Source organism: Phyllobates terribilis, unplaced genomic scaffold (assembly GCF_046119375.1).
Source record: "Phyllobates terribilis strain yellow unplaced genomic scaffold, ASM4611937v1 Scaffold_2__4_contigs__length_985480577, whole genome shotgun sequence".
In the NCBI taxonomy this organism is placed as follows: domain Eukaryota; kingdom Metazoa; phylum Chordata; class Amphibia; order Anura; family Dendrobatidae; genus Phyllobates; species Phyllobates terribilis.
The window spans coordinates 940749642-940893820 of NW_027362762.1; the positions used below are offsets into that span (position 1 = coordinate 940749642).

Here is a 144179-nt window from a genome sequence, read left to right on the forward strand (position 1 = left end):
GGCCAAATCATTTGGGGTTTTTGCCCTCCTCTGGATCAACTTTAGCAATTACAGAACTAACAGGTCGAACTTGATGGACGCAAGTCTTTATTCGGCTTTACAAACTATGTTACTATGTTACTATGTTTATTATCTCTGTACTGTGACATCAATGTGTTTATTATTCCTGTACTGTGACTTCGCATTGTTTATTATCCCTGTACTGTGACATCACTGTGTGTATTATCCCTGTACTGTGACATCACTGTGTTTATTATCTCTGTACTGTGACATCACTGTATGTATTATCTCTGTACTGTGACATCACTGTGTTTAGTATCTCTGTATTGTGACATCACTGTGTGTATTATCCCTGTACTTTGACATCACTGTGTTTAATATCCCTGTACTGTGACATCACTGTGTGTATTATCCCTGTACTGTGACATCACTGTGTGTATTATCCCTGTACTGTGACATCACTGTGTTTTTTTATCCCTGTACTGTGACATCACTGTGTGTATTATCCCTGTACTGTGACATCGCTGTGTTTATTATCTCTGTACTGTGACATCACTGTGTTTATTATCCCTGTACTGTGACATCACTGTGTGTATTATCTCTGTACTGTGACATCACTGTGTTTATTATCCCTGTACTGTGACATCACTGTGTTTATTATCTCTGTACTATGACATCACAGTGTTTATTAACTCTGTACTGTGACATCACTGTGTGTATTATCTCTGTACTGTGACATAACTGTGTGTATTATCTCTGTACTGTGACATCACTGTGTTTATTATCCCTGTACTGTGACATAACTCTGTGTGTTTTCTCTGTACTGTGACATCACTGTGTTTATTATCCCTGTACTGTGACATCACTGTGTTTATTATCTCTGTACTGTGACATCACTGTGTGTATTATCTCTGTAGTGTGACATCACTGTGTTTATTATCCCTGCACTGTGACATCACTGTGTGTATTATCTCTGTACTGTGACATCACTGTTTATTATCGCTGTACTATGACATCACTATGCTTATTATCTCTGTACTGTGACATCACTGTGTGTATTATCTCTGTACTATGACATCACTGTGTGTATTATCTCTGTACTGTGACATTACTGTGTTTATTATCCCTGTGCTGTGACATCAGTGTGTATTATCTCTGTACTGTGACATCACTGTGTGTATTATCCCTGTACTGTGACATCACTGTATTTATTATCTCTGTACTGTGACATCACTGTGTTTATTATCCCTGTACTGTGACATCACTGTGTTTATTAACTCTGTACTGTGACATCACTGTGTGTATTATCTCTGTACTGTGACATAACTGTGTGTATTATCTCTGTACTGTGACATCACTGTATGTATTATCTCTGTACTGTGACATCACTGTGTTTAGTATCTCTGTATTGTGACATCACTGTGTGTATTATCCCTGTACTTTGACATCACTGTGTTTAATATCCCTGTACTGTGACATCACTGTGTGTATTATCCCTGTACTGTGACATCACTGTGTGTATTATCCCTGTACTGTGACATCACTGTGTTTTTTTATCCCTGTACTGTGACATCACTGTGTGTATTATCCCTGTACTGTGACATCGCTGTGTTTATTATCTCTGTACTGTGACATCACTGTGTTTATAATCCCTGTACTGTGACATCACTGTGTGTATTATCTCTGTACTGTGACATTACTGTGTTTATTATCCCTGTACTGTGACATCACTGTGTTTATTAACTCTGTACTGTGACATCACTGTGTGTATTATCTCTGTACTGTGACATAACTGTGTGTATTATCTCTGTACTGTGACATCACTGTGTTTATTATCCCTGTACTGTGACATAACTCTGTGTGTTTTCTCTGTACTGTGACATCACTGTGTTTATTATCCCTGTACTGTGACATCACTGTGTTTATTATCTCTGTACTGTGACATCACTGTGTGTATTATCTCTGTAGTGTGACATCACTGTGTTTATTATCCCTGCACTGTGACATCACTGTGTGTATTATCTCTGTACTGTGACATCACTGTTTATTATCGCTGTACTATGACATCACTATGCTTATTATCTCTGTACTGTGACATCACTGTGTGTATTATCTCTGTACTATGACATCACTGTGTGTATTATCTCTGTACTGTGACATTACTGTGTTTATTATCCCTGTGCTGTGACATCAGTGTGTATTATCTCTGTACTGTGACATCACTGTGTGCATTATCCCTGTACTGTGACATCACTGTGTTTATTATCTCTGTACTGTGACATCACTGTGTTTATTATCCCTGTACTGTGACATCACTGTGTTTATTGTCTCTGTACTGTGACATCACAGTGTGTATTATCCCTGTACTGTGACATCACTGTATTTATTATCGCTATACTGTGACATCACAGTGTTTATTAACTCTGTACTGTGACATCACTGTGTGTATTATCTCTGTACTGTGACATCACAGTGTTTATTAACTCTGTACTGTGACATCACTGTGTGTATTATCCCTGTACTGTGACATCACTGTGTGTATTATCTCTGTACTGTGACATCACTGTGTTTATTATCCCTGTACTGTGACATCACTGTTTGTATTATCTCTGTACTGTGACATCACTGTGTGTATTATCTCTGTAATGTGACATCACAGTGTTTATTATCTCTGTATTTATTATCCCTGTGCTATGACATCACTGTGTGTATTATATCTGTACTGTGACATCACTGTGTTTATTATCCCTTCACTGTGTTTATTATCCCTGTGCTATGACAACACTGTGTTCATTATCCCTGTGCTATGATATCACTGTGTTTATTATCACTGTGGTGTGACATCACTGTTTATTATCTCTGTACTGTGACATCACTGTGTTTATTATCCCTGTACTGTGACATCACTGTGTCTATTATCTCTCTGCTGTGACATCACTGTGTTTATTATCTCTGTACTGTGACATTACTGTGTTTATTATCTCTGTAATGTGACATCACTGTGTCTATTATCTCTGTACTGTGACATAACTGTGTTTATTATCTCTGTACTGTGACATCACTGTGTTTATTATCTCTGTACTGTGACATTACTGTTTTTATTCTCCCTGTGCTATGACATCACTGTGTGTATTATCCCTGTACTGTGACATGACTGTGTATTATCCCTGTACTGTGACATCACTGTGTTTATTATTCCTGTACTGTGACTTCGCATTGTTTTTTATCCCTGTACTGTGACATCACTGTGTGTATTATCCCTGTACTGTGACATCACTGTGTTTATTATCTCTGTACTGTGACATCACTGTATGTATTATCTCTGTACTGTGACATCACTGTGTTTAGTATCTCTGTATTGTGGCATCACTGTGTGTATTATCCCTGTACTTTGACATCACTGTGTTTAATATCCCTGTACTGTGACATCACTGTGTGTATTATCCCTGTACTGTGACATCACTGTGTTTATTATCCCTGTACTGTGACATCACTGTGTGTATTTTCTCTATACTGTGACATCTCTGTGTTTATTATCTCTGTACTGTGACATCACTGTGTGTATTATCCCTGTACTGTGACATCACTGTGTTTTTTTATCCCTGTACTGTGACATCACTGTGTGTATTATCCCTGTACTGTGACATCACTGTGTTTTTTATCCCTGTACTGTGACATCACTGTGTTTGTTATCTCTGTACTGTGACATCACTGTGTTTATTATCCCTGTACTGTGACATCACTGTGTGTATTATCTCTGTACTGTGACATCACTGTGTTTATTATCCCTGTACTGTGACATCACTGTGTTTATTATCTCTGTACTATGACATCACAGTGTTTATTAACGCTGTACTGTGACATCACTGTGTGTATTATCTCTGTACTGTGACATCACTGTGTGTATTATCCCTGTACTGTGACATCACTGTGTTTATTATCCCTGTACTGTGACATAACTCTGTGTGTTTTCTCGGTACTGTGACATCACTGTGTTTATTATCCCTGTACTGTGACATCACTATGTTTTTTATCCCTGTACTGTGACATCACTGTGTGTATTATCTCTGTACTGTGACATCATTGTGTTTATTATCTCTGTACTGTGACATCACAGTGTTTATTAACTCTGTACTGTGACATCACTGTCAGGAAAATATTAATATCAGTTAAATGTTCTTCCATATCGGCCAGACATAGATGCTCACCCCCCTCCCTTATTCCCCTTCTGCTCAGCACAAAAGCCCCGATTAGCACACGCATGGTAAATAGTTTATGCAAACACGGCCAGCCATGGAGTGTTATAACTTCGTTAGGAAACAAGCATCTTGTCTCTGAGAGACGCAGGAGGTAATTAAAATGCAGGCTTGCACTAATTTGCGTGTAACTGTTGAAGTGGCTTCCCGAGTCTCAAAGGAAAATTTCTAGACGCACTGACTCCGATATTAGATATGAAATATTATGAGTTCCATACGTCCTGCAATAACGAGACCCAAATGGGTAGTAACCAATTCAGCCCAGGAATGTGTAGGTAGTTTTCCAGGGCTGTAACCAAAATCAGGAAGCTGCAGCGCAAAAACACCAGAATGGCAGACTGCAGTTATGTGATGTGTGATATCTAAATAAAGATAAATTCATAAGGAAAAAAATGGCGTAGTTTGCACGCTTCTGCGATCAACGAGTGATGAGTTATCGCAGAAGTTAGCGTTTTTAATAAAAATGTACAGGCTGGAGACTGGCCCACATGATGTCACCACAAGGGCCGTGTGGCCAGATCTCCTAGTAGGTAAGAGAACCCATGGAGAAGACAGGAGCACTCATTGCCAGGGGGGAATAAGAATTATAAGCAACGGGTCCTGTTCAATAACAGCATATTCCAACCAGAGAGCCCCTCCTCCACCTATATTGAATCGTCTCCACGATCGTATAGAGTAAGTTGTCTTCCTTTTACCCTGTTTATTTTATGTAACTGCCTATGTATTTTAATGTCCCCTTTGTAACATCCTTGTTTATATTTTTCCTAAACACTGCCTCCCTTTTGGATTAAATATAAAATTTAATAGCTCTGTTTCTTTTGTTCTGTAATTGTTCCCTCCCCCGAAGCCATATACGCTACCAAAACGCAGGCGTCCGGCCAGGCCTGTATTATATTTCAAACTCGGCCAGTGGTGGCAGAGAGTATTAATAATTTGGCTATTGTGAAGCTGACAGTGACCGTACGGAGGGCGTTAAACACGGATACCAGGCTGTGGATCCCAGGATGTTGCGCCATACGCTCACTGGTCGCTTACCGATACCTATGTAGAGAGTAGTCTGGATCGCGTACTCGCGACTCCGGACGAAATACGGACAGCGTGACGGCACGGTGAGATATTGTGTGATCTCCCCGGTGTCGTCTCCCTCTGTGTGTGGAAGCATTCCCTGACAAATTGGTGGCAGCGGTGGGATATTGTGTGATCCTGCCGGTGCCATCCCTGACAAATTGGTGGCAGCGTTGGGATATTGTGTGATCCTGCCGGTGCCGTACCTGACAAATTGGTGGCATGCAGTGGGATATTACATAACATCAGTGGCTGAATTGAGCAATCATTCCTGTCACTGAAAACTTGCACGGTTCTTGCGAGAATTCTGTGCAGAGTTTTAAGAAATCAGACTCAGTGTTTTAATATTTTTTTTATCTGGGACATTACTGTACGTGTAGCAGTTGCATCCCCTCCCTTCTCTTGTTTTTCTATCCTATCTTTTGTTTGGCAATAATGGCTACACGTGGAGAGAACTGGTATCACCAGCAGGTGGAGACCACTATCATCGCCCTCTGTGAGCTGAGGCAGATTGACCCCACGGGCAAAAACAAGGCCCAAATGATTGCGGAACTGTTGCAAGGTCCCACCTGTGATTGCCAGCCATACCCGCAACCAGGGTAGTGTGGACCCCCACCTGCAGATGGCCTTGGAGCAGCTCGATGCAGACGATCGTGATGTTCCAGGACCGAGAGGCTGAGAGAGCTGAGCGACAAGCTGACCGAGAGGCTGCTGAGCGCCAGGCCCAAGCTGACCGACAACACCAGCTGGAGCTAGCCCGGATCCCGATGGAGTCATCCTCGACGCAGACCCGTGAGTCCAACAGCACCAACTGCTTTAAACCCCATCCTGAGCACTTCCCTGTGATGGAAAAGGATGGGGACTTGGACACATTTCTGCGAGGCTTTGAAAAGGCCTGCAGGCAGTACCAGCTGTCCACGGACCAGTGGGCAAGATATTTAACTCCAGGGCTCCGAGGAAAAGCCTTGGAGGTGTGCGCTTCCCTCCCTCGAGAACAAGATGGAGACTATGAAGCCGTCAAGCAGGCCCTGATAAAAACGTACCAGCTGACTCCGGAGGTTTACCGGAAAAAGTTCAGAGCCCTCCAACGTGGACCACATGACACCTACAGCGATGTGGTAGACGGGCTCAGAACCAACTTTGAGCAGTGGATCCGAGGACTGTCAGTCACCACCTTCGAGGACCTGAAGGATCTGATGGTGAAGGACCAGTTTCTTCATCTTTGCCCAGTGGAAGTTAGACAGTTTGTGCTTGACCGGGAGCCGAGGGAAGCCGCCAAAGCAGCCCAGATCGCGGATACCTATGAGGCCAACCGCACACCAGAGGTGCGGAAGTCAGCCACTGCCAGCTGGAAAGGGGGTAAGCCGACGACCACCCCCAGTGTTCCAGCCAGCCGGCCCTCAGTGGGTCCTGCCCCATCTTTTAGCACCCGGCCTATTATGATCTGCTACAAGCACTAAGGAAAGACAGGAGATCTGTCCCTACAATAGAACTAAGCTAGATCCCTACGATGTAACGGGGAACCTGATCCTGCGATCAGACCCGCTAAAGTCCTCAGCTAGTCTGAACGAAGACCTATAGATGTGAGGGAGGGATCCCTGCAAGAACTAGGGACTGGGAGAAAGATGGACACCTCCTAGCAGAAATTGTAGCAGTAAAAGACAAACAAACAACATAGAACATAGAGGTCAAAAGACCTAGCTAAACTGACTGAGAAAGGTAACAAAGCACCTGGCTAGCTTAAGAGTAGAATTTACAATGAAGTTCAGCAAGGCCAGAAGGGTGGAGCAGGATTAAATAGGCAAAAAAGGTCATGTGACCAGCAAAATAGAAAAAACCTAACAGGAGAGTTCTAACAGTACCCCCTCTTCTATGAGGATCCTCCGAATCCCCTAGGCCCAGGCTTGTCAGGAAACCTCTTGTGAAACGCTCTGACAAATCTGGAAGCAGAAACATCATCCGCCCTCACCCAAGAGTTATTGACGCGCCCCCTGGGCCATATTCTTTAGGGGGAATATCCGGAGCCGGATCAGATGGGAGTTGTAGTCTTCCGAGTGGCTGTGACCCGGTCCGTGCCCAGGGTGTCAAACTCAGTTGTATGTGGCAGTCCTACAGATGTTAATAAGTTCTTAATGTCGACTACGCCACCCGTTGTATTGCGGTCACTATGGCCGCCGCTGCAGCAGGGTCCGCTGAGGCTGATGGTGTAGGTGCAGCTTTTGATGGTATAACCCCCAACGGGTGGGGTATAGCCTCAGGGGGTCAGGTGCAGAGAATGGGGGTTGTGGTGGTGCAGCATAGATGTTAAAGGAAGACAGAGTCGGGTTATGCAGTTAAGGGTATTTACTCACTGCTGATGTTCCGGTCACTCCAGCTTCAAGTGACCTCCCGAGCCGTGCTGCATCCACCAGGTCCTGGATCCAGCCAACCCCCAAGCGAGTCCGGAGCGTGACCCTGAGCTCTCCTTCTGTCCTTTCTCTGGCCGTCCCCACTAGTGATCCACCCAGGTCCAGCTCCCTCGGGCCTTCTGTTGGGAGACCCTTGGCCTTGGGTTCCCTGACCCTCCACGTGGTATGCCTTCGGGGTGGATGTGGTGGGTGGCCGTGGCAGATGCTGCCCACGGCCTCCGGTCTCTGGCTGGGGTGTGTTTTTGCCCCCACCAGCTTGGGTTCCGGTACCCTGATGCCGACTCTTCACCCGTGGATTGGATTTGGGGTCTCAGAGTCCTCTCTTCTGTTTCCCCCTCTGGGTCTCTCTTGCTTTCTCCTCTCTCTCTCTCTGGGGCTGCTCTGCTCCTCTGCTTCTTACTCTGACAGACTGACTCCACTCTGACAGACTGACCCTGTTCTTTGATGGTGCCCACCTTATATACACCCTCTATGTGTGAGCTCAGGTGACCAGCACCCAATGAGCTCCTATCTTTACCCAGGCTGCTCCCCCTATCTGCCCCTACACTACTTGGGATGTACCACCCCCCTCCCACTCCAGCCAGGAACAGACTCGGTCGTACCTGCACATTTCTAAGTGGGAGTACCGTCGGCCTGTTCCTCGGAAATGGGATGTATGTAGTGCATGCAGCCTACCGAGCTCAGTTCCACACTCCATCCTTACCCGGGAGTGGAATATCACACCTCTGGGTTGAGGTGCAATACCCCTGTAGCAGCCGAATCCTCAGGGTGCTACATTCCCCCCTGGTAAATCACAGCACGTCCTCGGGCTGTAAGACATAACACCAAAAACATACAAATTTTTGCATAAACATATAAAACATATAAAACATTATATATATATATATCAATATAAAACATTCTCGTCGCCTCTGGCTCCTCCTCCGGTCACTGTGCAACGTGTGACCGGGTAAAGTGCGACAGTCTCTCTGGAAAACTGGTTTTCCTATAAAACCGGTAGGGGGCGCTTTAGGACGCGCAACTATATACAAGGATATGGCCGCTCTCAGTCCTCGGCCAGGGGATTAAGGGAAATACGGGTAACAGTTCACACATGCTGGTCCCAACGGGGACTATATTAGCAACAGCAACAGTTTCAGTTTCAGTTTCAGTTTCAGTTCACGGTTTCAGTTTACGGTGCCCCGACGGGCAACTATATACAGCTTCTTCTTCGCTGTCCTTAGCGACGGCGTCCTCCTGCTCTTGCTTTATGGTTACCTTTGGCTTCAGACCCGTCCGGGTCCTCTTGCTCTTCCTCCTCACACCGCAGCTCTTCCTCCGTCAGGCGATGCACATGGAGGGCGTAGGGACCTTTGGCACACTTGTGCCGGGTGAAGGTGACCTCGTCCCCGATGTAAAGGTCACGACCTCTGTGTCCCTCCGGTAGGTGGGACTCAACGTCTCTCCTGGTTACGAAGACGTCGCCTAGGGTGTGGTGGTCTCGGATGAAGCCCCACCCATGCTGCAGGTTAAACTTTATCACAGTCCCGGTGGTGCGGGGACTATGCGCTGCACGGGGGTCTCTCCTGGCCCGGCTCTTCTGCTCCGCGCTCTTTACTTGAGCTAGCTGTTCCCGGACCCGCCTCTCTCTCCGCTCCCTCTCGAAGTCCTCGAGCTGTTGGCGGCAGCACTCAGCACGCTCCGCTGCAGCTGCCCGAGTCTCTTGAGTGAACCCCATAAGATCTTCTCCGGTGGGGTCCCACTCAAACTGTGCTTCCGCTAGCGGGGGCGAGATCCTCTTTACGGGCTTTGGAGCCGGGATCAGGGGTTCATCCAGGGGTCTCTCTCTCCGGAGTCGGGGATGGTGAAACTCCGGTGGCCATATAAATGGCTGCCCATCCGGGCACGTATGCTGGGCGTACAGGTCCTCTCCCAGATGCGGCACTCTTGGTCTTATGGGCGCGGTGGTGGTGGCGCCCGGGTTGCCCGGGCCTTGCGGCCAGGCCTGGGGTATCTGGAAGGTAAAGGGCACCGTAAGGACGGCGGCGCCCTGGGCTACTTGGCCCTGCGACCAGGCCGGGGGCTCCGCGGAGGTAGGGGGCGCTGTTGGTATTGCGGCGCCCGGGGGTACTAGGCCTTGCGACCAGGCTGGTGGTACTTCCTGCTTGGTCACGCTCGGGGTCGAGGCGTGTGACGTCACAGGGGTCGCGGCTCCCGTTTGAGGCCTAGTCTGCGGCGGTGACGTTGCAGCGACGGGCACGGCAGGATAGACTTCGGGCTCTGCGACGGGGAGCTGGGGCAGGTACGCGGTTTCCCGGTCTGGGGTATAGACGTCCCCTTTACCTGCCTCCACTCGTTCGGCTCCCTTCTCGGCGCCGTCTCCGGCCTTCAGTCCTCCCGCGCCATCCTCAGAGGCGGTCTGTCTCCTCGTCTCGGGTGGCGTGCTCCGCTGACAGGTCTCGGTCTGCTGGGCCATCTCACGGCTCCACTCCGCCAACGTCTCTCGCTGCACCCGGGCCATCCTCCTTGCGAGGCCCTCCAGAGCGGTCTGTGCACACTCCCGGTCTCGGGGGAGCTGTGCTAGGACCTCCACTAGGCCTAGTGGGGTCGTTGTTTCTAGCAGGCTCCTGACCAACGGGTCGGTGCTGCTCTGCTCTCCTACAGTCGTCTCCAGCAGGCTCCTGGCCAGCGGGCCGGTGCTGCTCTGCTTTCTCGCCATCTCCGGGTAAGCTCCTCCGATACTCTTCTCCAGGCTTCTTGCCTCCGGGTGCGCTCGCTCTAGACTGCTCCAGGCGGCACCCATCTTTGTTCTCTCCTTTCGTCTCCTCCCACCTCGAGGGCGGTCCCGGGGCCACTTGGTGACTGTCAGCTCCAGGGGCTGTTCTTTCACGCTGACAGACACCTCTAGCATCACAGTCTCTGTTGGTGGGGGCGGTTTCCACTTTTGGCGCCATTTTCGGTCCTGGCCCACGATGGGAGGTGGCCTCTCGCCACCCTCTGGCACGCCCATAATGGCGTCCGCTCTTCCAAGGCGGGAAACCTTTGGAAATGGCGGGAATCGCTTCCCAGTGGCGGGAAACTCTGCAGATGGCGGGAAAACGCTGTTAATGGCGGACAACCGGCTGGAATCGACTGGTGATGGGGTCCGATGGCGGGGACCCTCCGGAACCGGCAGGAGACTTCTTTTTGAGGTAAACTCATTCTTTTCTTCAGGCACGCATTACCCGGTTGTTGCGGGCACGTAATCCTGCCGACTACGCCAAAGTTGACGCGCCCCCTGAGCCATATTCTTTAGGGGGAATATCCGGAGCCGGATCAGATGGGAGTTGTAGTCTTCCGAGTGGCTGTGACCCGGTCCGTGCCCAGGGTGTCAAACTCAGTTGTATGTGGCAGTCCTACAGATGTTAATAAGTTCTTAATGTCGACTACGCCACCCGTTGTATTGCGGTCACTATGGCCGCCGCTGCAGCAGGGTCCGCTGAGGCTGATGGTGTAGGTGCAGCTTTTGATGGTATAACCCCCAACGGGTGGGGTATAGCCTCAGGGGGTCAGGTGCAGAGAATGGGGGTTGTGGTGGTGCAGCATAGATGTTAAAGGAAGACAGAGTCGGGTTATGCAGTTAAGGGTATTTACTCACTGCTGATGTTCCGGTCACTCCAGCTTCAAGTGACCTCCCGAGCCGTGCTGCATCCACCAGGTCCTGGATCCAGCCAACCCCCAAGCGAGTCCGGAGCGTGACCCTGAGCTCTCCTTCTGTCCTTTCTCTGGCCGTCCCCACTAGTGATCCACCCAGGTCCAGCTCCCTCGGGCCTTCTGTTGGGAGACCCTTGGCCTTGGGTTCCCTGACCCTCCACGTGGTATGCCTTCGGGGTGGATGTGGTGGGTGGCCGTGGCAGACGCTGCCCACGGCCTCCGGTCTCTGGCTGGGGTGTGTTTTTGCCCCCACCAGCTTGGGTTCCGGTACCCTGATGCCGACTCTTCACCCGTGGATTGGATTTGGGGTCTCAGAGTCCTCTCTTCTGTTTCCCCCTCTGGGTCTCTCTTGCTTTCTCCTCTCTCTCTCTCTGGGGCTGCTCTGCTCCTCTGCTTCTTACTCTGACAGACTGACTCCACTCTGACAGACTGACCCTGTTCTTTGATGGTGCCCACCTTATATACACCCTCTATGTGTGAGCTCAGGTGACCAGCACCCAATGAGCTCCTATCTTTACCCAGGCTGCTCCCCCTATCTGCCCCTACACTACTTGGGATGTACCACCCCCCTCCCACTCCAGCCAGGAACAGACTCGGTCGTACCTGCACATTTCTAAGTGGGAGTACCGTCGGCCTGTTCCTCGGAAATGGGATGTATGTAGTGCATGCAGCCTACCGAGCTCAGTTCCACACTCCATCCTTACCCGGGAGTGGAATATCACACCTCTGGGTTGAGGTGCAATACCCCTGTAGCAGCCGAATCCTCAGGGTGCTACATTATCCTCGGGACCGAAACCCTTCCAAGCGACGAGATACTGCAAACTCCCTCTATACCGTCTAGAATTAAGGATGCGGGAAATTTCATATTCCCCGTCCTCCACCACCGGAGGAACAGTGGCAGTGGCGTCTCTATCTGATACATCAGCTTTTTTCAATAGGGAAACATGAAACACCGGATTAATCTTCCAGGAGGTGGGAACCTCCAACCTAACCGCAGATTGGTTAACCACCTGAAGCACCTTAAAGGGACCTACAAACTTGGGACCCAATTTTTTAGAAGGAATCCTCAACCGCAGATTCTTAGAGGACAACCAAACCATGTCACCAACCGTAAACAAAACCTCTTGACATTTCCTGTCAAAGTACCTCTTAGATTTTTTGTTAGCCTCCTGAAGATTACCATGCACATCCGTCCAAACTCTTTCCAAATCACCGGAAAAACTCTCCTCCTCAGGCACAGCCGATACCAATTTGGAGAATGACCCAAAAGACGGATGTCTCCCAGAACAACAAAAAAAAGGCGAACACCCAGCAGAAGAGGATGTATGGTTGTTAAGGGCAAATTCAGCAAGCGGCAGAAACTCAGACCAACCTTCTTGATTGTCTGCCTCAAAACAACGCAAGAACTGCTCAACATCCTGGTTCTTCCTTTCTGTCTGGCCATTAGACTCAGGATGATATCCAGATGAAAATGACAAATGAACCCCCAACCTGTCACAAAAGGCACGCCAAAAACGAGCCACGAACTGAGGTCCCCTATCAGAAACAATGTCAGTAGGAAGACCATGGAGTCTGACAATCTCCTTGACAAAGGCCTTAGCGAGTGTCTTAGCGCAAGGTAGTTTGATGAAGGGAACCAAGTGACATTATGAACCCTATGCACTGTGATTCATCACCAGAGGATCTGGGTCTCAAACGAAAATACAATAAACAAGCATTTTCAAAGGAATAAAACTCCAGTTGTTCACCAAAAAATAAATCAGGCAAACGTACCTTTGGCTCCATAAAATGCGCTCCAGAGCAGCTACTCACGAGTTGTTGGAGCTTGGCCACCTCCAGAGAGAGTCCCTGCAGGCGTTGAGCCAAATCCTGAACCGACACCATGATGGAAACTGGAGGTCTTTCCTTAGAGAAATTTTTTGGGCTGGACTTACTGTTATGATCTGCTACAAGCACTAAGGAAAGACAGGAGATCTGTCCCTACAATAGAACTAAGCTAGATCCCTACGATGTAACGGGGAACCTGATCCTGCGATCAGACCCGCTAAAGTCCTCAGCTAGTCTGAACGAAGACCTATAGATGTGAGGGAGGGATCCCTGCAAGAACTAGGGACTGGGAGAAAGATGGACACCTCCTAGCAGAAATTGTAGCAGTAAAAGACAAACAAACAACATAGAACATAGAGGTCAAAAGACCTAGCTAAACTGACTGAGAAAGGTAACAAAGCACCTGGCTAGCTTAAGAGTAGAATTTACAATGAAGTCCAGCAAGGCAAGAAGGGCGGAGCAGGATTAAATAGGCAAAAAAGGTCATGTGACCAGCAAAATAGAAAAAAAACTAACAGGAGAGTTCTAACACGGCCCGCATTTGACTCCCGTAGGTGTTATACTTGTGACCAAACGGGTCACATCAGCCTTGTCTGCCCGGAGAGGCAGAAGATGGACCCCACACCTGAGGCCCCAGGGCCTACTGCAGCCATTCTTTTTGTGGGTGGGGCGGTTGGTCAGGCCCAGGAGAACTTACAACCCGTTACCGTGGGCAACACTGTCACGGCCTTAAGGACACTGGCGCCGAACGCACCCTGATCCGCCCTGAGTTTGTGTTACCAGAGGAACTCATTCCTGGGAAGACCCTGACTGTCACCGGGTTTGGGGGTGTTCGCCGTCTCATACCGATGGCCTGAGTTTTCCTGGACTGGGGTGCGGGGAGGGGATTAAGGGAAGTGGGGGTGTCGGAGAATCTCCCCACTAATGTGCTATTGGGAACTGATCTTGGACGGTTGGTTGCTCAATACATCCCTGACAACCCTCCCAGATCTGATATGTCATGTAATGCCACTGTCAAAGATGTCAATGTCATGTATAAGAAAAGTGTGTGTTGTGGTAAAGGTGAACTCAGCCACCTCACCTCGCGGGGTGATGCTGCTGAGGATCCCCTAAAGCGAGCCAGTATAAGTGCTAGGGGCAAGGGGAGCAGGCATGGACACCAGGAAGCAGGTCGTCCCATGCAGGTGACCAGTGTCACACCAGATGGTGACATGGTCAACGGTAGCTGCCCCATGCTAAGCACGGCACCATAGGTGATGTGGAAGGACGGGGGGAAACACGGGGATCATAGGGAAAGTGGTCCCGTGCCGACGACCAGTGTCACGACGGACTGTGACATGGCCGGTCATAGCTCCCCCCTAGAGAGCACAGCTCTCAAGGTAAAGATGATGACAGGTAAAAAGGTACGCCGCTTAACCAGGCAGGGTAGGAGGAAGGTGTGTCCCCCTGTCTGTCAGGAGTTAAGCAGGAAGGTACCCATAGCCTGTCAGAGGTGTGGGGAAAATGGATCCCAAACCGGTCAGGGTGATCGGAAAGCTGGACCCTCAGGTTGGTGGGCAAGTGGATCTGCGGCTTGTCGGATCAGCAGGAAGGGTGGGCCAGGAGGTGGGCTAAAGGGGCGATCTGTAAATCACCCCTTATGCCACCTCAAAGAGGGGGAGATGTCAGGAAAATATTAATATCAGGAAAATGTTCTACCATATCTACCAGACATAGATGCTCACCCCCCTCCCTTATTCCCCTTCTGCTCAGCACAAAAGCCCCGATTAGCACACGCATGGTAAATAGTTTATGCAAACACGGCCAGCCAAGGAGTGTTATAACTTCGTTAGGAAACAAGAATCTTGTCTCTGAGAGACGCAGTAGGTAATTAAAACGCAGGCTTGCACTAATTTGCGTGTAACTGTTGAAGCGGCTTCCCGAGCCTCAAAGGAAATTTCTAGACGCACTGACTCCGATATTAGATATGAAATATTATGAGTTCCATACGTCCGGCAATAACGAGACCCAAATGGGTAGTGACCAAATCAGCCCAGGAATATGTAGGTAGTTTTCCAGGGCTGCAACCAAAATCAGGGAGCTGCAGCGCAAAAACACCAGAATGGCAGACTGCAGTTATGTGATGTGTGATATCTAAATAAAGATAAATTCATAAGGAAAAAAATGGCGTAGTTTGCACGCTTCAGCGATCAACGAGCGATGAGTTATCGCAGAAGTTAGCGTTTTTAATAAAAATGTACAGGCTGGAGACCGGCCCACATGATGTCACCACAAGGGGCGGGTGGCCAGATCTCCCCTTAGGTATAAGAGAACCCATGGAGAATACAGGAGCACTCATTGCCAGGGGGGAATAAGAATTATAAGCAACAGGTCCTGTTCAATAACAGCATATTCCAACCAGAGAGCCCCTCCTCCACCTATATTGAATCGTCTCCACAATCGTATAGAGTAAGTTGTCTTCCTTTTACCCTGTTTATTTCATGTAACTGCCTATGTATTTTAATGTCCCCTTTGTAACATCCTTGTATATATTTTTCCTAAACACTGCCTCCCTTTTGGATTAAATATAAAATTTAATAGTTCTGTTTCTTTTGTTCTGTAATCGTTTCCTCCCCCGAAGCCATATACGCTACCAAAACGCAGGCGTCCGGCCAGGCCTGTATTATATTTCAAACTCGGCCGGTGGTGGCAGAGAGTATTAATAATTGGGCTATCGTGAAGCTGACAGTGACTGTACGGAGGGTATTAAACACGGATTCCAGGCTGTGGAACCCAGGGTGTTGCGCCATATGCTCACTGGTCGCTTACCGATACCTACGTAGAGAGCAGTCTGGATCGCGTGCTCGCGACTCCGGACGAAATATGGACAGCGTGACGGCACGGTGAGATATTGTGTGATCTCCCCGGTGTCGTCTCCCTCTGTGTGTGGAAGGATTCCTTGACAAATTGGTGGCAGCGGTGGGATATTGTGTGATCCTGCCGGTGCCGTCCCTGAAAAATTGGTGGCAGCGGTGGGATATTGTGTGATCCTTCCGGTGCCGTCCCTGACAATCACTCTGTGTATTATCTCTGTACTGTGACATAACTGTGTATTATCTCTGTACTGTGACATCATTGGGTGTATTATCCCTGTACTGTGACATCACTGAGTTTATTATCTCTGTACTGTGACATCACAGTGTTTATTAACTCTGTACTGTGACATCACTGTGTGTATTATATCTGTACTGTGACATAACTGTGTGTATTATCTCTGTACTGTGACATCATTGGGTGTATTACCCCTGTACTGTGACATCACTGTGTTTATTATCTCTGTACTGTGACATCACTATGCGTATTATCTCTGTACTGTGACATCACTGGATGTATTTTCTCTGTACTGTGACATCACTGTGTGTATTGTCTCTGTATTGTGACATCACTGTGTGTATTATCTCTGTACTGTGACATCACAGTGTTTATTATCTCTGTAGTGTGACATCAATGTGTGTATTATCTCAGTATTGTGACATCACTGTGTTTATTATCCCTGTACTGTGACATCACTGTGTTTATTATCTCTGTACTGTGACATCAATGTGTTTATTATCCCTGTACTGTGACATCACTGTGTGTATTATCTCTGTACTGTGACATCAATGTGTGTATCATCTCTGTACTGTCACATCACTGTATGTATTATGTCTGTATTGTCACATCACTGTGTTTATTAATCCTGGACTGTGACATCACTGTGTGTATTATCCCTGTACTGTGACATCACTGTGTTTATTATCCCTGTGCTATGACAACACTGTGTGTATTATCTCTGTACTGTGACATCACTGTATTTATTATCTCTGTGCTGTGACATCACTGTGTTTATTATCTCTGTACTGTGACATCACTGTGTTTATTATCTCTCTACTGTGACATTACTGTGTCTATTATCTCTGTACTGTGACACCACTGTGTTTATTATCTCTGTACTGTGACATCACTGTGTCTTTTATCTCTGTACTGTGACATCACTGTTTGTGTTATCTCTGTACTGTGACATCACTGTGTTTATTATCCCTGTAGGGTGACATCACTGTGTTTATTATCTCTGTACTGTGACATCACTGTTTTTATTATCCCTGTGCTATGACATCACTGTGTGTATTATCCCTGTACTGTGACATCACTGTGTGTATTATCCCTGCACTGTGACATCGTTGTGTTTATTATCCCTGTGCTATGACATCACTGTGTGTATTATCCCTGTACTGTGACATCGCTGTGTCTATTATCTCTTTACTGTGACATCACTGTGTTTATTATCCCTGTACTTTGACATCGCTGTTTTTTATCCCTGTACTGTGACATCACTGTGTGTATTATCCCTGTACTGTGACATCACTGTGTTTATTATCCCTGTACTGTGACATCACTGTGTGTATTATCTCTGCACTGTGACATCACTGTATGTATTATCTCTGTACTGTGACATCACTATGTGTATTATCTCTGTACTGTGACATCACTGGATGTATTATCTCTGTACTGTGACATCACTGTGTTTATTATCCCTGTACTGTGATATCACTGTGTGTATTATCTCTGTACTGTGACATCACTGCGTTTATTATCTCTGTACTGTGACATCACTGTGTGTATTATCCCTGTACTGTGATATCACTGTGTATTATCTCTGTACTGTGACATCACTGCGTTTATTATCTCTGTACTGTGACATCACTGTGTGTATTATCCTAGTGCTATGACATTACTGTTTGTATTATCTCTGTGCTCTGACATCACTGTGTGTATTATCCCTGTACTGTGACATCACTGTGTGTATTTTCCTGTACTGTGACATCACTGTGTATATTATCTCTGTACTGTGACATCACTGTGTGTATTATCTCTGTACTGTGACATCACTGTATTTATTATCCTTGTACTGTGACATCACTGTGTGTATTATCTCTGTACTGTGACATCACCTTACTTATTATCTCTGTACTGTGACATCACCTTACTTATTATCTCTGTACTGTGACATCCATTAAGTCATTGAGGGAATTTTAACTGAAAATCACTTTGGGGGACATTCTGCATCGAAAATTTCTGGAACTTTGGCTTTAGACATTATTGGGCTTTGCACCTGAGACTGGGAAGGGTCTTTGGCTTTGTAAATGTCTTTATGGGGGGATACACTGTGCTGTGATGGCTCAAACACTTCAGCTACTCCAGGATCAGCAGCAGCTGACTTCTCAAGGGTTAATGAATTTTCCACTTCTTGCAAATTCCTATTTTTTTTTCTTCTTTTAATTCACTTACAAATATCAGGGCATCATAAATCAATTGCAGGATTCAAGAACCTCCTGATTGGTGTATTGTCTTACCTTACCTTCTAGGGACGGCGGCCAACCTAACGTGCTTAGATGTAGTTGCTAGACTGCCCACACAACAGATGCCCTGCGAGAACCAATCGCTCCCAAAATATCCCTGAGCCAATGATCAGGTTGCAATGTGTACAGGCTGGAGAGGGTTAGGTTTACACACACTGCCCTGGGATTCTGGCTGTGAAAGACACTTGGGATCCTTGTTACGTATTAACAGGGTCCTCGGAAATCTCCAGACAAAATGGTCATCAAGGTATTTGTCGCCACCGTAGCTGGATCCACTGCGGTAAGTGCCGTCACCATTGTTATTATATATACAAATATATATATATATTTTTTTTTTACGTACAGGTTTAGTTTAAAAAAGTTGTAACTATGCACAATATACAGCACAAAAAGTATAAAAGAGATTGCACGAAAAATATAAAAAATACTTAGTAACAGATGCAATAATATATAAAAGATAAAATAGATACACAAAACTGTATAAAAGATACAGTAAAAAAACACAAAAATGTAAAACATCACAATAAATATACAAAAACTCTATAAAAAAATATATAAGAGTAATAGTAAAAAGAATGCAAAACTATATAAAAAATATACAATACTGTGTAAAAGATATAGTAATAAAATACAAAAACATCAAAAAGATGCAATAAATATACAAAGTTATAGTAACGAAATTCAAAAAGATATACAATAAGTATACAAATCTATAGAAAAGATAAAATTAAAAAAAAAATCTAAAGTATATATTAAAAAAAAATAGAAATAAATATAGAAAAGAACAAAAAACAATAGTAAAATAATAATAATATTAACAGAAAATAAATGAAGTGAGAAAAAGCTTAAAAGCAAAAAGAAAATGAAAAGTTAAAAAGCAGATAGGGATAATTTTTTTTTTTTGCAATATTAATCTAAATTATTTTTTTTGCCTTTTTTTCAAGAATAAAAGTAAATAGAGTTAATTTTTAAGTTCATAAAGCAAAATATATATATATATTTTTATCGAGAATTACTATTATTTCATTATTGGAAATTAGCATATTTTATTATATTAATGTCTGTATAAGACAATAATCTTAAAAAAAAAAAAATCCCATTCAGGGCTATTAGTTTTAATTGATTTTTTTAATATTTAACTAAAAAAAAAAAATATGTAAAAAATATAAAAAAAAAAGTTTACACCACTCCAGTAAAAAGAAATAAAGAAATATATAGTATTTATTATATAAATAATAAAAATAATTCAAAACGCCAAAAACACATGTAATAATAATTACTGTACATTGCAGAAATTTGGCCTTCTGGTCACTTGAGTTTGCAGATCGAGTTGCTCTTGTGTGTAATTTAATCCATAGGGGGATCATGTTCGCCCTGAGTGCTGGATGATAGGATAATGTGTCTCTATATACAATAGATTGGGTGTACTTTTTTTTTTAATGATGGAATATTCACTGTAAAATGTGCAGAAAACTCTGGAGTTGTAAAAGGAAAAAAAGCGAGAGAACATGGGAGAGTGAGAGCGGCGGCCACGTGGGGGAAGGGCCGCTGTTTCCTTATATATCCCTGCTTGACAGCTGATCTCTGATGAATTTGATCCTTGTATGTTTCAACTACTCAAAGACAGTTCTCGTGGTGGAGCTGACGGAGATATTGAAGTAATGCTTGGAAACTTCCAGACACCTTGTAATAAAGAAAAAATAAAATTAATTAATGTAAAACTTTTTTCTATACATCTTTTAAGATCAAAAAAATATGGATCCTAGAAAGTTACCCCCTTCTGCTATTAAAGTGGCCGAATAAGTTGGACATAATCCTGCGCTCTCTCTCCTACTTTGTTAGTTTCATGCGCTTTATTTTTATGAAAAAATGAGCCTTGGCATAACGTCCACAGCACTTGGTTGCAAGGCAAGTATTTTGCCCACTAACCCAGTAATGATGCCCCCCTAAAACAATTCATGCACTATGAGAACCCCTCAAACAAGCAATGCCCTCTTAAAACAAATAATGCCCCTTTTAGAAAGTATCATTTCCCCCTTAAAAAGGTTATCATGCTCCCTGAGTGCCCCCTCGAAAAATAATAATTCCACCTAAAAATAAAATTCATATTTTCTAATCCGAGTGGAGGGGTCTTCAAACAGAGCGGAGGACAGGCGATGGGGCAGGTCCAGAGCTCCCTGCACTGGCGGACAGTGAAAGAAAAGGGCCCCTGTGTAAGAACAGTATATGGGCCCTTTCCAGTCCAATAGCTTTTAGAAGGCACAATTCCATATGTTTTGGAGGTGGAATGGGGCCCCCTCACCTCTTGGGCCAGTGGTTGCACCAATGTTATATCCGCCCCGGCTCCTTGCTCCACCACTAGATCCAACTGTATGGAGGCCATGTTGACACCGATACAGATAAAAGTTACGCTCAAACTAAAAATCTGGGGCCTAAGCATTGCCCCAGATTTTCAACACTAAACATGCCCCCTAGCAATTATGCACCCAGGGAAACTACCCCTAAGGCGCAACCTCACGCTGTGCCGATGTAATGTCATATCGTCTAAAAAAATTACAAACAGAAGTTAAAAGGGTTTCCTTTTGGCCTCGAGATGTCGGGATTGCACAACCAAAATAAACTAGTATCTCCGTACATCTATATATACTGTATGCCAATATAGTTTTTTGGTGTGAAGCCAACCCCTCTTACTATTGGCTGCGATCAGCTTTAATTTGGAGACCAATCTGCCCACTGACTCTCGACAAGTGAAGCTAAAGGAACATGGACACCCCATTTGCTTTAGCGACCCTCAGTACAGGTCCCTGCAAATAATATTAGTCATTTTGCACCCATATTGAGTTATCTTTCCCCATTCTTATACATACTGTAGATTTCCAAGGAATCTTGGGCCAAAAAGGTCACAGAATAATGTAAACCGGCCCAAAGTGGGAACTCTGGGGCCGGCTGGGGCGTTTCTAGGTTGTGACATTCCCACAAGGAGCGAGGTTGATTGTACCCAAAAATGTTGTCAACTATGGTTGCCCTTGTGAACATATGAAGCAGCTGTCCATCTAATATGTATGGGGGTGTCTCAAATCTCCAAAAAAAAAAAGATTGGCTGCTGAATTTTAAGATGGCCAATTCTTTTAGAGGTGTCAGGAGGGGACAGAGGTGTAGTTAGTTCTTGCTCAGCCCAGCGAAGTGTGCATTTACAGGAGAGGCTCAGAAGGGCTAGCTGTTGGCACATTGTTGCTGCTTCTTCTATAGTTGGGTCTATATTGTTTTACAGGATGATGATGTCACATATTACATCACTTCACCATCACATCACATCTTGGACTGCAGTGCAAAAATTCTTACAGACCCCACTTGCCATGTGCCAGGTATCATTCTGGGGTCTTCCTAAGAACATTTGGGCCCTTCATCTACCAGGACCTAGGGGGCTACCTGTGCACTACTATACTTATACCCCTGTAACTTGACGTGTCGCGGAGGGGCCCATGTCAGACTCTGGCCGGCACAAGAAGTACTGGCAATCTGTGGGGCATCTGAGACAAGCCCTGTATCTTCAGCCCTGTATACCTGGGGAACTAATCGAGACATGTAACGCCTCTGCATACAGTAAGGCTATGTTCACAATGAGTTTTTTGAGGTGGTCAAAAGCTACGGGTTTTTCAAATGGAATCTGCTTCAGGTAACACTCCTTCGATGGGGAGTTTTTTTATTTTCCTAAAGCGGTTTTGGAAAGTTTTGGTAGAGTATGTGCACACAACGTCTTTTTCAGGCGGATTCTTCTATGGAGCCAGCCTGCAAAAACCAGGAGTGGGACAATCCGAGGAAAAGTATAATAGAAACACGTGTACCACATGTTTTTTTTTAAGCAGATCCTCTTCAAAATCCTACTCAAAAACTGCTTTAAAAACTCTTGGTAAACCCTTCCCATTAATTGGACTATGTTATATTAATTTAACTATGGGAAATACATTTTACTGTTCATGTTAGGTTTTTTTTTACCTTCTTTACCCTGAAGAGTTTTTGAAAAATGCCTGGTGGAAAAAGGAAAGTGTGTGACATCTTTTTGAATCAGATCCTGAAGCAAATCTCTCCAAACTATGCACTATCCAATCAAAAGGCTGCAAAAAGCGCTTTAGGAAAAAAAACATTTCCAAAACTCTTTAACCTTTCAAGCCTACGTTCCCAGGACGAGTATTTGGTGAGCTTTTGATGTTGCAGATTTACAAAAAAAAAAATGCAAATAACCTGTTTTACTTAATGGGTGCAGAAAATCTGCAACATCAAAAACTCATCAAAAGCTCATTGTAGGAACATAACCTTAGGCTACGTTCCCATGATGAGTATTTGGTGAGCTTTTGAGGTGGCAGTTTTTCAGATTTGCACCTATTATGTTAATTAGCTTACTTGCGTTTCTTTCATTGCATTTTTGAGTGTGTTTGGTGCAGAAAATTTGCAACATGAAAAACTCACCAAAAGCTCAAAATGAGAACATAGCCTAAGACGCTGCGTTTTTGACGCAGGAAAAATATGCAGCGTCAAAAACTCACCAAAGACTCATTGTGGGAACGTAGCCTAAGGGTATGTGCAGACAATGTCTTTTTCAGACATAAACTGCCTGAAAAACAAATCAGAAAACACTCAAAAGAATAAACATTTTCATTTCTATGTAAAAACCACTCGCTGTTCTTATGTTTAGGCTTTTGAACCTCTTTCAGGTTTCTAAAAACGCCGAGCGGTTAAAAGATGTGACACGTCCATACTTCAGGTGTTTTGCCCAGAGGATGCTCAGTACTATACAATACAAGCTAGTGGGAAAGCTCAAAAGACACCTGCAAGATGCCTGGCCGTCTTTAGCAGAGTTTAGCCATCATTTGTGTTAAAAAAAAAACACTAAAGGTTTTTTCATTATTCAATGGAGTGAAAAAATTATCGGAAAACATCACAAAAACCATGAGAAAAACTTGTAGAAAAAAATGCAGAACAGAAAAAAATGCTCAGGCTGAAAAAAATGGCATAAAAGACGCTTCAGGGAAAAAAAACGCCAGCGTTTCCTGATGCGTTTTCTGCTTGAAAATCTCAGCGTTTCAAAGATGTTGTGTGCGCATACCCTCAGGAAAAGAAGAAAAACTCCTGAAGCGTTTCTTGAAGCAGTTTTGAAAAGTTTTTGAAGAATTCTGTAAAAGATTTCTTCTTTAAGAGTGTATGCACACATCTCTATTACGCTGGCAGAGCCGTTAAGTTTTTCTAGTCGAGGCCACTTTAAGAAAAAGCCAATAGTCTTTTTCCTCAAGCGACTTCCCTATGGGCTTTGCTGTCCTTTTTTTGTGGTAGCTTTTAGCTTTTCTCTGTATTTTACTCTGCAGCTAAAAATGAACATAGTGCACAGCAATGTAAAAACAACCCTGCTGTGCACATGTTCAGACTTTTATTACTTATTTTAACACCTTCAAAGTTCCAAAACTGTGAAGTGGATAAAAGAAGTAACAAGCTCTTTTATTCGGGTGGCCCTAGTCTTATAGTAACCAATTTAGTTAAGAATTTTTTTTTTTACCCATACTGGGAATATTCAGTCCACTTGTTTTATCCCTTTTCCCAAAATCTGTTTAATTAGCTGGTATTTTGGGCATTTTTGTAGGACATCACAATAATTCAATCTGTTCTCCTAAATACAGATCAAGAAGAAACAGCAAGAAGTGGTCGGATTTCTGGAGGCGAACAGAATCGACTTTGAAGAGAAAGATATCGCATGTAACGATGACAATCGGCAATGGATGAGGGAGAACGTGCCGGGAGAGAAGAAACCCAAAAATGGGATCCCTCTGCCTCCCCAGATCTTCAATGAGGAGCAGTATTGTGGGGTAAGAGGGACATTGTGTCAAAGTTCAGGGTCCAAATTGCCTGTCAGAGATCCTACGGTGGTCCTTCTCACACACTTGTAGTTCTTGAATGACTAGCCTGGGACTAGCCCACTGGTGTATCTAATTGGACTAAAATCCATGATCTCAGAAGGACCCATGTCAGCGACCATACTACTCATCAAATTATAGACCTATGCTATACATCCAGGAGCCTCCAACTTAAGAAAATTATGGGATACTCCATTGGGTGCATATTATTATTTATTAATAGGGTAAAATATATTTAATGGAGGCCCCAAACCTGGGCACACTACATCTACAGCTGAGCCATCCTGGACCACGTCTGCATAAAAGAAATATGATTTTTGGCCACTCCAATATAACGACAGTCTAGAGGTCTATCTAAAGGGGACTCCGCCATCACCACCTCACTGTGTATCATAGAATATCTTGTAACGCTGTCCTGTTTGTTAATGACTCTGACGTTGGCTTGATTTTAGGTCCTATAGGCCCCAGGTAAAAATTTGGACCATGGCCCCCACTATCACCAGCATGTTGCCCAGTTAAAAAATAATGGAGATACAAGATATAAATGTGACAGAAAAACAATTAAAAAAAAGCGATAAAATAATTTAGTTAGTAATAATTGTAGATAATACCATCATAAAGTTACCAAAAAATAAATATTATCGCTATACTATTACTGAGCAAAGTCCACTATACCAAGCCCATATACAGTACCAATAACACTACTACCGAAGGGCAAAATAATACCGCCACACAATGACCAAATATTGCCACCACATAGTGTCTGAATATAACAACCAACATGACAATAATGCCACATACAACAGACAAATAATACCGCAATACCATGACCATATATTACCAATTGAAGTAATTAATTTCCTCTTTTCTTATTCTTCTGACGCACACCGCTCTGACTTGTTCCAGCCATGACTGATCTCTGCAAAATGTAAAACACCATTATTTATGGCTGATCACCTCTAGAGCATTCTCCCTACTTTCCCCCCACTTCTATAGTAACAGCACCTCCCTCTTGTCCCACAGTAACAGTATCCCAAAAAGTAAAATACAATATAATAGTTATGTTCCCCTATGTGTCCCCATGTAGTAGTAATGCTTCTAGCCCCTTTGTGTCCAAATACAGCAGAATTACCCCCACCCTGGCTCCCATACAGTACTATCATCCACCTATTATGCCCCCTACAGATGTAATGTTTTTCTTTGTGGCCCCAATATAGTAATAATATTTCCCTTTGTGTCCCCATATAATAAAAACGTCCTCCTATGTGGCCCCATACAGTAAAATATCCCCCATTGTGGTCTCCATGTAATATAATGTGCATTATTCTGGACCAATACAGTATAATGTAACCTTCTGAGGCTCTCATACAATATAATGTCCCCCTATGTGACCCCCTCACAGCAGAAATGTCCACCTCTGTGGCCCACATACTATAATGTTTCCTGATGTGACAGCCATACAGTATAATGTCCCCCATTCTGGCTTATAATGCATAGTGTCCCACTATATGACCCCCACACAATAACAATGTCTTCCAATGTGACCTGCAATCAGTATAATGTCTTCTTATGTGACACCCGGCCCAAACAATAATAATGTCCTCCCATGTGACCCCCATGCTGTAATTTTGATCCTCATAAATAATTAATATCTCCTATGTGGTTCCCATGTAGTAATAATGTCTCTCCACGTTGTCCCAATATATTAATACTGTCCCCGTTGTGTCCCCATCTGGAAGTATTGCGTCCATTATGCCGCCGCAGTCTGCCAACACAGTGCTCCTCATCTGCATCTCTCACCTTCCCCGGCTCCTTTGGTGAGGTGCTCAGTGTTCATCCATCTCCCGGGATAGGTGGTGAAATGAAGTGACCATCAGTGTGCTGCCTGCAAAGTGACATCGATGTGCTCTAGTGCTGGGGGTCTCTGGTAGGCCTGCAGCAATAGAGTAAGTATGGAGCAAAGAGCCAGTGACTCTCTGCCCCATTATAGGTTACAACTGGAGGTGCAAGAGAGGACTCACCTACAGTTGAAAATAGCGCTCCTCCACGGATCCGGTCACTCCCCCTGTCAGTGATAGCTACACCCCTACTTGGTTTCTGACATGTTTCTCGGTGCTGATGACGCGCCCCCTGGGTCGTGGGGTACTCAATATCCGGGCCGGTCGATGCTGGGGGATGTCACAGTGGCGGTGACCCAGTCCGTGACCCAGGGTGGTCAATAAAAGGGGAATGAAGAAGGGGAATTACAGTTTTATATATAATGTTCGTGACGCCACCTGTGGTATGCGGCTATATGGAGTATGGAGTATGTGGGATACCACACTTCTGGGTTAGATGCAATACCTCTGTGGCGACTGAACCCGCAGGGGCGCCACATACCCCCTTGGTAAAACACAGCATGTCCGCGGGCTGGAACAGAGTAAAAACAATATATTTTAGACATACAAAAATTTTAGAATGCATTCACATATAAGAATTATCAAAACTTTTCTTCCATTTATGGGAGGCACATTTTCTTAAACGTTACAGGTTTCTTTATCAAGACATTATAAAACTTTCTTCAATAAAACTTTCTTCACATCAATTAAAACATTTTTCCATATCAAACGTTTTTCAATAAGCTACAGTGAAATCTATAGCTGGGTGTCCATCTTACTGGAGAAGGTGCAATTTGAGGGACCCGTCCGAAAACCCTCAACGTAGGCCCTGTGCGTGGCTGCAGGGCATAGGTGATCCAGCTGTTGGACCACGTCTTCGGCCACGCCAAACGCGTTTTTGTTCAGTGGTCTTTCTATATAAAACCAATAAGAAGCACTTTAAGAAGTGCAAACTATTTACAATTAAAAGTTTTTGGCTGCTCACAGTCCGCAGCCTAACAGTTCTTTGTGCCTTAACCGGGTACACTAGGCAAATAAACCAAACTTTTCAAACACGCAGCATTCTTGCTTTACCCTTCTGGGTAACTATATACAGTCTCTTTATTTTTAACTAAGCAGTTGTAGTAGTGGGGCCCCCTCCGGGGGTACATTGACCCACCACTAGATGGCCCAGCCTGGTCATCTTCTTCGGATGGCAAGGGTACACTCTCCTCTTCCACCACCCTGTGAACATGGAGAGCGTACCAGCACCGCTCTCCTCTGTGCCTGGTGTAGGTGACCTTGTCACCAGGGTATAAATCCCGGGCCGGATGTCCCTGCTGTAATTGGGACTCCACGTCTCGCCGATTTACGAAGAGGTCCGTGCCAAGTTGGGGCTCCCGGATAAAGCCCCATCCTCCATCCAGGTCGAACTTGACCACGATTCCCTCTATTCGTGGATGGGGTGTGGCCGGCTTTGCTTTGCGGGCCCCGGTTTTCTCCTCCATATTGCGGGCCTCCATCTTCCTCCAGCGCACCCGCCGGGTCCGCCGCTCCGCCTCTAGCTGGAGGAGTTCCTGCCTGCAGTGTTCCTCTCTGCGCGCGGCCTCCTTTTGGGTCTCCCTGGGGAATCCCATCAAGTCACCCGCCGGGTTATCCCATCTATATTGCTCTCCTTCATCTCTATTGGCAACCAGGGGTGCAAGAGCGGGCAGCAAAGGGAGTTTTTTGTTGCTGCTTCAGAATCCACATAAAACAACAATTCAAATCCACTTGCAACAGGCTTCACATTATTTTTAATTAGAGTGCACCTTGAGTTTGTTTCCCGCAAATGTTTAATGTGGGCTATAAAAGCATAATGTAAATTTTTTGGTGCGTTTTCTGCTTGTAAATAATGGCAAAATGCGTGTTTTTGCCATGTTCCTTGTTTAGCTTTTTATCCTTTTTTACAAGGTTTTTGCAATGTGAATGTGCTTCTTGTTCTAATAAATGAATACATTACATTACTGTACTTATCCTGTACTGATCCTGAGTTACATCCTGTATTATACTGCAGAGCTGCACTCACTATTCTCCTGCTGCAGTCACTGTGTACATACATTACATTACTGATCCTGTACTGATCCTAAGTTACATCCTGTATTATACTCCAGAGCTGCACTCACTATTCTGCTGGTGCAGTCACTGTGTACATACATTACATTACTGATCCTGAGTTACATCCTGTATTATACTCCAGAGCTGCAATCACTCTTCTGCTGGTGCAGTCAGGGGTGGATTAAGAGTAGCAAGGGCCCCGGGCAGTTTAGAAGGCGCATGCGTTTTTTCTGCCAGGGAGATGCAGAAACGCTCAAAAAAAATCCGGAGCATTTCTGCATCGTGGGCACATAGCCTTACATTAATTGTAAGACTCAATACTGAGCACACGTAGCCATCTATACACAGCAGGAGGCCGCACGTAGCCACCCATACATAGCAGGAGGCCGCACGTAGCCATCTATACACAGCAGGAGGCCGCACGTAGCCATCTATACACAGCAGGAGGCCTCACGTAGCCATCTATACACAGCGGGAGACCGCATGGCGCCATCTATACACAGCGGGAGGCCGCCCGTAGCCATCTATAAACAGCAGGAGGCCGCACATAGCCATCTATACACAGCGGGAGGCCGCATGTAGCCATCTATACACAGCGGGAGGCCGCACTGAGCCATCTATACACAGCAGGAGGCCGCACGGCGCCATCTATACACAGCAGGAGGCCGCACGGCGCCATCTATACACAGCAGGAGGCCGCATGGTGCCATCTATACACAGTGGGAGGCCGCACGGCGCCATCTATACACAGCTCAAGGCCGCACGTAGTCAGCTATACACAGCGGGAGGCCGCAAGGCGCCATCTATACACAGCAGGAGGCCACACGGCGTCATCTATACATAGCGGGAGGCCACACGGCGCCATCTATACACAGCGGGAGGCCGCACGGCGCCATCTATACACAGCGGGAGGCCGCACGGCGACATCTACACACAGCAGGAGGCTGCACGGCGCCATCTACACGCAGCATGAGGCCGCACGGCGCCATCTATACACAGCGGGAGGCCACACGGCGCCATCTATACACAGCGGGAGGTCGCACGGCGCCATCTATACACAGCGGGAGGCCGCACGGCGACATCTACACACAGCAGGAGGCCGCACGGCGCCATCTACACGCAGCATGAGGCCGCACGGCGCCATCTATACACAGCGGGAGGCCACACGGCGCCATCTATACACAGCGGGAGGTCGCACGGCGCCATCTATACACAGCGGGAGGCTGCACGGCGCCATCTATACACAGCGGGAGGCCGCACGGCGCCATCTATACACAGCGGGAGGCCGCACGGCGCCATCTATACACAGCGGGAGGCCGCACGTAGCCATCTATACACAGCGGGAGGCCGCACGGCGCCATCTATACACAGCGGGAGGCTGCACCGTGCCATCTATACACAGCGGGAGGCCGCACGGCGCCATCTATACACAGCGAGAGGCCGCACGGTACCATCTATACACAGCGGGAGGCCGCACGGCGCCATCTACACACAGCAGGAGGCCACACGGCGCCATCTACACACAGCATGAGGCCGCACGGCGCCATCTATACACAGCGGGAGGCCACACGGCACCATCTATACACAGCGGGAGGCTGCACGGCGCCATCTATACACAGCAGGGGCCGCACGGTGCCATCTATACACAGCGGGAGGCCGCACGATGCCATCTTTACACAGCAGGGGGTCGCACGATGCCATCTATACACAGTGGGAGGCCGCACGGCGCCATCTATACACAGCGGGAGGCCGCACGGCGCCATCTATACACAGCGGGAGGCCGCACGGCGCCATCTATACACAGTGGGAGGCCGCACGGCGCCATCTATACACAGCGGGAGGCCGCATGGTGCCATCTATACACAGCGGGAGGCCGCACGGTGCCCCCCCCAGAAACAGCAGGAGGCCGCACGGCGCCATCTATGCTCAGCAGGATGCCGCACGCAGTCACGCACGCAGTCACGCACACACACAAACATATACAGACAAATACATACACGCATAAACACATTTGAAACACAAAAATACATATAAACAGACATGACACAATGATATCTGCCTGCACACACACACACACATACATACACACACACACTCACACACACACATATTCACCATCCCCCGGCTCGGCTCCAGTTCTCCTGCTCTTTTCCGGTGCAGCACTGCAGGCCGGGTGCGCACTGCGTGACGTCACAACTAGGAGACACGGCCGCGCACAGGGCCGTGTCTCCTAGCAGTGACGTGGCCGGGCCAGCACAGGGAAGTTAACTGCTGCAATGCTGGCCCGTCCGAAGAAGAAGCAGCGGCCGTGCGCCGCTGCTGGGGGAGCGGTCCGGGGGCCCCCCCGCCACTGTCTGCCGGTATGTGCTGCGGCGCCGCACATATAATGAGGGCAATCTGGCCATAGACTCCCCGGAGCCCCGGGCCCCCTGGAGGTTCGGGCCCCGGACGGTAGCCCAGATTGCCCTCATTATAATCGGCCTATGGGTGCAGTCACTGTGAACATACATTACATTACTTATCCAGTACTGACCCTGAGTTACATCCTGTATTATACTCCAGAGCTGCACTCATTATTCTGCTGGTGCAGTCACTGTGTACAGTCATGGCCAAAAGTATTGAGAATGAGACAAATAGTAATTTTTCCAAAGTTTACTACTTCATTTTTTGTAATGGCAATTTGCATATACTCCGGAATGTCAAAGAGTGATCAGCTTAACAGCAATTACTGTACTTGCAAAGTCAATATTTGCCCAGAAAATGAACTTTAACCCCCAAAACACATTTCAACATCATTGCAGTCCTGCCTTAAAAGGAGCAGCTAACATCGTTTTAGTGATTGATCCATTAACACAGGTGTGGGTGTTGATGAGGACAGGGCTGGCGACCAATCAGCCATGATTAAGTAAGAATGACATCACTGGACACTTTAAAAGGAGGCTGGTTCTTGGTATCATTGTTTCTCTTCAGTTAACCATGGTTATCTCTAAAGAAACACGTGCAGCCATCATTGCACTGCACAAAAATGGCCTAACAGGGAAGAGTATCGCAGCTACAAAGATTGCACCTCAGTCAACAATCTATCGCATCATCAAGAACTTCAAGGAGAGAGCTTCCATTGTTGTCAAAAAGGCTCCAGGGCGCCCAAGAAAGACCAGCAAGCGCCAGGACCGTATCTTAAAACTGTTTCAGCTGCGGGATGGGACTACCAGCAGTGCCGAGCTTGCTCAGGAATGGCAGCAGGCTGGTGTGAGTGCTTCTGCACGCACTGTGAGGCGGAGACTCTTTGAGCAAGGGCTGGTTTCAAGGAGGGCAGCAAAGAAGCCACTTCTCTCCAGAAAAAACATCAGGGACCGACTGATATTCTGCAAAAGGTACAGGGAGTGGACTGCTGAGGACTGGGGCAAAGTCATTTTCTCTGATGAATCCCCTTTTCGATTGTTTGGGACATCTGGAAAACAGCTTATTCGGAGAAGAAGAGGTGAGCGCTACCACCAGTCTTGTCTCATGCCAACTGTAAAGCATCCTGAAACCATTCATGTGTGGGGTTGCTTCTCAGCCAAGGGAATCGGCTCACTCACAGTCTTGCCTAAAAACACAGCCATGAATAAAGAATGGTACCAGAATGTCCTCCAAGAGCAACTTCTCCCAACCGTCCAAGAGCAGTTTGGCGCCCAACAATGCCTTTTCCAGCATGATGGAGCACCTTGCCATAAAGCAAAGGTGATAACTAAATGGCTCATGGAACAAAACATAGAGATTTTGGGTCCATGGCCTGGAAACTCCCCAGATCTTAATCCCATTGAGAACTTGTGGTCAATCATCAAGAGACGGGTGGACAAACAAAAACCAACAAATTCTGGCAAAATGCAAGCATTGATTATGCAAGAATGGACTGCTATCAGTCAGGATTTGGTCCAAAAGTTGATTGAGAGCATGCCAGGGAGAATTACAGAGGTCTTGAAGAAGAAGGGGCAACACTGCAAATATTGACTTGCTGCATTAACTCATTCTAACTGTCAATATAACCTATTGGTACTCATAATATGATTGCAATTATATTTCTGTATGTGATATAAACATCAGACAAACACTAATAAAAACCAGAGGCCAGCAGATCATGTGAAAATATAATTTTGGTGTCATTCTCAAAACTTTTGGCCATGACTGTACATACATTACATTACTGATCCTGAGTTACATTCTGTATTATACTCCAGAGCTCCACGCACTATTCTGCTGGTGGAGTCACTGTGTACATACATTACATTACTGATCCTGTACTGATCCTGAGTTACATCCTGTATTATACTCCAGAGCTGCACTCACTATTCTCCTGGTGGAGTCACTGTGAACATACATTACATTACTTATCCAGTACTGACCCTGAGTTACATCCTGTATTATACTCCAGAGCTGCACTCACTATTCTGCTGGTGCAGTCACTGTGTACATACATTACATTACTGATCCTGAGTTACATTCTGTATTATACTCCAGAGCTGCACTCACTATTCTGCTGGTGCAGTTGCTGTGTACATACATTACATTACTGATCCTGAGTTACATCCTGTAGATCTTTTATTATAAAAATGAAAAACATAACAATAATAATAACAGAAACATAACAAAATTAATAACCAGAAAATAAACAATGTAATGAACTGGCCCAGCCGCTCCCTCTCTCCTCACACACATATTATACATATATACACAATAATAACTACTCATATTACAGACTTCTGGTCCGGTCACCAAAGAAAATAATAGCCACAAACAATAAATAAAATAAACATAAACAAAATAAACAATAGCTGACAAAATATATACATACTTTTTTTTTTAATTAATATAAAATAAATACTAACTATACAAATATATACAAGACTAAACAAAACACCCCACACTCAAGCCCACCATTCCCAATCCCAGCACTGACCTGAGAGCTGGTCCTGCGTCTCATGCCTCAGTCCATGTCCAACGTCCATAAGCCAGATCAGGCAGTGCCAGTTTTTCACCCAAATACTCAGTGTCTCAAAGCCCCACAAGATGAACCCACCTCCCCCCTTTTCCCACCACCCAACCTAACATATCCACCCAACCCAAATCCATATCCTTATATACAATATATACAGAAAAAAACAATACAATAAACAGACAATACAATAACCACAACTAACAAAGCCCAAGTTCGGTGCCTGCATCCCTACATCACTGTCTACTACTCAAAACAAAACAAAAATCTATGGTGTCAGCAGCAGCCCACCACCAGGAGAGGAGATGACCAGACTAGGGCACACTAAAAGAAAAGCCCCTCCAGAGGAGAGCGGCCCTTCGTGTACCCAGTCTCTCATTCTCCAGAGAACGCACCTTCACCAGGTCACCGAGTATGGTCCTAAACACATCGTCCACTGGGAGGATTTTCCGTTGCGTCGATACTAAGCACCGTGCGTTCCACGGTTGATACCTAACCACTGTGCTAACTAGAAATAAGGTGCAGCGGTCCCGACCACCCAGGTCCCCAAATGCTCCATAGGCCCATTCAGCATAAGAGAGACCGGCCAGCCGGGGCCAGCCAATGGAGGCGCCCATCCTGTTGTACACCTCTGTGTTAAAGGGACAACGAAGCAGGAAGTGGTCCATGCTTTCCAGCATGGTACCACAATGCTCCCGAGGACAGTTCCTGTCCTCAGAGCTCCTACACTTCTGATAGTCCCTCACACACAGTTTCCCATAGAAGCAGCGCCAAGCCAAGTCCCAAAACTTCGAGGGGATCCTGATAGATTTCAAAAGATGCAGACCCACCCCAAGATCCCGACTTGGGCCATCCCTGAGTGCCAGAGGCCTCTGAAAATGGGTCAACAGAACCCTTTTGTCAAGGAGCATCCTCGGCAGAGTCCTGACCTCCCACATTCCCAGACCCCACCGGCGAATTACCTTCAGAACCACGGTAGCGTAAGCCAGGAGATGTCCATGCGGTGTGCGTAGATCCTTCACTTGCCCTCCTGTCTCCCATTCTTGGAAGAAAGGCTGAAACCATCTCCTACAGGAGAATACCCATGGAGGAGCCCTCTCTTTCCAGAGGTTTGCAATATTGATCTTAATGAAGGTATTCACAAGGAATACCACAGGGTTGACCATACCCAACCCTCCTAGTCTCCTCGTACGGTAAGTAACCTCCCTCTTGACCAGGTTCAGTCTATTCCCCCATAAGAGTTGGAAGAACAAACTGTAGACCCGAGTCCAGAGAGGCTCAGGCTAGATGCACACACTGCCCAGATAGATCAGCAAAGGGAGCAGGTAAGTTTTGATCAGGTTTACCCTTTCCCTTAGGGTCAAGACCAACCCTTCCATTGGTTCACCCTTCTGAGTGGCGATCTCTAGCCTGCAGTCCCAATTTTGTTTGGGGTAATCCCCCTGGCTAAATTCGATGCCAAGAACTTTTGCAGAGACTTTGGGTCCTGGAAGGGTGTCCGGGAGATCAAAACCAGGATCTCCTCCTTCCAGCCAGAGACTCTCACACTTAACCCGGTTGATCTTAGACCCGGATGCCTCTGAGTAGCGATTTACCTCTGACATCAGCCATTCTGCCTCCCCATCAGAGGAAACAAAAATGGTGACGTCATCGGCATACGCCACCACTCTCAGAGTGGTTTCCGGTGCTGCCTGGTCCATCCCGATCCCAGCCAACGGTCCACGCTCCACCCTTCTAAGAAATGGGTCAATCGCAAACACGTACAGCAGCGGGCTCAAGGGACAACCCTGGCGAACACCACATCCAACCTCAAAAGAGCTGCCAATCCAACCGTTCACAAGCGGGAAACTCTCTGCCCCAGCGTACAAGGTCTTAAGCCAATCAACAAACCCCCCCCCCCCCGGCAGGCCATACCTCAGAAGGACAGACCAGAGGTACTCATGATTAACCTGATCAAATGCTTTTACCTGGTCCAATGACAGCATGTACCCCTTCCAGTGGCCAGCCCTACCCTGCTCCACCACCTCTCGGACATAGAGTACAGCACTAATTGTACTGCGGCCCGGAACATAGCAATTCTGGGCTCCCGAAAGGAGTCGGGGCACAAATTTCACCAGCCGATTAAACAGCACCTTTGCCAAAACCTTCCTGTCTGCATTGAGAAGCGCTATGGGACGCCAATTCTCAATGCAAGATGGGTCCTTACCCTTTGACAAGATGATCAGGGCAGACCTCCTCATTGACTTTGGCAGAGTGCCCGAGGAAAAACACTCATTGAATACCTCAGTCAAGAGGGGAACCAAGGCGTCCTTAAAGGTCTTATAGAATTCAGATGTTAAGCCATCTGGACCAGGAGATTTCTTTAGGGCAAGCCCTTCAATCGCCAACTTAACTTCCTCTTCCCTGATCATCTCTGTCAAAACGCCAAGAGAGGGGTCTACCCCTGGTTCGGGGATGGCTTCAGCCAGAAAAGTCGACATCTCATCCCAATCCAGATCCCTCTTCCCCAAGAGGTGCGAGTAGAAGGATCTGACGACCCCCAGGATCCCTAATCTGGATCTTTTCAGGGACCCTGCAGTGTCAACCAGTCCTGTAACAACTTTACTATTCACTGACATCTTGCAGTTTCTGTAAGGGTCGAGCGAGCGGTACTTCCCATAATCCCTCTCAAAAACCAAAGATGCGTGTCTATCATACTGACACCTCATAAGCAAAGATTTCACTCTGGAGACCTCCTCGTGGCTACCTCCAGTTGAGACAAGATGCTCGAGTTTCCTCCTCAGGCCCCGATACATGTGGTACCTGTCCAGGCTCCTGAGGCTTGAGAGCTGGCGGAAGAATCTCGCCACCCTTTTCTTGAGCATCTCCCACCACTCTGACTTACCACTACAAAGATCCAGTAAGGGTATCTGGCTCTGAAGAAAATCCTCAAAGGACTGTCTTATCTCCGCTTCTTCCAAGAGAGACGAATTGAGCCTCCAAAAGCCTCTTCCCATCCAGGGGGTCTCTATAACATTCAGGGAAAACAAAATCAAACACTGATCGGAGAACTCCACCTCAACAACAGATACTGCTGAAGAGACGGCTTCTTCCTTTAAATAAAACCTGTCTATCCTGGACCTACAGTTACCTCTATGATAGGTGAACCCCTCGTGGCCTGCAGTGTGCCGGATGTGGACATCCACCAGGCGAGCCTCACTAGCTATACTATTAAGGGCGACGCTATCATGTCAGCTTGTCTCTGGAACCTCCTCTATCCCGGGGCCTCGTGACAGTGTTAAATTCCCCTCCAAAAATGACCTGCCAACTCGTAAAAAGGTAGGGCTTGATCCTCATAAAGAGACACTTCCGGTCCCACTTAGATTGGGGGCCATAGATGTTAATGAGCCGGAGCTCTTGTCCCTTCATGAGGACATCTAATATCAGGCACCTCCCCATTTCTAACTCAATAACCCGTCGGCATTCTACCGGTGCGGTAAAATGGACCGCCACTCCGCTATACGGCTCGGCCGCAAGAGACCAATAGGAGGGCCCGAGTCTCCACTCCCTCTTAGCGATAAACACCTCTGCCATATTTGGCAGCCTGGTCTCTTGCAAAAAGAAAATGTCAGCTTCAACCCGGCTGAGAAAATCAAAGGCCGCAAATCTAGCCATATTTGACTTAATGCTGGCGACATTAATGGACGCCAGTGTCAACGGAGTGGGTACCGCCATCATTAGTGATTGAGTTAGATGGCTTTCTTCTTCCCACTCCCCTTATCCTCTGCCTCAGAAGAGGAATCCTTCCCCCTCTTTAATGACACAGAGGTGTCCATTCCCACATTTTTCCTTCTTTTTTCGTCCTCGTCTCCGGACTCTGGGCCCGTCCCTCCCCCCAAGGACCTTGCATCCCCAGGAGAAGGAGACTCGGCGCCCCCTGTAAGCTCCGCCGAAGCCGGAACTTCACCCTCAGCCTCCTCTTCAGAGGAAGAGATGTTATCAAGGGCTTGGAACCGGTTAGAAAGACCAACTAGAGGGGAGTCAGTTTTACCTTCCTTAGGTACCTTGGTCAGAGCGGGAGAAGATGTTTTATCTCCCTTCTTTCTCTTCTTTTTGGTGCCGAGCTTACGCTTGTCCTCTAGCCACCGCTTATTATCCTCATCCATACTTTCATAATGGGAGGATTCTGAGGCTGAGGCAGTTTCCTCCCTGTGGATCCTCCTGACCTCCTCATCCAACTCATCATCCCTCGGGGCCTCAGCAGCAAGACTGGCATCCAGGACAGGGGCTGAACCAGTAGCCCGGGGCTGGCCCCGCTCCCTCACCTGTCTGCGCTCGTCTAGACGCCTCAGCTGGGCAGGCGTCTTTTTATTGCTTTTCTTCCCTGGCCCCTCAGCTCCCCCACCCCTGCTAGTCCCCTCCCCATCAGAATCGGCCTCACGGCTTTCTCCCACCGGGGTCTCGACTGCATTAGCGAAGGAGCGAGGACAACGGCTGAATGGGTGACCTAACTCACCACACAGGTGGCATCTAATCTCCACACAAGAGGCAGCAAGATGCCCGACACCCCCACACAACGCACATTTCTGCACAGTTTGAACTGAAGTGTGTGGGGTCGCCGCACCTGTGACAGCGCTTCGGTTGCCCCTGGTAGAAGACCAGGATGCGATCCCTACCCAGGAAGGCAGATGATGGAATGTGGGCAACCATACCACCTGAACGCTTAAGTTTTACCATAAACGTCCAGGCCCCTGACCAGATACCAAACTCATCTCGGTTTTTTTTGCCATCTCCACCATCTTTCCATACCGACCAAGCCACGTCATGATGTCATGTCATAACAAGAAAGCGACTCGTTACGAGTCATCACGGTCACTTTCTTGATCTGGTTTTGGCGAGACACTGCCTGAATGGCAAAGTCTCGCCAACCGGGCTCATTTTCTGCCAACTCATAATTCGTCCAGAAGAGCTCAAGCCCCTCCGGCCGAACAAAGCTGACATCAAACTCAGGCGTGGAATAGGGATGTACCAAGGCGTAGATGTCAATCGCCTTGAAGCCCATCCTCAGCAGGAGCTCCCCAACTTTAGACCTTGGAGGACATGCATTACTGCCCCTCCACCGAAGACGGACCACATTCCTACGCACACTGCCTGGCCCGGCTGTTGGGAGGGACCACACTGTATCCCCTCCTTTTTGCTCTCGGAAGGCCCAAGGTCATGCCTCTCTATCCAGAAGGATAGATCAACCTCTCGACCCTCTACCATTAGTGATCTCTCCCCCTTCTTTAGAGCCTCCAGAATGCGCTGTTGCAACATGCCGTCCCCAAAGCCCGGAGATGAGAGGGCGGAGGATGCCCTATTTGCCCCGGAGCTGACACTGGCATAACTCTGGACAGGCGTTTCCACCACCGGGAGGGCAACCGGACCAGTGACTACATCAGCCCCAACAGCATCACTATTACCCACCTCCATCTCACCCTCCACAAAACCAGCAACCACACCACTAGACAATGGATTGGCCTCATTCACACCCACCACCACATTCATTCCTGCTGGACCAGTAATAATGGTGGATGACATTTTGACCTCAGCATCATCAGGCACAAGGAGCTCAGTCACCTCCATAGAACTGGAGGCGACCTCACACCTGGGCTTATGTGTGCCTGTGGCGCCCCTGCGGGTTCAGTCGTCACAGAGGTACTGCATCTCACCCAGAGGTGTGGTATCTCACTCTCAGGTAAGGACAGAGTGCTGCCCGGGACCCTAACACCTGCATCCAACATTACACTACTCCAGACCGGCAGAAGGGGCAAGATGCGTCGCTCTCCTGCTGAGCCCTGTCCCTGGCTAGAGTGGGGGGAACCAAAGTAGGGGGAACCATGTAGTGGGTGTGGGTGGAGGAAGTAGTTCAGGGGAGCTCAGTAAGAAGTGATATAAAAGAGAGGGTGGAACATTCTAGAGGGGTCTGAGTTTGAAGAGATTGAGTCAGAGGAAGAGTTGGGAGCAGGAGCTCTGCTCAGGGAAGCGCGGGCCTGAGTGAGAGAGGCCCAGGAGAAGGAGAGGAGGAAGGAACGGGAGCAGAGGGAAGGCTCCAGGAGTGAAGAAGGGATCCCAGTGGTACGGGCAGTGCTGGAGGCCACCCGTATGCCTGAATCTACCAGGTGGTGGAGGGATTGAGCCGCCGAAGGGGACCGGCCCCTAACTAGTGAGAATTACAAAGTTCAACTAGAAACCGGAGGCTTCTGTACTTTCAGGGTGCAGTTGCCACATCCGCACTCAAGTCACCAAAAAGGTAGCCACATAGGATCCAGGGAACTCCAGCTTGCCCAGAAATATCCGAGGATACTGGCTTGGGACACTGTTTGCGAGGCGCAGGGCAAGAAGGGTAAGAGCCAGCGCAGGAAGACGGCTGAGAAGGGAATATAGAACGGGGTCCTGTCAGGCACTCTTGAAATACCTGAGAGATTGCTGAACCCCTGCCCGCTGAACGCAGCATGACGTGGGAAGTTATGATCTGCAGTTGTAACCAGGAGCAAAGTGAGAACTGTGAGTAAATCCGGAAGACTGCACCCCACTGTCTCTATAAATTATTACTGCTGCGCCATCGCCCCCTGCACTACACTGCACCACAACCGCTACCTCAACACCTATAACATCACCGCACCGCTCTGGAGCTTAGCTCTACCTGTGGAGAGCTGAACCAACTCTGCTGCATTAACATCAGCTCCAGAGGACCTGCTCCGCAGCGGCGACTCCATATAGCCGCATACCACAGGTGGCGTCACGAACACTAAACATAAAAACTATAATTCTTTTCTTTAAAACCCCTTTTATTGACCGCCCTGGGTCACGGACCGGGTCACCGCCACTGTGACATCTCCCCTAGCAACGACCAGCCCGGCTACCGAGTACCCCACGGCCCAGGGGGCGTGTCATGCCCTCCACATCGTCAGTCGGTAATTTCTGTTTGGCATTCGGTATAATGCGCCGCTGATCTTTAGCCGCTGTGAGGCGCCGCTGATCTTTAGCATCAGGATCCTCCGGACCAGCGACACCAACACAAAATAGCACTTTCGTGGGAGGACTGGAACGTTCAGCCCCGACAGCCCCCTCACACTGCCGCCGCTTCTCAACTAAGTGATCAGCGGCAACAGCATTCAGAGGCGCCGAGGCTACCGGAGCTGTCCCCGACACCGGGCTGCTCCCCCCTCCCACTGAGGAGCGCACCAAAGCATCGTGGCCTGACTGAACGCCCGCCGCCGGGCCGCCATCACTGTCCAGCCTCTCGGCTGATGCACCTTCTGCTGTGTCCCCACTACCACAAGCAGAGATGCAGCTCTGCACCTCACTACCACGTTGTGTAATCTCCCTGCACCTTTGCACCGGATCCACAGCAGAACCCGGGCTGGGCTGGGCAATGGGGCTTATACAGCGAGCTGAGCCTGTCGCCGACTCAGGGGATACAGGGAGGGGGGCATAAACATAGCTTACCGCTTCCTGCAGCTTTGGCTTGATCTTCTTAGCCTTTTTATGGCCCCCAGGTGCCTCTTCTGGTAGATCGTCACCAAGATGGAAGTTTTGGAGGCACACTGGGGACTCCAGGAGCTTTATCTCGGCCATTAGCGCCCCTCCCTGGCCGCTGCTGTCACTGTCCTCCCCAGAGCCGGCAGAACTTCGACCGGATGTCATTGTCGCCTGTCCTGCAGGGAGCTCACTGCACATGGCCTGCGGGTGACTTTGCAGGCTGCCAGGTGGGGCTTTCTGCTGGTCATCATCACTCTCATCATCCACCTGGCTCTCAGGCTGCAGCCCCATCTGCCTTTGCTCTCTGTTATCAGCCATTTCTCTGAAGCAGTCTTCATGAATTAGTTTTTCCTTAAACGGACCACTCTGCTCTCTGATGGTAGCTTTCCTTATTTCTAGAAAATGAATCTCACTGGTGAGCCTCTTTACCTCTGCCTTGAGTTTAGCCTTCCTTGATTAGGAGGCACCTGCAACTTTGGCGCTTGTGCAGCGCAGCTCCTCCCGAAGCCTCCTGATGAGCTTACTCGCATCTTCATACTCACAGAGGTGGATCATGACCCGGGAGGCATAGGTGGACACAGACTCCCGGGGACTTTGCAGCCCCCAACCTTCCTCAGTGAAGTTGGCCTCACTTCTGTGAACACTCAGATTTCCCCCGGAAGGAGCGCCATCATGCACGCTGTCAGGCTTACCCTCCATGCTGGAAGCCTTGCGGTTTCTAGGAGTCTTCATAGTCCCGGGGAGAGTAGGAGCTACATTGCTGCGACTCCTGGTGGAACGTCTCACCCCCGAGTCCTCCGATGTGCAGGCCGGTTGCTGGTTTCTCCTGCCCCCCGCCTGCCTGGTTCGGGAAGCAGAAGTCTAGGACTTGGCTCCATTACTCATCCCAGGAATCCCAGTCCCTCCCTGGGTAGGAGAGAGAGCAGATCCCCAGGTGGAGAAGACCTCAGGAGCACACAGCACGATCTGCAGCCACCACACCCACAATCACCACAGTGAGCAACAGCTGATCAGAGCTGCACTCACTATTCTGCTGGTGCAGTCACTGTGTACATACATTACATTACTTATCCTATACTGATCCTGAGTTATATCCTGTATTATACTCCAGAGCTGCACTCACTATTCTGCTGGTGAAGCTGACGCGCCCCCAGGGCCGTGGGGTACTCGGCAGCCGGGCCTCTGGTTGTCGGGGGGTATCACGGTGGCTGGCCTGGTCCGGGACCCAGGGCGGTCAGTGCAAAAAGGGGATATTTATAGGGGATTTGTCATGACACCACCTGTGGTGTCTGGTGAGGATCACTAGCGCTGCAACAGTCCTCTGAGGCAGATGTTAGAGCAGCTTGTGATGGGACGGCTCCCCACAGGTGGAGCGTGTCTCAGGGCAGCGTGGGGGAAGTACTGGATGGTGGTGCAGGGGAGAGACGGCAGGTCGGTCCCGGAGGAGGGATGGACACTCACACAGGGGTAAGCTTCAGTACCTTTACTGGTGATGCTGCAGGCACGGTCCAGGGTACTCCAGGTGAAGGGCGCACTTCTGCACTCTCCCCGGTGAGCAGGTATAGGGCATCCTGATCCGTTGCTTTACTCTCTAGGCTTCTGGCCTGCCTGGAGCTGGGCCTAGCTTGGTTACTGTCTCTCTCTGAACCTGCTGACCTGGTGGTAGGGCCTTCCCTTTGGAGATCACTTTCCCTGGACACTGGGACCTCTGTGACTCCTAGCCCTGGTACTGCAATCCGCATTAGGTGAACCAGGGACCTGTAGTTCTCCAGGGGTTCCGGTGGTTCCTACTGGGTGTAAAGGGGTCCCTGTAGGTGCGGACCCGGTGTCCGGTATATATAAGGGGGGGAGCTTACTATGCTCCTCTGCCCCCTGAGTTCCACTCTCCTTTTCTCCTCGCCGTCGACCACACTCGGGGCCCTCACTACTTGGCAGCTGGCGTGCTGCGTCTTCACTGCTCTCTGAGCGTTGGCACGCTCTCAGCTTACTCTGAGCTCTATTCCTCTCTGAACACTGAACTGAAACTAAGACTAGACTTCACTGTAACTGAACTCCTCACAGACTGAGCTACCTGGCTCCACCCTCCCTTTATATATCCCTAATGGGCTCCATCTGCTGGTCTGAGGTGGAAGGTGGAGGTGTATGAATGTAGTGAGGGCCTCTTGTGGAGAAGTCCATCCATGCACCCTTCTGGGTTCTGTGGCACCAATGCGCAGCAGGGTGCCACAGAGTCACTGTGTATATACATTACATTACTTATCCTGTAATGATCCTGAGTTATATCCTGTACTATACTCCAGAGCTGCATTAACTATTCTGCTGGTGAAGTCACTGTCTACAGTAAGGTTGCAGCTGGAGAGGTCCTGGACAGGAGATATGTGTCACTGAGGTGGTTAGCCTTGGTGATGTGAAGCCTGGAAAAGCAGGCTCCAGCACCGTTAGTGCTGGGAGTTTTTTTAATGGGCCCAGATTTTGGATCTGGGTTTTAGGAATGGCCAGAAGAGCTGGGATGGACTGGTCATTCCCATTCTCCACTTCCAGGGTTTGAACGGCTTATTTAAGGCAGCTGAGCTACCTCAGGGGGGTGTGAGAGGTGAAAGACCTCTTGGTGCTGGTCTTCTTGACATGAGTTGAGAGAGAGATGGACATTTTAAACAGTTTTGTTTTTCCTGATCCTGATGTGTACGTTGGAGAAAAGCTGTTTGCTATCATTTTATGTTGGAGATTTTTGGACTGTTATAAATCTACCTGTTTTTGCACCAAGCAATTTCATGCCTGTGCCTACCTACCTCGACCGCTTCCAGGGAGAGTGAACCCCTACAATTGGTGTTTCGAATGCACCCACGGAAATAGATACCTCTTCTCTGAGTTGCCAGGCCTCACTAAGGTCATAGAGCATGAAGTTCTCACATAGCCTAATGTTCGCAAATACTTGAAGCCTTATCGGATTCAAGAAGAACGCTGAAAGGTGATCTTGAATGATGTAAAATGGATGCTGAATCTGGGTGTCATTGAAGAATCTAAGAGTGTATGGTCCAGTCCCATAGTGTTCTTGCCAAAGCCAGATGGGGAATGGAGATTCTGTAAAAATTACAGGAAGCTCAATGAAGTCTCAAAGTGTGACACCTATCCAATGCCTCGCGTAGATGAACTCATTGAATGGTTATGACCGGCTCGGTACATCACCACCCTGGATCTCACCAAAAGGCTATTTCAGATTCACCTTTCCCAGGAGGCCAGGGAAAAAACTGCCTTCTCAACACTGGACGGATGTTTTCATACATCAGGATGCCATTTTGGTTGCAGGGAGCTCCTGCCACCTTCTAGAGAGACATGGATCGGATCTTAGCACTCAAAAAGTATGCCTACCTAGATGACATCGTGATATTCAACCAAGATTGGGGAAGTCACCTAAACAAAGTCCAGGTGATACTTGACACTCTAAAGAAGGCGGACTTTACCATTAACCTGAAGAAATGCGCCATGAGGATGAGGGAAGCATGTGAAAAACATGTAAAAAAGACTTAGGTATACTAATAGATCATAGACTGAACATGAGTCAACAGTGTGATGCAGCAGCAAAAAAGGCAAATACAATTCTGGGATGTATTAACAGAAGCATACAGTCTAGATCACGTGAAGTCATTATCGGTCTTTACTCCTCTTTGGTCAGACCTCATCTGGAATACTGTGTACAGTTTTGGGCACCACATTTTAAAAAAGACATCGACAAACTGGAGCAAGTTCAGAGAAGAGCGACCAGAATGGTGACTGGTCTGCAAACCATGTTATATGAGGAACGGTTGCAGGATTTGGGAATGTTTAGCTTGCAAAAAAGAAGACTGAGAGGAGACTTAATAGCTGTCTACAAATATGTCAAGGGCTGTCACATTGTAGAAGGATCATCTTTATTCTCATTTGCACAAGGAAAGACTAGAAGCAATGGGATGAAACTAAATGGGAGGAGACACAGATTAGATATTAGAAAAAACTTTTTGACAGTTAGGGTGATTAATGAGTGGAACAGGCTGCCACGAGAGGTGGTGAGTTCCCCTTCAATGGACGTCTTCAAACAGAGGCTGGACAGACATCTGTCTGAGATGATCTAGTGAATCCTGCTTTGAGCAGGGGGTTGGACCAGATGACCCAGGAGGTCCCTTCCAACTCTACCATTCTATGATTCTATGATTCTATGATTCTATGAAGCCAAGTATTTTGGGCTATGTTGTAGGCAGGGTCATGATCAAACCCCAGAAATATAAGATAGAAGTGATACAGAAATGGCCACAACCCCTTTTGAAGAAGCAGGTCAGAGGTTTCCTAGGCATCGTGAGCTATTACCGAAGATTTGTACCTAACAGTGCCATACCAGCCCCTTTTAGGAACCTCCTAAAAGGTACGATGTCAGTGATGGCTAAGTGGTCCCCATAAGCTGAGGGAGCCTTTTAAGAGAATAAATTAGCACTCTGTAGATAGCCAGTGTTGGTGGCTCCAGAGTTCTCCAAGGAGTTTATAGTCCAGATTAATGCGTTGGATATTGGGGCTGGGTGCTGTCTTGTCACAGGAGGTTAACGGGGAGGAGTTCCCTGTCATCTATCTGAGTAGGAAGTTGTTCCCCCTGTGAGAAGGTTTGTCTATCCAGTGGGCACTGGAGGCATTAAGGAACTACTTCTTGGACCGAAAAATGTAGGCAGTGTTGGACCATGCCCTGCTGGGTGGTTAGGGTGATAGGTGGTTCCTAGCTTTGCTGGACTTTAGTTTTAGAGTGGAGCATAGACCCGGGAAACAGCACGGTGATGTGAATGCCGTCACGGGTACATTGTATTTCCGCAGAAGCTGCCCAGCCTCCCAGGTTTGGGTAGAGGGGGGGATGTAAGGTGGCAGCTGTACAGGTCTTGGACGGGAGATATGTGTCATTGAGGTAGTTAGCCTCGGTGATCTGAAGCCCGGTAAAAATAGGCTCCAGAACCATTAGTGCTGAGAGTTTTTTTTAATGGGTCCAGATTTTGGGTCTGGGTTTTAGGAATGACCAGAAGAGCTGAGTGGGACTGTCCGTTTCCATTCTCCACTTCCAGGGATTAAACAAATTATTTAAGGCAGCTGAGGTGTTTGTGAGTAAGAATTGAAGGACCTCTTGGTGCTGGTCTTGACAGAGAGCTGGATATTTACACGGTATTGTTTATCCTTATCCTGATTTGTATGCCGGAGAAAGACTGTTTCCTTTTCTTTTGTGTTGGAGATTTGTGGACTGTAATAAATCTACCTGTTTTTGCACCAGACAGCTTCATGCCTGTGCCTATCTCAACCGCTGCCAAAGAGAGTGAACCCCTACAGTGCATACATTGCATTACTTATCCTGTACTGATCCTGAGTTACATCTTGTGCACAAGAAATAGGCTGAACTGGATGGACGCTTGTCTTTTTTCGGCCTTATAAACTATGTAACTATGTAACTATGTAACTGTGTACATACATTACATTACTGATCCTGAGTTACCTCCTGTATTATACTCCAGAGTTGCACTCACTATTCTGCTGGTGGAGTCACTGTGTACATACATTACAATTCTTATCCTGTACTGCTCCTGAGTTACATCCTGTATTTTACTCCAGAGCTGCAATCACTATTCTGCTGGTACAGTCACTGTGTACATACATCACATTACTGATCCTGTACTGATCCTGAGTTACATCCTGTATTATACTCCAGAGCTGCACTCACTATTCTGCTGGTGGAGTCACTGTGTACATACATTACATTACTGATCCTGTACTGATCCTGAGTTACATCCTGTATTATACTCCAGAGCTGCACTCACTATTCTGCTGGTGGAGTCACTGTGTACATACATTACATTACTGATCCTGTACTGATCCTGAGTTACATCCTGTATTATACCCCAGAGCGGCACTCACTATTCTGCTGGTGCAGTCACTGTGTACATACATTACATTACTGATCCTGTACTGATCCTGAGTTACATCCTGTATTATACTCCAGAGCTGCACTCACTATTCTGCTGGTGCAGTCACTGTGTATATACATTACATTACTGATCCTGTACTGATCCTGAGTTATCTCCTGTATTATACTCCAGAGTTGCACTCACTATTCTGCTGGTGCAGTCACTGTATACATACATTACATTACTGATCCTGTACTGATCCTGAGTTACATCCTGTATTATACTCCAGAGTTGCACTCACTATTCTGCTGGTGGAGTCACTGTGTACATACATTACATTACTGATCCTGTACTGATCCTGAGTTACATCCTGTATTATACCCCAGAGCGGCACTCACTATTCTGCTGGTGCAGTCACTGTGTACATACATTACATTACTGATCCTGTACTGATCCTGAGTTACATCCTGTATTATACTCCAGAGCTGCACTCACTATTCTGCTGGTGCAGTCACTGTGTATATACATTACATTACTGATCCTGTACTGATCCTGAGTTATCTCCTGTATTATACTCCAGAGCTGCACTCACTATTCTGCTGGTGCAGTCACTGTATATATACATTACATTACTGATCCTGTACTGATCCTGAGTTACATCCTGTATTATACTCCAGAGCTGCACTCACTATTCTGCTGGTGCAGTCACTGTGTACATACATTACATTACTGATCCTGAGTTACATCCTGTATTATACTCCAGAGCTGCACTCACTATTCTGCTGGTGTAGTCACTGTGTACATACATTACTGATCCTGAGTTACATCCTGTATTATACTCCAGAGCTGCACTCACTATTCTGCTGGTGCAGTCACTGTGTACATACATTACATTACTGATCATGAGTTATCTCCTGTATTATACTCCAGAGATGCACTCACTATTCTGCTGGTGCAGTCACTGTGTACATACATTACTGATCCTGAGTTACATCCTGTATTATACTCCAGAGCTGCACTCACTATTCTGCTGGTGTAGTCACTGTGTACATACATTACTGATCCTGAGTTACATCCTGTATTATACTCCAGAGCTGCACTCACTATTCTGCTGGTGCAGTCACTGTGTACATACATTACATTACTGATCCTGAGTTACATCCTGTATTATACTCCTGAGCTGCACTCACTATTCTGCTGGTGCAGTCACTGTGTACATACATTACAATTCTTATCCTGTACTGATCCTGAGTTACCTCCTGTATTTTACTCCAGAGTTGCACTCACTATTCTGCTGGTGGAGTCACTGTGTGCATAAAGTACGTATCCTTTATTTCTTCCAAGTTACAATTTATATGCCAGAGCTGTATTAACAATTCTGTAAACTTCAGAACTAAAATCTCCCAAAATTTCTTGGTAATTCAATATTTGCACATTTACTGTACATAATTTTTAAAACCAGTCTATTTTTTTTCAGGACTTTGAGTCTTTCTTTGATGCAAAAGAAGGGAACGAAATCTATGTGTTTCTTGGTCTGGCTCCACCTGCAAGTAAAAAGGTACATTTTATTGTATTACAGAACATTACAGTGTCCATAAATAGTATATATTCCCCGATTAAAATGACAGATTTTTGTCAAATAAAACAAATCATACCAAGAAGTATCATTCAGAACTTTTTCCACCTTTAATGTCGCCCATAATCTGCACAAATCTATTAAGAAACAAACAAATCATTTTGAGGAGGAAAATAACAAAACTAAAATAATGTGGCTGCATAAGTGTGAATATCCTCTTATAATTGATCATGTATTTTTTTCAGTATTAGCTAATCACATTACACTCATGTTATATAGTAGTCAATAATTGCTGCCTTCATTTATACTGATTCTGATTAACCTCAAATAAAGTTTAACTGTTTCTAGGAGGATTTTCCTGACATTTTCTGAGTTGCATTTTACAGCAAAAGTCATGGTCAAACAGCTTACAACACAACAAAGGGATCTTATTGTTGAAAGTTATCAGTCAGGAAAAGTGTACAAAAATATCCAAAGCATCAGATATACCATGAAACACTGTGAAGACATCACCAAGAAGAGGCTTAAATTTGGCACAATAGTGACATTATCTAGAACTGGACATGCCTCAAAAATTGATGAAAACACAACAAAGAAATTGGTCCAGGAGACTGCTAAGAGACCTACAGCAACATTAAAGGAGCTGCAGGAATTTCTGGCGAGTACTGGTTGTGTACTGCATGTGACAGCAGTCTTGCGTATTCTTAATATGTTCTGACTGTGGGGTAGGGTGCAAAATAGAAACCTTCTGTTACAAAGAAAAACCTCCAAGCCTGGCTATGTTATGCCAAAACCTACACCAAGTTTGCCAAAAGCACCTGGGAAAATGTGTTATGGTTGGATGAGATCAAGGTTGAACTTTTTGGTCCTAATTCCAAAGGGTATGTTTGGAGAAAAGCCAACACTGCGCATCACCAAAGGAAAACCATACCCACAGTGAGGAATGGTGGAGGCAGCATTATACTTTGGGGCTGTTTTTTGGCAGCTGGTATTGAGGCTTTAGTCAAGGTGCACGAAATTATGAACAGTTACAAATATCAGTCAATTTTGTAACAAAAACTTCAGGCCTTTGTTAACAAGCTGAAGATGACTCCAAGCGACCTCCAAATCAACAAAATAAGGGGTTCACCAGAAGAAGTTTAAAATGTTGGGATGGCCCAGCCTGAGCCCAGACCTGAATCCAATAGAAATCTGTGGGTGATCTGAAGAGGGCGCTGTACACTTGAGAAGCCCTCGTAATCTGACAGATGTGGAGCTACTGCAAAGAAGAGTGGGCAAAGACTGCAAACTCTAGATATGCCGTGCTGATAGACTACTGCCCCAAAAAGACTGAATGCTGTCATAAGTTCAAAGGGTACTTCAATAAAGTATGTTTAAGTATTAGTTTAACTGTGTGCATATTTATGAAACTGAATTAATTTAGTTCACTACCCCCCTTCAAAATGATTTCTGTTTATTTTTCAATGGATTTGTACAGAATAAGGGTGACCCCCTAAGCACCCCCCCCTCTAATGTGTCACGACCACTTCCACTAGAATTCTTAAATTTTTCATAAAATAATACCTGCAAAAGTGAAAGAAAGTGGTGTAATTTAGGGTTGAGGCTAACAGGGAGGAAATTTCAAAGTTAGATATAAAATCATTCAATGTCTGTGGGCCATTTACATGATACCAGGGACAAATAGCGATTTTCATTCCTGACATCCTACATTTGAAATGTCAGATCCAAGGACAGTCATGGAAACTAATATAGCTTAACTGTAATAGGGGTCATTTGGTTTCAGCTAAGGTGTCCTGCATTTGGCAGATACCGTAATGGAAACTAAAGACCTCATTATAAATAAATGGATACATTGTGTTTGCATCTGTCATGCAACAATTACACCTTGCAACAAAACTGATGGTGGTTCTTGTGCCATAGTCCTGTACTGATAGTGGTTCTAGTGACGTATTCATGTAATGATGATTGTTCTGGTGCCATATTCCTCTACTGATTGTTAGTCTGGTGAGTGGTGACATATTCATGTAGTGATGGTTGTCCTGGTGCTGTATTAATGTACTACTGATGGCTCTGGTGATGTGTTCATGTAGTGATGATGTTTCTGGTGATGTATTCATCATCAGAACCATCATTGGAACATGAATATGAAACCAAAATCATCATCAGTACATACAGTGGTGTGAAAAAGCGTTTGACACTTCCTGATTTCTTATTCGTTTGCATGTTTGTCACACTGAAATATTTCAGATCACAAAACAAATTTAAATATTAGACATAGATAACACAAGTAAAGAGAAGATGCAGTTTTTAAATGAAGGTCTTTATTAAACGGATCTGTCACCCCCTGGGACTTATCTGACCTCTAATATGGGCATACAGGTGATAGAAATGTAAATCTATACCTACCTGCATGCCTCATATTAGAAGTCTGGTTGCTGTGAAATGGTTTTTTATTCAGTGAAATTTTCGATGCTTGTGGACCCAGGACGGGAAGAAATCCTCGCCTACTGTGGTAATTAAAATATTTCCCCCCTCCCCTACATGTCACAGTCTCCTGTGACGTGCAGTCTCCGTGGCCAGATCCCGCGTCTTGTGCACTTTGCTTTTTACAGATGGCGCACTTGTACTTTGTAGTATGCAGTCATAGTACTGCAGGGATCTTGTGTGCAGGTGCCGGCGAGTCACTGTGACCTCCAGGCGCCTGTGCACATGATTCTAGTGGGTGACAGATTCCCTTTAAGGAAAAAAGAATTGCAAACCTGCAGGGCCCTGTGTGAAAAAGTGATTGCCCCCTAAACCTAATAACTGGTTGGGCCGTTAGCAGCAACAACAGCAATTGTTTGCGATAACTGGCAATGAGTCTTTTACAACACTCTTAAGGAATTTTTTTTGACCCACTTATCTTTGCAAAATTGTTGTAATTTAGCCACATTGGAGGGTTTCTGAGCATGAACCGACTTTTTAAGGTCATGCCACAGCATCTCAATCGGATTAAGGTCAGGACTTTGACTAGGCCATTACAAAGTCTTAATTTTGCTTTTCTTAAGCCATTCAGAGGTGGCCTTACTGGTGTGTTTTGGATCATTGTCCTGCTGTATAATCCAAGTGCGCTTCAGCTTGAGGTCACGAACAGATGGCCATACATTCTCCTTCAGGATTTTTTGGTAGCCAGCAGAATTCATGGTCCAATTTACCACAGCAAGTCTTCCAGGTCCTGAAGCAGCAAAACAGCCCCAGACCATCACACTACCACCACTATATTTTACTCTTGGTATGATGTTCCTTTTCTCAAATGCTGTGTTACTTCTACACCAGATGTAATGGGACATACACCTTCCAAAAAGTTAAACTTTTGTCTTGTCAGTCCACAGAGTATTCTCCCAAAAGTCTTGGCGATCATCAAGATGTTTTCTGGCAAAACTGAGACGACCCTTTATGGTCTTTTTGCTCAGCAGTGGTTTTTGTCTTGGAACTCTGCCATGCATGCCATTTTTGCCCAGTCTCTTAAATATGATGGAGTCATGAACACTGACCTTAACCTGAGGCAAGTGAGGCCTGCAGTTTGTCGGATGTTGTTGTGGAGTCTTTTTTCACCTCTTGGATGAGTCGTCGCAGCGCTCTTGGGGTAATTTTGGTTGGCTGGCCACTAGTGGGAAGGTTCACCACTTTTCGATATTTTCACCATTTGTGGATAACAGCTCTCACTGGGAACTTGAACTCAGCTTCCCAAAGATGTGATAAACCACAGTTAATTTATGTTTCACACAGGGTCCTGTAGGTTTGGATTTCTTTTTCCCTTAATAATAAAGACCTTAATTTAAAAACTGCATTTTGTGGTTACTTGTGTTATCTTTGTCTAATATTTAAATTTGTGTTGTGAAAACATGCAAAACAATAAGAAGTCAGGAAGGGGGCAAACACTTTTTCACAGAACTGTAAATAGAACATCAATGACACATGAATATGGCACCAGAACCATCATCAGTAATTAAATAGGTCACTAGAACCACCATCTTTACATAAATACATCACCAGACTACAGTTGCGTACATAGAAATCATGGGCCCCCATAGCAGAAGCTCTAATTGCCCCCCCCCAAAAAAAAATAAATAAATATGTGTCTGTGTCACAGAAGAGCAGATCTCACAACTTCACAACTTTCCAGTCTTTACTTAGTCATTTTCCTCCTGCTGAAGTTCTAGATTCCTCTTTCATTGCCCCCATAAAGTATGATGCCAATAAAAGTGCCCTCCAAACACAGTATGATACCCCCATGGTGCATTCCTCCACATTAGCCTCCACATGCACAGTATAATGACCCTACTGTACCCCACTTCAACTCCCAAGGCGAAGTATGGTGACCCTAACACAGTATAATCTCCCAACGGTAACTCCCACACAGCCCTCCATACAGTATAATGGGCCTACATACAGTATAATGGCCCGCACACAGCCCTCCAAACAGTATGATGGACCCCACACAAACCTTCACACCGTATAATTGCTTTTATGCAGTATAATGGCCCCCCACATAGCCCTCAAAATATTATAATGGCCCCACATAGCCTTCCATATAGTATAATGCGCCCCCCATATTCCTCCATCTAGTATAATGCGCCCCCCATAATCCTCCATATAATATAATGCGCCCCCCATAATCCTCCATATAGTATAATGAACTTCCCATGGTCCTCCATAGAATATAATGCACTCCCCATAGTCCTCCATACAGTATATTACACACCCCATAGGTAAAATGCAGCCCTCATATAGTATAATGCACCCCACAGTCCTGCAGTATTATGGTACCACATACTCACTGATTTTAAAATACTGTATATTTTAAATAAGACGACCCAAGTATAAGCCGAGGCCCCTAATTTTACCGCAAAAAACAGGGAAAATGTATTGACTCTGGTATAAGCCTAGGGTGGGAAATGCAGCAACTACTGGTAAATTTCCCCATACTGGTATGTATGGCACCCCTCATCCCCCAATCCTGGTACGTATGGCACCCCTCATCCCCCAATCCTGGTACCCATGGAACCCCACATCCCCAAATCCTAGTATGCATGGCACCCCTCATCCCCCAATCCTGCTATGTGTGGCCTCGTCATCCCCCAATCCTGGTATGCGTGGCCTCCTCATCCCCCAATCGTGGTATGCATGGTCCCCCTCATCCCCCAATTCTGGTATGCATGGCCCCCCTCATCCCCCAATCCTGGAATGTGTGGCCTCCTCATCCCCCAATCCTGGTATGCATGGCCTCTTCATCCCCCAATCCTGGCATGCATGGCCCCCCTCATCCCCCCATCATGTTATGTGTGGCCCCCTCATCCCCCAATCCTGGTATGTGTGACCCCCTCCTCCCTCAATCCTGGTATGTGTGACCCCCTCTTCCCCCAATCCTGGTATGTGTGGCCCCCTCATCCAGCAAACCTGGCATGTATGGCCTCCTCATCCCCCAATCTTGGTATGTATGGCCCCATCACTGCACACACAAAAAATAAACACTTATACTCACCTTCCTTCCTCAGCGCTGCCTGTCCTGTCTGCCAGCAGCTCATGTCGACATCTGAGCAGCGAGCGCTCCCAGACGCCGAGGTGAGCTTCTGCTGCTGCCGGCACATTCACCCCTCTCCACGCTGGGACTATGTGTGTGGAGAGGAGTGAATCTGCATTCTCTTTAGTAGCGGGCACTGTCAGCAGGAGCCGCGGCTCAGCGCTCCTCCATGCCCGATACTTAAGAGAATGAATATTCCCTCTTCTCCATGCCCATGGGAGTGGAGAAGAGGTTGTTATGGTGCCCCTTGTTGTTACATAGTTGTTATGGTGCCCCCTGGTGGTACATACTTGTTATGGCGCCACCTGGTATTGCATTCTTGTTATGGCACCACCTGGTGTTATATACTTATTATGGCGTCCCCTCGTGTTACATTCTTGTTATAGCGCCCCCAGGTGTTACGTACTTGTTATGATGCCCCCTGGTATCACATTCTTGCAATTTACTTGGTGTTACGTACTTATTATGGCGCTCTCTGTTGTTATATACTTGTTATGGCACCCCCTGGTGTTACATTCTTGTTATGCCACCCCCTGGTGTCACAAACTTGTAATTTACGCCCCTTGGTGTTACGCACTTATTATGGCTCCCCCTGGTGTTACATACTTGGTCTGGCACGTCTTGGTATTATATACTTGTTATGGTGCCCCCTGGTGTTACACACTTGTTATGGTGTCCCCTGGGGTTACACACTTGTTATGGTGCCCCCTGGTGTTACACACTTGTTATGGTGTCCCCTGGTGTTACACACTTGTTATGGTGTCCCCTGGGGTTACACACTTGTTATGGTGCCCCCTGGTGTTACACACTTGTTATGGTGTCCCCTGGGGTTACACACTTGTTATGGTGCCCCCTGGTGTTACACACTTGTTATGCTGTCCCCTGGGGTTACACACTTGTTATGGTGCCCCCTGGTGTTACACACTTGTTATGCTGTCCCCTGGGGTTACACACTTGTTATGGTGCCCCCTGGTGTTACACACTTGTTATGGTGCCCCCTGGTGTTACACACTTGTTATGCTGTCCCCTGGTGTTACACACTTGTTATGGTGTCCCCTGGTGTTACACACTTGTTATGGTGCCCCCTGGTGTTACACACTTGTTATGCTGTCCCCTGGTGTTACACACTTGTTATGGTGCCCCCTGGTGTTACACACTTGTTATGGTGCCCCCTGGTGTTACACACTTGTTATGGTGTCCCCTGGTGTTACACACTTGTTATGGTGCCCCCTGGTGTTACATACTTGTTATGGTGTCCCCTGGGGTTACACACTTGTTATGGTGTCCCCTGGTGTTACACACTTGTTATGGTGTCCCCTGGGGTTACACACTTGTTATGGTGCCCCCTGGTGTTACACACTTGTTATGCTGTCCCCTGGGGTTACACACTTGTTATGGTGTCCCCTGGCGTTACACACTTGTTATGGTGCCCCCTGGTGTTACACACTTGTTATGGTGCCCCCTGGGGTTACACACTTGTTATGGTGTCCCCTGGTGTTACACACTTGTTATGGTGTCCCCTGGTGTTACACACTTGTTATGGTGCCCCCTGGTGTTACACACTTGTTATGTTGTCCCCTGGTGTTACACACTTGTTATGGTGCCCCCTGGTGTTACACACTTGTTATGCTGTCCCCTGGTGTTACACACTTGTTATGGTGTCCCCTGGTGTTACATACTTGTTATGGTGCCCCCTGGTGTTATATACTTGTTATGGCGCCCCCTAGTGTTATATACTTGTTATGGCGCCACCTGGTGTTATATACCTGTTATGGCGCCCCCTAGTATTATATACTTGTTATGGCGCCCCCTGGTGTTATATACTTGTTATGGCGCCACCTGGTGTTATATACCTGTTATGGCGCTCCCTGGTGTTATATACTTGTTTTGGCGCCCCCTGGTGTTACATACTTGTCATGGGCTAGCGTCCCTTAGTGTTACATACTTGTTATGGTGCCCCCTAGTGTTATATACTTGTTATGGCACCCCCTGGTGTTATATACTTGTTATGGTGCTGCTTGGTGTTACATACTTGTTATGGCGCCCCCTAGTGTTATATACTTGTTATGGTGCTGCTTGGTGTTACATACTTGTTATAGGCTAGCGTCCCTTGGTGTTACATACCTGTCATGGAGCCCATAGTGTTACATATTTGTTATAGTGCCAGCTGGTGTAATATACATGTTATGGCGCCCCCTAGTATTACATACTTGTTATGGCGCTCTCTATGTGTGTAACATCGGGGGTTGCCATAAATTAAAAAATAAATGTAATGCTTTTTGTGATATAAAAGAGAAATGTAATATTTCATCCTGGGACGACCCATTTAAGTACAGAATTGTATTTTGTATTATTTTGCCTGTTCTTGTGATACTAGATGACAAGATTATCAGTGGCTACTTTCTAATTGAGCTTAGCGCCCTCTTGTGGGCATCAGGGGCATGAACCGATCCTTCACAAACTGCATATTAAAAAATGAATTTAAAACAAGACATACATGATACATGCACATAAATAATCAAATGTGCAGAGAAATCCTCTCCCCAACACCAGCACAATCTTGACTTCGTTATGTCAGCGGCGTTGTCAGTCTGCCAGGATTAGAAACAAGGGAAACTGGAAACTGCACAGCAGCGTCTTTTAGGCACTTTGTGAGCCGTATAATGCATTGTGGTGGTATTATATGGCCACTGTATGGTGCTATGATTTAGACACTTTTTATTTTTGCAACGTATAATAGACTTTTTTTTTTCATTCTTATATGTGAACATTTTTTGGCCTCAGTATGGCGGTATTATTTGGGTATTCTATGAAAGTATTATTTTCTCACTATATGGCACTATTAGTCTTTATAACGTCTGTTAAGCGGTGTTGAGGACTGGTATTTAGAGGGGTCATCCAGCGCCTCTCTCTTCGGGGTCAGGAGGTGAGAGTGGCTGCTGATGTGCGAGGACCAGTTGCCGAATCTCAGTGGATCTGCTGCATGAATCCGTTTCAGTGAATAAGTCGCGTCTACGATACCTGTAGGAACATGTACAAGACGTACGTACCCACAGGCTGACTCCAGATTTGGGGTCTGATCTCTTATTATTTCATTTTCGGGAGGCGCAGTGACCATAAAACAGCGATTCTTCTTTTTTTTTACATTTCGGTAATAAATATTGTGATAGAAACTTTTAGTTATTTTGGATTTTCAATTTTTTTTTAAATTAATTTTCTTCAAGGACTTAATCAATTGTACAATAGACTCCTGCGGCCGCTCCATACATACAGCGCGCTCTTCTGCCGTGCATTTATGGAAAATGTCGCCAGGGAAAAATAGAGCCCCCCCCCAAGTACCGTGGACCCCAGAAATTGCTGGTGCCGACCACCCTGCCTGCAGTATCTATCCCATCAGCAGCGGCCGGGCTCAGCTCCCGATTCTGATGACCCCTTTAAATTGTGCACAGGGCGCCGTTAACATAAGGGCGGCCATGTTTACAGTCCGAATCTACATAAATCTGTCTGGATTATATTACCAGATCTTTTTATAAAGTGCCGACCTAAGGTTTCCCGGTCCTATAAGCAGATTCCCTCCCCGCTGCTCGCTGACTGCAAACATGTCCGTGTATCCTCCCGGCTTTCCCATTATCCTATTAAACCAGGCTGAGCACACAGCACACGTATGATGGGTGCAGCCTCACTGGAAGCACCGCCTGGGTATACAGCAGTCTATGCCATATAATGTGCATGTATCTGTGCGAGCAGATGGCCGCTGTCATGTGTCTCCATCAGATCAGCTTAGACCTGATTAGCTGCAGTCATGACCAATATGTCACATTCCAGTATGAAATGGGTCGTCTCTCCGGGACTGATTAAATATGGCGGGGCCAGACAGCCTGCTATATACCCCCGCTCATTATGTATCGCACTCGACCTCAATGTCTTCTACGCTCCTGTTGTATCCCAAGCCAAGCTCGCCCCCATGTGGCTGCATGTGGATACTACATCAGAATTTGAAACTGGAAATTTAAATTATTTTATATCTATGTGGACACTGGTATCTAAAAGAAAAAAAAAAAAAAAGCATCGCAAAAATTGTTGATAAAAAAAATCCAGTTTTGTGTATTCAGCTCCTATGCAGATTTCTGTGTCTTCATGATTGCAAACCAACCACAAACCCTACAGTCGTCTGTCCCATTTATTACATTCTTCAGAATGGCGCATGTGGGTCATAAGCATTTTGCAAAATGAATGCTTTTTATTTTTGTCGTTAACTTCGAGACTCTTTGAGACTCAGGTTAAAATATTGCAAAATTTGCACAAACAAAAATTCCTACCTAAAAATCACTACAGGTGAGGACTTGAGTGCATTTCTCACAAAAGTTTTGGAAAAGTTTTGCAAATGATGATAAGTCAGCGGAAAACATATGGAAATCTTAAACTCTGTCCATAATGATGAACATAAAAAAGAACAGGCAAGCCCATGTAAAACAGACCTTATAAAAGGAGAAAATTAAAAGAAGAAAAAGGAGCAAATAAAAAACTTGTGAAAAATGCTGAAAACTAGACACAAAAAGGGCATAATTGCAATAATGAATCAGACCTTGTATGTGTAATGTAAGGATAGGCTCAGCCCTCCAGAGAGGTATTCTTTTTAGCTCCTCTCAGAATATCTTATAGGGACTTGGCTGCCACCAGAAATTTCAGGGCTCCATACTGGCAACATTTTTGGGCTCCCTTGAGGGTCCGCCGAGACTCCACCTCAGCTCAAACCCTTGAACCCTCCACAGTCCCACCGCCCACTCTTGGAAAAACTCCACTTCTGCACCATGTCCTCACCAATCACACATTAACAGTTTCCATTGAAGACCCAATAATACCGCATACAAGGAACAAATACCACCATACCATGACCAGATCACATATTACTATCACATAGTGACCGAATAATACCACATACAAGGAACAAATATCGCCACACCATGACCAGATCACATATTACCATCACATACAAGGAACAAATACTGCCACACCATGACCAAACCACATATTACCACTACATAGTGACCGAATAATAACACATACAAGGAACAAATATTGTCACACCATGACCAGACCACATATTACCACCACATAGTGACCAAATAATACCACATTCAAGGAACAAATACCACCACACCATGACCAGATCACATATTACCATCACATAGTGACTGAATAATACCACATACAAGGAAAAAATGCTGCCACACCATGACCAGATCACATATTACCACCACATAGTGACCGAATACTACAATACTGATCATTAATAAAAAAAAACCTCAATACTAATATTACCGTAAGTGCCACTGTACACATGAGCTCTGTATATAGTGTCAGTGTACAGGTATTACAGGGGTCACAGTGATACACAGGAGTTCAGTATATAGTGCCAGTGTACATGTAATGTTTTCCCATCATGGCCCCATGTGTCTCCATCCTGCCCCCAAATGATCTCCCATCCTGCCCCCATATGATCTCCCATCCTGTCCCCATATGTTCTCCCATCCTGGCCCAATGTGTCTCCATCCTGAACCCATATGATCTCTCATCCTGGTCCCATATGTTTTCCCATCATGGCCTCATGTGTCTCCATCCTGCCCTCATATGTTCTCCCATCCTGGCCCCATGTGCCTCCATCCTGGCCCCATATGTTCTCCCATCCTGCCCCCATATGTTCTCCCGTCCTGCCCCCATATGTCCTCCCATCCTGCCCCCATACGTTCTCCCATCCTGGCCCCATGTGTTTCCATTCTGGCCCCATGTGTCTCCATCCTGCCCCCAAATGATCTCCCATCCTGCCCCCATATGATCTCCCATCCTGTCCCCATAGGTTCTCCCATCCTGGCCCAATGTGTCTCCATCCTGAACCCATATGATCTCTCATCCTGGGCCCATATGTCTGCTGTTAGTAAAGAAAATTTTTAAAAAAGTTTCTCCTTACCTGGCCATGGTCCAGCGGTGCCATCTTCCTCATCTATTTAAGGCGCAGACGTGCCAACATTAGCTGCCGCCCTCTGGCTGGCGGCTGTTAACTATTACCCCCGGCTTTCTGCACATCATTAGATTTCAACTGAATGTGCGTCTGAGGAAACACGTTCAGTTACTGAACTGGCTAAATCCTGCCCCTGGGGCTCGGTGAGCAGAAGCAAAAAGAGGGGGCCTCCCCTCCTTGCTTCTGCTCACTGGGCCCTATATACCAGTAAGAGCAGTATGAGTATGAGTTATATATACCCACGGCCAGTGGGCGCGGCCTCGCTCTCCATACAGTTGTATTGAGCGAGGCCGCGCCTTCTAGGGCACACCCACTGGCCGTAAAATTCACTAGATGGGACGTGGCCTCGCTCCAAACAAGTGTATGGAGCAAGGTGGCACTGAATGGCCGTGGTATGTATAACACATACATACCCTCCGTTACCCGGTCTCATACCGGCGAATCCCCACAGCGCACAGTGCCTACGCTGGGGGATTCCTAAGTTTGCAGTCACACATAGTGACTGCAGACTTATCATTTTTGACCGGACAACCCCTTTAAAGAGGTTGCCCACTACTAGGACACCCCCGTCTCAAAGTTCATATTAGCCCTTTGTAAAATAATAACTCTTATACTCACCTCCGGTGCTGGTGCTGTTCCAGCTGTGTCGGCACTGTTTCTCCTGGGAATCGTGTAACATTGCTGTGTCACACAATCCCTGCAGCAAATCAGCACTGGCTTCACTCTCTCCGCCATCGGACAAATCACATACATCCGGAGGAAGTGTCACGCAAGGTGTGGGAAAGACATAGTGCAACACAAATGGAAGAGGGAAAAGGAGACCAGACTCTACGGAAAGAGGTGAAGTAGAGATCTCCTAGGTTGATCTAGCATCACTCTGTCTACCCTATCGTCCCTGTATTGGCTCTTGACCAATCGCCGCATGCGTGCCTCGCCCTGTCTTTCCTGGCGTATGGCTATGATTAGGGAAGGGAGGAGAGGAGCACTAGATGATCTCCACTAAACACTATAGACAACAAGGGTACACAAACAGGGGGAAATTGCTTAGCTTTAGACGACTCCAGACAAATGCGCATACGTCCTCAAGCTCCAGAGAGGACGAAGTACTGCTCTTGCTAAGCCTTCACAAGTAGTAATGAACATCGCTGGCACCTCTCTCTGAAACACAGCAGGTATTTATACACCCAGGCAGGGTATTAATTAGCCAGAGGAAGGTAGCCGCTGGGTCCTAGAGACAGCCTCTAAGAAGATGTCTGTAATTCCAAACGTAGAGCTCTCCTGCAACCAACTGCAGGGCGACTGTCTGTCACTTCTGACACACCCATGACAGGAAGTGAGAGCAGCCATTTTGGGATACAAACATTTACAGACACAACAATACCACATATTCTCTTTCTACGCTTTTTGTTTTGAATTGAGAACAGGAGAGTGATTCAAACTTTTATTTATTTATTTTGCTCGCTTATATAGCGCCATTAATTCCACAGCGCTTTACAGACAATATAATCACTGTCCCTATTGGGGCTCACAATCTAAATTCCCTATCAGTATTATAGAGTGGGTGGAAACCAGAAAACCCGGAGGAAACCCAAGCAAACACGGGGAGAACATACAAACTCCTTGCAGATGTTGTCCACTTTTTATTTTAAATTTTACATTTTTTTTAAATACTCAATTCATGCTTTCCAAACGGCAGGCAACATTAATCAAAAACTGGGTGCACAATTGCAGCCAAGTATATTATTCTCTTCAATTCGGAGGCATTTCTGGAATTATATACTTTAAGGATCTTAACAATACGTCAAGGCACTGTACCTTGCTGCAATCATGAAGCCAGGATCTGATTCATGTTGCTCGCAATTTGGGCAGCATGAATCGAGTGATAATTGAATTTTTACTCTATATTTTTAGTTCTCTTGGATAGTGATTGTTGGATTGTCTTAGTGACCCAACGGCTTCTCATGATCACATTAGTGATTGACAGCAGCATCTAGATGATTGAACAGCAGCGATTGGAGCTAGCACAAGTTGCTGCCTTTACAGGCAAATGCTGACTGTATAACACAACCATCATCTGCCGAGTGTGGGTTGCAGGCCTGCTTCATGCATCCCTCAAGGATCTGTGATGAAAATGGATGTCCCAGATCGGTAAGGTATTAAGGCATTTAAAGGGAAGCTGTCAGCTTTGAAATGCTGTACAATCTATGAGTGGCATTTTACAGAGCCGCAGGAGTTGAGCAGATATATAGATACTAGCTATTGAACCTGTTCTACGCCCGGGTGGCGAGCGTTTTTATTGGTCTCCCTTGCTGGTATGTGCTGCCCCCCTCCTGGTATTTGTGCTGCCCCCATTCTGTCCCCACCACCCCTCATCCCCATTCTGGTATGCATGGCACCCCTTACCCCTAATCCTGGTATGCATGGCACCCCTCACCCCCAATCCTGGTATGCATGGCACCACTCACCCCCAATCCTGGTATGCATGGCACCACTCACCCCCAATCCTGGTATGCATGGCACCCCTCATCCCTATCCTGGTATGCGTGGCACCCCTCACCCCCAATCCTGGTATGCATGGCACCCCTCAACCCTAATCCTGGTATGCGTGGCACCCCTCATCCCCAATCCTGGTATGCATGGCTCCCTTATCCCCAATCCTGGTATGCGTGGCACCCCTCAACCCCAATCCTGGTATGCGTGGCACCCCTTATCCCCAATCCTGGTATGCATGGCTCCGTTATCCCCAATCCTGGTATGCATGGCTCCCTCATCCCTAGCCTGGTATACATGGGCCCCTCATCTCCAATCCTGGTATACATGGTACCCCTCATCCCTATCCTGGTATGTATGGTACCCCTCATCCCTATCCTGGTATGCATGGCACCCCTCATCCTAATTCTGGTATGCATGGCCTCCTCATCCCAGGAACCTGGTATGCATGGCACACAATCCCTCATCCTAGTATGCATGGCACCCCTCATCCCTATTCTGGTATGCATGGTACCCCTCATCCTGGTATGCATGGCACCCTATCCCTCATCCTGGTATGCATGGCACCCCGCATTCCTATCCTGGTATGTATGGTACCCCTCATCACTAATCTGGTATGCATGGCATCCCTCACACCCCAATCCTGGTATGTGTGGTACTTCGCATCCCCAATCCTGGTATGCATGGCTCCCTCATCCCCAATCCTAATATGTGTGGTACTCCTCATCCCTATCCTGGTATACATGGTACACCATCCCTCATCCCAATCCTGGTATGCATGGCACCCCTCACCCCCGATCCTGGTATGCATGGCACCCCTCACCCCCAATCCTGGTATGTATGGCATCCCTCACCCCCAATCCTGGTATGCATGGCACCCCTCACCCCCAATCCTGGTATGCGTGGCACCCATCACCCCCAATCCTGGTATGCGTGGCACCCCTCATCCCCAATCCTGGTATACATGGCACCCCTCATCCCCAATCCTGGTATGCGTGGCACCCATCACCCCCAATCCTGGTATGCGTGGCACCCATCACCCCCAATCCTGGTATGCGTGGCACCCCTCACCACAAATCCTGGTATGCATGGTACTCCTCATCCCGATCCTAGTATACATGGTACCCCATCCCTCATCCCTATCCTGGTATGTATGGTATCCCTCTTCCTGGTATGCATGGGCCCCTCACCCCCATCCTGGTATGCATGGCACCCCTCACCCCCATCCTGGTATGCATGGCACCCCTCACCCCCATCCTGTTATGCATGGCACCCCTCATTCGTACCCTGGTATGCATGGTCCCTCATCCGAATCCTGGTATGCATGGCACCCCTCATCCCCAATCCTGGTACGCATGGCACCCCTCACCCCCAATCCTGATACGCATGGCACCCCTCACCCCCAATCCTGGTATGCATGGCACCCCTCATTCCCAATCCTGGTATGCATGGCACCCCTCATCCCCAATTCTGGTATGCATGGCACCCCTCATCCCCAATCCTGGTATGCATGGCACCCCTCATCCTTAATCCTGGTATGCATGGCACCTCTCATCCCCAATCCTGGTATGCATGGCACCCCTCATCCCCAATCCTGGTATGCATGGCACCCCTCATCCCCGATACTGGTATGCATGGCTCCCTCATCCCCAATCCTGGTATACATGGTACCCCTCATCCCCAATCCTGGTATGCATGGCTCCCTCATCCCCAATCCTGATATGCATGGCACCCCTCATCCCCAATCCTGGTATGCATGGCTCCGTCATCCCCAATCCTGGTATGCATGGCTCCCTCGCCCCCATCCTGGTATGCATGGCTGCCTCATCCACAATCCTGATATGCATGGCACCCCTCATCCCCAATTCTGCTATGCATGGCTCCGTCATCCCCAATCCTGTTATGCATGGCTCCCTCATCCCTATCCAGGTATACATTGGCCCCTCGTCTCCAATCCTGGCATACATGGTACCCCTCATCTCTATCCTGGTATGTATGGTACCCCTCATCCCTATCCTAGTATGCATGGCACCCCTCATCCCAATTCTGGTATGCATGGCCTCCTCATCCCAGAAACCTGGTATGCATGGCACCGAATCCCTCATCCTGGTATGCATGGCTCCCCCTCATCCTTATCCTAGTATGCATGGCTCCCCTCATCCTTATTCTGGTATGCATGGTACCCCTCATCCTGATATGCATGGCACCCTATCCCTCATCCTGGTATGCATGGCACCCCGCATTCCTATCCTGGTATGTATGGTACCCCTCATCACTATTCTGGTATGCATGGCATCCCTCACCTCCCAATCCTGGTATGTGTGGTACTTCTCATCCCCAATCCTCGTATACATGGCTCCCTCATCCCCAATCCTAATATGTGTGGTACTCCTCATCCCTATCCTGGTATACATGGTACCCCATCCCTCATCCTTATCCTGGTATGTATGGTACCCCTCATCCTGGTATACATGGCACCCCTCACCCCCAATCCTGGTATGCATGGCACCCCTCACCCCCAATCCTGGTATGCATGGCACCCCTCACCCTCAATCCTGGTTTGCATGGCACCCCTCACCTTCAATCCTGGCATACATGGTACCCCTCATCTCTATCCTGGTATGTATGGTACCCCTCATCCCTATCCTAGTATGCATGGCACCCCTCATCCCAATTCTGGTATGCATGGCCTCCTCATCCCAGAAACCTGGTATGCATGGCACCCAATCCCTCATCCTAGTATGCATGGCTCCCCTCATCCTTATCCTAGTATGCATGGCTCCCCTCATCCCTATTCTGGTATGCATGGTACCCCTCATCCTGATATGCATGGCACCCTATCCCTCATCCTGGTATGCATGGCACCCCTCACCCCCGATCCTGGTATGCACGGCACCCTTCACCCCCGATCCTGGTATGCATGGCACCCCACACCCCCAATCCTGGTATGTATGGCATCCCTCACCCCCAATCCTGGTATGCATGGCACCCCATCCCTCATCCCAATCCTGGTATGCATGGCACCCCTCACCCCCAATCCTGGTATGCATGGCACCCCTCACCCCCGATCCTGGTATGCACGGCACCCCTCACCCCCAATCCTGGTATGTATGGCATCCCTCACCCCCAATCCTGGTATGCATGGCACCCCTCACCCCCAATCCTGGTATGCGTGGCAACCATCACCCCCAATCCTGGTATGCGTGGCACCCCTCATCCCCAATCCTGGTATGCGTGGCACCCCTCATCCCCAATCCTGGTATGCGTGGCACCCATCACCCCCAATCCTGGTATGTGTGGCACCCCTCACCACAAATCCTGGTATGCGTGGTACTCCTCATCCCGATCCTAGTATACATGGTACCCCATCCCTCATCCCTATCCTGGTATGTATGGTATCCCTCATCCTGGTATGCATGGGCCCCTCACCCCCATCCTGGTATGCATGGCACCCCTCACCCCCATCCTGGTATGCATGGCACCCCTCACCCCCATCCTGTTATGCATGGCACCCCTCATTCCTATCCTGGTATGCATGGTCCCTCATCCGAATCCTGGTATGCATGGCACCCCTCATCCCCAATCCTGGTACGCATGGCACCCCTCACCCCCAATCCTGGTACGCATGGCACCCCTCACCCCCAATCCTGGTATGCATGGCACCCCTCATTCCCAATCCTGGTACGCATGGCACCCCTCATCCCCAATTCTGGTATGCATGGCACCCCTCATCCCAAATCCTGGTATGCATGGCACCCCTCATCCTTAATCCTGGTATGCATGGCACCTCTCATCCCCAATCCTGGTATGCATGGCATCCCTCATCCCCAATCCTGGTATGCATGGCACCCCTCATCCCTAATCCTGGTATGCATGGCTCCCTCATCCCCAATCCTGGTATACATGGTACCCCTCATCCCCAATCCTGGTATGCATGGCTCCCTCATCCCCAATCCTGATATGCATGGCACCCCTCATCCCCAATCCTGGTATGCATGGCTCCGTCATCCCCAATCCTGGTATGCATGGCTCCCTCGCCCCCATCCTGGTATGCATGGCTGCCTCATCCACAATCCTGATATGCATGGCACCCCTCATCCCCAATTCTGCTATGCATGGCTCCGTCATCCCCAATCCTGTTATGCATGGCTCCCTCATCCCTATCCTGGTATACATTGGCCCCTCGTCTCCAATCCTGGCATACATGGTATACCTCATCTCTATCCTGGTATGTATGGTACCCCTCATCCCTATCCTAGTATGCATGGCACTCCTCATCCCAATTCTGGTATGCATGGCCTCCTCATCCCAGAAACCTGATATGCATGGCACCCTATCCCTCATCCTGGTATGCATGGCACCCCGCATTCCTATCCTGGTATGTATGGTACCCCTCATCACTATTCTGGTATGCATGGCATCCCTCACCTCCCAATCCTGGTATGTGTGGTACTTCTCATCCCCAATCCTGGTATGCATGGCTCCCTCATCCCCAATCCTAATGTGTGTGGTACTCCTCATCCCTATCCTGGTATACATGGTACCCCATCCCTCATCCCTATCCTGGTATGTATGGTACCCCTCATCCTGGTATGCATGGCACCCCTCACCCCCAATCCTGGTATGCATGGCACCCCTCACCCTCAATCCTGGTTTGCATGGCACCCCTCACCTTCAATCCTGGTATGCATGGTACCCCTCATCCCCCAATCCTGGTAAGTGTGGTACCCCTCATCCTGGTATGCATGATCCCCTCACCCCACAATCCTGGTATGCATAGTCCCCTCACCCCCCAATCCTGATATGCATGGTCCCCTCACCCCACAATCCTGGTATGTGTGGTACCCCTCATCCCCCAAATCCTGGTATGTGTGGTACCCCTCACCCCCCCAATCCTGGTATGTGTGGTACCCCTCATCCCCCCAATCCTGGTATGTGTGGTACCCCTCATCCTCCCCCAATCCTGGTATATGTGGCCCCCTCACCCCCCAATCCTGGTATGTGTGGCCCCCTCATCCCTTTCACGCTGTACACACATACAAAAAAATAAACACTTATACTCACCTTTCTTCTCTGTGCTCCAGCACTGCTGTGTCCTCTTCTGCCGGAGGCCGAGGGAGGAGTGCGGCGCCAGAGCACCGTGCTGTCTGGTGCCATTTTGCTGAAGACACACTGCAAATGTGTCTTCAGTAAAATGGCGCCGGATAACGCTATGTGCATGCGCCAATCTGACGCCTCACTCCTGCCCTGGTCTCCGGCGAAGAGAGGCGCCGCTACAGTGCTCCTCCTGGTCAGGTAAGTACGTAAGTATGGCGCCGGAGATCGCGGTATGCATTCAGTGTCTACGCATACCGTGATCTACCGCGCCATACATCTCCTCTTACTGTAACAGCTGGATGCGGTCTTCTGTCTGGAGCCAGACTGCGTGTCGCGCATGCGCAGTCTATAAAGGCTTCAGACAGAGACCTGCATCCCTGGTTATATTATAGATGGGGAAAAGATTAATTAAAAAATTGTATTTTATTCTATTTTATTCATTTATTCTTTTGCGCTTAAAAGTCCAGTGGGTGGTCCTACTCAGTGATTGGCAGCCTTCTGTATTTGAGAGTGAGCGATAGGACCATCTCCTTAAATTCTGAAACCAGAAAAAGCAGAGATTTCAACGAATAAAATACAAGTTATATTAAATCTTTTACTCCAACCCTACAGTATACACATATCTACTCCTCTATGTCAATTGGATGCAGATTTGACTGCACGAGACAGGTTGCCTTAAATGACTTCTAAATGTCTCAGCCTGTGACAGCTTTCGCCCAGAGGTGTCAATTTAAGCTCCTGCACCCCAATTCAAAATCCGTAACAAGGCTTATCACATCATGTACCATCTATAACATTGCTATCTCTGCATCCCCTGTAGCTATGCCATTGTCACGCTAGATATGGGGAGAACCCAGCGTATAATGATAGGAGAAGAGGAGGGAGCCCTACAACTAGGGAAAGTGTTTCTGCTATGTATACCCATTTTTCACATGCAAAGCACCATGGAATAAAAGGCGCTATAATAATTAATAATATTATTAATAATAATAATAATAATAATCCCCAAGCAAGGTGAGGATCACCGCTGGGTCCTAAAGAGAGAGGAATCATAAAAGGAAAATGGAGATGTTTGTAAGGCCAAACGCAGCGACCTTCTACAGCCGGACACCGGCTGTCAACCCTGACACACCCGTGACAGCCATCTTGTATGTATGATGTCAATGTGAACTACCCCCTATGCTGTGTGAAGGGTGGCACCCTGTTGCCACTGTTTTATTGTATTGCAAAATGCTTGTTTTTTAGGGGCATTGTGTTGATATATTTTCTTAGGGGGCATACTTCTTGTTAAAGGCTCACTTGGTGAGGTGGATCATCTGAGCTGTAGGTCTGGGTGAGCAGCAAGGATTGGAGGTGATGGTGCAGCAGAGCGGGTCTTGTTGGATGACACATGGATCAATGAGGACCAAAACAGTAGGGTATGTGTGATGGTCAGACAAAAAGTGAAGCAGGTAATACAGATGAAGCAGATCCATGGGTGCTTATATACACAGGAATAATAACTGTATAGGAAACTGGTATTTTTCAGCAGGGAAGTAGTTAATCACAGTAATACAGTCTGGTATGTTCCAGCAGGGCACTGGTTAATAACAGTGCTGTATGGAAACTTGAACTTATAGCAAGAAAATAGTTAACCTCACAATAGCAGCATAGTATAGGTAAACTGGAGACTCACCTGAAGAGATTTGTTACCTTGATTGCAGAGACTTGGTATGAGCAGGACCAAGAATAGTTGCAAGAACCTGGTAACTTGCTTGCTGAGTGATATATGTGGATGAAACCTGGTAAGCTGGACTGACCTTTTTAAATAGCACTGGTTGTAAAATGGAAGTCAGTAGTAACAGAGGTGGATGATTAGACGCATGGTTGGTGCTGAGCCAAGTGGAGGACAAGCAAACTCATGACGAACTTGAGACAACTGTAGATAATGCTGTTTAATGCCTAATTACTGACTTCTGTCTGAGCCAGCCTTAAAATCGCCAGGATGCCTGAGAAATTCTAGTTGTCCTCCTACAGTTTGACTACTAGTGGCTGCTATTGTTCACCTTAATAATTGTGCTACAATTGCCCTTTACTAAGATGTCAGATTCTGAACCTGTGGAATCCATCTTGTTTCCTGTTTGGGCCTACTTAAAGCCGCATGGATCTTTCACTCATTGCTTGAGTATTTTCTCTAGCTGTTAGCCTAGTTTCCAGTCTCCAGCTCCTGAATACTCTTTCCCAGACTGTTCTCATTTATCTACGGATTGTTTCCAACAACTCCTTTTTCTAAGTACAAGAATTTCAACTACCGCTTGCTATTCCTGCTCGTGCTCCTTTGGTGTAGACTACTGCAAAAGAAGGCGGCCATAGGGAAAGGGAGTGTGGCAGAGGCGGACATACCTCCGATACAGCGTAACTGGTGCAGCTGCACAGGGGCCCTGAAGGAGAGGGGGCCCGATCAGTTGCTGAAATATCTTGTTAAAATTTTGGGCAGGATTTACTAGAGCTGTAATAGAGGTCATATCAGTTGTCCCTCAACATGAAAAATATCTGAAGTAAGATGACTGAAAAAAATGAAATGTAGATTGTGCTTAATATTTAACTTTCATGTCCAGATAAGTGACACCCCTGCTGTAATTGAGGAAAAGGAAAATCAAGAAGAGTCAGAAGCTAATCCTCCTGAAGAGAAGCAGGTAAGACACACACGTAGATATACCCTGTATGTGTACTGTTTTTTTTTTATTATTTTGGGATTTTTTTAAGAAATATTTTTACAATTTTTTTTTAAACTTTTTTTTTAACTTTATTATTTAGTCCCTCTATGAGTCTTTCACTTTCAGCAGTCTGATCGCAGTTCTAATGCATTGAATGCATTGCAATGCAGCAGCATTGCTATGCATTAGAACTGACAGTCTGCTCTCACACAAATTTGTTAGATCATGCACTGGGCATGATCTAAGATGTTTGCTCGAGTCTGGTGACCCAGATATCGTTATGACAACATCGGGTCACCATGGCAACGATCGGGCTCGATGACTTTGCGGGGGCACCGATCGGAGGGCAGAGGGGGTTTCCTCCCTCTGCCTGCCTTCTAAATGCTGCGATGGCAGCATTTAGGGGGTTAAACTGTACATGGCACTGTCTGTAAAGCACCACTAAACTTTTTGATTTGATTTTAATTTTAACTTTTGCAGGAAGAACCTGAAACAGTGGCAGTAGCAGAAGAAGAAAAAGTAGAAGTGGTCGAGGAGGTAAGATGAGATCAACAACAACAGGATCTGCTTTGCTGCACACCTTCCCTCCATACAAGACGGGGCTCTGCTAAGTCCAATTTCCAGGATCTAGAGCCCCATTCTCAGAATTTCTGCAGGCCCCCCATTGTCATATCCAGAGCGATTAGCAAGTTTTGATTCTCCTTGGATGAATAGTGCAGTACACTGCCCAGATGAAGCTTCCAGACAGTGCCATGTACAGACAGTGTCATACAGACAGTGCCATGTGCAGACAGTGCCTTGTAGACAGTGCCATGTACAGACAGTGCCATACAGACAGTGCCATGTAGACAGTGCCATGCAGACATTGCCATGTACAGACAGAGCCATGTACAGTGCTATACAGTGCCATGTACAGTGCCGTACAGACAGTGCCATACAGAATCAATATACCATTTACTGTACACATTGTATATCGTATGTTCAGACATATAGTGCATACATTGCCCATATTTTGCCAAGATTGTATCATATAGTCCATATGTAAAGCTAAACAGTAGATGCTGAAATAGTGCCATGTTATGCCACATAGTGCCATCGTGTGCTAGTATTGTGCCATATTGTGCCTATATTTTGCTGTAAGATACTGATACAGTGCCATGTTGTACCCACATAGTGAAAAACATGCTGATGTAGTGTCATGTAGCCCCATAACATGTAATATAGTGCCATATTTTACCACATAGTTCCATAAAATGCTATTATAGCGCCATATTGTACCATAAGATACTGATATAGTGCCATTTTAACCCCACAAAGTGCCATAAGATGCTGATATAGTGCCATATTAACCCCACAAAGTGCCATAAGATGCTGATATAGTGCCATATTAACTCCACAAAGTGCCATAAGATGCTGATATAGTGCCATATTGTGCCATAAGATACTAACAAAGTGCCATATTGCGCCCCATGGTTTCATAAGATGCTGGTATAGTGTCATATTGTGCCCATACATCACCAAATAGTGACCACGCAAGACCCAGCATTACAGAGCAGATGCCATTTTCCTCAGACTTTATTTTTGCACGCCTATACCAGTTTTTAGTATTGGGCATGAAAATTATACTGCCCCCTGTTGACAGCAGGGAAAACTAATAATGCACAATACAATGCCCCCAGGGCACATGCCCAGCAGGCCCCTAGGTTTTTACTTACTGTGCCGTTCATTACTGCTAATTAATTTTTCTGTTCTTGTAGGTGGACGCAGCAGCAGATGATGAACAAGAAGAAGAAGAAGAATCCTAGAAATCAGAACTACTTCTGTTGTACTCTTCAGGTATCGTTTGGTGACTGATCTTTACTTATACAGTACACACACACATATATATATATATTACAGCATTATAATCATTATATAATTTGAAATGTTGTGGGATTGATGGCGCTTTTCCTGTGTGCGTTGCCCATGCGTTAGGCACTAATGGCCCCCATACAGCAGAGATGCAGAACTGTGCGCTGATAACAAGCTGGATGGTCCGTCTCCTTGATAACAAGTTGGATGGTCCCTCTCTGCGATAACAAGCTGGATGGTCCCTCTCCTCGATTGCAAGCTGGATGGTCCCTTTCCTCTTGATTTCTATTTTGCCTCAGTCCATTATAAATGATCTTTGGCCAAGGGAAGACGGCAACGTTTCTGGATTATGATGATATTTGCCTTCTTTCCATAATAGAGCTGTAACTTGCATTTCTGGATTGTACTGAACTGTGATCATAGACTATGATTTCTGGATTATTCCTGAGCCCATGAAGTGATTTGTACAGCTGAATCACCCCCTGTATTTATTGCAATGCCGTCAGAGAGTTCGTAGATCACAAATGTCCAATATTGACCATTGGTTAACATAGGTTTCTCCAGAATCTCTGAATATTTTCATGATATTTTCTCCTGTAGATGTTAGGATATTTAAAGTCTTTGCAATTTTACGTTGAGGAACATTTTTCTGAAATTATTCCACCATTTTTAGATGCAGTTGTTCATAGATCGGTGACCACTGACCATCTTTGCTTCTTAGAGACTCTGCCTCTCTAACATGCCCTTATTATACACAGCCATGTGACTCAGTTAAAAAATTGACCCTCCAGTTGTTTTTCATTAATACCACTTACTTTTGCATAGTATTTTTTTTCAAATTAAATGGAAAAATTTCCAACCTTCACCTTCTGATCTATGTCCTGTGTTCTGTTGTGAATAAAATATGGCAAGAAGAGATTTTCACATCCTCCTTGTTCTCTTTACATTTTACACAGCACCCCAATTTTTTTGGAATTGGGGTTGTTGATTTATATTTTGAAATTCGCAACTGTCAAAAACTAAAATGGGAGTGGGGCAGAGCTTCTCTAGTTTTTATAATACCCTGATCACTTTGTATTTCCCTGCCCGAATATGCACACACCTTGCATCCTCACCCTAAGGCCTCATTTAAACATCAGTGATGTTATAGGTACGCAAAAAAAAACGCAGACATCTGAACAGTTCCATAGATTTTAATGGGTAAGTGCTTCATCCGTGAAAAATACAGATAGAACGCGTAAGTGAAAAACGGACGTCTGAATGAGGCCTAAACCCCTTCTTTCAACAAGACCATCAACGATGGACACCTGCTTTATGACATTTAACCTCTCTGTTATCTTGTCTTTCAGGCCACCAAAAATAATTATCTCAGAAGAGAACTGCACTCGGCCACTAATCTGCAATTTGTTTCCACTAAATTTTTCTCTGAAGTCCAACACAACGCCTCTCCATAAGGCCTAAGAGCAGCCCTGCGGAGCCCCTTCTCGGCACCTTAACTCTCGTTTCCACCAGTGGTTTTCACATGGGTTTAAGTCATGTGCGGTGGTGAACTTTGCACTGGATGTCCTCAGGATTTCTTACTCACTGGATATTATGGACATGATTTGTAATAAAGTTAGAAATAAAACTTGATTTCTTTTTCAAGGAGACTTAAGAAATTTGTGCTTTTCTTATATTTTTGTGTTTCCTGCAGGAAAATCTTCTTCTACCTACATTCCCTTCAGCCCTCTCCTATAGTGACATGGATGTCACATGTAGTTCTGTCTTCACTAACACAGCCACATAAGTCATCACTTTCCGGCAAAATCATCACAGTTCTCCTGAAATTGACATACTCTGTGCTGCTAGACCCTGTTCTTTCCTCCATTGGTGAACTCACGCTTGTCTTCACATGGCTGACCCTGTCATACACCGATCCTTCCTCACTAACAAGATCACAGTTCAGTAAACACCTCTCAGACCTCTTCTGAAATACTCTGTTCTAGGACCCTTCTTCCAATATTTATCTCTGACTTCCTATTTGTCAACCTCTTTCTCCCCAACATTAACAAAAGTTGGATCACCGTCCTATGGTGATCTACTGTAATTTCAGAGGACTTGAAGTGAATTCCAAGTGCTGAGGTCATATTGTCAAATATTAAAGACACACTTAGCATTAATCAAGGGCAGAGTGTTCATGGTGTGGATATAAGCATGTAGATGGCATTGACCAGCACATCTAAATAATACTGCCATACAGGATTAATAAATAATACCACCGTAGTACTACTATATAAGAATAATGCTGCCATATTCAGTACTAATGTATAATACCACTACCATGCTCTATACAAGAATAATGCTGCTACATACAGTACCATAAATAATGCTCATGCCATCAGTGTAATTTTAGAATTCTGTGATAGACGGGCTCACTCGGCTGCTCACAGAGGTAGACACAGGAACGCTTCTTGTTTTAATCTTCTGATGGTTTATTAAAACACAGCATAAACCAGTGCAGGGTTCAACAAAATAAACATGGCTTTTCTGGCATAGCGGGAAAATAAAAGATAACATTTAGCACAGTCCATATGGCTGCGGGGATCCGCCCTCCCAGGATACAACAACAGAGTTCAGCACAGTTTATCATAAACACTTCTCTGGAGCTTTCTCCTCCAGGAACACCGAATGACTCAGAAGGCTGACTATTTCCCTTTAAACCCCACAATAGGGAGGAGATACAGTGAACAGCCTCCCACCTGTTCTCCACCTGTTCACATAAAAACCTAGCCCTTAAAATAGCCAATTAACCCCTCTCAGCACTTAGTGTACTGGAGCATATTCCCTAGGCTCATACAACTGAGGCTAACAACCTCAGTGATACATATCTCCCATCCAGTACTTTACCAGTCACAATACATAGAAAATCCATAGAAACATTACACAAATATATAAATATTACATACATATATATTACACATATATGCAAATATTACACACATTCACATTATATACAAATTACGTACATGCTTCCTAAGCAGATAGCGGAGTGAGGGGCACAGAACAGAAATGGCTCATAACTTCCTTATGGACAAAAAGATGGTGGCCACATGAAAGGACTGAGGGCTTCTTTTGAATGACCTGATCTCAGGTCTCTTCTTTCCAGTCCAGAAAATTGATATACAGTGGTGGCCAAAAGTATTGGCACCCCTGCAATTCTGTCAGATAATACTCAGTTTCTTCCTGAAAATGATTGCAATCACAAATTCTTTGGTATTATTCTCTTCATTCAATTTGTCTTCAATGAAAAAAACACAAAAAGAATTGTCCTAAAGCCAAATTGGATATAATTCCACACCAAACCTAAAAAAGGGGGTGAACAAAAGTATTGGCACCCTTTGAAAAATCATGTGATGCTTCTCTAATTCCTGTAATTAACAGCACCTGTAACTTACCTGTGGCACCTAACAGGTGTTGGCAATAACTAAATCACACTTGCAGCCAGTTAACATGGATTAAAGTTGACTCAACCTCTGTCCTGTGTCCTTGTGTGTACCACATTGAGCATGGAGAAAAGAAAGAAGACCAAAGAACTGTCTGAGGACTTGAGAAACCAAATTGTGAGGAAGCATGAGCAATCTCAAGGCTACAAGTCCATCTCCAAAGACCTGAATGTTCCTGTGTCTTCCGTGCGCAGTGTCATCAAGAAGTGTAAAGCCCATGGCACTGTGGCTAACCTCCCTAGATGTGGACAGAAAAGAAAAATTGACGAGAGATTTCAATGCAAGATTGTGCGGATGGTGGATAAAGAACCTCGACTAACATCCAAACAAGTTCAAGCTGCCCTGAAGGGTACAACAGTGTCAACCCGTACTATCCGTCGGTGTCTGAATGAAAAGAGACTGTATGGTAGGATACCCAGGAAGACCCCACTTCTTACCCCGAGACATAAAAAAGCCAGGCTGGAGTTTGCCAAAACTTACCTGAGAAAGCCTAAAACGTTTTGGTAGAATGTTCTCTAGTCAGATGAGACAAAAGTAGAGCTTTTTGGGAAAAAAGCATCAACATAGAGTGTACAGGAAAAAAAAAAGAGGCATTCAAAGAAAAGAACACGGTCCCTACAGTCAAACATGGCGGAGGTTCCCTGATGTTTTGGGGTTGCTTTGCTGCCTCTGGCACTGGGCTGCTTGACCGTGTGCATGGCATTATGAAGTCTGAAGACTACCAACAAATTTTGCAGCATAATGTAGGGCCCAGTGTGAGAAAGCTGGGTCTCCCTCAGAGGTCATGGGTCTTCCAGCAGGACAATGACCCAAAACACACTTCCAAAAGCACTATAAAATGGTTTGAGAGAAAGCACTGGAGACTTCTAAGGTGGCCAGCAATGAGTCCAGACCTGAATCCCATAGAACACCTGTGGAGAGATCTCAAAATGGCAGTTTGGAGAAGGCACCCTTCAAATATCAGGGACCTGGAGCAGTTTGCCAAAGAAGAATGGTCTACAATTCCAGCAGAGCATTGTAAGAAACTCATTGATGGTTACCGGAAGCGGTTGTTCGCAGTTATTTTGGCTAAAGGTTGTGCAACCAAGTATTAGGCTGAGGGTGCCAATACTTTTGTCTGGCCCATTTTTGGAGTTTTGTGTGAAATGATCAATGATTTGATTTTTGCTTCATTCTCTTTTGTGTTTTTTCCTTGCAAGCAAATTAAATGAAGAGAATAAGACCAAAGAATTTGTGATTGCAATCATTTTCAGGAAGAAACTGAGTATTATCTGACAGAATTGCAGGGGTGCCAATACTTTTGGCCACCACTGTACCTGTATGCTTTCTAACAGCAGCTAGTGAAGCTCTTCTCGACAGTGAAGGCTGGAGACAAGCTGGGATATGTGGTGCTGCGTAGAGTTAAGTTGGAGAATAGATTTTTCTACGATGTAACCCACCTCCTTATTTATCCTGAGACTGTGGCAAGCAAAACATGCAAACCACCTCCCCTAGATAACATAAAATCACAACTTAACCCAATAATCTGTTACATTTTCACTCTTCTAAGGAGCCAGTGCTGTGATTGGTGGAGGAAGTGCAGGCTTCACCTATGAGGAGCAGGAACAACACCTGCAGGCCAATCAAAGACACCAAGACCTTTCCCTGTTCTGAAATAAAGGACTTTTGGGTTCCTAGGAGTCACAAAGTAGCAGGCAGCTTTATAAACCTCATAGCCAGTCATGGTCTTGCAGCAGCGCAGAATTAGGATATATCTTTAGTTTACTGACCAAACAATGCTATTTGTGCACTGTATAGATGTATTATTTGGGTGCATCATTAGGGACAACAATACAGGGCACAAACCAGCCAAAGTCGGGCAGTGTTAAGAACTTTTATAAATGGCAATACGTTCAGTGGATCTCACTTCTCTGACATCAATCCCTATTCTTACCTGTTCTAAACACCCCAGATTATGCTAAATAGATAGCAAAATATGAAAAACATTGTAAGATAAAGAAACAGACTCCACTGCAGAGGAAATGTAAAATGTAGCTGTTAAAGTAAGCCAGATCAATAGTGGAGAAGAGCCACTGTGGCTAATGGAGGGAACTGGAGTCATAAGCAGGGAAACCCCTCAGTATGGTCCATTTACTATAATAGGACATAATATACATGACGATTGTCTGCAAAGATAAATATTGTCATGCTAAAAAAAAAAAACTAGAAAAAAACACAAATGATCCATTTCACATGATTTTGAGCATGTTAGTTGTATATGTAATTGCTATTGTAACCAGCAGAGGTCAGTGTGTGCTGCTGGGTTCTATGGACAGATACAATTATTATTATTATTATTATTATTATTATTATTATTATTATTATTATTATTATTATTATTATTAATATATGTAAAATATAATAATTATTATTACCATTATTATCAGCATCATTTACTATTATAGTTATTTTTATTATTTTCCTGGAATTAATTCTCTTGTATTTGCAGCCCATCCACTACAATCAGCCTCAGTGATACAAAGAGATTTCCTCTGTGTTTTACAGTACTTTATTTCATCCATAAAACATCTTCCTGTCAGTTCATGGTGTAATTATTACATTTTTCCTGAAGACAATAATGTTTCTAAACGAATATTCAGCATACATTTTTTATGATATTGCTTTTGGTCCTGGAATGGTCTGAAAATTGTGAGAAAACAGAAAAAATAGAAATAAAAATGTGTCTTTTGTTGGATAAGGTATTGAGCTGGCTCAGCTAGGGGTAAGTCAGTGCCGCTATAGACATAGCAGTGTGCAATTTACACCAGCCTCCACTATACATTTCCTATTAATAATTGTAACACCAGTGAGAGCAATCTTGTAACTATAATAAAGGTGCCATGCAAAGAAAAAAGAAGAAAAACAACAGAAAATTACCTATTGCTCATGATTTTGAGTATTATTTGCGGAATTTAAAATGTGACCAGCAGAGGTCAATGTGTGCTGCTAATGTCTTAGTAGTAGCAGGAGCGGACACTGACAGCTTTGGGTCCCTGTGCAAGACTTGTTTGAGCCCTTTTTCTTTAATGCTGACAAAGCTATAGATTATATATACTGTGTGTATATATTACAAAGTTTCCTCTCTTACTATATATAGTACCATCACTTATTACACAATATCTGCTAGTGCTAGTTATTTATGGTACCGTTACTTATTATATAGTGTCTTCTCTTGTTATGTAAAGCGCTGTCCCTTACATATTGAATTCTATTATTATTTTTGGTATTCATAGCGTCCTGTTTTTATTTCATAGTGTCCTCTCTTGTTAGATATAAAATGAAATGACTGCTGATAGAGCATGGGAAAGCTTCTTTTCCAATGGAAGATGCTGATGTACTGGCCTTCTGGTCAGGTACTGTCCCATCAGCAGTCATTTTATATCTAACAAGAGAGGACACTATGTTAGAATCAGAGAGTGTCAAAAATAACAAGATAATATGCTATGTAAGGGATTGTGCTATGCGTAGCAAAATATGATTACTATGTAATAATGGGACAGCGCCATACATAGCGAGGGAGGACACTGCATAATAAGGGACAGCAATATACATAACAAGGGATTACACTGCATAATAAGGGACAGCAACATACATAACAAGGGAAGACAATGCATAATAAGGGACATCAACATACATAACAAGGGAGGACACTGCTTAATAAGGGAAAGCAACATACATAATTAGGGAGGACACTGCGTAATAATGGACAGAAACATACATAACAAGGGAGGACACTGCTTAATAAGGGAAAGCAACATACATAATTAGGGAGGACACTGCGTAATAATGGACAGAAACATACATAACAAGGGAGGACATTGCTTAATAAGGGAAAGCAACATACGTAATGAGGGAGAACACTGTATAATAAGGGACAGCAACATGTATAACAAGGGAGGACACTGCATAATAAGGGACAGCAATATACATAACAAGGGAGGACACTGCGTGATAAGGAACAACAACATACATAATGAGGGAGAACACTGTAATAAGGGACAGCATCATACATAATGAGGGAGGACACTATGTAAAAAGGGACAGCACCATACTTAACTAGAGAGGCTGCTATGTACAGTAATAAGGAATGACACTGTACATAACAAGAGAGGATGCTATATACTGAAGGACGGTGTTATACATAATAAAGCTGCTTTCACACTTCTATGTGAAACGTTGGTGTGCTGCCTAATACTTTCTCAGACATAACACAGACCCAATGCGTATGTCCTAGTCTGAGCCTCAACATCTCATGTGTGAATGAATCTATGAAACTCTATGTTCTGTGAGCCGTCTAATAAAAAAAAAATCTGATACCATGCGGACATTTCACATGAATGTGTGAATGTAGCCTAAGGGACGTTGTTTTACAAACAAGAGTATTACTGCAAGTCATACAGTATAGATACAGAATAAATATTTACACCCAGTAACCTCCCGGAGACGTCTCTTCTGATTAGAGTCGTTCTCTTTTGTTTCTTCATCTGGTCAGAGCTTCATGTCGACATCTTCCAGTCATGACTTGTCTTGCCGCACTTATCACTGCCCTGAAAATAACAAGGTCACATAAAGTTTTGCCTCCTGAAAAAATCCTCCACACTGCTCCCCGAATACAAAAATGCATCCAACCATTACTATAAAATTAGCCACGCACCATTAAAAATATAAATTGATAAGCCAGCATTTTGCCCCCATTATCTATAATTTCCACTGCCCAATAAATATAGATAAATCAGTCCCTGTGTCCCCCCAATTCATTCTAAGTCCCTGTCCTGTGTTCCCTCTTCCCAAATTTCATTAGAAGTCCCTGTCCTTTGTATAGAATCCTTTCACTTGCTCCAATTCATTAAAAGTCTCTGTAAAGTGTTATCTCTCACCCCCAATTCATTATGTGTCTCAGATAGCGTTCTCTCCCACCCTCCAATCACTAGAAGTCCCTGATAGCATCGTCTCAACACCCCCAATTCATTATAAGCCCCTGATAGCGTCCTCCCCCCCCCCCCTCCTGGGTAATTTCTGAATGCATAAGGGATGAGCTGGTCAGGAAGCCAAGGATGGTCTCCTCAGCTCCGCTACCATCTTCTTCAGTAGGCAGCAGAGCTGTAGGAACACTCACTGCCTGGCATGGCTCTAATGATGAGGGCACTCGGGTCATTATATGCCGCCCCTGCGACGTTGGTATGGCCACCCCTGATTAGTAGTATAATATGCAATTTTTTACTAGCATTAATTTCTCCACTTTCGGCCATTTTCCTTAGTAATCTACCCGTTTGACACCTAGAGATATTTCATCTGCTTTATATCTTTCGCTTCATCCATAAAACTTCTTCCCTTCTGTTCAATTTGTAATAATTGCTCTTAATTGATATTTAGCATCCATTTTTTATGATGTTGCTTCCTATCCTAGAATTGCAAATCTGACTTTGAAGTTGGTTGCTTGTATTATTGATTTATGCTAAATTTATTGAAATGATGACCATCTAATAGCAATAGATGCATGAGTGTTAAATAATTTACATTTCAATGAAGTACATAAAGCAAAGTTGGCTGTTGTGCAGCCAACTTTGCTTTGCATAACATTATAGTTGAATCTCAGAGTTTGGTGGTTACACATTAGAGTTGAGGTAAAATGCTTGGTGACTACATATCGGAGTTCAGGCACAGAGTTTGGTGGTTACACATCAAAGTTCAGGCACAGAGCTTGGTGGTTACACATCAGAGTTGGGGTACAGAGCTTGGTGGTTACACATCAGAGTTGAGGCACAGAGCTTGGTGGTTATATATCAGAACTGGGGTACATAGTTTGATGGTTACACTTTGTGGTTGAGACACAGAGTTTGGTTGTTACACATAAGAGTTGAGGCATAGAGCTTGGTGGTTACACATCAGAGTTGGATTACATAGCTTGGTGGTTACATATTAGAGTTGAGGCACAGAGCTGGTTGGTTACACATCAGAGTTGAGGCACAGAGGTTGGTGGTTACACATTGGAGTTGAGGCACAGAGTTTGGTGGTTACACATCAGAGTTGAGGTACGGAGCTTGGTGGTTACACATCGGAGTTGAGGCACAGAGTTTGGTTGTTACACATCAGAGTTCAGGCACAGAGCTTGGTGGTTACACATCAGAGTTGGGGTACAGAGCTTGGTGGTCACAAATTGGAGCTTGGTGGTTACATATCAGAATTGGGGTACATAGCTTGATCGTTACACATTGGGGTTGAGACACAGAGTTTGGTTGTTACACATAAGAGTTGAGGCATAGAGCTTGGTGGTTACACATCAGAGTTGGATTACATAGCTTGGTGGTTACATATTAGAGTTGAGGCACAGAGCTGGTTGGTTACACATCAGAGTTGAGGCACAGAGGTTGGTGGTTACACATTGGAGTTGAGGCACACAGTTTGGTGGTTACACATCAGAGTTGAGGTACGGAGCTTGGTGGTTACAAATCGGAGTTGAGGCACAGAGTTTGGTTGTTACACATCAGAGTTCAGGCACAGAGCTTGGTGGTTACACATCAGAGTTGGGGTACAGAGCTTGGTGGTCACAAATTGGAGCTTGGTGGTTACATATCAGAATTGGGGTACATAGCTTGATCGTTACACATTGGGGTTGAGACACAGAGTTTGGTTGTTACACATAAGAGTTGAGGCATAGAGCTTGGTGGTTACACATCAGAGTTGGATTACATAGCTTGGTGGTTACATATTAGAGTTGAGGCACAGAGCTGGTTGGTTACACATCAGAGTTGAGGCACAGAGGTTGGTGGTTACACATTGGAGTTGAGGCACACAGTTTGGTGGTTACACATCAGAGTTGAGGTACGGAGCTTGGTGGTTACAAATCGGAGTTGAGGCACAGAGTTTGGTTGTTACACATCAGAGTTCAGGCACAGAGCTTGGTGGTTACACATCAGAGTTGGGGTACAGAGCTTGGTGGTTATATATCAGAATTGGGGTACATAGCTTGATCGTTACACATTGGGGTTGAGACACAGAGTTTGGTTGTTACACATAAGAGTTGAGGCACATAGGTTGGTGGTTACACATTGGAGTTGAGGCACAGAGCTTGGTGGTTACACATTGGAGTTGAGGCACAGAGCTTGGTGGTTATACACCAAGACATTACAACGCAGCAGGATTGAGGCATAGAGTTGGGAAGTTGCCAGCAGGAACAGTGAAAATCTCAGCATAGTGAAACTCACAGGGTGGGTAGTTTCAGGGCCCAATGGGATGACATATGAGGTCTTACAGCATCTAAAGGGTTAAACTGCTGCTATCAGAGCACGGTCCAGTCACAGTGGATGTTTGCTGTGAAAAATAGTTGTTCCTCACCAGCTATGAAGCGGGCTCAGTGTGAGAGCCTGCTTAATATGACTCCACTCGACTTTTGCCTTTGTGAGAGAAATCAATATACATATGTGAAAATATTGTATTTTTCGGACTATAATACGCACCGGACCATAAGACGCACCCCAAATTTTGGGGTGGAAAATAGGAAAAAAATATTTTTTATAAGATGGGGGTCCATATTATAGTCTGAATAGGTAACTTATCTTACCTGGGAGGCGGTGGAGCATGGGTCACAGGAGGCAGGGTCCCTCAGGAAGCCAGCGGAAGGGGAGGAATGCTGCGGGCCCTGGATGCAAGAAGGTGGTGCTCCAGCAGCGGGGAGTTGCAGTGATGGTGGATCACAGGTCCCGGCCCTAGTCGCTCTGCCTCACCGACAGCATCTCACCTCTTCTTCTGCCGCCGCCGCCATCGCGTTCCTGAAGGAGGGAGGGCATGGAGGGCCCTGCGATCCCACTCCGCCACCACCGCAACTATCTGGTAAAGTAACGTTCGGACCATAAGACGCACCCCTCATTTTCCTCCCAAATTTGGGTGGAAAAAAGTGCGTTTTATAGTCCGAAAAATAAGGTAATTGTTTTTGCAGCACAGTTTTATCAAAATTTCCATTTTATACCCTGCTTTTCTGTCTATATACACATCTTGTTTAGATTATTACTTTTATTTATTCTCTTCTGCTATTTGATATTATAACTTTTCCTGTAATTGGAAGAACTGAAACCATAGCATTACTAAAATAGACTTGTCAGAGAACCGACCCAACTGAATATATCCAACAATACATTTAAGGAAGCATTTTGCATTAACAATGAATCACATGCTGCAATAAATTATCTAATTAATTAAAAAATATGTATATGATGTGATTCATGTACATTGATTGGTTTATGTCAAAATCTTATTGGTTGTTTCCTGACACCTACTGGTAGAGACTTAAAGGGGTAGTTCAGAACTAAAATTTGCTTTAATCCTAAATCTCTATCTATTTAATGTCATAATCTAACCTTCTTGCTAATATACTTTAATTAAAAATTCCCTACCGTTCCCTCACTATATATCTATGTGCTTTATTTATCTTTTTACTACTTGTTTGATGATGCTTTGTTTGTTGTCACCATGAGACATAAAACCTAACTTAAAAGTCTAATAGGTATCATGGAGGTGATTATATTAAATAATAACTATATAAAGAATACCTCAGACAAATCGGAGATATATAAAATATACAATAATTTTATTAGATACAAAATATTTTTTATATAAAAAGCATCACATAGTAAGTGTTAGGAGGGGAACAGCTAAATCAATGGAGGGATACAGAGTTCAAAATCCCAATGAGTGACAAAAAGTACTGCACTGACAGTCCCAGGTCACTGCAGACACTCTTTAGACATATCTAGTACAGCTGATACCATGAAAGTCCAGCGAATTCAAAAATACATATCAGTGATTACATTTCGCGTAACAGCTATAGATGTAAGAGATTAATAAATGTCACATGATAATTCAGCTCAATCCAACATATGTTAGCTAAATTCAAATTTTTTTTTTTGAGCTATTATAGTGCATGTGAAATAATGACTGGCATACAATATAGTCATCAAGTGGTAATACTCCGGCATGCTAGGCAATAGAGTGAATGTCAGCTAGATATAAATACCTTAAGTCATGGTGGGGAGCCTGGGGCTTGTGAGAGCAGTAAACCAAACGCCTCAACGCGCGTTTCGCCTCGGCTTCGTCAAGGGTGCCATGCATTCCAGGATTAGGGGATGAGGGGTGCCATGCATTCCAGGATTGGGGATGAGGGGTGCCATGCATTCCAGGATTGGGGATGAGGGGTGCCATGCATACCAGGATTGGGGGTGAGGGGTGCCATGCATACCGGGATAGCATGGTGGAGACAGGATGGGGGCAGCGCAAATAACACGAGGGGGGCAGCACATTCCAGCATGGGAGACCATATACCAATAAAAATGCTCGCCACCCGGGCGTAGAACGGATTCAATAGCTAGTTAATATTATAAAGATGACAGTTCTCCCAAGGTTGTTGTACCTTCTCCAGACTAGTCCGATTCACATTCCCTCTCCTTTTTGGAACAAAATTCAGCCTATATTTAGCCACTTTGTGTGGTCGTTGGGATGTCCCAGGATTGGATCTGTCACTCTAACTAGGCCTAAAGATACAGGTGGTACGGGGCTGCCTGACTGCCGCAAATATTACCTGGCGGCTGCATACTCTAGGGTTTTGGATTTGGTTCATGGCTCCCCTCTAAGCTATGGGTTTCTATTGCACAGGACATCTGCCAGCTCTCCATACCAGTTCTGCCTTGGATTTGGCCTCATATTTCTAGTCCTGGGAACATTAAATTATCATTCATGGTTAGCGACACCCTTAAAATTTTACACGCCTCCAAACACGCAACCTCGCTGATTGATTATAATGGACCATTGTGACATGCAGAAGTAGTGCTGTTGCTTCAAAAGCATACAGCAACTATTACAAATAACACAGTCACAGAACACAGGGAGTGTTTTAGCAGAGCCCCAGGGGGATTGTGGGGAATATGTTATTGTAGTCAGGCTGAAGCCGAAGAGAAAGGTGGTGTATTATCTGTATCTGATAGAAGGCAACTAAACAGGATTCAGGTCAGGAGGGAAACTAAACACAGGTCAGATAAACTCACTGAACTAACAGTGCAGAGTATTATCGGGCAGGAAGATAAGGACTGGAAGGAATTGTGTCACAGGGATCATCTCCCTCATCAAACCATCCCCCCCTCCATCTCCATGCAGGATAAAGAATGCTGTGTACTATTGTGTCATTGTAAAGGAAAAGCCTGTGGTTGTGTATGCATTGAAGTGTGCTACTAAGAGATCTAATCTATGCTGAATTGTTCAATGAAGAGACTGTAATACTGTGCCCTGTGAAGAAACTACTGTATGGTTACTGGAGCCAGTTGCTCAAGAAACTCAGACTGCACTGTAATGAAGATTGATGCTGTAATATCCCTGAATTTCACTGGCCGTGCTTCCGATTAAATTCCACTGTTAAACTGTTGAAAAAGACTCTTGTCAGATGAGTCTGGTCAGCAATTGAATCTATCGTGTGCCTGAGAGAAGCTGCAGCCTATGGTTGCTCTGAGTAACGGCTCCCCCAGGATTCCAAACCCGTCTCACCGTATCTGAACCTAGCGGCGTGATTGTAACATTGGTGGCCCGTACTTGATGCTGAAATTGAAGTCAGCTAGTTCAGCGACCCATCTCTGACCCGCTGCATTCAGTTTGGCTGTAGTAAGGACATAGGTCAAAGGGTTTTTGTCAGTGTACACCTCAAACTCTTTGCTGTAGTAGAAATAATCTCTAAATCTTTCACAAATAGCACATTTCAATGCCAGGAACTCCAATTTTCCGGAATGTACATGGTAATTTTTCTCGGCGTCTGTCAGCGTTCTAGAACCTTAACCAATGACTCTCATTTTTCCATCTTGATGCTGATACACGGCAGCTCCCAGTCCAACTTCAGAAACACAATGAAGAACAAATGGTAAGTTGAAATCAGTATATCCAAAGATGGGTGGTTTTACCAGGTAGCATACTAGTTCTTCCAATACCTCCTGGTGGTCTGCTGTCCAGAGAATGGGCTGTTGGGACGAAACGGCGTTGTTTCTTTTAAGCCCTCTCCTACCCGCGTTCTTCTTTTTCTCTGTGGGTGTTGTTGACTGTGTCGTCACCCCCAAGAGGAGGTATAGTGGGGCAGCAATCCTGGAGAAGTTCTGAACGTAAGTACGATAGTAGGAGAGGAATCCTAAGATCTGCCTCAACTCCCCGACAGTAGAGGGCCGCTTGTCTTTTAAGGCCAGTACCGGAGCGATTTCTGCTGGGTCCATGGTATATCCTTCTCCGGACACATTTTTCCCTAGAAATCGCACTTGCCTTTTGAACAGTTCACACTTCTTTGGAGTCAACTTAACTCTGTGTTGTTGACACCGCTGTAATACGGTCCTCACGTGTTCAACATGCTCCCGGAAGGTTTTGCTGTGTACCACATTGTCATCCAAGTACGGCTGGCAGATATCGTTCCTCAATCCTTCCAAACAGGTCTCCATGCTCCTCTGAAATTCTACTGGAGCTGAACTGAGCCCAAACAGAAGCAAATCGCGATATGGAGGAGGTCCCAGAAGCAAATCCAAATCTCACCAAACCCCAGAAAGGCGCATCAGGTAAAACGGCTACGTCAGTACTATCCCCAAGTGTGTTCCAGTCTACAACAGCTGCAAGAGAGACAGGGGCATCAGTTACTTAATGCCCAGTGCGGAGGTCAAACGATGTACTCCTGGGAGGAGGATTCCTCGGTCCATTTAACAACTACCAAAAGGAAAAATCCATAGAGCACAATGGGAAGATCAGATAATTGGTAGAATACTACTTTATGTGGACCAAAATCGGTTTCCAAGTAAACGGTAGAGAGACAATGAGTCACCAGCAGTATCTGTTTTAGTTAAAGAATGGACGAAGCTCTACCTCAGTGGAGACGGTAGCCTGTATCATAAAGGAGGACAAAACCGGCAGTTGGTACTACCCAGAGTATTCCGTAAGTTGGTCTTCAAAGAACTCCATGAAAACATGGGACACCTGGGAATGGAAAGGACAACCAAAGTGATCCGTGAATGTTTCTTCTGGCCATACATGCTGAGAGATATTGAAAGGTATGTGACCAGGGAGTGTGGGTGTCTGAAAGGTAAACGTCCCAATACATCAACCCGGGCACCTATGGGCAACATCCAAACTACATATCCGTTTGAGATGGTCTCAATAGACTTTCTACAACTCGAAACGTGCAAGGGTGGTTACTAATACATATTGGTGGTGATGGACCATTTTACTCAATTTGCCCAAGCATATGCCACCACCAATAAAGCTGGTTGAACAGTGGCAGAGAAGATCTTCAATGATTTTGCTTTGAGGTTTGGGTTCCCTACGAGGTTACACCATGACCAAGGAAGAGAATTTGAGAACCAGCTCTTTGCCCAACTAGGAAATTGCTGTAGAATTCAGAGATCACACACAACGCCCTATCACCCAGAGGGTAATGGACAAGTGGAACGTTTTAGCCAGACACTATTGTCGATGTTGCGCACTTTAACAGCTGACAAGAAGAAAGACTGGAAGAGTTCTCTGTTAAAAGTGGTACAAATAAACTCTTTAAGGAATGGAAGGAAAAAGGGGTGAGACGGATGAAAGATATCATGCATGTGACAGAAAAGAGATGGATGACTGAGAAGGAAGTGGTGGAACTATTTAATCTCAGTCCCTTCCAAAGTATACAATACGCACAGCTTAAAGACTGGATTATGAAAGATTTGTGTTCGATTGAGTGGGAGTTATGTAAAAATGTTATAGACAAATTACTAGAGGGTGATCTGTATGCTCTGAATGTATCAATAATCTAAGGCGAGTTGAGAGAAACTCTATCCCCGACAGGCGAGCAGATAATTTTCAAGGGCCGGGCGAAACAGCTTAATGACCCGGACATAGCGGATAAGATCCTACAAGGATGGGCAACAATAAAAAAAAACGTGATTAATGAGGCATGGAGAGATACCCAATTTAGGATTATTCATAGGGCCATTTATGGGTTCAATGTCCCGATTCGGGGGGAGGGTGGAATCCGACGGAGGCCCTGCCCAAAATGTCAAGAAGATAATACTGACATGTTTCACGGGTTATGGAGATGTAAAACAATTCAAATTTTTTGGAAGAGTATTAGGAGTCTGGTTAAGAGGATCTGGGGGGGAAATTGGGCATTAGATCCATACTTCTGGATTTTTCATTACAGAGGAGAAGGGTTTGAAGGGGAGGATATAGGTCAACGGGGAAGCAGACACACCCTAATACATAGTATTATGATCTTGGCAAAATAATGCATTCTACGAAATTGGATATTGGAGAAGGTTCCCTCCGTGAAGGAAGTGGTGTCCAACCTAAAACAGCTGATGCTTTTAGAAAAATTGGAGACAGAAAGGCATAAGACCAAGCTGACCGGGAAATTCTTTGAAAAGTGGAGACAATTGCTAGAAAGGAAATGCTCACAAGAAGAAATTGTGGGAGTGGTTCAGCCATTTGCTCATTCCGAGTGGTACTTATTAAACGACATTCAAGGCACTTTGGGGATCTTGAAGGTCTAGTCAAGTGGTTCCGGGACACTTGTAACCATGTGACATGGACAATAGGGCGGACAAAAATTGAAACAAAACAGAGTTGATTGATTAGATGAGAGTTTTATTTCAGGTATGAAGGGCGTTATACATTACATAAATTGCTGCATTTTGGGAGGGGAGAAGGGTAGAGGGGATTTTCTATCTTTGAATATTTGAGTATTCATGTAAAGCTTTGATGTGAAATCTTTGTACTCATGCTTTATCCAAATGTTAAAACCCTTTATAAAAATGATTGTTCAAAAAAAAAGAAGTGGTACATGCCTATAACTGTACAAAGAGCGATGCAATGGGTTACTCACCCTTCTTCCTATTGTATGGACGATCTCCAAGACTGCCAATCGACATCATGTTCGATACTCCCGTGTCAGATACTTACAGAATGTATCCGGAGTATGTTCGAAAATGGCAGGAACGGATAGCAGAGGCATACAACATAGCGTTCAAAGTGGTTACGCAAGGACAGGGCAAGAGTAAGGAGAACTATAATCGAAAATGTTATGGAGCAGAATTGGCACTGGGGAGCTAGGTGCTAGTCAAGAACGTACGTGAGAAAGGTGGTCCAGGAAAACTTCATTCGTACTATGAAGACAAGGTGTATGCGGTTGTAAAGAGGAAAACCGATGGCAGTCCAGTGTATGAAATCCGATTGGAAAGAGGGGACAAGAAAACCAGAATAATCCATTGGAATTTATTACTACCCTGTGATTATCTCCCACCACAACAAGACTTCCCAGAAGCAGACCAACATCGACAGAGATCGACTAAGAGACCACCACAGATTGAAGCTCTGGTGGTGGATAATGACCTTGAAAGTTCCGATGAAGAAGAGCACACTGTTGTATTTCTCGGACCGGCAAGGAGAGGGATGTACCATCCTCAGGAGAGTGAACTAAATCCCGAGGCTCCAGAGTTTGTACCAAGGAGTACAGATGAAGTCCAATTCAGATCTGATGATCGAACACCGGTCACTGGAGAGACTGATCGACTCTCAGGAGAAGCGCAATTACCAGACCGTGTGGAACCAGGCGATTCTGGAGAAGTGCAAGAACTTATATAGGCAGTTCCAGCAGCATCTGAGGAAGCACGGGAAATGAGTGTGGTGGAAGAAACTCCTGTGACCGAAGAATGCGTGGTATCTGAGGAACAACCCACCAAGAGGACTCGAGAAGTGAGAAGGCCAGTGATGCTGACGTATCAGACACTTGGTGAACCAAGTCAAGTGCCAAGGACTGTCAACTGAAAACAGGTATCTCTGCCTATGGACCAGGTAAGCCCACTGGAGTAGTATTCACCACTGAGAGGCAGTATGGAAGATGTTGCCTACTGGAAAGAATTGTTTTCATGCTTTGATTTTCCTTAAAAGACTTTGTAGAAACAAAGAACTGTTAAGGCCTAGTGAGAGAGAGAGCTGGTTGAAGACGTATGAAAAGCTCCAGCTGAAGAGGCGCTAATTGTGTTAATTGTTTATTTCTTACAGGAGTACTACAAGAAAAAGGTTGTAGAATAGATTTTTATAAATGTTTATAAATGTTATGCCAATTTGACAATGCCAATTTGTATATAAAGTTACTCAACTTTCACCATTGTCTCAGAATTGGTCAGATTGACCAATTAAGACGAATGTCAAGGACGACATTCAAAAGGGAGGAAAATGTGTGACATGCAGAAGTAGTGCTGTTGCTTCAAAAGCATCCAGCAACTATTACAAATAACACAATCACAGGAGACAGGGAGTGTTTTAGCAGAGCCCCAGGGGGATTGTGGGGAATATGTTATTGTAGTCAGGCTGAAGCCGAAGAGAAGGGTGGTGTGTTATCTGTATCTGACAGAAGACAACTGAACAGGATTCAGATGAGGAGAGAAACTAAACACAGGCCAGATAAACTCCCTGAACTAACAGTGCAGAGTATTATCGGGCAGGAAGATAAGGACTGGAAGGAATTGTGTCACAGAGATCATCTCCCTCATCAAACCATCAAACCCTTCCCCCTCCATCTCCATGCAGGATAAAGAATGCTGTGTACTATTGAGTCCTTGTAAATGAAAAGCCTGTGGTTGTGTATGCATAGAAGTGTGCTGCTAAGAGATCTAATCTATGCTGAATTGTGTTACTGAAGAGACTGTAATACTGTGCCTTGTGAAGAAACTACTGTATTGTTACTGGAGCCGATTGCTCAAGAAACTCAGACTGCACTGTAATGAAGATTGTTGCTGTAATATCCCTGAATTGCACTGGCCGTGCTTCCAATTAAATTCCACTGTTAAACTGTTGAAAAAGATTCTTGTCAGATGTGTCTGGTCAGCAATTGAATCTATTGTGTGCTTTAGAGAAGCTGCAGCCTATGGTCGCCCTGAGTAACGGTTCCTCAGAATTCCAAAGAATTCATGAAACCCGTCTCACCCTATCTGAACCTAGCGGCGTGCATGTAACACCATTTTTTCCCATAACGAACAACCCAAGATTTCCTTCAGGGGCTTCCATCAATAAATTCCTAAATAACACTAAAGCGAAATTTCTGCATTGTAACCAAATTGCTCCCAGGGATCACTACTCCCTCTATCCATAATTTTAAAGGGTAAAGCTCCTACGAAACGCAATGAGTTCCAATATCTTCAACTACAACACTTCCATCGTTCCTTAGCCGACGATGTCGAGCTTGTCCGCCTACTTTCAGCATTTGAAAGATTATGTATCTCTCCTGTTAAAACAGATCAAGCTATCTCAATTCTCTATAAACTTCTTTTAGCTTCGGAACTGGAAGCCCTCCCTCATTTCTCTAGAGCCTGGGAATCGGAACTAAACTTGAAATTTACAAATGACCAAAGGAATACGTGTTTTCACTTATCCCATAAATCTATCATTGCAACCAAATCACAAGAGACCAACTACAAAATAGTTTCTAGATCAGGGGTCTCAAACACGTGACCCGCGGGCCGCATGCGCCCCCTCCGGCTGCTTCATGCGGCCCACAGGCACATAGACCCTGTAACAATCGCGGCTTGCTCCAGCAGCCGCGGACATTAGCGCTGTAGTACAGTGTAATGCCGCGCAGAGACCGGCTCTCTGCATAGCAAAACCAGTGCCAGCCGCCGACCTATCAGAGCCTAGCAGCTGACATCTGCGTCCCAGTGCAACGACGTTTGTGCAGATGTCAGCGGCTGGCCACGGATAGGATGGGGTCGCGATCATCAAGGGGTCTATGGTGCCTGCGGGTCACAAGACAGGGGAGAAGAATCTTTTTTTTTTTTTTCTGCATGTCTATGTGAAATACAGCTTAGGGGACCTGTGCGCAGTATGAGGGGGGGGGGAACCTGTGCTCAGTATGCGGGGGAGGAACCTGTGCACAGTATGGTGGGGAACCTGTGTGCAGTATAGGGGGGAAACACCTGTGCGCAGTATGGGGGGAACCTGTGTGCAGTATGGGGGGGAGGGAACCTGTGCACTATATGGGGTGGGGAACACCTGTGCACAGTATGGGGGACACACACCTGTGAGTAGTATGGGAGGGGGGGAAACACCTGTGCGCAGTATGGTGGGGCGAAATGCCTGTGCGCAATATGGGGAGGGAAACACCTGTGCGCAGTATGGGGGGGAATACCTGTGCGCAGTATGAGGGGGACCTGTTTCCAGTATATGGGGGGGTGACCTGTGCGCAGTATGGGGGGTGACCTGTGCGCAGTATGGGGGGGTGACCTGTGCGCAGTATGGGAGGAGGTGACCTGTGCACAGTATGGGGGGTGATCTATGCGCAGTATAGGAGGGGGTGACCTGTGCGCAGCATGGGGGGGTGACCTGTGTGCAGTATGGGAGGGTGACCTGTGCGCAGTATGGGGGGGTGACCTGTGCGCAGTATGGGGGGGTGACCTGTGCGCAGTATGAGGGCGTGACCTGTGCGCAATATGGGAGGGGGTGACTTGTGCGCATTATGGGGGGGTGGACCTGGATGGGGACATGTGCGCAGGATGGGGGACATGTCTCCAATATGGGGACCTGGATGAGGGACATATCTGCAATATGGGGACCTGGATAGGGGACATGTTTGCAATATAGGGACCTGGATAGGGGATATTACTACAAGAATGGGACCAGGATGGGGACGTTACTTCAAGGTGAGGACCAGGATGGGGATATACCTACAATATGGGGACCTGAATGGGGATATATCTACAATATGGGGACCTGAATGGGGATATACCTACAATATGGGGACCTGGATGGGGCACATTACTACAAGATAGGGACCAGCATGGGGCATTACTACAAGATAGGGACCAGCATGGGACATTACTACAAGATGAGGACCAGTTCAAAACTTGTATAGAAAAAAAAATGGTATCACTAAAAATGTCACTTTGTCCTGCAAATAATGCGGCCCCCCAAATTAAATGTTTTTCCGTGTGTGGCCCATATACCCAGCTGAGTTTGAGACCCCTGTTCTTGATGGTATCAGGTTCCTTCGGTTCTACACAAGTGGTATCCGGGCACATCAAGTTTATGCTGGCGTTGTGGAACAAGTGAGGGCACGTTGGTTCACATATGGTGGTCCTGCTCGGGCCTGACAGCCTTCTGGAAAGGGTGTCCTTAAGGTGATCCAAGAGGTCACAGGAGATATGATTCCTAAAAAACTTGAAGCTATAACACTATTTATGTTTTCTATGCCAAGGCCTTGCTTCAAAAGGTCCCTTTTGAGACATTTATTGCAGGCCGCCAAGACCATAATCCCACGCCACTGGAAATCTCCAGAGCATCTTTCCTTGGAGGACTGGTTCGCGGAGGTTGCCACAACACAGCGAATGGAGATGTTGATTGCCCGTTCTCATGAGGAGAGGAATAAACTAGCTACCAAGTGGTTCCACTGAGAAGCTTTTTTGGATTCACCCATGTATAGGTCCATCAGAATTTACTCGTCTCCAACATAAGTCATCTACACCTTGTCTTTACATCAGGTCATGTACTTGTTTGTGGATTCTGGAAACCCTTACTCTTGCTTTTCTCCGCTACAATAAAATCTTTTCTTTCCTTATTCTAGTAATGTCCTTTTTCACCCTGCCCCCCCCCCCCCCACGCCCACCTACTTCTAGATTTTTTTCTGGTTCATCATACTGTGAGACAGACCCGTTATAAGCCCCGTCCCTGCAGTACTAGTTTATTTCCCTTTTGTGGGGATCCACTGTTGCTATATTTTTTCAAAGATTGAGCTATAACAAACATTTTATTCTTTTATACACAAATGCCCTAGTTATACAATTATGGGTTTTTTGATTTCATTGTCAGGCTTTGTATGTTCCAATTTCTTGTTAAAAATATATAAAATCTTTAAAAAAGTTTGAATTTGAAAAAAATAAATAAAACTAATTAACCTGATTGGTAAACGCTATAAAAAGGAAAAATATTGAAATGTCAGAATTGTTTTTTTTTTCAATGGCAACAAAACTGCAAAAAAGTAATAAAAAGCGATGAAAAGATTATATCTGCCCTAAAATGGTATCAATAAAAACATCAGCTTCCTACATACAAAAAAAAACAAGTTTTGACACAGCTCCATTGATGTAAAAATGAAAATGAGCCTTAAAAATGTTTTTCCCACAAATTTACAAATATTTTCTAACCACTTAACTAGAAAAAAAAACCTTACAAGTTTGGTATTGATGTAATCATACTGACCTGAACAATTATGTTACCAGGTCATTTTTACAGCATAAGTGGCATAAAAACAAAACCCAAAAAATAATGGCGGAATTGCAATTTTTTCACAATTTCATTGCACTTAGAATTTTTCCCCCGTTTTCCACTATATTGAATGTTAAAATGAATGGTGTCATTCTAAACCTTTTTTTATCTAATTTCACAAGGAGACTAGACCCTGCGATTTATTGACTGCTGATATAATACACCGCGTGCAGAATTATTAGGCAAATGCATTTTTTGATCACTTCGATACTTTTTATACATGTTGTCCTACTCCAAGCTGCATAGGCTTGAGAGCCAACTACCAATTAAGTAAATCTGGTGATGTGCATCTCTGTAATGAGGAGGGGTGTAGTCTAATGACATCAACACCCTATATAAGGTGTGCTTAATTATTAGGCAACTTCCTTTCCTTTGGCAAAATGGGTCAGAAGAGAGATTTGACAGGCTCTGAAAAGTCCTAAATTGTGAGATGTCTTGCAGAGGGATACAGCAGTCTTGAAATTTCCAAACTTTTGAAGTGTGATCACCGAACAATCAAGCGTTTCATGGCAAATAGCCAACAGGGTCGCAAGAAGTGTGTTGGCCAAAAAAGGCGCAAAATAACTGCCCATGAATTGAGGAAAATCAAGCGTGAAGCAGCCAAGATGCCATTCGCCACCAGTTTTGCCATATATCAGAGCTGCAACATTGCTGGAGTATCAAAAAGCACAAGGTGTGCGATACTCAGGGACATGGCCAAGGTAAGGAAGGCTGAAAATCGACCACCTTTGAACAAGAAACATAAGATAAAACGTCAAGAATGGGTCAAGAAATATCTTAAGACTGATTTTTCAGAGGTTTTATGGACTGATGAAATGAGAGTGGCTCTTGATGGGCCAGATGGATGGGCCAGAGGCTGGATCAATAAAGGGCAGAGAGCTCCACTCTGACTCAGACCCCAGCAAGGTGGAGGTGGGGTACTGGTATGGGCTGGTATCATCAAAGATGAACTTGTGGGACCTTTTCGGGTTGAGGATGGAGTGAAGCTAAACTCTCAGACCTACTGCCAGTTTCTGGAAGACAACGTCTTCAAGCAGTGGTACAGGAAGAAGTCGGTATCGTTAAAGAAAAACATGATTTTCATGCAGGACAATGCTCCATCACATGCATCCAACTACTCCACAGCGTGGCTGGCCAGTAAAGGTCCAAAAGAAGAAAAAATAATGACATGGCCCCCTTGTTCACCTGATCTGAACCCCATAGAGAACCTGTGGTCCATCATAAAATGTGAGATCTACAGGGAGGGAAAACAGTACACCTCTGGGAACAGTGTCTGGGAGGCTGTGGTGGCTGCTGCACGCAATGTTGATCGAAAACAGATCAAGCAACTGACAGAATCTATGGATGGAAGGCTGTTGAGTGTCATCATTAAGAAAGGTGGCTATACTGATCACTAATTTTTTTGGTTTTTGTTTTTGCATGTCAGAAATATTTATTTCTAAATTTTGTGCACTGATATTGGTTTACCTGGTGAAAATAAACAAGTGAGATGGGATTATATTTGGTTTTTATTAAGTTGCCTAATAATTCTGCACAGTAATAGTTACCTGCACAAACAGATATCCTCCTAAGATAACCAAATCTAAAAAACCTCACTCCAACTTCCAAAAATATTAAGCTTGGATATTTATGAGTCTTTTGGGTTGATTGAGAACATAGTTGTTGATCAATAATAAAAATAATCCTCTAAAATACAACTTGCCTAATAATTCTGCACACAGTGTATACTGACAAGTGCTGATAAGACCCTGTTAGACCCTGGCAGGACCTAATAAGAGTACAAAAATGTTACTTGCTCCTGGCTGCACTGGGACACTCTTGAGGTGACATAGGTGCCCCCCTACTTATGTCTAAACCGCTTCAATATTAACTGTGGCATCTAGAGGGGTTAAACAACTGGGTTCTGAGTCGCTTCCGATCCAGGCCATTGTGGTGGAGTGGAGATTTTTTTTCAGCAGTTCTAGCAAATTTAAGGTGTCCTAGGCCAAAAAAAAGTTGGGTTTCAGTCAAAATTGGGGTGCAACTGCGTTTACACCAATGTTGGTAACTATATCTGTTCGCAAAAATTTCTAATCCCATGTAGGAAAATCTGTATTTTTGTGACCTGAATTCTTACTTGTCACTCAGTGGGGATCACATACAGTACAGACCAAAAGTTTGGACACACCTTCTCATTTAAAGATTTTTCTGTATTTTCATGACTATGAAAATTGTACATTCACGCTGAAGGCATCAAAACTATGAATTAACACATGTGGAATTATATACTTAAAAAAGTGTGAAACAACTGAAAATATGTCTTATATTCTAGGTTCTTCAAAGTAGCCACCTTTTGCTTTGATGACTGCTTTGCACACTCTTGGCATTCTCTTGATGAGCTTCAAGAGGTAGTCACCGGAAATGGTTTTCACTTCACAGGTGTGCCCTGTCAGGTTTAATAAGTGGGATTTCTTGCCTTATAAATGGGGTTGGGACCATCAGTTGTGTTGTGCAGAAGTCTGGTGGATACACAGCTGATAGTCCTACTGAATAGACTGTTAGAATTTATATTATGGTAAGAAAAAAGCAGCTAAGTAAAGAAAAACGAGTGGCCATCATTACTTTAAGAAATGAAGGTCAGTCAGTGCGAAAAATTGGGAAAACTTTGAATGTGTCCCCAAGTGCAGTTGCAAAAACCATCAAGCGCTACAAAGAAACTGGCTCACATGAGGACCGCCCCAGGAAAGGAAGACCAAGAGTCACCTCTGCTTCTGAGGATAAGTTTATCCGAGTCACCAGCCTCAGAAATCGCAGGCTAACAGCAGCTCAGATAAGAGACCAGGCCAATGCCACACAGAGTTCTAGCTGCAGACACATCTCTTCCACAACTGTTAAGAGGAGACTTTGTGCAGCACACCTTCATGGTAAAATAGCTGCTAGGAAACCACTGCTAAGGACAGGCAACAAACAGAAGAGACTTGTTTGGGCTAAAGAACACAAGAAATGGACATTAGACCAGTGGAAATCTGTGCTTTGGTCTGATGAGTCCAAATTTGAGATCTTTGGTTCCAACCACCGTGTCTTTGTGCGACGCAGAAAAGGTGAACGGATGGACTCTACATGCCTGGTTCCCACCGTGAAGCATGGAGGAGGAGGTGTGATGGTGTGGGGGTGCTTTGCTGGTGTAAGAGAAAAGAATCCATTTTGAGTATGTGGTATCCATCTTGTCTTGTAACTTCTGTGTGATGGTGATCAAGTAACACTGATGGGAAGTGAAGTTTCACATTTCTATTCACTCCCCTAAGGTTACTATTGGTTCATAGGTCAGAGAGAACTATTCCTTTGTCTCTGACCCTATTTAAAGTGTCACATGTGTTAATAAAGCAGAAGTCTTTTCTAGTACACCATTCCTGGCTGTGCTGTATTGATTTCCCGAGCGCTCGTAAAACAAATCTTATTAATTTGGAGTTCGGAAGGCATAGAGGAGAGCGTATTTCGCTCACAGAATTTGGTGCGGAAACCCGGGACTAGACGTGCATTATACCATCCGGATCTAGAGTGAGGAGGACCCTCCAGTAAAAGTGAATTCAAACGCTGCAGCATAAGGTAAGAAGCTTATTCTTACAATTGTATTTCACTTTTACTGCAAGCTGGTCACCTCCAATCCGGGTGAGTTATTTTTGCAATTAATAATCTAATCCAAGAACTGGAAAGAGTTACCTATGCCTTTTTGAACTGTGTGCATGTGATCTGGTCAGTGTATGAGTGTGATATAGTGGTACTTATACTTAGAGGATTGTTGTGTTGCTGAATCTTATTTGGCTGATGAGACTGATCATCTCACCAGAGGGGTATCTTATGGATCATTTACGGGGTGTATTGTAGTATTTGTGTCTTTGTGACTGACTACTCTACAGAATCATAGGATCTGTGGCTGTGTGCCTGCCTATTGGATCCTTGGCTTTGTGCCTATTGTTGATATTGTGCTAGCACTGATTTTGAGGCAAGTATGGGAAACTTGTCGAGTAAATGGAGACAGAAACCCAATGGAAAGACAGCAAAAAGTAGAATGTTCAGATAACGTGAAGGAAAGGATGCCATAACGGATAGTAAAAGAATGTTGAAATGACTGAAATTCCCCACAGGGGAGTCTGTTCTGTATGTGTTCTGGGAGAAGGCTGTTCATTAGAGCAAGCATGATCAGGACAGCTGAGCAGTTAGAGAATGTTGGCTCTGGAAGTAATTAGTGTAGAAAGCGTGAGAAAACCACTATAAGTAAAAGTATTGTGTGAGTGCTTTTGACAATGGACTGAACGGACTTAATGAGACAGAATTAACAGTACCTCCTCCTTATAATGGACCAGGACGGTGGACATGTACAGTATTTGGGATGGAAAAATAACTGTTCAAACTGCAAGATAACTAAATCTAAATTAAATTCCTCAAATGCTCCTATTCTACGAGTTATAACAAAGACGCATGTGGTAGCTGATAGTACACCTCCTCCCCCAGAGCTAATTACATGGGATGGGGAGGGGGAAGAGAGCAGTGAGAGGGGGGGACTGATAGAGGTTACACTCACATACCAACGACCAGTACTCCTCACACGAGGCATGGCCCCCCTCACAAGGTGATGAAACAACTTCCCTGATGAGAAGCCTGCTCCTTTTGCTAGACAAGTTCAGCAGATACAGGTTATATAGAACTGTACATGGCAGGATTTAGAATCGCTAGTAGACGCAAAAGGAGGAGGAGATGTGACTGCACATATTATAAAGCAAGAGATAGGACCGTCAAAAGACTATCTGATTGACAGACCTGTAACAGAATATTTACAGACATTAGAGTCAGGGGAAGACTATTGTAAAAAGTTGCAGCTTTGGGCATTGACAAAACAGAGAGGACAATCTATATCTTTAAATGACATCACTCAGGAAAAAGATGAGACTGTAGAAAAATATTTTGCCCTTTTACAGATGACTTTGACAGATATGGGATATTTACCAGGGGACACTCTTAATATACGTATATTGGGAGATGCTTTTGTGGATGGGTTAAAGAAATCAATTAGAGAGGGACTTGTAAAAAACAAATGCGTCCAGAGTAGAGGGGAAAGGACCCAAAGGATTTGTTACTAGTAGCCAAAGGGGTGGAGCTAGAGTTGATCCAAACTTGCTGAACAAAGAGTAAGCTTTTTTTCCTTACCATAGAAAAAGGTGGGGGGAGACAGGAATGCAGCAGCCCCCACTCACATAGCAGATAGCTGTGAATGACTTTTTCCCTTCATCCTAATTATTGAAAGTCACTAGATAAAAAATATAATGACAGAAATTCAAATTTTAGAGGTTCTATTTCAATGATTTTGAACTCCAGGCACATTTTTAAATTTTTATTTTTTCCTTAATAGATACTGGGCAGCCGGGTCTGTATGCAATTACTGTTTTTCTTTGAGAAATCATCAAAGCATTTCATAGTGATTTACTTAGACAATGCGTTCTTTTCCTGCCTCTGCATCCAGACTGCCAGGATTTATTTGTTTTTATTTATTTATTTTTCCTTGGTCATAAACAATTTACATGGATGGTGCTATCACAAGGTGCTCAGAATTCACCGATAATGTCTACTTTTGCAATGTTTTCTCATTTTGAAAATTTGTTGACTTCTCCATATTTGGAGGTTGTGATGCTTTAGTTTAGAGTATGTGGACGATTTATTACTTTGTCCTGATCAAGTCTCATGTCAGGAGTCGTCTATCTCACTTTTTTGTTCCCTAGCAGAACGTGCATGTAAGGCCTCTAAAAGAAACCACAGGTTTATCACCAGAAGGTAGTCTTCTTAGGACATGGCATGTCACAATGCACCAGACATTTCACAGAGGAAAGAAAGGTCACAATACAGTAGGTTGCATTACCCAAAAACAGACAACTACAAAGACCAGCCGCCTACTACTCAGCTAGGCTGGATCCTGTTGCCAGAGGTGCACCCTCTTGTGTTAGAGCCATTTCTGCGGTTCAAGCCATGATTGAAAAGGCCACAGAAATAGTTCTTGATTACAAGTTCACACTTTACACTCAACATGACATTCATGGTGTCCTCAGTCAGGTACATCCTAGGTACATTTCAATGACCCACCAACTTCGACTTTAATGTGCCCTCCTCATGCCCCCAAATGTAGACCTCAAACGACGTGCAGTTTTGAATCCAGTTACGCTTCTGCCATTGGATTCAAAAAGGGGGGAAAGATGGGGAAAATTAACTATTTTTACATTCTTTGACAGAGGAGGAAATAGCCGAAATACATACACCCCATGATTGTGTAGCTCTGATGTAGCAAGAGACGGCAGGGTTTGAATATGTCTCAGATTAACCCATTGCTAATGCAGATTTTGAGTTTTTTTGTAGATGGATCCAAATGCCAAGATGCTGGTCGGTTCTATACTGGATACGCTGTGGTCACACAACATGAGGTAATAAAATCTGAACCACTCCCTCCTCACCTATCAGCACAGGAGTCAGAGCTGAGGGCACTCACTGAGGCGTGTAGAGCGGCAGAGGGTAAGACGGCCAAATGTGTGTGTAGATAGTTGATCTTGCCTAAAGTCACATGAAAAACCTATAAACCACAGAGAGCGTAAGGGCCCTGATGAAGGCTCTCCTGTTACCAACTAAGCTTGGCGTGGTGAAGATAAAAGCTCACACTCGAGCTGACACCAATGAAGCCAGGGGAAATGCTTGTGCAGATACTGCCGCCAAGGAAGCAGCAAAGAGGCCGAGAGTTGAGAGTTTACCAGCGGTACAAACCGTGACCTCAGTGGCACCCGTCACTCCTGATATTCTTAAATCCCTGCAGAAACAGGTGCTTCAACAGGAAAAGAAGGAGTGGAGATGCAGGAAGCCCCGCTGACTGAGGAAGGTTTGTGGAAAAAGGGCAGTAAGCTCTGCCTGCCGCCAGCTCTTTACCCAGTGACGGCCCAGGTAACCCGTGGACTAACACATTTGTCAAAAACAGCTATGTGTGCTTTGGTAGACAAGGTATGGGTGGCGCCAGGGTCCAGTACCCAGGCGGCCAGGCACACGGAGTCTTGTATGACATGTGCCCGACACAACGTAGGGAAAGCTGTGAAGACCCCGCAGAAACACATCCCTCGTCCCCTCTACCCGTTCCAGAGATTGCAGATTGACTATATACAACTACCACGAGTAGGGGTATATGAGTTCGTGCTTGTGTGTGTTGATCTCTTTTCAGGCTGGCCTGAGGCATATCTGACGCGCCCCCTGGGCCAGTGCTGTAGTGCGGCGCACGTGTGCGCGGGGGAATACCCGGAGCCGGATCCGATGGGGGTAGTAGTCTCCGAGTGGCGGGGACCCGGTCCGTGCCCAGGGTGGTCAAACTAAGTGTGTGGCAGTCTTTGTAGATGTTGTTTAAGTGTCCACCAGTTCGGGATCCGGTACCCTGATCTGCCAACCCTTCACCCGCTGACTCCTAGCGTGTTCGGGTTCCCTCTTCCTTCATGTCTCTGGGCCTTTCTCCAGGTTCCATTCCTTCCTTGTTCCTTGTTCCTTTCCTCTTGTCTTTCTCTCTCTTGCTCCCTTCAGGAGCAGCACCCAGACAGGGCTGCTGCTCCCTGTCACTACTCTTCTCCTCTTTTTCTGTCTGACTGAACTCCTAAGATGGTGCCCACCTTTTATACTCCCTCTGACACCCGAGCCCAGGTGACTAGCCACCAATGGGCTCCTTCCTATGCCCAGAGTCCCTCCCCTCTCTGCTCCTGCACCACTGGGATATTCCCCCCCCCCTCCCACTCCAGCCAGGGACAGACGCTGTCGTACCTGCACATCTACCTAGTGGGAGTACCGTTGATTTGTCCCCCGGAAATGGGATGTATGTGGTGCATGCAGCTAACTGAGTTCTAGTCCACACTCCATCCTTACCCGGGAGTGGAATACCACACCTCTGGTTCGAGGTGCAATACCCCTGTAGCAGCCGAGCCCTCGGGGTGCTACATTCCCCCCTGGTAAACCACAGCACGTCCCCGGGCTGAAATAGAGTAAAAACAATTTTTAAAGTGTACGTACACATAAAACACATCAACTTTCATCCATCCCTTTATGGGAGGATTTCTCAACAGCTGGCTAATGCCACCGGAACTCTTTTACAAAAACACTATGTAAAACTTTGGCATCATATCAAATTTCACATTAAGGCATTCTCAAATAAAACATTCTTGAATTCTCGGGTTCTTGGGATCTTGGGATCTGGCCGCTCTCAGTCTTCGGCCAGGTAGAGGGAAGGGATGACCGCTCTCAGTCCTCGGTCAGGTTAGGGATTAGGGCAAAAATAGGCAACAGTTCTCTTTCTGTCCCAACGGGGACCACACTCTTAGTGGAAACAGTCCCACAACAGTCCTTATACCCGGTCGGGTAACTATTTACATCTCCTCTTTTACCGTTTACGATTAACGGTGTGCTCCACACGCTCCTTTCTCTTCCTCAGGTTCAGACCCGTCCGGGCCCTCTTTCTCCTCCTCCTCCTGGTACGATTGCTCCTCTTCTTCCTTGACCCGGTGGTCATGAAGGGCGTACCACCCCTTCACTCCCTTATGCCTGGTATAGGTGACGGTATCTCCAGGCACCAGGTCCCGTCCACTGTGCCCCTCCGGTAGGTGGGACTCTACGTCGCTCCTGTTTACAAACACCTGGCTTATGGTCTTCGGGTCTTAGATGATGCCCCAGCCACATGCCATGTGAAACTTAACAACAGTCCCGGTGACTCGGGGACCGTGAGCTGTACGGGGGTCCTGGCGGGTCCTTGTCTTCTGCTCCACGTTTTTAACGTGGAGCCACTCCTCCTTCACTTTCCTCTCTCTCCGCTCCCGCTCAAACGTTGCCAGTTGTTGGCGGCAGGTCTCATAGCGCCGGGCGGCGCCCGCCCGGGTCTCCTGAGTGAACCCCATCAGGTCTTCTCCAGTGGGGTCCCCCTCGAATTGAGCGTCTTCCAGCGGGGGTGAAGGGAGGTCCACGGGCTCCGGAGCTGGGATTAGCGGTTCATCTGGGGCCCTTGCTCCTACGGGATGACTCTTCCTGGAGCGGGGGTTGGTGTACACAGGCGGCCAGACGAATGGTGTCCCATCCGGGTAGGTGTGCTGCTCATACAGGTCTTTCCCCAATGATGGCACGACTGGGGGCCCCGGCTGGGGTGCAGCGCCCGCGGGCACTCGGCCTTTTAACCAGGCCGGTGACTTTCTGATCGTGCCCGGTGTTGGGGAGCACGGTTCAGGGCGAGGCTCCGCTGCAGAGCTTGCTGCTGGAGGGCTGACTACTGGTGGTGGAGGTACGGTGGACGGTGCGGCACCCAGAGCTTCGGGTCCCGCGGCGGGAGGTAGGGGCAGGTCCACGGCCTCAGGGCCCGGAGTAACGGCGTTCCCCTTACTTGTCGTTGCGGCCTCCCCCGCGGCGTCGTCCCCGGCCTCCGGTCCGCTTCTGCTGCCTCTCGGGATCGACGCGGTGCTGGATGGTGGCTGCACCTCCGGTTGGCAGGTCAGCGTGTGCCGGGTCAACTCCTCCTTCCACCCGGCGAGCACGTCTGGTTGCGCCCAGATCATCCTCCTGTTCAGCTCTTCCAGCGCGGCCTGCGCGTACTCCGGTTCTTCCTTCTGGAGCACCGCTAGCAGCTCTGCAATCTGGTATGGCGGCTGTGGCGGTGAAGCTCTCCTCCGTATCCGACATCCTCCTCCCCCCTAGTGGACCGTGGCCTACCTTGCGATGATCCTCTTCCGTAGGCCGCGGCTCCGCAGTGGATCGTCAGGGTTGAGGACCTTCCGTCGCGCTCCTGTGACGTCGGCGTCACTGGGCTCCTTCCAGGACCTTACGCAACGTCCGGACGTGAGGCGGGGCTTCAGTTCTCGCGGGCTTTCGGAGTCCACGCCCCTCTTCTTCTCGCGCGGCATCCTCAAGATGGCGCCCAATGGCGGGAAAACTCCACGGATGGCGGGAAGAAGGCAGAAGATGGCGTCGGATGGCGGGAATCGGCTCCGGATGGCGGGAAACGACTCCGGACGGCGGGAAACTTCACCACAGGTAAGTAAAAAGTCTCTTTTTCAGGCACGCAGTACCCGGTGGTTACGGTCACGAGATCCTGCCGACTACGCCAAGGTTGACGCGCCCCCTGGGCCAGTGCTGTAGTGCGGCGCACGTGTGCGCGGGGGAATACCCGGAGCCGGATCCGATGGGGGTAGTAGTCTCCGAGTGGCGGGGACCCGGTCCGTGCCCAGGGTGGTTAAACTAAGTGTGTGGCAGTCTTTGTAGATGTTGTTTAAGTGTCGACTACACCACCCGTTGATTTGCGGTCACAAGGCCGCCGCTGCAGAACAGTCCGCTGAGGCCGGTGGTATGTGTGCAGCAATGGTGGTATAACCCCCAACGGGAGAGGTATGGCCTCAGGGCAGCTGGTGCGGGTGAAGGGAGTGATAGAAAGGGCGTCCCGGTACCTTTAGTGCTGGTAGTGCGATGGAACACAGAGACTGATTGCAGTTTTCAATGCTTTACTCACAGATGTTATCAGTGTCAGTCCTGCAGGTGATGACGACCCGAGCCGTGCTGCGTCCACCAGGTACGGGGCTCGACCAACCCCCAGGCAGTTCCAGAGTGTGACCTTGAACTCCTTTCTCCGTTCCTTTCTCTGGCCGTCCCCACTAGGGACCCACCCATGTCCAGCTTCCTCGGGCCTTCTGGTGGCGAAACCTATCTCCGGTTTCCCTGACCCTATGTGGCGTGCCTTCGTGGTGAGTGTAGTGAGTGGTCGCGCCAAGACGTGGCCACGACCTCCGGTTCCTGGCTGAGGATAAGTGGCCTCCACCAGTTCGGGATCCGGTACCCTGATCTGCCAACCCTTCACCCGCTGACTCCTAGCGTGTTCGGGTTCCCTCTTCCTTCATGTCTCTGGGCCTTTCTCCAGGTTCCATTCCTTCCTTGTTCCTTGTTCCTTTCCTCTTGTCTTTCTCTCTCTTGCTCCCTTCAGGAGCAGCACCCAGACAGGGCTGCTGCTCCCTGTCACTACTCTTCTCCTCTTTTTCTGTCTGACTGAACTCCTAAGATGGTGCCCACCTTTTATACTCCCTCTGACACCCGAGCCCAGGTGACTAGCCACCAATGGGCTCCTTCCTATGCCCAGAGTCCCTCCCCTCTCTGCTCCTGCACCACTGGGATATTCCTCCCCCCCTCCCACTCCAGCCAGGGACAGACGCTGTCGTACCTGCACATCTACCTAGTGGGAGTACCGTTGATTTGTCCCCCGGAAATGGGATGTATGTGGTGCATGCAGCTAACTGAGTTCTAGTCCACACTCCATCCTTACCCGGGAGTGGAATACCACACCTCTGGTTCGAGGTGCAATACCCCTGTAGCAGCCGAGCCCTCGGGGTGCTACATATCCAGTGCGGAAAGCTACAGCAAAGGTTACTGCTCAAAAACTCATGAAGGAGGTGGTATGTAGATATGGGGTTCCTGACGTGATTGAAAGTGGTACAAATTTCACTAGAGAGATCATGAGAGAGATCTTAAAGTCTTTGGGAATTGAGCAGGGTTTACACACACCTTACCATCCACAGAGTAGTGGGAAGGTAGAAAGACTGAATGTGACATTAAAATTAAAGATTCAGAAGGCAAAAGATGAAACTGGCAAACCATGGACTGAATGCTTGCCTCTAGCTCTTTTCTCAATAAGGTACACTTTAGGTAGAAGAACAGGTCTCTCTCCATATGACATACTTTTTGGTTCAGTACCAAGAACAGGGTTATATTTCCCACAGTCACTTCAGATGCAGAATGACAGCCTGACTAGCAATGTGCAAGCCTTGCATAATCACCTAAACAGTGTGATAAACAGGTGTATTCTTTCATTCCAAACCCTGAATCAGTGTCTGGAACACATTATCTCAAGCCTGGAGACAGGGTGGTCGTAAAAAAAAACGTCAAAAAAAAAAAAAAGTCTTGATTCAAGATTTGATGGGCCATTCCAAGTTCTTCTGACCACAGCAACTTCGGTGAAGCTTGAGGGAAAATCCACTTGAATACACGCCAGCCACTGTAAACTAGTCACTCCACCAGCAGAATGATGACCTTTTTAGCAGTTCTAATGGGGATAGTGGTGGCATTGCCTCTAGCAAAGACATTAAATGAAGTTCTGAATGGTGACTGGGATAATAAATTCATTAGACATCACCAAGTACTTTTAAAAGACATTGACACGAGTACATTACCAAAAGACTGTTGGATTTGCACTCACAGCCCTGTGAGCTCTAATACTATGCCTTATTTAGCCATTCCAGTGACTTTGAAAGAAATGTTCTATTTGAGTAACCGCACCTTTCCCACTAAGCTAGATAACAACAGGAAAGAGAGAGCTGTAGGTTTGCCTGTAGCTGCATGGGTGACTTAGCCATGGTTGTTGTTTAACAGGAGTGGTCTGCCTCTAAGACAGACAGAAATGCCTTGGGCTTCTAGTCGTGTTGACCTCTCCTGTTATCCGAACCTCACCTCTTGCAGCTGCATCCAGATGAGATCCAGAGACGTCGCTTTCTCTACAGTATTCTGAGTGTAATGGGTCTGTACTGACATCACACAGTGTATAGCGGTCGATGCCACGCTCAATCCTGAGCTTCACTGTGTAAACGTCACCTTGGAAAGACTGATATCAGGTATTATGTCAAATGACACTCAGTATCAGGAAGAGATTATGGACATATTAAGCTCCACCTTGTTGTCTAAATGGATTACTAGTCTATTCAATAGCACTGTTATGGGAGCACCGGAGAGCTTGTACATTGTATGTGTAAGTGGTTACTAGTGTTGAGCCACCCCCGTAGTGTTCGAGTTCGGTTCGGTTCGTCGAACACCTGTGTGTTCGCCGAACTGTTCGTCGAACACCTTCGAACACCGTTAAAACCAATGGCAGGCAAACAAAAACACATAGAAACACATAGAAAACACCTTCAAAGGTGTCCAAAAGCTGACAAACTGCTCAGAAGACATAACTAACACATGGAAAAGTGACAAGTACATATAGTCATGCGAAAATAAAAGAGGTGGAGGAGTAAAAGGAGGGGGAGACACAGATATAGGCATGTCATGCCCTTCTAAAATCCAAAAAGTGAGAAGCCGACACGGCCAGTCCGCTCCTGCCCGTGCCACCTCCGTGTCGCCGGGTTTGTGCCAGAGCCGCGGTGAACCCTGATGGCCAGCCCCCCTCTCCCAATACTGGTGCCTGTCCGCTGGTGGGTCGAGCGAGCCCCCCTGTGGTGGAGGCAGCTCTAAGCTTTTTAATTTAAATTGTCTCTCTAATTTGAATGAATACACTTTAAATCCATTTACAAGGATCTATTGGAGGGCAAGTCTCATGCCAGCAGCCGCGTAATTCCAGCTCCAGTAGCGTCCACTAAAGCTGCTGCAGTTAAAAAGCTTTTATAAGGATCGAGCTCGGCTGTCCACCGCAAGGCATCCTACTGCCAGTCCCAGCCCCTATGCCTTGGGGTGCCTCCTGATGCTCTTCACTGAGTATCCCGTGGTCCCGAAGCATTTCCTTTGAAAAAATGAAGTGTCCAAACTACAGGTGGTGTAGCTTGCTTAACAGCCGGGATAATCCGCTGACTAGCAGACCCTGCTACTAGGCACAAAGTATTTCCTGGGCTAGATGCAGTTAAAAATTTGTAATTAGATACTCTCGTTGGATGCTGAGAAAGCATTCCATAGAGTCTCCTGGCACGCCATATATGATTCTCTTAAAAAGCTTGGGGTAGGGGTCTAGGGGACCCTTTTATAGCCAAAATCACGGCCCTGTATCGCAATACGTCACCTAGGCTGAAGATAAATGGAACTGTAGCACCCTGAGGGCTCGGTTGCTACAGAGGTATTGCACCTCACCCAGAGGTGTGATATCTCACTCTCAGGTAAGGATGTAGTGTGGATCAGGACCCGACACCTGCATGCATTACACCACATTGCCGTGGGGCAGGGCGACCAATATGCCCCTGAGATGGGCACGACAGTCCCTGTCCCTGGCTGGAGTGGGGGGAGGGAACACTGAGGAAGGGGAACCCTGTAGTGCAGGAGCAGGGAGGAAGCAGTTCCTGGGTGCATTGAGAAGGGAGTATAAAAGGTGGGCACCATCTTAGTTCAGTGCAGAGAAGTCTGAGCAGAAGTGGCAGGGAGCAGGGGCTCTGCATGAGCTCTGCTCCGGAGGCGGGCCTAGTAACAGAGGCCCAGGCCTGGAAGAGGGAGAAGGAAGGAAGAGGAGCGGAGAAGGCTCCAGGAACGAGGAACGAAGGGATCTCAGGGGTGCGGATGGGCGAGTCGCCACCGCACACCAGAATCCACCTGCGTGGAGGGGTCAGGCCAAAGGGGGAGACCGGTCCCCGAAACTAGTGGAGGCAGGAAACGACCCTCAGCTAGAAACAGGAGGCTGTGACATTTTATGTGGCGCAGCCCCTCGCTACACCCGCTAGGAAGGCACCACATAGGGTCAGGGAAACTGGCGCCAAGTTTACCAAGAGGAGGCCCGAGGCAGCCGGACAGAAGGGTTGGTAAGAAAGGCCAGACAAAGGACACACAAAGGGGGTCCTGTGAAGCACTCCAAAGTTATCTGGGAGTTGTCTGAGCCCCTCACCTGGTGAGCACAGTACGACGTGGGCAGCCGTTACCTGCAGACGTGGTCTGGATAATAAGAACTGTGAGTAAAGGCCCTGGACTGCATCACTGACTCCGTGTCATTACTGCTGCTGTCCTGCACCATCACCCCCATCCTCCGCATACACTGCCCTGAGGCTATACTCCTCCCGTGGGGAGTTATGCTACGCTCTGCTGCACCCACAACACCAGCCTCAGCGGTCTGCCCTGGAGCGGTGGTTCACTCTGACCGCAATCCACGGGTGGCGTAGTCGGACATTTAAACATCAAAACCACATAAATAGTTCCGCCACTGGTTTGACCGCCCTGAGCCACGGAACCGGGTTGCCGCCACGGAGACTACAACCACCAGCATCCACCAAAAAGGGTCCGGCTCCGGGTGTCCCAAGGCCCAGGGGGCGCGTCAGAACATTTTCATCACCTTTCACAATCACCAATGGGACAAGGCAGGGATGTTCTCTGTCCCCTCTCTTATACATCCTAGTGACGGAGCACCTGCTCTCATCAATTCGCCATAACCCCAATATTAGGTGGATTGAGGTGGGAGGCACCGAGTACAAGTGCTCTCTATTTGCTGATGATGTCCTAGTATATATCACTCAGTCACATATATCCATCCATGCTGTTATGGCTGAAATAGATCACTTTGTTACATGGTAAAATTTTAAAATCAATGCAGCGAAGTCTGAGGCCCTCGATGTCTCCCTCCCCAAATCCATATAGGATTCCATCCAGTCCAACTTTCCCTTTGCCTGGCCCTCACAGGGTATCAAATACTTAGGAATTCCTATTCATAGAGACCTCTCCCATCTATGTTATCTTAATTTTTTGCCCTTTATTGAACAACTCCATACAGACCACGGTTGGCAAGTTAGAACTGTAAGATTCACTACGTGAACCACTGGTGTTTTGTGGAAAAGCACATGTACACTGCGTTCCAAATTATTATGCAAAAAGTGTTTAGGAGTGATAAGGGAAGAATTTGTTTGTTTGTCAGTTAAACTCATTGATGGTGATGTGTGTCAGGGCTCTTTATATCACTGTAAGCAATTGCAGACACCAGTGCTAATTAGTTTGTCAGGTGTGTCCAATGAAAGGCAAGACTACTTAAGAAGGCTCTCTCACATTATTCAGCAGCCTACATTTTCTGCCAAAATGGGAAAGAAAAAGGATGTGTCGGCTGCTGAGAAGCAACAAATTGTGGAGTGTTTAGGTCAAGGCATGACTACAATCAACATTGTGCGATGATCTGGATGAAGTGTCTTGGCAATCAAGAAGTATGTAGCTGATTCACAGTACACACGTGTGCGTGCTGATAAGGGCAAATTGAGGACTCTTTCCTAAAGGCAATTACGTCAGGTTGAAAGAGCAGCGGCAAAAAAAGCCTTGTCATAGCAGCAGACAAGTTTTTGAAGCTGCTTGTGCCTCCAACGTCCCCCGAACAACAAGATGCAGGGTCCTTCAGAGGTTTGCAGCTGTGCATACGCCATCCTGTCGACCTCCTCTATCCACTTCACACAAGCAGAAACGGCTCCAGTGGGCCAAACATTACATGAAGACTGATTTCAAAACTGTTTTGTTCACGGATGAGTGCCGTGCAGCGCTCGATGGTCCAGATGGATGGAGTGGAGGATGGCTGGTTGATGGACACCCCACGCAAACATGGCTACAGCGCCAACAAGGAGGAGGTGGAGTAATGTTTTGGGCTGGAATCATGGGGAGAGAGATTGTCGGCCCCTTTAGGATCCCTGAAGGCGCTAAAGATGAACTCCATAATGTATGTGGATTTTCTCAAACAGCACTTCCTGCCATGGTTCAAGAAGAAGAACCGTGTATTTCACAGCAAGATCATTTTTCTGCATGATAATGCACCATCTCATGCTGCACATAAAACATCTGCATCTCTGGCTGATATGGGCATAAAAGGGGACAAACTTATGGTGTGACCCCCATGCTCCCCTGACCTCTACCCCATTCAGAACCTTTGGAGCATCATTAAAAGGAGTGTCTATGATGGCGGGAGGCAGTTCACATCTAAGCAACAGCTCTGGGAGGGTATTCTGTCCTCATGCAAAACAATTGAAGCAGAAACCATCCAAAACCTGACAAATTCAATGGACGAGAGAGTTCAGAAGCTCCTTTCGAACAAGGGGTCCTATGTGAAAATGTAACATCACCTAGAATAAAGTTTTGAGTTGAAAACTGTTTGATTTCAGTTTCTAACAACCTGCTAATGCTTATAATTTCAAAAATGACCATTTTTTTGGTCTTTATTAAAATGAAAAGGTTGATCGAAAAGTTTGGGGGATCTAAGAGTGTGGCAACCCAGTAGTCATGATTACTTCGAATTCTGACAATATGAGGGTCATGCTGCAGGTAGTGCAGCAAGAAGGCACTTATGTGTCTTGCGCATCTCGGAGCCCCAAAATTATTTTCCGGGCTAGATGCAGCTAAAAATTATTTTTAATTTTAAATCTGGTGGAGCTTATTATAGATGGCCTAATAGGATCAGTGCTGCACACTGCTACAAAGCCCAAATTATTTTCCAGTCAAGATACAGATAAACATGATTAGTAATTTGAAAGCTTAAAACGGTTGGTAGGGTGATTTTAACCAATCATCAAGCTTTTACTCTCCCCAGGATGACACGGGGGTAGAAAAGTCGTTTCGGATCCATGATTTGTTCATCTTTATGAACGTGAGTCTGTCTACATTATCAGTGGAGAGCCGCGTGCGCTTATCTGTCAGCACACCACCAGCAGCGCTGAACACACGTTCAGACAGAACACTGGCTGCGGGGCATGACAAGATCTCCAAGGCGTAAGTGGCTAGCTCCGGCCATTTATCCAGATTGGAAGCCCAAAAAGAGCAAGGGTCCAGTGACACAGTCGTGGCTTCAATGTTTACTTGGAGATACTCCTGTACCATCGTCTCTAGGCGTTGACTATGTGTCAGACTTCTTGTCTCCTGTGGCCTTGCAAAGGATGGGCTAAAAAAGTGGTGAAATGATTCCGCAAAATTGATGTTACCACCAGATACTGTGGTTCTGTTACGGTTTGAGTGCTGAACACTTGACGGTCCCACGGTTGGCAAGTTGGAACTGTGAGATTCACTACGTGCACCACTGGTATTTTGTGGAAAAGCACATGTAAGATTCTGCAACAGTCTCTGCTGATACTCCTGCATGCGTGCATCCCTTTCTATGGCAGGAATAATTTCTGCAAATTTACTTTTGTACCGGGGATCTAACAGTGTGGCAACCCAGTAGTCAGGATTATTTCTAATTCTCACAATTCGAGGGTCATGTTGCAGGTAGTGCAGCAAGAAGGCACTCATGTGTGTTGCGCATCCAGGAGCACCAAGTCCCTGTTGTGTTGGTGGCGAGGTAACAATCATGCTTCCTTCCTCTGTCCTCTCCCCCCAACCTCGCACAACAGAAATGTGATCAAGGTCTCCCTCATCTGATGAGTCTTCCATCAGTTCGTCCTCCACTTCTTCCTGGGCTCCTGCACCTTCCTCACTAGTTTGGCTGCTACCATGCGCCCTGGTAAAACCATCTCCCCCACCCTCACATGCCTGCCGCCTTGGTGCTGCCGACCGTCTGGACCTTGCAGATGTTAGCCCTTCCGCATACAACTCCTCCTCCTCTACTTCCTCCACCTCCTCTTGTGCCACCACCTGACTCCGAATTCTGTTTAACATGTGCTCCAGCATGTAAATCACCGGAATAGTCATGCTGATAATGGCATCGTCAGCACTAAACATCTTCGTCACCATTTCAAAACTGTGCAGAAGGGTGCATAGGTCCCTGATCTGAGACCACTCCTCCAGCGTGATTTGCCCCACCTCTGAATCTCGTTGGCCCAGGCTATACGTCAGAACGTATTGCACCAGGGCTTGTCGGTGCTGCCACAGTCGCTGCAACATGTGCAGAGTTGAATTCCACCGGGTAGGCACATCGCATTTTAGCCGGTGAAGTGGCAGGCCCAACGACTTCTGTAGAGATGTAAGTCGCTGAGCTGCGGGATGCGAACGGCGGAAGTGAGCACACAGCGACCGTGCCCTCTGCAGAAGGCCATCTAGTCTGGGATAGTGGGCTAAAAATTGCTGGACAACCAGGTTCAACACGTGAGCCATACAAGGCACGTGTGTGACATTGCCCCGGCGAAGGGCCGCACCCAGGTTTGCAGCATTGTCGCACACGGCCTTCCCTGGTTTCAGGTCCAGTGGAGACAACCATTCATGAAATTGGTTCTCCAGAGCTGACCACAACTCCTCAGCTGTGTGACTCACATTTCCCAGACATTTCAATGTAAAAACCGCCTGATGACGTTGAGCCCTACTGCCAGCATAGTAAGGAGGTGTGCAGGATCCCTTCTGCGCAGTTAGAAAGCTTGTGGCATGACCAGACAGGCTTTGGGTGCAGGTGGAAGACCGAGAGGAGGTTGAGGAGGCAGAAGCAGTGGAGGAACTTTGACATAAAGAGGATTGACGCACAACTCGTGGGGAGGGCAAGACTTGGACAGCAGCCCCTTGTCCTGCTGTCACCATAGTTACCCAGTGCCCAGTCAGCGACATGTAACGCCCCTGTCCATGCCTACTCGTCCAAGTGTCTGTGGTGAAATGCACCCTGTCACACACAGAGTTTCTCAAAGAAGCGGTGATGTTGTGTGCGACATGCTGGTGGAGCGCAGGCACACCTTTCTTTGAGAAGTAGTGCCGACTGGGCATCTGGTACTGGGGCACTGCGACGGACATAAGGTCTCGAAAATCCTCTGTGTCCACCAGGCGGAAAGGCAGCATTTCTGTAGCCAAGAGCTTGCAGATGGTGAAATTCAACCTCTTAGCTTTCTCATGGCTAGGAGGAAATGGTCTTTTACTTGTCCACATCTGAGGGACCGAGGGCTGGCTATTGTGCTTAGACGGGGTTGATAAGGGTGTCCCCGGCAAACTGCCGGTCTGTGAGGAAGATGCAGGCGGACATGTTAGGTTGCCTTGATCCAAAGGTGGTGCTATCGATGTCGGACAGCGCTCAACACCAGCTGCTGTTACCACCTCCAAAGAAAATGATGACCTGCCAATCACGCTGGCTGTTGCGGGTAAAGAGGTGGCAGGTCTGCGCCCCAAAACAGGTGTGACTGCTGTCCCCCCAGTCACAGAGGATGAAGAGGCCGCGGATGCACAAGATATGGCAGACGGTGGTTGGCCCGGCCGGCTAGGCCGCATTGTAGCACACTGAGCTTCCCACTGCAACTTATGCTTCATGTCCATGTGCCGGTTCATGCATGAAGTACTCAAACTATGTATTTTTTGGCCTCTACTTAGCTTTTGCTGACAAATGTTACAGATAACACGAGTTGGGTCATCTTTATCGATCTGAAAAAATGCCCAGGCTATGCAAGGCTTAGCACCCATGCGACCTGAAGAGCCACCACGACTTGTGGTGAGAGGCAGAGTTGTGTTTGAGGATGCAGTTGTTGACGTGCTTCCAGTACTACGTCTCTGTCCAGGAAGGCGCAACCTGACCTCGTCGTCACTAGCATCTTCCTCCACCTCCTCTGCTGACCTCATCTCTTGGCTGACTGTGGGTTGACAGTAAGTGGGATCTCCAACCTCATCATCATCACCCTGTGTGTTATCACACCCGTCGTCCTCAGAGCCAACCTGTTCCTGCCCTGACAAAAAACTAAAGTTGTCGCTCCAATCAGGTATTTGAGTCTTATCATCGTCTTCCTCATTGTCTCCACCAACAGGAGTTACAGTTTGGGAATGAGGGTCTACATTATGGTCAGAACCTTCTGCGTCTGGTCCTGGATCCGACTCATAAAGATTCTGGGCATCAGTGCAGATCATTTCCTCGTCTGGATTCACAGAAGCGCTGGAGTCGACCTCTGATTCCCAGGCTATAGTATGAGTAAACAGCTCTGCAGACTCAACCATCTGTTCTACCTCATACTCAGACGGGCAGCTGGAGATTTGGGAGCTGTGAGGAAGCAAGTGCGATTTGGGTGACACCTTTGAGGACTGGAGTATTTGTGATGTTGAAGTTGATGTGGAGGAGAGCCCACTTAAAGGAGCACTTGATATCCGTTGAAGCACCTGCTGTTTTTGTGCCTCATCTGGAATTTGTAGCGATTGGCGTGGCCGTAAGAAAGGGATCTTATCATATTGTCCGCTAAAAGAAGTAGACATTTTAGTTTGGCTGGAAGATGGTCTTTCTTCTGCAGATGTTACTGTTGCTTTAACACCTACCCCACGGACACAACCTTTTTTCCCCTTCCCAACACGCCTATTCCCCTTTCCACCAGCAGCAGGCCTTTTTCCACTCATTTTGGTGGTTAACTAATTCACAACTCTGGAGTTGTTTGCACAAAAAAACAATGGATGGTAACCGAGCAGAGCTGAGTGGCCAAACTGTGGTATTAGGCCAAAACTATTGGCTGGGTTAGATGCAGAAAAAAATATATTCAGTTTGCAACCTGATGGAGGTCAGTATAGATGGACTAATAGAGAAAGTCTGACACACTGCTACAAGGCCAAATATTTTTTCAGAGGTAGATGCAGAAAAAAATTATATTCAGTTTGCAACCTGATGGAGGTCTGTATAGATGGATTAATAGAACAAGACCCACACACAGCTAGAAGCCCAATATTTTTTCAGAGGTAGATGCAGAAAAAAATATATTCAGTTTGCAACCTGATGGAGGTCAGTATAGATGGACTAATACAACAAGTCCCACACACAGCTAGAAGCCCAATATTTTTTCAGAGGTAGATGCAGAAAAAAATATATTCAGTTTGCAACCTGATGGAGGTCAGTATAGATGGACTAATACAACAAGTCCCACACACACCTAGAAGCCCAAATATTTTTTCAGAGGTACTGTAGATGCAGATACAAATTATTTTTAATTTGCAACCTGATGGAGGTCAGTATAGATGGACTAATACAACAAGTCCCACACACAGCTAGAAGCCCAAATATTTTTTCAGAGGTACTGTAGATGCAGATACAAATTATTTTTAATTTGCAACCTGATGGAGGTCAGTATAGATGGACTAATACAACAAGTCCCACACACAGCTAGAAGCCCAAATATTTTTTCAGAGGTACTGTAGATGCAGATACAAATTATTTTTAATTTGCAACCTGATGGAGGTCAGTATAGATGGACTAATACAACAAGTCCCACACACAGCTAGAAGCCCAAATATTTTTTCAGAGGTAGATGCAGAAAAAAATATATTCAGTTTGCAACCTGATGGAGGTCAGTATAGATGGACTAATACAACAAGTCCCACACACAGCTAGAAGCCCAAATATTTTTTCAGAGGTACTGTAGATGCAGATACAAATTATTTTTAATTTGCAACCTGATGGAGGTCAGTATAGATGGACTAATACAACAAGTCCCACACACAGCTAGAAGCCCAAATATTTTTTCAGAGGTACTGTAGATGCAGATAAAAATTATTTTTAATTTGCAACCTGATGGAGGTCAGTATAGATGGACTAATAGAGAAAGTCCGACACACTGCTAGAAGGCCAAATATTTTTTCAGAGCTAGATGCAGAAAAAAATTATATTCAGTTTGCAACCTGATGGAGGTCAGTATAGATGGATTAATAGAACAAGACCCACACACAGCTAGAAGCCCAAATATTTTTTCAGAGGTACTGTAGATGCAGATACAAATTATTTTTAATTTGCAACCTGATGGAGGTCAGTATAGATGGACTAATACAACAAGTCCCACACACAGCTAGAAGCCCAAATATTTTTTCAGAGGTACTGTAGATGCAGATACAAATTATTTTTAATTTGCAACCTGACGGAGGTCAGTATAGATGGACTAATACAACAAGTCCCACACACAGCTAGAAGCCCAAATATTTTTTCAGAGGTAGATGCAGAAAAAAATATATTCAGTTTGCAACCTGATGGAGGTCAGTATAGATGGACTAATACAACAAGTCCCACACACAGCTAGAAGCCCAAATATTTTTTCAGAGGTACTGTAGATGCAGATACAAATTATTTTTAATTTGCAACCTGATGGAGGTCAGTATAGATGGACTAATACAACAAGTCCCACACACAGCTAGAAGCCCAAATATTTTTTCAGAGGTAGATGCAGAAAAAAATATATTCAGTTTGCAACCTGATGGAGGTCAGTATAGATGGACTAATACAACAAGTCCCACACACAGCTAGAAGCCCAAATATTTTTTCAGAGGTACTGTAGATGCAGATACAAATTATTTTTAATTTGCAACCTGATGGAGGTCAGTATAGATGGACTAATACAACAAGTCCCACACACAGCTAGAAGCCCAAATATTTTTTCAGAGGTACTGTAGATGCAGATAAAAATTATTTTTAATTTGCAACCTGATGGAGGTCAGTATAGATGGACTAATAGAGAAAGTCCGACACACTGCTAGAAGGCCAAATATTTTTTCAGAGCTAGATGCAGAAAAAAATTATATTCAGTTTGTAACCTGATGGAGGTCAGTATAGATGGATTAATAGAACAAGACCCACACACAGCTAGAAGCCCAATATTTTTTCAGAGGTAGATGCAGAAAAAAATATATTCAGTTTGCAACCTGATGGAGGTCAGTATAGATGGACTAATACAACAAGTCCCACACACAGCTAGAAGCCCAAATATTTTTTCAGAGGTACTGTAGATGCAGATAAAAATTATTTTTAATTTGCAACCTGATGGAGGTCAGTATAGATGGACTAATACAACAAGTCCCACACACAGCTAGAAGCCCAAATATTTTTTCAGAGGTACTGTAGATGCAGATACAAATTATTTTTAATTTGCAACCTGATGGAGGTCAGTATAGATGGACTAATAGAGAAAGTCCGATACACTGCTAGAAGGCCAAATATTTTTTCAGAGCTAGATGCAGAAAAAAATTATATTCAGTTTGCAACCTGATGGAGGTCAGTATAGATGGATTAATAGAACAAGACCCACACACAGCTAGAAGCCCAAATATTTTTTCAGAGGTAGATGCAGAAAAAAATATATTCAGTTTGCAACCTGATGGAGGTCAGTATAGATGGACTAATACAACAAGTCCCACACACAGCTAGAAGCCCAAATATTTTTTCAGAGGTACTGTAGATGCAGATAAAAATTAGTTTTAATTTGCAACCTGATGGAGGTCAGTATAGATGGACTAATAGAATGATGCTATGCCCAAAAGATTTTACTTCACTAGGTGCAGTAAAAAAATTGGTATTCTATACACAGGTGGTATATCTTGCAGCACAGATAGGCTACTCCACTGACTAACACACTCTGCAATAGGCCAAAAAGGATTAGCTTTGCTAGATTCAGCCAAATGCTGTGAAAAAAACTTGCACAGCACTGGCACAGACCTGCCTGGCAAAAACTGATAGGAACTGATGTAACCTAGTCCTGAAAAGGACTCCAATTACAATTAGTCTTTACTCCCACAACCTATCTATTTAAGAGCACAGACCTGCCTGATAAAAGTCGTAGGAAATGCTGTAACCTAGTCCTTAAAAGGACTGCAATCACAACTATTCCCTACTCCCAAGCTATCTGTAGATTTGTGCGAAAATTGGCTTGAAATTAACAAGGTATAGCGCACACAGCAACAGTGGTGCCGTCTAACACGCAGCTGCAGCAGTGAGAAAATGGTGGCGACGGGGAAAATGGCTGGGTCTTATAGGGCAAGGACATGTGACATACACTGCCAATGACACATGCCCTTGCTTGTGTGAAAAAAAGCACTTCGCTCCGTGTGTGCGCTGCTGATAGGCTGACAGATTGCACCTCCCCACTGTAAATGCGGGAAAGAGAAAAAAAAATGGAGATCTTCATTGTTCCTGCAGAGATCCATCCCCTGCCCCTCCCCCCACCCCGCTGTACACTCAAACTGCGTATTAACATTAATTTTCATCATTACTGAGAAAAAAATCCAGTTATGATTTTGGTGCACGAACAGTTATCGAACATAACCTCGAACAGCCGAATTTTTATCAAATTGTTCGTGTTCGCCGAACGGCTCGAACACCGCCCAAAACAGCTCGAATTTGAGATTGGCGAACAGTTCGAGTAGAACAACGCTCATCTCTAGTGGTTACCTAATAACTTCACAGGGGTCAGCACACCCCTTCCTGACCCCATCAACCTTTATAGTGCCTCACACCAGAGTAAATGTTAAAGCAATCTCTCTACACACATTATACAGATGAGCTGCAGACAACAATCCCAGACCCAAGGGTAAACCGCATCTTGTAGAAATGGGGGTGGCAAATAAGATTATGAGCAGAGTATTGATTTACCCATTCATAACACAGATGTGGGATAAGCTGGTAGAGGCGACTGATTATCGAGATGACCAGATCTTCCAGGTACTTGATGTCCTTAATGCATCTAATATAATACAGAAGCAGCTGATTGTGGTCACTGACCGCACCCCATAGTCCTGGACCACCTGACCGCTATGGAGGGATGGGTCAGATCATCAGTCCTGCATGTTGTCACTACATCGACGTTATGGGAAATCTCCAGGTTAGGACTGATATACAGAAGATAACCGAGATAAGGGATAAGTGGTTACAGGAACATGACGCAAACAAGAACTCCTGGTGGGAGAAACATTCTCTTTCCTGAATCCCACTAATTGGTTCAAGGGTCTAGGTGGGGGGCTCTCAGGGATTATACATACATGTATGTGACGCGCCCCTGGGCCTGTGTCGCGCTGCGTTGCGCACGCGGGAGCTTACCCGGAGCCGGATCTGTGGAGGGTTGTAGTCTCGTGGCGGTGACCCGGTCCGTGCCCAGGGAGTCAAACTGGACGGCAGTCTGTTAGCGGTAGAAAATGGTTGATGACTACGCCACCCGTTGAATGCAGCCAGGGGGCTGCTGCTGCAGGGCAGACCGCTGAGGCAGGTGGAAGGATGGTGCAGCGTGATAGTATAACCCCCAACGGGAGGGGTATGGCCTCAGGGCAGCCGACGTGGATGATGGGGGTAGCAGGAACCACTCAGAGACGGTATGGTAGCGTTCAGGGTCTTTACTGGTAACAACGATAGACCCTCCCGGAGTACTTGCTAGCGAACGGGGCCTGGTCAGTCCTTGAGCAGATGGGATCTCCCCTGGCCAGGCGTAGTTGTAGGCCTCCCAAGCTGACTGTACTCTTCTGGCTACCTTGCTAGAAGCTGATGTAAGTAGCCCACGTCCCTGAGTGTACCGTGTGGTGCTCACCCGTATGGCCGGTGACTCGGGGCCTTCTAATGGCTTCCGCTCCACGATGGCGGTGCTGGTCCCACGCGTGTGACCGGGCCTTCGGGCTTCTGGGCCAGGGGACCTGAAATCCCCTGCCTGACGGATTCTGCTGCTGGGTAGAAGTTAGTCCCCACAGCCTCGGACTCCGGGTCCGGTAAAGAATCTTCTTAGTCAGGGCGAGCTCTTTAGCTGCCAGCCCCTGACTCCTTGTGACTCTGCTGCTTCCTATGCTGCTCTTGTCTCTACTCTTCCTGGACTCACTCACCCTGCCTCAGCCCCGGGTTTATACAGGGGAAGTTCTTCCCCTCCCAAGGCTGGGCAGGAGGTGTGGCATGCACAGGATCCCTGACCAAAGGACCTCCCACCTGCTCTCAGACGTAATATCTCTATCACTGTGACAACCAGACCCCTGGGGTGTCACACTCCCCCCTAGTGAAATTTAGTACTCCGGGACTAAACACTTTTTAGAAAAATATAACAAGGTATATCAAAGAACAATAAAATACAATAAGGAAACACAATAAGATGGTCACGGATGTCCGCAACCGGGTGCAGTCTTTGAAGAAAAGCAAAGGTGTCCATTTCACCAACACAGGGAGACGTAACCAGGTAGGGGTCTGTCCTACCCCGAGTCCTTAACAGTCTCTAGTCCATCCTGGGTTACGCTCCAACTATATACAAAGGATTCCCGGTAAATCCACCGAAGACTGCTAAAAACAACTAGAAAACACAAAATTACACACAAGCAACAATAAACAGGTAAACATTGTAAAACAACTTAAACATTTAGATCCTCCAACGTGCGGGTAACTGGCCTCTAGTGGCCCTAGTGGACCTACGGAGCTGACTGTCTGGCCCTGAACTACAGGGTGTAGGAGCTGTCAAGGGTAAACTGGGCAGCTGTCTACCGGCTCTTTGTCTCACTAGGGGTACGGCAGGCTCACTATAAGCAGAGGGTGGATTCTCCTGTTCCGCTTGGGTGGAGTCTTCTGCCTCCTGGACCGGCTGCTCTTCCAGCTCTACCCGTTGCTCCGTAGGTTCTTGGGATGATGGTTGGAGGAAGGTGAGTACGGGTACCACAACTGCACCATTGACTTGAGTCCAAGACCGAGGGAAGTCCCCGAGCACGGTACTAACCATATCTTCCCTTTCTTCCACGGGTCGATGGTCTTCCTGTTCCTCCTCAGGGTTCCTCAGTTGTTCGGGGCACTTCTTCAGGTGGTCCCGGGATACAATGGCTGTGGTTTCCCCTCCGTCTTTACTGATGGTACAGACCTTCGGGTTCTCGTGGCTTGAGGGCAGTATGGTGTACGGGTCCTTCTCCCACTGGTCGTCCAACTTGTGGAGCCGTCTCTTCCTCTTCAAGACCTGCTCTCCGGGTACCAGGGGAACAGCGGGAGCATACTGGTTGTAAGTCTTCTCTTGTCTTTCCCTAGCCTGACAGAGACTTCGCTCCACGCTCTCCTGTACTTTCCGGTACTGCTGCTGCCTCTCTGTGTCCCAGTCTGTTTCTGGTGAAGTGTCCTCGGGCGTCAGGACTCCCATTTCCAGGTCAACAGGTAACTTACCAGGTCTTGCCCTCATTAGGTAAGCCGGGGTACAGTTGGTGGAACCTACCGGGATGTGGTTGTATAGGTCCACCAGATCGGGCAACTTCTCAGGCCACAGACTGCGTTCTTCCAGGGGCAACGTTTTTAGAAGATCCATTACCACCTGGTTCATTTTCTCACAAAGTCCATTAGTTTGCGGATGGTAGGGTGTCGTCCTTATCTTCCGGCAGCCATACAGATTGCAGAATTCCTGGAAGACCTCCGCTTCAAAGGCAGGTCCCTGGTCCGTCAGCACTTGGTCCGGGTACCCGTGTGGACGGCAAAAGTGCTGCTGGAAGGCTCTAGCTGCTGTTCGAGCCGTTAAGTCCTTGACGGGGACGACAACCAGAAACCGGGAGTAATGATCCACGATGGTTAACACGTAGACGTAGCCACTTCTGCTGGGGGTCAGTTTTACATGATCCAAGGCTACCAGTTCCAACGGTTGCCGGGTGACGATGGACTGCAGGGGAGTCTTCTGGCTGGCCCGGTCCTTCCTTCTCAGATTGCACGGGCCACAGTCTCTGCACCACTTCTCGATGGTTCCCCTCATGCCTACCCAGTGGAACCGCTCGCGCAGCAGGAACTCCAGCTTTTTCCACCCGAAGTGTCCAGCTCCGTCGTGGTATGCCTCCATCACCATGGCTGCGTCTCTTCGTGGCACCACTACTTGCCAGAGTAGTTCATGCGTCCTGGAGTTAACCATTCTGCGGCACAACTTCCCCTTGTAAAGGAACAGTCGACTCTTCTCTGCCCATAGTTGTTTGGCTTCCTCTGGAGCGTCTGATTCCAGGCTAGCCTCCGGGCGAGTCAGCATCTCCTTCACCAGTCGGACGGCAGGGTCGCTGTCTTGCGTTTCCGCCCAGTTGTAGTGAGGTAAGGGGTTCAACGTAGCAGCCTGCTTACTCCTTACCTGGTGGGAATACTGGATAGTCCCATGACGGTGGAACGCAGGGAGTTCAACTTCTTCCAGTCCCTCCGGATCTTCTCCTCCGTCCGGCAGGTTGGGCATCCTGGACAGGGCGTCCGCGTTGGTATTGGAGCGCCCTGCCCGGTATTTAATTGTGAACTCGTAGTTGGACAGACGGGCCATCCACCTCTGCTCCAGGGCACCGAGTCTTGCCGTGTCCAGGTGTGTCAGCGGGTTGTTATCCGTGTATACGGTGAACCGGGAAGAAGCGAGGTAATGCCTAAAGCGCTCGGTGACTGCCCATACCACGGCCAGGAACTCTAGCTTAAATGAGCTGTAATTTTCGGGGTTCCTTTCGGTGGGTCGCAGTTTTCGGCTGGCATAGGAGATTACTCGTTCTCTCCCCTGCTGAATCTGGGACAGTACGGCTCCTAGCCCGATGTTACTGGCGTCGGTGTAGAGGATGAAGGGCTGGCTATAGTCCGGGTACGCCAAGATTTCATCCCCCGTGAGGGCCATCTTCAGCTGGCGGAAGGACTCTTCTTCTAGCTTTTCCCATTTGAAGGGCGGCTTCTGGTTCTTGGCCTTCCGGGACTGGCCTATCAGGAGGTCCTGCATAGGTGCTGCCTTTTTGGTGAAACCGGGAATAAACCTTCGGTAGTAGCCTACCAACCCTAGGAACTGCCGCACTTCTTTTACGCTGGAGGGGCTTGGCCATCCCTTAATTGCGGTGATCTTATCGGGGTCGGGAGCCACTCCGTCAGCGCTCACCACGTGTCCCAGGTATTGCACCTTTGGTTTCAGGAGGTGACACTTGGAGGGTTTCACCTTTAGGCCGTAACTCGCCAGAGCTTCGAACACCTCCGCCAGGTGTTTCAGGTGGTCCTCATAAGTTTTGGAGTATACGATGACATCGTCCAGGTACAACAGGACCGTCTCGAAGTTTCTGTGGCCCAGACAGCACTCCATTAATCGTTGGAAGGTTCCTGGGGCGTTGCAGAGTCCGAACGGCATGCAGGTGAACTCGCTAAGTCCCATCGGGGTGGTGAATGCGGTCTTCTCCCGGTCCGCCTCTGCTACAGGAACCTGCCAGTACCCGCTAGTGAGATCCAAGGTAGAGAAGAAGTTAGCAGATCTTAAAGCAGCCAATGACTCCTCTATCCTTGGTAAGGGGTACGCATCCTTGTGTGTGATACGGTTGATTTTCCGGTAATCTACACACATCCTCATGGTGTTGTCTTTCTTTTTGACTAAAACTAGTGGGGCTGCCCAGGGGCTACAGCTATCCCGGATTACCCCAGCCTCCTTCATGTCTCTAAGCATCCCCTTGGCGTGTTGGTAATGTGCAGGGGGTACGGGTCGATACCTCTCTTTTATGGGAGGATGATCTCCCGTGGGGATGCGGTGTTCTACCCCCTTGACTCGCCCGAAGTCTAACGGGTGTTTACTAAACACTCTCTCATACTCTTGAACCACCCGATAGACTCCTTGTTTCTGGTGTGAGGGAGTGGAGTCAGTACCCAGATGTAGTTGCTGACACCAGTCCTCCATGTCTTTCTTAGAGCCGTTACCTTCCTCCGGGTGAGATGGAGGCAAGGGTTCCACAGATTGTATAGAATTTTGATTAGTGGTATATAATTTGGCTAGCGTGGCATACCGGGGCAGGTACACTTCCCTCTCCCCGATATTTATTATGCGAACGGGCACCCTCCCATGGCGTACATTGACCACCCCCCGTGCTGTCAAAATGGTGGGCCTACTGTCTGAGTAAACTGGTTCTACCATTGCCTGGTAATCTCTACCTCTCAGACCAATAGCTGCCCGGCACCAAATCATCATTTCACTTTTTGGGGGCATGGCAATAGGAAAAGGGTCACACATTCTTACGCTACCAATCTCACCGCCGGAGAGTTCCACTTGTTGCCGTTGCATCAGTGCCCGGATCTCTTTCTGGAGCACCCGCTGCTCGCCGGAGCTGGCATTCTTGGCAACCTGCTGTAAAAGGAAAATCACCTCTGCAAGACAATTTTCAATTACATTAGTTCCTAGAGTTATTTTTGGATGACTCTCATGTTTGTCAATATCTACAATGATCAGTCCCTGTGCGGCCAGTTCGACTCTACCAATTTTGATGGTCACCTCTTTAAATCCGATCTGTGGCACGGGCTGACCATTACTGGCGATGATACTCAAGTCGTCGTCAGGGTAGCGGGTAATATCCGAGTCATTCCAGTACTGCTTGAAGAGCACGTACGGGATGGTGGTGACCTGTGACCCGGTGTCCAGTAGGGCACTCATGGGAATGCCATCCAGTACCACAGGCAAGACTGGACGTCCTCCCACACATCTGTCGCGCCAGTTCGATGGGCCTGGTGATCTTTTTCCTGGGGGTTGGCCCTCTACCCCAGGTTGTGCCCGTTTAAAGAACAGTACCTTTCCATATGTCCGGGTTGATTGCAGCGGCGGCAGATGGGTCGTCCGTCCTCGCTGTATCGGTCACTGGGTCTTCCTCTGGCCGGTGGGGTCCTCCTTGGTCGACGCCACGGGATGTCCTCCGGTCCGGATGCCAGCTGGATCTTCCCTGGAGTGGAAACCTGTAAAGACTGCACAGTTCGGGTTAGCGCAGCAACGCTTTTAGCTAGCTCTTGGACCTGATGGTGTAGGTCTGGAGCCGGGTCATTGTCCAAAGCCTGCGCATCAGCTCCCACAGGCCCTGCTGACAAGGGCGCCGCCTCCTGGTAGTAAGTGGTAGTGGGGCGTCTGTGGGTCACAACGCCACCTGGTGCCGGTTCTCGGAGCACCCGGATGGCTCTGTCCTTGAACTGTGCAAATTCTAGATGAGGGTCCTGTAAGGCCATTGCCCGCAACTGGGTGCGGTGGGCATTGCAATATAAACCCTCTATAAATTGTTCGGTCAACAGCCTGTCCTCGTTTCCCACTCCATTAGGGTCGGTCTGCTTAATGGCCCTCAGGGCCTCTTGTAGGTTGAGTGCATAGTCCCTTATACTCTCATGCGCTCGCTGCTTGCACCCGTAGAATCTAAGTTTAATCTCGGCTGAGGTGCGGGTATCAAAGGTGTCCTTCAGCCGGGTTAGTATCCCTGCGACAGTCTTCCTCCCAGGTGGCCAGGATTTTACTTCCCTTTTGGCTGCCCCAGTTAGTTGGGCCACCAGGATGCTCACTTTTTGCTCTTCTGTGAGGGGGTACACCTGGAAGAGGCTATCCAGCTTTTCTCTAAAGTCATGCAGGGTATGTGACTCCCCTGAGTACTGGGGTAGCCAAGCTGCTCCCGGGATATAGGGCATGGTGAAGGGCATAACTGCAACAGCGGTAGCGCTGGCGGGGGTTGAGGCAATGGAGCTCTCCTCCGTATCCGACATCTTCCTCCCCCCTAGTGGACCGTGGCCTACCTTGCGATGATCCTGTTCCGTAGGCCGCGGCTCCGCAGTGGATCGTCAGGGTTGAGGACCTTCCGTCGCGCTCCTGTGACGTCGGCGTCTGCTGGGCTCCTTCCAGGACCTTACGCAACGTCCGGACGTGAGGCGGGGCTTCAGTTCTCGCGCGCTTTCGGAGTCCACGCCCCTCTTCTTCCCGCGCGGCGTCCTCAAGATGGCGTCCAATGGCGGGAAAACTCCACGGATGGCGGGAAGAAGGCTGAAGATGGCGCCGGATGGCGGGAATCTTCACCGATGGCGGGAATCTTCACCACTGGTAAGTTTGAACAGTCTTTGCTTTTCAGGCACGCAGTACCCGGTGGTTGCGGGCACGTGATCCTGCCGACTACGCCAAAGTTGACGCGCCCCTGGGCCTGTGTCGCGCTGCGTTGCGCACGCGGGAGCTTACCCGGAGCCGGATCTGTGGAGGGTTGTAGTCTCGTGGCGGTGACCCGGTCCGTGCCCAGGGAGTCAAACTGGACGGCAGTCTGTTAGCGGTAGAAAATGGTTGATGACTACGCCACCCGTTGAATGCAGCCAGGGGGCTGCTGCTGCAGGGCAGACCGCTGAGGCAGGTGGAAGGATGGTGCAGCGTGATAGTATAACCCCCAACGGGAGGGGTATGGCCTCAGGGCAGCCGACGTGGATGATGGGGGTAGCAGGAACCACTCAGAGACGGTATGGTAGCGTTCAGGGTCTTTACTGGTAACAACGATAGACCCTCCCGGAGTACTTGCTAGCGAACGGGGCCTGGTCAGTCCTTGAGCAGATGGGATCTCCCCTGGCCAGGCGTAGTTGTAGGCCTCCCAAGCTGACTGTACTCTTCTGGCTACCTTGCTAGAAGCTGATGTAAGTAGCCCACGTCCCTGAGTGTACCGTGTGGTGCTCACCCGTATGGCCGGTGACTCGGGGCCTTCTAATGGCTTCCGCTCCACGATGGCGGTGCTGGTCCCACGCGTGTGACCGGGCCTTCGGGCTTCTGGGCCAGGGGACCTGAAATCCCCTGCCTGACGGATTCTGCTGCTGGGTAGAAGTTAGTCCCCACAGCCTCGGACTCCGGGTCCGGTAAAGAATCTTCTTAGTCAGGGCGAGCTCTTTAGCTGCCAGCCCCTGACTCCTTGTGACTCTGCTGCTTCCTATGCTGCTCTTGTCTCTACTCTTCCTGGACTCACTCACCCTGCCTCAGCCCCGGGTTTATACAGGGGAAGTTCTTCCCCTCCCAAGGCTGGGCAGGAGGTGTGGCATGCACAGGATCCCTGACCAAAGGACCTCCCACCTGCTCTCAGACGTAATATCTCTATCACTGTGACAACCAGACCCATGGGGTGTCACATATGCAATTATTATTATTCTTCTTGTTGATATATGTAGCCGTAAAAGCACTGATTTATGTTACACCTAAGTTACTCAGGTTTATATGTAAGGAAAACCGTGTCACAGAACCCCTGATTGTATACTATGGACCCCAGACAAGAACAGATCCATTGTTGTGATACAATTATAGATTTTTAGGTAGGGAACTAAAGTGAATCAGGTAGGAAAGTCCCCTATATACCTACTGAGATGCCATAATTGGTCACAAAAGGAGGGAAATGTGAGAGAAAAGAATCCATTTTGAGTATGTGGTATCCATCTTGTCTTGTAACTTCTGTGTAATGGTGATCAAGTAACACTGATGGGAAGTGAGGTTTCACATTTCTATTCACTCCCCTTATGGTTACTATTGGTTCATAGGTCAGAGAGAACTATTCCTTTGTCTCTGACCCTATTTAAAGTGTCACATGTGTTAATAAATCAGAAGTCTTTTCTAGTACACCATTCCTGGCTGTGCTGTATTGATTTCCCGAGCGCTCGTAAAACAAATCTTATTAATTTGGAGTTCGGAAGGCATAGAGGAGAGCGTATTTCGCTCACACTGGCATACTGAACCAGCATGGCTACCACAGTATCTTGCAGCGGCATGCTATTCCATCCGGTTTGCGTTTAGTTGGACCATCATTTATTTTTCAACAGGACAATGACCCCAAACACACCTCCAGGCTGTGTAAGGGCTATTTGACCAAGAAGGAGAGTGATGGGGTGCTATGCCAGATGATCTGGCCTCCACAGTCACCAGACATGAACCCAATCGAGATGGTTTGGGGTGAGCTGGACCGCAGAGTGAAGGCAAAAGGGCCAACAAGTGCTAAGCATCTCTGGGAACTCCTTCAAGATTGTTGGAAGACCATTTCCGGTGACTACCTCTTGAAGCTCATCAAGAGAATGCCAAGAGTGTGCAAAGCAGCCATCAAAGCAAAAGGTGGCTACTTTGAAGAACCTAGAATATAAGACATATTTTCAGTTGTTTCACACTTTTTTGTTAAGTATATAATTCCACATGTGTTAATTCATAGTTTTGAAGCCTTCAGTGTGAATGTACAATTTTCATAGTCATGAAAATACAGAAAAATCTTTAAATGAGAAGGTGTGTCCAAACTTTTGGTCTGTACTGTACATAAATGTTTTCAGTATGACCTGTTTTTGCAGGAGCTCAGAGTTATGCCTTTACCCCCACACAAGCCAACTGAACAATAGCCATTAAGTACTTAATTGCCTCTTTGTAGGCTAACCTCTTACAATCTTCTAATGCCGTGATATGTAGGCTTGGATTAATAATGATGGCATCGATGCTGGAGTGTAGTAATTGTCACTTGAGATTCACATCATTCGAGGACTCGGTAAACACCAGCTAATCGTCCATTATGTAGAGATTTGTAAAGATATAGAGAGGGTGCGCGTCCTTTCCTTTTTTCCTCCCCTTCTTCCAAGAACCTTAGCTTTATTTTATCTTTTTATCCTCATAGCCACATGAGGATTTGTTTTTTTGCAGGATCAGTTGTAATTTTAAATGTCACCATTCATTTTACAATTCAACATATAGGAAACTGGAAAAAATTCCAAGCGCGATGAAGTTAAGCTGGGAAAAAAAAAAACGTAATTCCACAATTGTTTTTTTTGTTTTATTTTTATGCTGTTCATTGTACGATAACAATGACCTGGTGACATCATTCTCTAGGTTAGTACAATTACGGCGATGTCAAATTTGTAGATATTTTTTTTTATTTTAGTGGTAAATTTTTGGGGGGATATTTGAAAAAAAAAAAGAAAAAACAAAATTGTTTATCTCACCACATTCCAAGCCTAGTAACATATGAAATTTTCAATTGAAAGAGTTGTGTGAGAGCTTGTTTTTTGCGCTGACGTTTTTTTTATACCATTTTGGGGCAATTATATTAATTAATTTTACATTTTGATACATCAGACTTTTATGGAGATGGAAATAATATACTGTATATCTTACATTTTTTTAAAATTTTCTTTATTTTAAATGGGGAAAAAAAGGGGGTTATTATAATGTCATACTGCCCGATCTGTGCTGTTCTCATCACACTGCTGTGCTCTGAGCACTGATTCATCTCCGCTCAATTCAGTATAAAGCCTCATTCAGATGCCCATGATGCAGGGACATCTGAATGAGGCTTTTATTGACTAAGCAGAGATGAATCAGTGTTCACAGCAAGGTCTCAAGCGGACTCAGTCCATTGAACTATGTATCTAATCAAATCATATGTGATACAGTTTGCTGAGCCGTGCATCTAATCCTATCATGGCCGATATAGTCCATGTTTATAATCCTATAATTTGTACTGCGGGGATTCGCCGGTTTCAGACCCGGGACTGGAGGATATGTATGAGTTATACATACTCCCGGCCAGTGGGCGTGACCTTGCTTCCATACACTTGCATTGAGCTGAGGCCGCGTCCCAACTAGTGATGCAACTGACCAATGAGCATGACCGACTGGATGGCGCTGCCTTGCTCAATACAAGTGTATAGCGAGCAAGGTCGCACCCACTGACTGGGAATAGGTATAACACATACAGTACAGACCAAAAGTTTGGACACACCTTCTCATTTAAAGATTTTTCTGTATTTTCATGACTATGAAAATTGTACATTCACACTGAAGGCATCAAGACTATGAATTAACACATGTGGAATTATATACTTAACAAAAAAGTGTGAAACAACTGAAGATATGTCTTATATTCTAGGTTCTTCAAGGTAGCCACCTTTTGTTTTGATGACTGCTTTGCGCACACTTGGCATTCTCTTGATGAGCTTCAAGAGATAGTCATCGGAAATGGTCTTCCAACAATCTTGAAGGAGTTCCCAGAGATGCTTAGCACTTGTTGGCCCTTTTGCCTTCACTCTGCTGTCCAGCTCACCCCAAACCATCTCGATTGGGTTCTGGTCTGGTGACTGTGGAGGCCAGGTCATCTGGCGTAGCACCCCATCACTCTCCTTCTTGGTCAAATAGCCCTTACACAGCCTGGAGGTGTGTTTGGGGTCATTGTCCTGTTGAAAAATAAATGATGGTCCAACTAAACGCAAACCGGATGGAATAGCATGCCGCTGCAAGATGCTGTGGTACCCATGCTGGTTCAGTATGCCTTCAATTTTGAATAAATCCCCAACAGTGTCACCAGTAAAGCACCCCCACACCATCACACTTCCTCTTCCATGCTTCACGGTGGGAACCAGGCATGTAGAGTCCATCCGTTCACCTTTTCTGCGTCGCCCAAAGACACTGTGGTTGGAACCAAAGATCTCAAATTTGGACTCATCAGACCAAAGCAGATTTCCACTGGTCTAATGTCTATTCCTTGTGTTCTTTAGCCCAAACAAGTCTCTTCTGCTTGTTGCCTGTCCTTAGCAGTGGTTTCCTAGAAGCTATTTTACCATGAAGGCCTGCTGCACAAAGTCTCTTAACAGTTGTTGAAGAGATGTGTCTGCTGCTAGAACTCTGTGTGGCATTGACCTGGTCTCTAATCTGAGCTGCTGTTAACCTGCGATTTCTGAGGCTGGTGACTCGGATAAACTTATCCTCAGAAGCAGGGGTGACTCTTGGTCTTCCTTTCCTGGGGCGGTCCTCATGTGAGACAGTTTCTTTGTAGCGCTTGATGGTTTTTGCAACTTCACTTTGGGACACTTTCAAAGTTTTCCCAATTTTTCGCACTGGCTGACCTTCATTTCTTAAAGTAATGATGACCACTCGTTTTTCTTTACTTAGAATTTGTATTATGGCAAGAAAAAAGCAGCTAACGGTCTATTCAGTAGGATTATCAGCTGTGTTTCCTCCAGACTTATGCACAACACAACTGATGGTCCCAACCCTATTTATAAGGCAAGAAATCCCACTTATTAAACCTGACAGGGCACACCTGTGAAGTGAAAACCATTTCCGGTGACTACCTCTTGAAGCTCATCAAGAGAATGCCAAGAGTGTGCAAAGCAGTCATCAAAGCAAAAGGTGGCTACTTTGAAGAACCTAGAATATAAGACATATTTTCAGTTGTTTCACACTTTTTTGTTAAGTATATAATTCCACATGTGTTAATTCATAGTTTTGATGCCTTCAGTGTGAATGTACAATTTTCATAGTCATGAAAATGCAGAAAAATCTTTAAATGAGAAGGTGTGTCCAAACTTTTGGTCTGTACTGTATATACCCTCCGGTTCCGGGTCTGAAACCGGTGCATCCCCGCAACGCACAGTGCGTATGCTGGGGGGATTCATAGGTCTGCAGTCACACAGAGTGACTGCAGACTTATCGGGTTGGACCGGACAACCCCTTTAAAGAACACATGAACTCCAATATTGCTGTAAACTTTAAAAAAGTAAGGTACTTAGTGTTTTTAGATCAAAGAGTACAAAAGTCATCCAACCACGTCAAGGTGCACCTAAATATTGATGGTCCCTAACACTAATGTCCTACCTCTCCATGTGCAGAGCCATATTTTTTTCTTTTTTGTAGTACATATTGGGATGTGTGGCCCCCTTCATGGTTCAGGATCCTTATCTACACATCCTTCCCAGCAAGGTTTTAATTGCGTGCCTGGTCTCCTTTTCACTACCTATTCAGAAGAGGCCTGGTTTGGCACATGGAGTCAGCAACAAAATGACTCCACACTGTGATCCTAAGCTTCATCCTCCCCTATCCTTTTGTAAACGCCCAGAAGGTCAGGGGTGGAGTGACATCACACACATGTGATTAGATCCCACCCACATTTACTGCAGTCGTCAAGCGAGCTAGTATTACACTTGGATGTCATGGCCAATTTCAGGAGCTGCTTCTCCTAGTGTTTAAAATATGAAAATATCAAAACTTTTTAGATTAGTTTTCATATTTTATACTAATAATAATAATTTAGATTATTTTATTGTTGAAAATATATATTTCTTGATGGCACATTCAGGATTACAGCAGGTGGCGGAGCTGCTATTTTAGGCAGATGATAGCTGAATAACATGACCATTACCTGTCGGTAATGCATGCTTGCATCAAAGACCACGATCTGACATATGACGTAATAGTATGTCATATGTCAAGAAGGAGTTAACTCATTACACTGGTATTTTTTTTATTCCAGTTTTACATTATTATGCACCTTTTTTTTTTTTTTTTTTTTTTTAGTAATTTCTTGGCTCTTGGCCTCACATGACTATTCTGCCAGGGCTGAAGTATTATGTCCTAGTAATCAATAATTACGGATGGGATTTGTTGGATAAATCAGCCGTATATACATTTTCCATTCCTTGATCCTTGGACCAATTTCCCTGGTCTTTGCGTAAAAGTGGAGAAGACGTCAAACACCCTCTCTGAAAACCCTTGTCATTATATGTAATTATAATCTATTATTGTGTGTTTTATTTTCATGCAGGCTGCAGTTTCCTGTTAGTCAGGGGTGGACAGGGTTATCTGTAGGTCTATCCCATGGTTTGGGGAGGAGTAAGTGGGCACTAGGAGTTAGTTCCCGTTTTTCAGTTAGTTTAAGCTTAACTACAGAGAAAGGAAGAGTACTCAGCATTGCCAGCCATATTGGGTGTATGCAGAGAAAAGCAGTCTCAAAAGAAGGTACTAAGATCCTTCATTATAACAGAGAAGGCAGATTCTCCTCATAGTGGTCAAGTTGGGACATCTACAGAAAGAGACTTTTAAGCACGGATCTTAGCGTTTGCCAGACCTCGAGGTCTTTGTGAAGGAATACAGGATCAGCCAGGCTGGGACATGTCCGTAAAGTATTACAACTGTAAAAGCACCCCCATATAGTCCAGTCAGTGTAGTGCAGAGTACAGCGGTCGCAGCGGAAGACATTGACCTGTGTGGTTCTGTACTGGAAAGATGGAGGTCCTCAGCTTAACCTGTTATTTTGAATGCAGGAATGTCCACCAGAGCTGTTGCCCTTTAATTGAATGTTCATTCCTCTACCATAAGTCGTCTCCAAAGGCGATTCAGAGAATTTGGCAGTACATACAACCGGCCTCACAAACGCAGACCACGTGTAACCACACCAGCCCAGGACCTCAACATCCAGCATCTTAACCTCCAAGATCGGACAGCTGCTGCAACAATCAGTTTGCATAACCAAAGAATTTATGCAGAAACTATCAGAAACCGTCTCAGGAAAGCTCATCTGCATGCTCGTCGTCCTCATCGGGATCTCCGCCTGACTGCAGTTGGTCGTTGTAACCAACTTTTAGTGGGTAAATGCTCACATTCGATGGCTTCTTGCACATTGGAGAGGTGTTTTCTTCATGGATGAATCCCGGTTTTCACTGTACAAGGCAGATGGCAGACTGCGTGTATGGCGTCATGTGGGTGAGCAGTTTACTGATGTCAACGTTGTGAAACGAGTGGCCCATGGTGGTGGTAAGGTTATGGTACTGACAAGCGAATGTTATGCACAATGAACACAGGTGCATTTTATTGATGCCATTTTGAATGTACAGAGATACAGCGACGAGATCCTAAGGCCCATTGTTGTGCGGTTCATTCACGACCATCAGCTCATGTGGCAGCATGATAATGCATGGCCCCATGTTGCAAGTATCTGTACACATTTCCTGGAAGCTGAAAACATCCCAGTTCTTGCATGGCCAGCATACTCACTGGACATGTCACCATTGAGCATGTTTGGGATACTCTGGATCAGAGTATACGACAGAGTGTTCAAGTTCCTGCCAATATCCAGCAACTTTGCAGCCATTGAAGAGGAGTGGACCAAAATTCCACAGGCCACAATCAACAACCTGATCATCTCTATGCGAAGGAGGTGCGTTGCACTGCGCGAGGCAAATGGTGGTCACGTTAGATACTGACTGGTTTTCTGATCCCCCTGAACCACCCAATATTGTAAAACTGCATATTTTACAGTGGCCTTTTATTGTGGCCAGCCTAAAGTATACCTGTGCAATAAACATGCTGTCGAATAAGCATCTTGATATGCCACACCTGTGAGGTGGATGGATTATCTTGGCAAAGGAGAAGTGCTCACTAACAAAGATTTAGACAAATTTGTGAACAATATTTGAGAGAAAATGAACTGTTCTGTACATAGAAAAAATCTTAGATCTTTGAGTTCAGCTCATGAAAAATGGGAGCAAAAACAAAAGTGTTGCGTTTATATTTTTGTTCAGTGTATACAGTGCTGGTCACCATTATTGGCTCCCCTTCATTTTATCCATAGACTGTACAATATCTTCATAAATAATTGGAAATGTACTAAAGTTATATCCTCAGGATTTTTTAACTAGTGGTCCAAAGTAATGCAACAATAAAACATTGTTTTCTTCTTTCACGTTGAAATTTCAAAGAAGAAACTGAATAAACTGCATATGCAGCAATAAAGGACCCTCTAATTAATACTTGATTGCACACCCTTTGGCATTGCTGACAGCCTCCAAACATTTCTTGTAGCCATCTATAAGCTTCTTGCACTTCTCAACTGGAATTTTCTCTCACTTTTCCTTTGCAGTTTGTTCAAGCTCTTGAATTTTTGCAGGGTTCTTTTTCCTAATGGTAGATTTCAGTTTACCCCAAAGATTTTCAATGGGATTGAGGTCAGCTGGTGTAGGGATTTGTACTCACTGAGCCGGGTTGGAGGTAGGCACAGGTTCACACAGTGATGCAGTCCGCATGTTAAACAAACTGGTGGTTTATTTAGTGTCCATACACCAGTGAGGAAACAAAAGTAGCAGCCTTTCCTGGCACAAAAAGGAATAACAGAACAAAGCTCAAAATAACAAGTCCATGCCTCACGGCCTCAGCCGTTTAAACAAAGTATATGCACATGCAAGGTCTGCTCACCTTGCCCAACACACACAGACTGAGACAGGCGCAGCTGTCTTAAAGACCTGGACTGGAGGTAAGTGAGCAGCTGTGCCCCCCCAGCTCTTTCAGCTGCTCGTAAAACCCGGCCCTGTAATCTGGGCCCATTAAATTCCTCTCAGCACTATGTGTGCTGGAGCCTGCTTCTCCGGGTCCTACATCACCGAAGCCTGGCACTTCGGGGACACATACCTCCCGTCCACGACCTGTCCGGCAGACACCTTACATACCCCCCCCTCTGCCCAAAGCCAGGGGGCTTGGCACCTTCTGTCACCATACAATAAACCCTTGACAAGGCATCAGCATTCCCATGTTGTTTCCCAGGCCTATGCTCTATCCGGAAACTAAAATCTTGTAGAGCCAGGAACCACCTAGTCACTCTGGCATTGTTCCCCTTCTTTTCTCGCATCCACCTCAGTGGGGCATGGTCTAACACTAACCTGAACCTTCTACCTAACAGGTAATACCTCAGAGTGTCTAACGCCCACTTAATGGCCAAACATTCTTTTTCTACAATGCAGTAGTTCTTCTCACAAGTGGAGAGCTTCCGACTGAGGTATATCACAGGGTGTTCTTCTCTATTAATCTCCTGGGACAAGACTGCTCCCAGCCCGACATCCGATGCATCCGTCTGGACCACAAACTCTTTGGAGAAGTTGGGCACCACCAATACTGGCTGTTTACAGAGGACCAGTTTCAATTCCTGGAAGGCCGCTTCAGCTTCCAGGGACCACTTGGCCATAGCTGACTTCATCCCTTTCAGAAGATCCGTCAGAGGGGCTGCTATCAGGGCAAAGATAGGGAAAAAATCTTCGATAGTAGCCCACAATGCCTAGAAACGCCCTGACCTGCTTCTTTGAGAGGGGCTGTGGCCAGTTCAAGTTCGCCTCGACCTTATTTATTTGTGGTTTTATTTCCCCTCTACCAACCACGTACCCTAGGTACTTGGCTTCCTCCATCCCCATGGCACATTTCTTCAGGTTGATGGTAAAGCCCGCCTTCCTTAGGGCATCAAGTATGGCTTGAACTTTGTCCAGATGACTTTCCCAGGACTGGCTGAATATGACGATGTCATCTAGGTAGGCTGCAGCATACTTTTTGTGGGGTGCTAAGATCCGGTCCATGGCTGTCTGGAAGGTGGCCGGAGCTCCCTGCAACCTAAACGGCATCCTGATGTATTGATAACATCCGTCTGGCGTCAAGAAGGCTGTCTTCTCCTTGGCCTCTTTGGCCAGGGGAATTTGCCAATATCCTTTGGTGAGGTCCAAGGTGGTGATGTACCGAGAGGGTCCTAGCCTTTCGATAAGCTCATTTACCATAGGCATTGAGTAGGCGTCGAACTTCGAGACCTCGTTCAGCTTCCTATAGTCGTTACAAAACCGCCATTCCCCATCTGGTTTCGACACTAAGACTATAGAACTGGACCATCCACTTTTGGACTCTTCAATAACTCCCAGATTAAGCATCCGCCTCACTTCTTTTGAGATCACCTCTCTGCGGGCTTCTGGGATCCGGTATGGTTTTAGATTGACGCGAGCATGAGGCTCTGTGAGTACCTCATACTCTATGACCTGAGTGAGTCCTGGCAACTCCAAAAACAGGTCTTTATTTCACTGTAGCAGCTCTTTGCACTGTTGCTTTTGGGCACGTGACAGTGAGTCTGCCACCTTGACCTCTTTCACATCGGCGTCAGCCTCAGACACTAAACAGGGAGCTTCCAGGGGTTCTCTATCCTGCCATGGCTTAATCAAGTTAACATGGTAAATTTGGTAGGGCTATCTTTTCCCAGGTTGGTGGATTTTATAGTTGACTTCCCCCACTTTCTCTACCACTTCATAGGGACCCTGCCACTTAGCCATGAACTTGCTCTCCACTGTGGGCACTGGCACAAGCACTCGATCTCCTGGGTTGAACGGTCTCACCCTGGCCGACCTATTATACACCCTGGACTGTGCCTCTTGTGCCTTGAGGAGGTGCTCCCTCACAATGGGCATCACATAGGCAATCCTCTCTTGCACCTGGGCAATGTGCTCCACCACGCTCCTATAGGGAGTAGTCTCAGCTTCCCAGGACTCTTTCGCCACATCCAGGAATCCTCGAGGGTGTCGTCCATAGAGTAGTTCAAACAGGGAGAAACCTGTGGAAGTTTGGGGAACTTCCCTGATGGCGAATAACAGATAGGGAAGCAGACAGTCCCAGTTTTGGCCATCCTTTTCCACTGCTTTCCTCAACATTGCTTTCAAGGTTTTGTTAAACCTCTCGACCAGTCTGTCCATCTGGGGATGGTACACGGAGGTTCTCAGTTGAGCAATCTGCAATGTCTTGCACAATTCCCTCATGACCTTCGACATAAATGGAGTTCCTTGGTCTGTTAGGATCTTCTTAGGCAACCCCATTCTTGAAAACATGTGGACTGACTCCCGGGCTATACACCTGGCGGAGGAGTTTCGTAGTGGTACGGCCTCCAGATACCGTGTACCATAATCTAAATCCCCCAGGATATACTGATGCCCTCGGGCGGACTTGACCAGGGGCCCCACTAGATCCATTGCTATGCATTCAAATGGAACCTCGAAAACAGGTAGGGGCACTAGGGGACTGCGGAAGTGGGCCTCTGAGGAGGTTACCTGGCATGTGGGGCAGGAACGACAATAACTCTATTTCTCTATAGCAACCTGGCCAGTAGAATCTCTGGAGGATCCGTTCCTGAGACTTGTCTGCACCCAGGTGACCACCCAACACATGAGAATGAGCCATGTCTAACACCCTGCGTCTATAGGGCCCTGGCACCAGCAACTGTTCTATTACCTAACCCCTTGGCTTGGTTACTCTGTACAGCAAATCCCCATTCACAGAAAAATGAGGGAACCGAGTGTCAGCCCCCGGTTCCTGAGGCACCCCATTTAACACAGTAACATTTTCAAAGGCCCCTTTCAGAGTTAAATCCCTGAGTTGGGCAGTTCCAAAGTTTCCCTCGGACACCTCCAGCTCAGGGATATTGGCATCAGGGGATGTTGCCTCATCCTCATCGCCCACAAACACACACATGGGAAACTCATCTACCATGTTCTGCGGGTAAGTTTCCTTATGGGATATCTGGCTGTCGTCCAAGCAACCAGGTGTCCCCGCTTTCCCCCACATTTCCCAGAATAATGCAAAGTCACGTCCAATTATTATGGGATGCAATAGGTCCTTAATGACCGCCACTTCATGAGATGTGGTGCCACAGTCCGTGTTTACATCAACCTGGGCCACAGGATAGTTCTTAGAGTCCCCATGGATACACCGGACACCCACCACCTTCCCGGGAACCAATCGATGAGGGAGTGTGGCCCTTATCACAGCCCTTCTTTTGGATGTCCGCCCCCTTTTGGAAACCCCCCAGTATTGAGAGGCTACGACCCCTTGTTTTCCCAACAAACTCTCAACCGCCTGGTATCTTTCCACCAACCCCACCAAGTCATCGGCATTATGGGGATCTCCCTGGGCAACTCAGGATTGTATAAACCAGTCTATAATGACCTTCTCCACCATCTGTGCTGTGGAGGAAGATTCAGGTTGCAACCACTTTTGAACCAGGTGTAGGAGGTCGAACATGTGGGACCGGGGAGGTTTGTGACTGCAGTAGGCCCAGTGGTGCACCCGTCGCGCCCTGACAGTCAGAGTCACTCCCAAGCATGCCAAAATCTTAGTTTTCAACTTAGCGTACTCTTTCGCATCCTGCAAGGTCAAGTCATAATAGGCCTTCTGCGGCTCACCTGTCAAATATGGCACCAGTACCTCCGCCCACTGCTTTGGTTGCAATTTCCACCGCTCTGCCACCTTCTCAAAGACCGTCAGGAACGCCTCAATGACTTCACCCGGGGTCATCTTTTGTAATGCTCTTCTTACCGTCTTCCTGATGTGTGAGTCATCACCTGGATTTGAGGATGTGGCGGTTGTCCTGCCACGGATCTGCTCTGCCAGGATTTCCATTGGTCTTTGCTGCTGTTGGATCTGCTGCATCAGAAGTTTATTTGTTTCCTGCTGCTGCTCCTGTTGCTGCTGTAGCATGCTCTGCTGGCTCTGCTGCATGCTCTGCTGGCTCTGCAGGTACTGCTGCTGGAACTGCGCCTGCTGGGTCTGCTGTTGCTGAAGTTGCTGCTGGTGCTGCACTTGTTGCGCCTGCTGTGCCTGCAACAGATGTTTAAGCAGGTCCTCCATTTTGTCCGGCGACACTTGCTGGCTTATGGCCGACTTCACCCAGTACATATACGTCTTCTTGTAGCAGTCACACTGCCGCTTGGGATCTGTGCCCGCATTCTCCACCAATTGTAGGGATTTGTACTCACTGAGCCGCGTTGGAGGTAGGCACAGGTTCACACAGTGATGCAATCCGCGGGTTCAAATAAACTGGTGGTTTACTTAGTGTCCATATGACGCGCCCCCTGGGCCATGTTCAAGGGACACCCGGAGCCGGATCTGGATAGGGGTAGTAGTCCTTGTGGCGGTGACCCGGTCCGTGCCCAGGGTGGTCAAACTAAGTGTGTGGCAGTCTTTGTAGATGTTGTTTGAGTGTCGACTATGCCACCCGTTGATTGCGGCTAGGAGGCCGCTGCTGCAGAGCAGACCGCTGAGGCCGGTGGTAGGTTTGTGCAGCAAGGATGGTATAACCCCCAACGGGAGGGGTATGGCCTCAGGGCAGCAGATGTGGAAGTTGGTGGTTGTGATGGTGCAGCAAGGAAGCTCAGAGACAGGTGATGCAGTTTCAGGGTTTTTACTCACAGGTGTTGCTCCGGTCACTCCGGCCTTGAGTGACCACCCGAGCCGTGCTGCGTCCACCAGGTGTGGGACTCGGCCAACTCCCAGGCAATCCAGAGCGTGGTCCTGAGCTCCCTTCTCTCTCTCTCTCTGCTGGCCGTTCCCACCAGGGATCCACCTTTGTCCGGCTCCCTCGGGCCTCTTGGTGGTAAAACCTTCTCTGGCTTTCCTGACCCTATTCGTGGTGTGCCTTCCTGGTGGATGTGGTGAGGGTCGTGGCAAAACTTAACCACGACCTCCGGTTCCTGGCTAAGGATCATTAGCCTCTGCCAGTTAGGGTTCCGGTACCCGTTTCTGCCAACCCTTCACCCTTTTGGTTTACTTCTGGGATCTCAGGGTTCCCTCTTGTCTTGTGTCTCTGGGCCTTTCTTCCTCCTTCTCTCCACTACAGGCCTGGCCCTGGAGCTGGGCCCAGCCGGAGCCACAGCTCCCTGTCAGCCCTCCTGGCTGAGCTCCTCTGCTCTGCTCCTCCTCAGTCTGACTGACCCTGTCCTAAGATGGTGCCCACCATATATACTCCCTCTATGTGTGAGCCCAGGTGACTAGCACCCAATGGGCTCCTATCTCTATGCCCAGAGTCCCTCCCCTATCTGCCCCTACACTACTGGGATGTTCCTCCCCCCCTCCCACTCCAGCCAGGGACAGACGCTGTCGTACCTGCACATCTAACTGGTGGGAGTACCGTAGTTCTGTCCCCCAGAAATGGGATGAGTGTAGTGAATGCAGCTGTCTGAGCTCAGTCCCACACTCCATCCTTACCCGGGAGTGGAATACCACACCTCTGGAGTGAGGTGCAATACCCCTGTAGCAGCCGAGTCCTCAGGGTGCTACATTCCCCCCTGGTAAATCACAGCACGTCCTCGGGCTGTAAAAGAATAAAAACATACCAAAACATACAAACTTTTTAAAACATACACTAACATATAAAACATTATAAACACATATAATATGACAGGTAACTTCTCATATATTATTTTAGCAATATAACTTTTGATATAAAACTTTTCATATAAAATGTTCTTAAGCTTCTGGCCACTGTGCAAATTGTGACCAGGTAAAGGGCCACAGTCACTAGAAGAAAACAGCAGTTTTCCTATAAAACCGGTAGGGGGCGCCTTGGGAAGCGCAATTATGTACAGGTTATGGCCGCTCTCAGTCCTCGGCCAGGTAGAGGGAAAGAACGACCGCTCTCAGTCCTCGGTCAGTGGGGATAAGGGATGGCTGCTCACAGTCCTCAGCCTGTGGGGAAAAGGGATGGCTGCTCACAGTCCTCAGCCTGTGGGGAAAAGGGGCACACAGGTAACAGTTCACACTAGTCCCAACGGGGACCACACTTCACTTAGCAGCAATTCACATAACAGTTCTTGTAACAGTTCTCATACCCCGACGGGTAACTTTATACAGTTCTATTTACCGTTCAGTGGTAACGATGCCCTCCTGCTCCTTCCTGAAGGTAATTTTCAGACCCGTCCGGGTCCTCTTGTTCTCCTCCATACCGCAGCTCTTCTTCCGTCAATCGGTGCACATGAAGGGCGTACGGTCCTTTGGCACACTGATGCCGGGTGAAGGTGACCTCGTCACCCAGGTAAAGGTCACGACCACGGTGTCCCTCCGGCAGATGAGACTCGACATCCCTGCGGGTGACAAAGACGTCGCCGGGGGTTCTGTGATCCCTGATAAAGCCCCAACCGTGCTCCAGTTGGAACTTGATGACAGTCCCGGTGGCGCGGGGACCGTGGGCCGCACGGCGGTCTCGCCGGGTCCGGCTTTTCTGCTCCGCGCTCTGGACCTGCAGCCGCTCCTCGCGGATCCGCCTCTCTCGCCGTTCCCTCTGAAAGACCTCCAGCTGCTGACGGCAGCACTCCGCACGCTGGGCTGCGGCCGCCCGGGTCTCTTGGGTGAACCCCATGAGGTTTTCGCCGGTGGGGTCCCATTCGAACTGCGCCTCCTCCAACGGGAGTGGGGTGATCTTGGCGGGCGCCGGAGCCGGGATCAGGGGCTCACATAGGGGTCTTTCCTTCCGGAGTCGGAGATTGAGGTACTCCGGTGGCCACTCAAAGGGCTGCCCATCCGGGCAAGTATGTTGCGTGAACAGGTCTTCACTCAAGGGTAGCACAGTGGAGGTTGAGGGCGCGGTGGTGCTAGCGGCGCCCGGATGCACCAGGCCTTGCGACCAGGCCGGTGGCACCCTAAAGGTGAAGGGCACTGTGGAGACGGCGGCGCCCGGGGGTACTCGGCCTTGCGACCAGGCCGGTGGCGTTTCCTGCTTGGCCGCGCTCAGGGTCAAGGCGTGTGACGTCACAGGGGGCGTGGCCGCGGCTCCTGCCGCTTGAGGCCTAGTTTGGAGCGGTGGGGATGTAGCAACAGGAACGATCAGTGGGACTTCGGGCTCTGCGACGGGGAGCTGGGGCAGGCTTACGGCTTCTGGGCTCGGGGTGATGACGTCCCCTTTACCTGCTTCCATCTCTTCAGCTCCTTCCACGGCGTCGTCTCCGGCCTTCGTCCCTCCTGCACCATCCTCAGAGGCAGGCGTGCTCCTCGTTGCGGGTGGCGTCCTATGCTGGCGGGTTCCAGCCTGCAGGGCCATTTCTCTGCTCCGCTCGGCCAGTACTTCTTGCTGCACTCGGGCCATCTTCCGAGCCAAGCCCTCCAGCGCGGTCTGTGCATGCTCCCGATCTTTGGGGAGCTGTGCCAGGATCTCCACCAGGCCTTCTGGGGTGGCGGCCTGCAGCAGGCTCCTGACCATCGGGTCGGTGCTGCCTGACTCTCCCTCCATCTCCGGGTGCGTTCTCTCCAGACTCCTCCAGGCTGCACCCATCCTCTCTCTTTTGTTCCTGATCCGCCCATCCTGAGGGCGGTCCTGGGGCAACTTGGTGATTGTCAGTTCCAGGGGCAGCCCTCTCACGCTGATGGACATTTCTACCATTGCAGTCTCTGCTGGTGGGGGCGGTTTCCGCTTTTGGTGCCATTCCTGGACCTGGCCCACGATGGGAGGTGGCCTCTTGCCACCCTCTGGCACGCCCATAATGGCGTCCGCTCTGCCAGGGCGGGAAATCGTCTCAGATGGCGGGAATTGTCTCTTTATGGCGGGAAACTCCGTGGATGGCGGGAAAAGGCTGCAGATGGCGGGCAAACGGCGGGAAACGACCCGAGATGGCGTCCGACGGCGGGGACCCTCCGGAACCGGCGGGAGACTTCTTCTTACGGTAAATATGAACTTTTCTTCAGGCACGCAGTACCCGGTGGTTGCGGGCACGTTATCCTGCCGACTACGCCAAAGTTGACGCGCCCCCTGGGCCATGTTCAAGGGACACCCGGAGCCGGATCTGGATAGGGGTAG

At 46.7% G+C, this 144179-nt stretch overlaps 1 protein-coding gene across 1 annotated transcript; it reads left to right on the top strand.

The window, feature by feature from the left end:
• The first annotated feature begins 18713 nt into the window (after positions 1-18713).
• Positions 18714-73782, top strand: SH3BGR (SH3 domain binding glutamate rich protein). The gene is made up of 7 exons (XM_073668429.1): positions 18714-18886; positions 24276-24461; positions 48324-48404; positions 70189-70266; positions 70768-70824; positions 72045-72123; positions 73488-73782. The coding sequence occupies exons 1-6, from the start codon at positions 18842-18844 to the stop codon at positions 72090-72092; spliced, it is 495 nt and encodes a 164-aa protein (XP_073524530.1). The 5' UTR covers positions 18714-18841; the 3' UTR covers positions 72093-72123; positions 73488-73782.
• Positions 73783-144179: the final 70397 nt, after the last annotated feature.

What these genes read in the sequence shown, in the direction of transcription:
- SH3BGR (XM_073668429.1), top strand. Translation starts at nt 18,842, where the DNA reads ATGGTCATCAAGGTATTTGTCGCCACCGTAGCTGGATCCACTGCG. An exon ending in CCGTAGCTGGATCCACTGCG is followed by an intron (nt 18,887 to 24,275) that starts GTAAGTGCCGTC and finishes TCCTAAATACAG; the next exon opens with ATCAAGAAGAAACAGCAAGA. An exon ending in CTCCACCTGCAAGTAAAAAG is followed by an intron (nt 48,405 to 70,188) that starts GTACATTTTATT and finishes TTTCATGTCCAG; the next exon opens with ATAAGTGACACCCCTGCTGT.